We start from the raw sequence: 129,911 nt of genomic DNA, 5'->3' as shown, positions 1-129,911 counted from the left end.
GAGTGTCAGGGGTTTATTGCGGGTTGTTGGCAGAGGTCTTTGTCCTGTGGGGGCCCAGGTGGGCTCTTATCGCTGCCCTCCACCCTCCTTCGTGCCTCAGTGCACGGAGATGGGCTTGGAGTCACCTTATCAGCAGCCTCCCTGGGTGAGCCGGGGGGGAGGACCAGCCCCTTCTGCCCGGGCTCCCTGCCAGCTCCTGGGGTCCCTCTGCCCGGGTCCCTGCCAGGTCCTGGGGTCCCTCTGCCCGGGTCCATACCAGGTCCTGGGGTCCCTCTGCCCGGGTCCCTGCCAGGTCCCTGGGGTCCCTCTGCCCGGGTCCATACCAGGTCCTGGGGTCCCTCTGCCCGGGTCCCTGCCAGGTCCTGGGGTCCCTCTGCCTGGGCTCCCTGCCAGGTCCTGGGGTCCCTCTGCCCGGCTCCCTGCCAGGTCCTGAGGTCACTCAGCCATATCCTGGGGTCCCTTCTGCCCAGTGTCCCTATCAGGTCCTGGGGTCCCTTTGCCCAGGGTCTCTCAGCCCGGGGTCCTGCCTGGGGTCCCTTGCAGGCAGGGGGAGAGTTGTGCTCAGCCCTGGGCGAGCTGCAGCCCAGCCCTGCTCGGCGCTGGTGTCTCTAATGAAGAGCTCATTTGGCAGGGCCTGGTGTGCCAGGCCAAGGGGGGGGTGGTTTGAGCTCCTAAGAGGGAGATTCAGACTTGGGGAGAAGGCAGAGGTGTTTGCCCCTGAGGGTGGTGAGACCCTGGCACCATGTACCCAGAGAGGTTGGAGCTGGCCCCATCCCTGGCACCACTCCAGGCCAGGCTGTGTGTGTGGAGGGCTCTGAGCAACCTGCTGTGCTGGGGGTGTCCCTGCTGGCTGCAGGGGGGGAGAGGGGGTTGGACTGGATGAGCTTTAAAGGTCCCTTCCCACCTAAAGCATTCCATGACTCTGCTCCCCAGGGAGGGAGACCCTCCTGCCCCACCTCTCCTGCCCATCTCCAGCACCTCCAAATCAGTGCATGGGGGGGAGGGGAGAGGGGGAGGAAAGGGGAGGGGAGGGGAGGGAAGGGGAGAGGGGAGAGGGGAGGGAAGGGGAGAGGAAAGGATAGAGAGGAGAGGGAAGGGGAGGGGGGAGGGAAGAAAAGAGAGAGGGAAGGGAAAGGGAGAGGGGGAGGAGAGGGAAGAGGAGAGGGAAGAGGAGAGGGAAGAGGAGAGGGAAGAGGAGAGGGAAGAGGAGAGTAGAGGAAGAGGAGAGGAGAAGGAGAGGAGAGGAAGAAGAGAAGGAGAGGAGAGGGAGAGGAGAGGGAGAGGGAGAGGAGAGGGAGAGGGAGAGGAGAGGGGAGTGGGAGGGGAGGGGAGGGGAGGGGAGGGGAGGAGAGGAGAGGGGAGGGGAGGAGAGGGGAGGGGAGGGGAGGAGAGGAGAGGAGAGAGAGGAGGAGAGGGAGAGGAGAGGAGAGGAGAGGAGAGGAGAGGAGAGGAGAGGAGAGGAGAGGAGAGGAGAGGAGAGGAGGGGGGGGGGAGGAGAGGAGGGGGGGGAGGAGGGGGGGGGAGGAGAGGAGAGGGGGGGGAGGAGGGGGGGGGGAGGAGAGGAGAGGGGGGGGGAGGAGAGGAGAGGGGGGGGAGGAGAGGAGAGGGGGGGGGAGGAGAGGAGAGAGGGGGGGAGGAGAGGAGAGGGGGGGGGAGGAGAGGAGAGGGGGGGGGAGGAGAGGAGAGGGGGGGGGAGGAGAGGAGAGGGGGGGGGAGGAGAGGAGAGGGGGGGGGAGGAGAGGAGAGGGGGGGGGAGGAGAGGAGGGGGGGGGGGAGGAGAGGAGGGGGGGGGGGAGGAGAGGAGGGGGGGGGGGAGGAGAGGAGAGGGGGGGGGAGGAGAGGAGAGGGGGGGGGAGGAGAGGAGAGGGGGGGGGAGGGGAAAGGAAGGGCAGGGCAATAAACCCTTTTTCACCTGGGTGGGATGGGAGGGCTTTGACCCCACCCCCCTACCCCTCCCGGCCGTAGCTCAACGCCGCAGCTGGGAGCAAAGGTGCTGCCCCCACCCCCGCCCCCGCCCCATAGCCCTGCCCCATAAAGCAGCGGAGGAGCAGCGGAATCGTCCTGCCCGGACCCCGCTGAGCCCTCCCCGCTGCTCCCTGGCCGGTGTTGTCCTCCGCCCCCTCCTCTCCGCTCCGTGTCCCCCCTCACCCCGTGTCCCCCCACCCCGGCCATGCTGCGTCGCCGCAGAGTCTTCAGAGTGCAGCTGCAGCAGGGTGAGTTTGGGGCACCTGGGGCTATGGGGGGCACCCGCAGCATCATACAGCTGAGGGGGAGTCCTGGGGGTCCTGGTTTGAGGGTCTGCCAAGTTCTTGCTGGAAGGGGATCCTCAAGGAGCCCTGACTGGGGGGGAGGGGGCGGTCTGTGCTGGAGGGGGACCTGGAGCTCCCTGGCACCATCCCCCTCCCCCGGCACCATCCCCCTCCCCTCACCTTGCGGCTTCTGTGCTGAAGTGGCGGGGGGGATGTCGCTGGAAGTCCCTGGCACCCCCTAATTTCACAGGGGAGGATGCAGGGGGTCCTGACGCCCCCTAATTTCACAGGGGAGGATGCAGGGGGTCTTTGGCACCCCCCAGTCAGTGTTATTTGTGCTGGAGGGGCTCCTGGCACCCCTCAATGTGCGGTGTCCCTGTTGAAGGGGGTCCATGGACCCCCCTTTGTGTGGTTCCACGACCACCCCTCCCACCCCCCCATGCTGGGCGGAGCGCAGGCTGCTGCCTGTACTGGGAATTCAAACTGGGATTTGCCTCCCAGTGCCTGGGCTGGGGGCGGGGGGTCCCTGCCTGCCCCGGGTTGGAGCCTGCTGGGGTTCAGGAGCCCTCCCCCCATCTTTAGGTGCCCCCCACCCCCAGCTGAGGCTGTGCTGGGTATCCCCCTTCCAAGCAGCAAAGCTTAGGAGATATTGGGGGGCTCTGAGCAGGAGCTGTGGCTTTGGGGGGCGCCCTCAGACCCTCCCCAGCCTAGTGGCAGCTGCCAGGGAGGAGGTTTGAGCTCAGCTGGAGTTGGGGAACCCCTTGTGACCCCCCCAGAGGAGGGGTCTGAGCTCCGAGGAAGTCTTTCGGAGGCTGGGCAAGCGCCGTGCCCGGGAGCCCCGTGGCCCCCTTGGCACGTGGGGCCGTCCCACGCTGCCCGTGGAAACCGGGGAGCGTGGGCTGGGGGCTGCTGGCTGTGCTGGGAGGCCGGGCGGAGGGGGGCAGCCCCCCCCGGGCATTGCTGGGATTCATGTGGCTGCTGAACAGCAGGATTGTCCCGCGGGGGTGTGCCGGGGGCTGGCCGCAGCCTCCCGCTGCCAGCTCCCGTGCCAGGGCGGGCACCGGCCTCGGGCTCCATGGGGGGTGCAGGGTGAGTGCCTCCCGCAGCAGGGCAGCGATTTGGGATCCTTGGGGGGGTCCTGAGACAGGGCAGGGGGCTGGGCTCGCCGGGGGACCCCCGCAGGGGCAGGGCAGGGGGCTGGGCTCGCCGGGGGACCCCCGCAGGGGCAGGGCAGGGGGCTGGGATCTCCGGGGGACCCCCGCAGGGGCAGGGCAGGGGTCTGGGCTCCCCGGGCCACTCCTGAGACAGGGCAGGGGTCTGGGCTCGCCAGGAGACCCCCGCAGCGGCAGGGCAGGGGTAGAACAGGCGCCTGGAATCGCCGGGGGACCCCCGCAGCCGCAGAGCAGGGATCTGGGACCCCTGCAGCGGCAGGGCAAGGGTCTGGGCTCCCCGGGAGAGGAGACCCCCGCAGCGGCGGGGCAGGGGTCTGGGCTCCCCGGGAGACCCCCGCAGCGGCAGGGCAAGGGGTCTGGCCTCCCCGGGAGACCCCCGCAGCGGCAGGGCAAGGGGTCTGGGCTCCCCGGGAGACCCCCGCAGCGGCAGGGCAAGGGGTCTGGGCTCCCCGGGGGACCCCTGCCCAGTGAATCCAGAGCCCTGAGCCGCGGGGCTGGCTGCCGGCTTCCCGAGCAGCCTCTCTCGCCGTTCCCAGTGGGGGCTGGGAGGGGAGCCCTTCCCCACCGGTCCAGCCAGTAGCACCGAGTCGCAGCTCCTGCGAGGAACCAGTTGGGAACCAGTCCTGTGAGGAGGTGCTGCGGCTCCCCGGGCCCGGGGCTGCCTGGGGAGGCTATAAAAGGGAGCTGGGGACTGGCTCCCGGCCGGAGGCTGCCGAGATGTGGGGCGGCTCCTGCGGTGGCTGGAAGAGGAGGTTCAGCTGCTGTGAGTCTGGGGGTGCTGGGGGGTGAGGGCTGAGCCTTAAGCAAGGGTCTCTGGAGGGTCTGGCGAGGGCGGGAAGCTCTGAACCCCAAAGGGAGTAAAGGGAGGAGGCCAAAGCTTTGCTCCCGACCTCCCTGAGCCCTCTGCTGTGGGCTGGTTGGGGACAGGGGGTGAGACCCCCGCCCAGCACCACCCCATGAGCCCACCCCGAGCTCTGCATCGGCAGGTGGTGTCCCCCACGCTGTGGGCACAAGTGTGAGAAGCTGGTGGTCCCTGGAGCCATCCTGTGCTGGGGGATGGATCCTGCAGCCCTGCTGTGCCCTGGGGGGGGCTGGCACTGAGCTGGGGAGGGTGGTGGGAGGAGGGCACCCACTCGTGCAGGTCGGGGTGAGGGTGGTTGGTGCTTCTCAGAGTGGTTTGGGAGGATGGGGTGGGTGTGGGGATGTGTTTCTGGGAGCAGTGGCGACTGTGCCACCATGGTATGGGCACCCCCCAGCACGGGGCAGGGCCGGGGGCACTCTCCGGAGCAGGGTCACCGGGCAGGGGGACTGGCACTCGGCATGGCAGTGGGCACGGCCGGAGCTGGTGTAGGGTGGCTGTGGGGGATAGGAGGGGCGGTGGGCACCTCGCCCTGCCCGAGGACCCCAGCCGTGCCCCTTTCACCCCGCAGATGGTCCCTGGGAGACTGCGGAGAGCTGCGTGGTTGGCACCTCCGCCAGCATCTACCGCCGGCTGCGGGAGAGCCCGGAGCGGCCCCGGGGGGAGGCGGTGAGCGGCTGGGGACCCTCCCCAGGGCCAGTCCTCTCCTCCAGCAGCCCCCTGGAACGCCGGCAGCTCCCCAGGTGCGAGTCGGAGGACTCCGGGGTGGAGATGCCCAGCAACGAGCACTCGCCCCTCACCCCCCTGGGCTCCCGCAGCAGCTTCTCGCTCCCCCAGAGCCTCCCCCCCGGGGGGCAGCCTGGCACAGAACCTTCCCGGCCGCCCCACAGCCGCTCGGGCAGTAAGAAACTGCTGCAGGCGGCCCAGCGGAGCAGGAGGCAGCGGGCAGCGGGGCGATGCCCACGCCAGCCGGGCCGGCACGGCGCCAGCGCGGCCAAACTGTGGGCACAGCTGGCACGGGAATCCCGGCAGCGGGAGGAGCCCGAGGTGGAGCACCCTGACGGAGCGGTGAGAGATGGGGCAGAGGGAAGCTGTGGCTGGGGAGGAGGGGCAGTGGCTGGCTGGGAGCCATGCAGTGCCCCCTCACCCGCAGGCTGTGCCCGAGGCGACGGTGCCGGTGCCAGGGCAGGGGCTGCAGTACCTGGAACACGTCTGCCAGCTGCTGGAGCACCTGGCACGGCTGCAGCAGGACAACCTGCTCCTGAGGCAGCAGGTGGCACAGGCTGGGCACAGCCACCCTGACACCACGGTGAGGGCCGGGGGAGGCTGTGGGGGTGGTGCTGGGGGGCTCAGTTCACCCCCTGGGAGGATGGGGGGGGGGGTGGTGATGGAGGAAGATTGGGGGGTCCCAGATCAACCCCCCCGGGAGGATGAGTTGTCCATGGGTGCTGGGGGTGGTCCTGGCTCATGCCTGGGAGGATGTGGGGAACAAGATTTTGGGGGGGGGGCAGGGGGTGGCCCCAGCTCACCCCTTGGGAGGATGTTGGGGGGGCCATGGTGGAGGAGTACTGAGGGGGACCCCTGGGAGACTATGGGGAGGAAGATGGGGGGGGGAAGGGGGCAACCCTCCCCAGGGAGGGCGCAGGGTGGTCCTGGGGGGGTGTTCCCAGTTCACCCCCTGCCTCCCCTCAGCACCCCCAGCCCCCCCCGGACGCAGTGTGGAGGGGGGAGCGGTTCCGGCCACGCTCCTGCTCCGACAGCCAGGCTCCAGGTGAGCAGGGGGAGGAGAGGGGGCGGTGGGACCACCCCCACACCCCCTTTCTCTCCCCCTCCTCACCCCCTTTGTCCCCCTCCCCCGCGCAGCCCCTGGGCCGTGCAGCAGGACCTGGGGGCACTCTGCCAGCTCCCCCAACCTGCTGGATCCCTGCGAGAGGGGGGGGAGCCCCCCAGCAGCAGACAAGGTGAGGGGCTTGGGGGGGAGGGTGAGGTGGGCGGGTGGGGGTCTCCGTGTGCGTGTCCCCCCCTCACTGGTGCCGTTTCTGCCGGCAGGATGGGCGCTGGGGCAGGGTGAAGCTGCTGCTCACTCGCCTGGCTCGCCGCTCCCTCCGGGGGGGGCGCTGCAGGTAGGGGGCTTGGAGGGGCGGCCCAGACCCCTCCTCCTCCTCCCCCACGCCCCCCCCTTCCCCCCCTCGCATGGAGGAACAACGCTGCACCTTTGACGTCACACCCCGCCCTCTGACGTCACACCCACCCGGGGCCGGTCCCCGACCCGGTGCCACCCCCCTCCCCCCCACTCAAATCCTCATTTTTCCACCCAATAAAGACTTGGCACTGTCAGAGCTGGCCGGGGTCATTGTGAGGTCATGGGCAGCTGCGTGGTGACGTCACGCCTCGACCTCACCTCCCCCCGTGACGTCACTCAAAGCTACGTCACCACCTCATCACTTCCGACGGCTTTGCCCAGCCCCTCTTGTTCCCCCCCCCCCCCCCATCCGGATCTCCTCCACGGTCAGCCCCGAGTGGGGTCCCACAGCGTCTGGGGGGCTTCAAGCTCATCCCCCCCTCCCCCCCGAGCTGCTGCTGCAGGTGGGTGGGGAAGGGGCACCGGGAACCGGGGGGTGGGGGATGTGAGGGGGGACGGGTCCTCGCCGGGGGTGGGGAGGGTTGCTCCTGATCGCATCCTATGGTGTGGGCAGGACAAAGTGGTCCTCCGAGGTGCTCCCCCTTGGAGCGCCGCCCAGCCCCGGGGGGGTTTGGGGGCGGGGGGAGGGGAGATGCTCTTCCAGCTGAGGTTTGGAGGGCGGGGAGGGGGGGAGGAGCCCCTCCGGGGAGCCCCTCCCGCTGCGGTCGGGCCCGGCGGTGCAGGACCAGGGAGCACAGCCCAGGAGGATGCTGGTGAGAGCTGCCTGCAAGCCCCGGCTCGGCTCCGGGTACCCTCCCAGCCCCCTCCTCACCTCCTCCACACCCACCCCCCCTTCCCCCTCCCCCCCGTTTTCCCTGCCCGTTCCTGCCCTGTTGCCCCTTCCCAGCAGCACTTCCCGAGCATCCCAGCCCCGTTCCCACCATCCCAGGAGCCCTGGCTCCAGCCTCCTGCACCCCACTGCTGCCTCCCAGGGAAGGTGAGTGCCCATCCCTCGGGGGCAGGGGGGGAACGGCACGGGGTTGGTCTCTGGCTGGAGGTGTGGAGGTTTCCCGGGGCTGAAGCGCTCCTGGGGTCTTGTGGTCCTTGTTCCCCTCCTCCCTGGCAGTGAAACTCTTCCCATTGCCTCCCATCCGCTCCCTGAGCCACCTGGGGTGGTCTCAGCAAGGTGAGGAGCAAGGGGGCTGGAGGGACTCAGGCGAGGTGACAAGGACCAGAAAGGGTCCCCACCGTGGGGTGAGCTTTAGGCAGCCCCCTCTCCTCCTGTCCTGTGCCTCCTGGACCCTCACCCAGGCCAGCCCTGAAGCCCCAGGGCCCTCCCTGCCTGGGTGCTTTGGCCACACAGGGGCTGGGTTTGAGGGTGGTGTCTGTGGTCAGAGAGGACCTCTCTGGCCTAAGGCTCAGGGCACCCAGCCCTGGGCTCCCACCCAGCCCCCTGGCAGCTCTTCTGCCCCCTCACTGCTGCCAACCCAGCCTGGGGGCAGACCCCAAAGAGGATGCTGGGGCCCCTCTGGGGGATGCTGAGGCCACTCTGGATGATGCTATTACAGGGTCAAGGTGAGGAGGAGGAGGGAGGTTTGCTATCTGGTGTCCCCAGATCACCCTGAGCAAGGGAAGGCTCCTGGGCAGCCAGGGAAGCAAACCAAGGGGCAGGGGCAGAGGTGTGGTGGTGCTGGCAGCCCTGGGAAGGGTTCATTCAGCCAGCCTGAGGGGAAAGGCCTTGGGTTTTTTGGGGGGAGGGCTGCTGTTGGGGCTGCTTGATGGGAGGGGGGGCAGCTGGCATCTGCAGCACCTGCTTGTGCCCCCTGGGGGTCTTGTCCCAGGGCAGGATCACAGAGCTGTCAGGGCTGGAAGGGTCCTCAAGGCTCAGCCAGTTCCAACCCCCCTGCCATGGCCAGGGACACCTCACACCGCAGCAGGTTGCTCACAGCCACATCCAGCCTGGCCTTAGAAGAGGAGGGAGGGAGGAAGAGGAGGAAAGTTGGGGTGGTGGGATGTGACCAGGCTCATTCCCTGGCCCTGCTGGAGAGGACAGAGGATGAGGTTGTGCTGGGTGGCAGAGAATGCTCCCCATCGTGGGGTGGCTCCCCCCTGGTGCTGTCCCCACGCTTGTGGGGGAGGCATGAGGTGGTGAGTGGCACCTCCAGGCAGTGGCACCTCCTCCCCTCTGCCCTTTGGAGGTCTGGCTGCTGCTGTTCTTCAGCCAGCAGTGGTGAGTGGCACCTCCAGGCAGTGGCACCTCCTCCCCTCTGCCCCTTTGGAGGTCTGGCTGCTGCTGTTCTTCAGCCAGCAGTGCTTGCAGGGTTCCTTTTCCTTCTCCCTGTTGCTGCTGGGCTCTTGGGGGTGCTGGGGAGCCAGGTCGTTAGCCACTTCTAGGAGAGGAGGTGAAGCCTGGAGCTGCCCTGCTGGTGTGTGGCACCAACCCCTGGCACAGGAGCAGCTTTCTGTTTGCCCTGCTCTGGGGAAGTTTCCCCTGAGAGAAATCCTTCTGGAGTGCAGGGACAGCAGGAGGAGGAGGAGCTGGGGGCACGAAAGAGGAGCTGGGCTGGGCTGGGCAGGGGCTGCACGGTGGAGGGTGGGGATGGAGGGGAGGCAGAGGGCTGGGGTTCAGCTGGCAGCTCTGCAAAGGGCTGTGCCACAGTGCCGTGGGCAAACCCACTCCGGGTGTTGGAGAGCTCAGGTGGGGTTGAACCTGGCTTCAGAGGGCAGTGTGGCACTGCCCACCCTGCCAGGGACCTCTGCCCACTCTGGAGCCAGCACAGGGTGTGCCAGGGCTCTGCTCCCGACACATCCCCCACGGGACAGCCCTGGGGGGGATGCTCAGCTCCTTGGGGGCAGTGGAATCCAGCAGCCCTGCTCTGGGTACCCTTGGCAACCCCTCAGGGTTTGCTTCCACCTGGCCCAGCACGGGCTGGCAGGGAAGAGCTGAGGGCAGGGGAAGCTCTCCCTGCTGGGGGAGGAGGTTTGGGTTGGCCCCATGGGCACCTGGCCGAGGTCTGGGCGCAGGCTGGGCAGGGGCAGCCCTGGGTGCTCTGAGGTCGCACCCTGGGGGCTGGGCTCAGGGTTGGGCTCCTCACTCCCAGGACACTGAGGGCTGGAGCAGGGCCAGAGAAGGGCAGCAGAGCTGGGGAAGGGTCTGGAAAAGAGGGCTGGGGAGGAGCAGCTGAGGGAGCTGGGGAGGAGGCTGAGGAGAGCCCTCCTTGCTCTCTGCAGCTCCCGGAGAGGAGGCTGGAGCCAGGTGGGGGCTGGGCTCTGCTCCCAAGGAACAGGACAAGAGGCAATGGCCTCAAGCTGCCCCAGGGCAGGTTCAGCTTGGCCATGAGGAACAATTTCATCCCCTTGAGGGTTGTCCAGGCCTGGCCCAGGCTGCCCAGGGCCCCATCCCTGGAGGGCTCTCAAGGCCATGGAGCTGTGGTGCTGAGGGCCAGGGTTTGGTGGTGCCCTGGCAGGGCTGGGTTGATGCTTCAGCTCCAGGACCTGAAAGGTCTCTTCCAACCCAACTCCTGCTGGGACTGAGCTGGGCCATGGGTGCCACCTTTGCCAGCTGCCTCTCACCCTTCTCCTCTCTCCTAGGCTGCTTGATGAAGATCTGTGGATGCTGGAGGGGGAAGGAGGCCCTGGGAAGCCTCCCTGGAAGCCACCACCTGGCCAGGGATGGTGCAAGGTCCCCAGGGAGCTCCTTCTGTCCCAGCCCTCTCCCTGCAGGCCTGGTGGCAGCTGGGGGCTGTGTTCTGGTGCCTAAGGGGAGCCCCTGAGGGAGGAGATCTTGTGTGGGCTGGAGATGGGGCAGGAGGCCACCTCCATGCCCTGGGCTGGACCCACAGCTGGGCACTGGCTGAGGCTGGAGGCTCCCAGAGGGCACAGCAGCCTGGTGCCTGCTGTGCCCAGCAGCTTGGAGGGGGTCTCTTGGTGCCAGTGTGCCCAGGGCAGGCTTCTTGGCTGCAGCTGGCTCCACCCAGGGACAGGCTGGCTCCTGCAGCTCCTCCATGTGCCCAAGCCCCCTTCCCCCCCAGCTCAACCCCCCCTGAGCTGAGGCTCCAAGCCTGCTGTGGTTTGTGCTTTGCTGCAGCCTTCTTCTTGCCTTCTTTCTTCAGGGGGGGTTGTGTGGGGGCCAGGGGCTCTTCAACCTCCTCCCTCCCTCCCCTCTTTCCCACCCCTTAAAGCCTTTCTCCAGCTGCCAGCCCCACAGCCCTGGAGGCAGAGCAGAGGGCTGGGAGGCAAGGCCCCAGGCCCTGCTGCCTGCTCTGCAGGGTGGCACTGGCTGGCAGATGGCAGCAGAGGGCAGCAGCAGCCCAGCCTTGGCACCCTGCATCCCCAACCCCCCCCCCAGGACACAAACCCTGCCTCTGTGCTGCCAGAAACTTTTATTTGAGGAGTGGTGGAGCCCTCAACCTCTGCGTTTGCCCCTCCCTTACCCCCCCAGCCCAACACAAGCACCCGGGGGGGGCAGCTCTGGCTCTGCAGCCCCCACCCCAAATCTTCCCTGGGCTTGCAGTTCCCTTTTGCATCCTTTCTCCTCTCCTCATCTTCCCTTCTGGGCTCCCCAAGCCCCCTGGGTGGGCACTCACAGAGCCAGTGCTGTGCCTTTGGGCACCCCCTCTGCCCCCCCAGCTGTGGGGCTGGGGGCATCTTCTCCTCTTCCTGGTTCAATTGGGGTGGGTGCAGCAGCTGGCAGTGCTGGAGGCTTGGCAGGGGGTACCCAGCCCCTTCCTCCCCCTCCTCTCCTCCCTCCACCAAGGGCAGGTGAGAGGTTTTAACCTCCCTGGGGGAGGCTCCTGGGCTCCAAAGGCACAAAATGAATGGCCCAGGAGGGGCTTAGCCCTGGTAAGGAGCCTGGCCCAGCTCCAGGCTGTGGTTTGGTGCTGGCAGGGCTGGAGCAGTGTTGTCCCAGCAGCAAGCTGGCACCTAGGAAGGGGCAGCAGCACCCAGGGCTTGCTCCCTGTGCTCAGCTGAGTCCCTGCTCCAATGCAGGCAACAAGGGGCAGGAGGCAGGGGCAGAGGCAGGCCCAGATGTTCCCTTGGGCACAGAGCTGCATGCCAGCTTGGAAGTGGGGGGGGGAGCTCCCCAGGCTCATCTGCAGCCCACCCAACACCTGAGGGCAGTGCTGGAGGTGGGCAAAGGGCACTTGATCTCACCCCTGGGCAGGGCAGGACCAGGGCTGCTCCAGCTGGGCAGGGGCAGCAGCACCCAGGGCTTGCTCTGATGAAGGCCAAGAGGAATGGGCTGTGGGCAGGGGCCAGAACCACCCCAGCTCCTCCCTTTGGGACCAGAATACCAGATTGGAAGGGCACCCCCAAGGCTCATCTGCAGCCCACCCAACAGCTGAGGGCAGGGCCAGAGGTGGGCAAAGGGCACTTGAGCTCACCCCGGGGCAGGGCAGGACCAGCACCGCCAGGGGCAGCAGCACCCAGGGCTTGCTCTAACGAAGGCCAAGAGGAATGGGCTGCAAGCAGGGGTCACAGCCACCCCAGCTCCTCCCTGTGGGACCCAGCAGGGCACCCCCAAGGCTCACCCAGAGCCCAACACCCCCAGGGGCAAAGCCTTGGGGTGGGGGCTGAGCCCCGGAGCTCGCCGCGGGGAGCGAGGAGAAGCGGAGCAGCGGCTGGGCCAGGGGCTGAGGACTTGGGGGGGGGGGGATGCAAGGGGCTGGATCCCCACTGCCTAGCTCTCCCTTTCCCCCTCCCACCTCCCTCAGTCGTCAGCCACGATGGAGAGGGCCCTGAGCTCGGCCAGCTTGGCGTCGTTCTCCTGCTGGCGCTGCTCGTCGCTGCGGCCCGGCCGCTCCACCTGCGCCGCCAGCTCCCCGAAGATCTTCTGCATCTCGCTGTAGTACACAACCTGCAGGCAACCCAATAAAAGGCTGGCAGGGGAGAAGGGGGGGGGCTGGGAAAGAAGCTTCCCCACCCCCCTCCACCCTCCTCCTCCTCTCCCCGGCTCAGCCTCTGTGTCTAAAATAGCTTCTCCCATGCGGTGCTGCTACCCCCGGCCCCCCTCGGACGCTTCCAGCGCTGCCCTCCCCTGCGCCCTGCTCAGCTGGGGAACTGCCTGCTGGGGGTCCTGCCCGCTGGCACCCCTCCTTCATCATCCTCAGCACCCTCTCTTCATCATCCTCAGCACCCTCCCAGTGCCCAGCTTGCCCCCCTGGCATCACTGGAACCACACTTGGCACACCCTGGATGCTTCCAGCTCCTCAGGTTGTAGCAACGCTGCCCTCCCCTGCTCCCTGCCCATCTGGGGAGCTCCCTGCCCTTGTTGGGAGCTGCCTGCTGGGGGGGCTGCCCGCTGGCACCCCCCTTTCATCATCCTCAGCACCCAGCTTGCCCCCCTAGCACCACTGGAACCACACTTGGCACACCCTGGATGCTTCCAGCTCCTCAGGTTGTAACAATGCTGCCATCCCCTGCTCAGCTGGGGAGCTGCCTGCTGGGGGGCTGCCCACTGGCACCCCTCCCCTTCATCATCCTCAGCACCCAGCTTGCCCCCCTGGCATCACTGAAACCACACTTGGCACACCCTGGATGCTTCCAGCTCCTCAGGTTGTAACAACGCTGCCCTCCCCTGCTTCCTGCCCATCTGGGGAGCTGCCTGCCCGTGTGGGGAGCTGCCTGCTGGGGGGGCTGCCCGCTGGCACCCCTCCTTCATCATCCTCAGCACCCTCCCCACAACCAGCTTGCCCCCCTGGCACCACTGGAACCACACTTGGCACACCCTGGATGCTTCCAGCTCCTCAGGTTGTAACAACGCTGCCCTCTGCTGCTTCCTGCCCATCTGGGGAGCTGCCTGCTGGGGGGGGGGGGGCTGCCTGCTGGCACCCCTCCTTCATCATCCTCAGCACCCTACCAGCACCCAGCTTACCCCCCTGGCACCACTGGAACCACACTTGGCACACCCTGGATGCTTCCAGCTCCTCAGGTTGTAACAACGCTGCCATCCCCTGCTCAGCTGGGGAGCTGCCTGCTGGGGGGCTGCCCACTGGCACCCCTCCCCTTCATCATCCTCAGCACCCAGCTTGCCCCCCTGGCATCACTGAAACCACACTTGGCACACCCTGGATGCTTCCAGCTCCTCAGGTTGTAACAACGCTGCCCTCTATCGCTCCCTGCCCATCTGGGGAGCTCCCTGCCCTTGTTGGGAGCTGCCTGCTGGGGGGGCTGCCTGCTGGCACCCCTCCTTCATCATCCTCAGCACCCAGCTTGCCCCCCTGGCACCACTGGCACCACACTTGGCACACCCTGGATGCTTCCAGCTCCACATGTTGTAACAACGCTGCCCTCTGCCACTCCCTGCCCATCTGGGGAGCTGCCTGCTGGGGGGGGGGGGGGGGGGGGCTGCCCGCTGGCACCCCTCCTTCATCATCCTCAGCACCCTACCAGCACCCAGCTTACCCCCCTGGCACCACTGGAAGCAGGGCTGGCCCTCCCTGCCCTGCAGCAGTGCCTTGGCATTGCCCGGAGCCTGCGCGGAGCAGGGGGAGTGTGTGGGGAGGGGGCTGGGGGGGCTGGGGGGAGTGGTTAATAACGTGCTAATTAACACCACCAATTAACTGCAGCATCCAGCCAGCGTTTCCTGCAGTGGGAGCCAGGGGGTCAGGCGCAGGCAGATGGCACAGGGCTGCCTGAAGCAGGGTGGTGGTGCCCGCTGGGGGCTGGCAGCCAGCCTGGCGCTGGGGGCTGGGGGGGGGAGGGTGTGGGGGTGGCACAGTTGGGTTTTCCCACCCCCAGCAGCCCCCTCCCCACCTTCCCCAACTCCCTTCTCAGCCTGGGGGGTGGCTGTGGTGGAAGCAGGGCAGGGGGAGGGTGGTGGAGGTGCCAGGGCCGGGCGCAGGGCCAGGGCTGGGGTGGGCGGCGTGGGGCTGCCTGCTGCCAGCCTTGGCCCCGGGGCAGGGGCTCCAAGGAGCACCTGGGAGTGCTGGGGGCCAACTGCATGGCCAGGAGCCAGCAAAGTGGCCTTGGGGCCAAGGAGACCAACGGGGTCCTGGAGGGGTGGGCATGGAGGAGAGTGTGGGCAGCAGGGCAAGGGAGCTGCTGCTGCCCCTCTGCTCTGCCCTGCCCTGCTGAGGCCACAGCTGCAGCCCTGCCTCCAGCTGCAGGGGGACAGAGAAGGGCTGGGGAGGGCCCAGGGCAGGCTGGGGAGGTGCTGAGGGGCCTGGAGCAGCTCTGGCAGCAGCAAAGGCTGAGAGCCCTGGGGCTGAGAGCCTGCAGAAGAGCAGCCCCAGAGGGCAGCTGAGCAATGCTCAGCAAGAGCTAAAGGAGCTGTGGGGGGCAAGAGGCTGGGGCCAGGCTCTGCTGAGTGGTGGCCAGGGCCAGGGCAAGGGGCAAGGGGCACAGAGTGGCAGCCAGGAGGAGAAAGTTGTTTGGTGTGAGGGTGCTGGAGCCTGGAGCAGGCTGCCCAGAGAGGTTGTGGAGAGCTTCCAACCCCCCCCGGGCACTGTGCCCCTGGGCACTGTGCTGTGGGTGCCCTGCAGGGGCAGGGGGGGTTGGGCTGGCTGAGGTCCAGGGGTCCCTTCCAAGCCCCCCACGCTGGGAGGGTCTCAGAGGGGGACCCGGGGGGGGGGCTGGCCCCAGCCTCTCCCTGCAGCCACTCTCAGGGTGTCCATGGAGACAGAGTCCCCTCCCGAGCTGCCTCCCAGCTCCCAGCTTGGGCAGGGCCAAAGGGGAGCTGCTGGGGACCCCTCCCCACCCCCCTCTGCCAGCCTCCAGCCCTCTCCTGGGGGTTGGGCTGCCGCGGGGGCTGCTCTGGGGCTCCCCCCGGGCAGGGGGTGGGGGTGATTCAGCATCACTGCTCATTAACACAGTGACTAATGAACCTGTGGGCAGCAACTCGCCCCCCCCCACCCCCTCTCCCTTTCCTCAGCCCCACTGCAGCCCCCTCCACCCAAACCCCACAGCTGGTGGCACAGTTGGCACAGCTGAGCTGGTGGGCACCCCTGGGCACAGCAGAGCTGCTGGGCACCCCTGGCACAGCTGAGCTGGTGGGCACCCCTGGCACAGCTGAGCTGGTGGGCACCCCCTGGCAGAGTTGAGCTGGTGGGCACCCCTGTTACAGATGAGCTGGTGGGCACCCCCTGGTACAGCAGAGCTGGTGGGCACCCCTGGCACAGCAGAGCTGGTGGGCACCCCCTGGCAGAGTTGAGCTGGTGGGCACCCCTGTTACAGATGAGCTGGTGGGCACCCCCTGGTACAGCAGAGCTGGTGGGCACCCCGGCACAGCTGAGCTGGTGGGCACCCCCTGGTACAGCAGAGCTGGTGGGCACCCCTGGCACAGCAGAGCTGGTGGGCACCCCTGGCACAGCAGAGCTGGTGAGCACCCCTGGCACAGCTGAGCTGGTGGGCACCCCCTGGCAGAGTTGAGCTGGTGGGCACCCCTGGTACAGCAGAGCTGGTGGCACCCCTGGCAGAGCTGAGCTGGTGGGCACCCCTGGGCACAGCAGAGCTGCTGGGCAGCCCTGGCACAGCTGAGCTGCTGGGCACCCCTGGCACAGCTGAGCTGCTGGGCACCCCTGGCACAGCTGAGCTGGCATCCCCCAGCTGCAAGGTCATACAGCTGGGGGCCAGGGCTCTGCAGGTGCCCCCAACCCCCCCCTCCCCCTCCATGCCCCTTGGCCCCACAGCCTGGGTGGTGCTGGGGGAGGGGGGGGCTGGGGGGGGCTCAGCTGGGTTTGTTTCAGCCCAAGCCAGGCTGCCAACCCCAGCCCTGGCACAGGGAAACCAATCTGCCTGGCATGGCAGAGCTGGGGGCAGCTGGGGATGCTGTGACCCCAACCCCAACAGTGCTCCCAGACCCCCCCCAACCCCATCCCTGCTTCCAGACCCCCCCAGCCCTGCTCCCAGCCCCCCCCAGCCCCAGCACTGCTCCCAGACCCCCCCCAACCCCATCCCTGCTCCCAGCCCCCCCCCCCAGCCCCAGCCCTGTTCCCAGACCCCCCCCAGCCCCAGCACTGCTCCCAGCCCCCCCGCAGCCCCAGCACTGCTCCCAGACCCTCCTCCACACCAACACTGCTCCCAGGACCCCCCCCCCCCCAACCCCAATAGTGCTCCCAGACCCCCCCCCCAGCCTCAACCGTGCTCCCAGCCCCCCCCCAACCCCAGCCCTGCTCCCAGCCCCCTGTACAGCTCCTGCCCTGGCACAGCAGAGCAAAGGTTGAGGTCTCTGCTCCCCCTGCAGTTGTGCTGCCCCCATCCAGCCCCCCTCGAGGGAGCTGCCAGCACACACTGGGGGTCTCCCTAGGGGAGGGATCTGGGGGGAGGGGGTCAGGGGGGGCTGCTCCCCTCCCCCCTTACAGCCCCAGTGCCTAACCAGCAGGCAGCCAGCTCCAGCCAGGAGCTGCCCCCAGCCTTTGAGCTCCTGCTGAATGAACCAGGGGGGAAACAAATCATCTCTGGGGTGGGGGGAAGGTGGGGAGGGGACCCCTCCAGCAAGGAGGGGAGACAACCCCCCCCTCTCCCCCAACCCATGGCACCAGGTCCCCCTGCCAGCAGCCAGTACTTTTCCAGCTATGGATACCATATGCTCCATTCCTCTGCCCCCCCCCCTCCCCTTCCCCAGCCCCATCCCATCCAATCCCAGCTCCCTACTTGCCTTTGAGAGGGAGCCAAGGGCCCCAAGTCCACCTGTCCTGAACTAATTCTGGTGTGGGACACCCTGTTCCCCTCATTTTCTGGTGGGGGGGGGGGGGGGCTGGCAAGCCCTCCACAGAACAACAAACCCCTTTGAAGGGGGGGTAGGGGGGTGTGGGGGTCTCACCTCACTCCTTGCTGCCCTAAAGTCCTCTTTTCTCTCCCCCCATCCCCCCATGGCCTCCCAGCTGCAGTAAAAAGTCAGGGTGGAAGTGGGGAGGGGAAATCAGGAAGGTTGTGAGGGGGAAAGAAAAACTCAGGAGGGTTCTGAAGTGGGGGGAAAATAATGGAGAGGTTTTTTAAGGGGGGGGAAAGAAGGTCAGGAGGTTGGGGAGTGGGGGGAAAGCAGCTCAGGAGGCTGGGAAGTAGGGGGAAAGAAGCTCAGGAGGATGGGGAGTGGGGGGAAAAGAAGGTCAGGAGGTTGGGGAGTGGGGGGAAAAGAAAGTCAGGAGGTTGGGGAGTGGGGGAAAAGAAAGTCAGGAGGTTGGGGAGTGGGGGAAAGAAGGTCAGGAGGATGGGGAGTGGGGGAAAAGCAGCTCAGGAGGTTGGGGAATGGGGGGAAAAGAAAGTCAGGAGGTTGGGGAGTGGGGGGAAAGAAGCTCAGGAGGTTTGGGACTTGGGGGGAAAGAAGGTCAGGAGGTTGGGGAGTGGGGGGAAAGAAGGTCAGGAGGTTGGGGAGTGGGGGGAAAGAAGCTCAGGAGGTTGGGGAGTAGGGGGAAAGAAGCTCAGGAGGATGGGGAGTGGGGGGAAAAGAAGGTCAGGAGGTTGGGGAGTGGGGGGAAAAGAAAGTCAGGAGGTTGGGGAGTGGGGGAAAGAAGGTCAGGAGGTTGGGGAGTGGGGGAAAGAAGGTCAGGAGGTTGGGGAGTGGGAGATGAAAAGATCCAGCAGGGTTCTAAGTGGGAAAGAAAAACTCAGGAGGGTTCTAAATGGGGTGAAAAATAATAGAGAGGGTTTTTAAGTGAGGAAAAAGAAGCTCAGGAGGTTTGGGAGTGGGGAAAAGAAGCTTAGGAGGTTTGGGAGTGGGGGAAAATAAGCTCAGGAGGTTGGGGAGCAGGGAAAATAAGCTCAGGAGGTTGGGGAGTGGGAGATAAAAAGATCCAGGAGGGTTCTAAGTGGGGGCAAAATAATGAAGAGGTTTTTAAGTGGGGGCAAAATAAACTGAGGAGAGGTTGGGAAGTGGACAAGTAAAAGAGCAGGAGGGTTGGAAGTGGGGGGGGGGGGAAGAAATCAAATCAGGAGAGTTCTAAGGAGGGGGAAAAGAAAAAGGCAACTCAGAAGGTTTCTAAGGGGAAAAGAAACAACTAAAGAAGAGGTTGGAAGTGGGGAAAGGAAAAAAATCAGGAGGGTTCCAAGTGGGGAAATAAGGAAGGAAAGGAAGAGGTCCTTTTAAGTAGGGAAAAAGCAAGATCAGGAGGGTTGGAAGTGGGGGAAAATGAAGTCAGGAAGGTTCCAGGTGGAAAAAGAAAACACAGAAAGAGGGTTTTGAAGTGGGGGAAAAAGAAGGAAAGAGGTTTGTAAAGGGGGGGAAATGAAGGAAAGGTTTGTAAAGGGGAAAAAAAGAAGGAAAGAGGTTTGTAAAGGGGGGAAAAAGAAGGAAAGAGGTTTGTAAAGGAGGGAAAAAAAGAAGGAAAGAGGTTTGTAAAGGGGGGAAAAAGAAGGGAAGAGGTTTGTAAAGGGGGGAAAAAGAAGGAAAGAGGTTGGTAAAGGAGGGAAAAAGAAGGAAAGAGGTTTGTAAAGGAGGGAAAAAGAAGGAAAGAGGTTTGTAAAGGAGGGAAAAAGAAGGAAAGAGGTTTGTAAAGGAGGGAAAAAGAAGGAAAGAGGTTGGTAAAGGGGGGAAAAGAAGGAAAGGTTTGTAAAGGAGGGAAAAAGAAGGAAAGAGGTTTGTAAAGGTGGGAAAAGAAGGAAAGAGGTTGGTAAAGGAGGGAAAAAGAAGGAAAGAGGTTGGTAAAGGGGGGAAAAGAAGGAAAGGTTTGTAAAGGAGGGAAAAAGAAGGAAAGAGGTTTGTAAAGGGGGGAAAAAGAAGGAAAGAGGTTTGTAAAGGGGGGGGAAAAGAACTAAAGAGGTTTGTAAGGGGGGGAAAAAGAACTAAAGAGGTTTGTAAAGGGGAAAGAATAAACCCAGGAAGGTTCTAAGTGGGATAGAAAAAAGTTAGGAGGGTGAAAAAGAAGTAAGAAAGAGGATTTTAAGTGGCAAAAGGAAATCAGGAGGGTTCTGAGTGGGGCAGAAAAGGGCTCAGGAGGGCTCTGAGTGGGGCAGAAAAGGGCTCAGGAGGGTTCTGAGTAGGGCAGAAAAGGGCTCAGGAGGGTTCTGAGTGGGACAGAAAAGAGCTCAGGAGGCTTCTGAGTGGGACAGAAAAGGGCTCAGAAAGTTTGGAACTGGAGAAAAGATAAAAGGAGAAATCCTCTGGGTGGAAAAATGAAGTCTGGAGGGGCCTAGGTGGGCAAAAAACAATAGACCAGGAGGGCTTGGAGGGGACAATGAACTGAATTAGGAGGATTCAAAGGGGGGAAATAAAAGAGATCAGGAGGGTTCTGAGTGGGGAAAAGCAAAATCAGGAGGTTTCCAAGTGGCAAAAAGAGATCAGAAGGGTTCCAAGAGGAAGATCAAGGTGGCAGGCAGGCACTGGGGGGTCCGAATCTCCCCTTCCCCATCCCACCCCTTTCATCTTCATGTGGCCACTTCAAAGTCGTTCCCCCTTCCCTCCCCCCCTCCCCAGCCTCTGCTGGCATGGCCCTGGGGGCCGTGGGTGGGGAGAAGAATTTGGTGTTGGATGCTGCAGTGTGTTCCCCCCCCCCGGAGCTCAGGAGGTGGTCACAGCACCCAGAGCCACCCAGCTGGGCCATGGGAAGCCAAGCACCTGGTGGGAAGGGGCTGGGAGGCAGAGAGAGGTCTGGGTGGGTCCAGGGCATGGGAAGGGGCTGGAGGCAGAGAGAGGTCTTGGTGGGTCCAGGGCATGGGAAGGGGCTGGAGGCAGAAAGAGGTCTTGGTGGGTCCAGGGCATGGGAAGGGGCTGGAGGCAGAAAGAGGTCTTGGTGGGTCCAGGGCATGGGAAGGGTTTGGAGGCAGAGATCTTGGTGGGTCCAGGGCATGGGAAGGGTTTGGAGGCAGAGATCTTGGTGGGTCCAGGGCATGGGAAGGGGCTGGAGGCAGAAAGAGGTCTTGGTGGGTCCAGGGCATGGGAAGGGTTTGGAGGCAGAGATCTTGGTGGGTCCAGGGCATGGGAAGGGGCTGGAGGCAGAGGTCTGGGTGGGTGCAAGGCATGGGAAGGGGCTGGGAGGCAGAGGTCTGGGTGGATCCAGGGCATGGGAAGGGGCTGGAGGCAGAGGTCTGGGTGGGTCCAGGGCATGGGAGGGGGCTGGAGGCAGAGGTCTGGGTGGGTCCAGGGCATGGGAGGGGGCTGGAGGCAGAGGTCTGGGTGGATCCAGGGCAAGGGAAGGGGCTGGAGGCAGAGGTCTGGGTGGATCCAGGGCAAGGGAAGGGGCTGGAGGCAGAGGTCTGGGTGGATCCAGGGCATGGGAAGGGGCTGGAGGCAGAGGTCTGGGTGGATCCAGGGCAAGGGAAGGGGCTGGGAGGCAGAGGTCTGGGTGGATCCAGGGCAAGGGAAGGGGCTGGAGGCAGAGGTCTGGGTGGATCCAGGGCATGGGAAGGGGCTGGAGGCAGAGGTCTGGGTGGATCCAGGGCAAGGGAAGGGGCTGGGAGGCAGAGGTCTGGGTGGATCCAGGGCAAGGGAAGGGGCTGGAGGCAGAGGTCTGGGTGGATCCAGGGCAAGGGAAGGGGCTGGAGGCAGAGGTCTGGGTGGATCCAGGGCAAGGGAAGGGGCTGGTCTGGCTGGAGCTGGTTTGAAGTGGGGGGTTGGGGAACCTGGGGCTAAGCAAGCCCAGAGGCATGCCCCCCACCCCCCAGCCAGCTGTGCCCATGACTGAGGGCAGAGCCAACCCCAGCTGCCACAGCCCCATCTGCCCCTCTCCCTGAGGAGCCCCTGTGCTCCTGGAGACACCCAGAGAAGAGGGCACCCAGAGAAGAGGGCACCCACTGAAGGGGCCCACAGAAGGTACCCAGAGAGAAGAGGGCATCCACAGGAAGGTGCCCAGAGAAGGTACCCAGAGAAGTGGGTACCCACTGAGGGTACCCAAAGAAGGTGCCCACAGAAGAAGGTACCTAGAGGAGAGGGCACTCACTGAAGGTACCAACAGAAGGTACCCACAGAAGGTACCCAGGGAAGAGGGCACCCCCAGAGAAGAGGGCACCCCCAGGCAAGCTCCCACCTCCCAGCACCCCAATCCCATCTCTGCCCCCAGAGCTGTGCCAGCAGCCAGCTGGCAGCCAGCAGCCAGCCTGAGGGCCAGGGTGGCCAAGGACAGAGTGGGGGCAAAGCTTCCCTCCGGTGGCACCTGCCAGCAGCTCCAGGCAGGCCGGGGCCGGGGCGGGGGGAGGCAGCTCCCAAGGTCTCATCCCAAACAAGCCACCCACAACAGAGGAGTGGCTGGAGGGGGTGGGGGTTGGGAGGGCCAGGGAGTCTTTGTGGTGGCTCCAGGGTGTCTGTGAGGGCTGGGCCTGGGGGCCCCACGCTGTGATTGCTACGGGAACAGCAGCCCCCAGCCCCCAGCCGCAGCACCCAGCGCCATCTGCTAGGTGAATCAGCCTGCAGGCAGCTCGCTGGCAGCTCTGCAGGGGGGGGCACGTCCCCACACGCCCCCCAGCAGCCCCCCACCTCCTCACCCCAACACCCCAGGGGTGCCCTTTGCCACCTCCCCACCTGTGGCACCACAGCAGCTTCCCTGCCACCCCCACAGTGCCCCTGCTAGGAAGGTGCCCACGGCGGGTGCCAGGGTGTGGGGTGGGCACTGCACCACCCTGGCAGCCAGGGCAGAGATGCCAGCAGCTCAAAGCTGGGTTAGAGCCCTCAGCAGGCTCCCCTCCAGCCTCACAGGCAAGGAGCAGAGGGGAAGGGAGCCGGAGGAGGAGCAGCAGAAGGAAGCTGGAGGCTGGAAGCCGAAGCTGAAGCGGGCTGGAGTTTATTTAGGCCACCCCTGCCTGCAGCTCCTTGGTGTGGAGATCACCCAGCAGCCTCCTCCCCCATCTCTGGCAGCTCTCAAGAGCCAGCAGAGAGCTTGAGGAGGAGCTCTGAGCAGCTCAGCACCTCCAGTGAGACCCAGCCTTGAGCTCAGGACCACCACCGACATCCCGAGGGGGCTCCAGCCACCAAAGCCTAGCAGCTAACGGATGGGACAGGACACCCTGGCTGTCCCCAGGAGCGGCCCTGATGCCAGGCAGACCCACAGGAACCAGCAAAAGCCCAGCTCCAGCTGCCCCTCCTGGCCAGCAGGGCTTCACCACGAGCACCAGCAGATGCCAGCCTGCCCTGCTGCCACCCCACGCTGCCCGCTGTGTCCCTGCCACGGCTTCCCAGCTCCTCTCTGCCCTGCTGGAGGGCTGGGGCAGGGCTGTGTGGGGTGTGGAAGCCTCAGCTCGAGGAGCTGCCTTGCCTGAGGAGCAATTCCCAGCCAGGCAGCGCTTCAGCTGGCACCCAAAGGCCCCTGGCAGCTCACCTGTGCCCGCACCAGGGCCTCGAAGCTGGGCTGGAAGTAGTCGATGCGGCTGCTGTAGAACTTGGGCATCTCCTCCAGCAGCTGCTTGTTCTTGGCCTCAAAGTCCTCCTTCACTGGCCTCAGCTCCTCACGGGCCTGGGGAAGCAGAGTGTGGAGAGTGAAGACCCCTGGGGCAGTGCCCTGGCTTGGGCAGACCTGCACAGGGGCCAGCCCAGCTCTGCTTCGACGTGAGGACAGCCAGCAGCTGGCTGAGGGAGCCTGGGGGGGCACAAGAGACCATCCAGGGGAGACTGCTGGCACCAAGTGACCATTCAGTGGAGACTGGTGAGTCCTAAGTGACCTCAATGGAGCCTGGTGGGCCCCAAGTGACCTCAATGGAGCCTGGTGGGACCCAAGTGACTATCCAGTGGAGCCTGGTGGGTACCAAGTGACCATCCAGTGGAGCCTGGTGGGACCCAAGTGACCATCCAGTGGAGCCTGGTGGCACCAAGTGACCATCCAGTGGAGCCTGGTGGGTCCTAAGCGATCTCAATGGAGCCTGGTGGGACCCAAGTGACCATCCAGTGGAGACTGGTAGCACCAAGTGACCATCCAGTGGAGACTGGTGACACCAAGTGACCAATCAGTGGAGACCCAGAGCCTGGTGGGACCCAAGAGACCATTCAGTGGAGATTGGTGGGTCCCAAGTGACCTCAGTGGAGCCTGGTGGGACCAAGTGACCTCAGTGGAGCCTGGTGGGACCAAGTGATCAGCTAAGAGAGCCAGGTGGGACCCCTTGGCCCCCCCAGTGCAGCCTGGTGGAACCCAAGCTCTGACCCTGAAAGGACACCCAGAGAGGCTGCCACAAGAGATCTTCTTTCCTCCAGAAGCAGAGGGACAGAACCCACCCCCAAAGCTCACCTGGGCTGCAGGACATCCCCCAGCCAGTGTCTGTGTCCCCTCTCCCTGCCATTCCCAAGAGCATTCCCAGGGGCTGCTGCCTCCCCCAGCTCCGCTGGCCCTGACCTTCAGCTGGGAGCCTCCCGAGTGGCTGCGTTAAACCAGCAGCGTGGGGAGAAAGGGAAATGTCTCTGAGATGGTGTGGAAAAGGGCAGGAGGGGGTGGGCTGTGAAACATTAGAGCAGTTCAAGTCTGCCACTTAATCCCAGAGCCATTCCAGCGGGATGGGGGCAGGGAGCCAGCCCTGCCCTGCCCTGCCCCGGCGCCGGGGCCGGCCGCGGGGCTGCCAGGGACAAAGCTGCAGGCTGGCAGAGCCTGAAAAGTCCCAGCAGGCTGAGGTGGGTCCGAGGGGGGCACATCAATGAATGTGCCACCAAATGAGGAGTGCTGGAAAGGCTGAGGTGGAGGCAGCAGAGAGGAGAAGGCTTGGAGCAAAGAGCTGGGAAAGGGAAGAGCGCGGAATGGAACCCTGGGGCGGTTGGGGTGGGAAGGGAGCTGGAAGGGGAAGCACAGAACACACTGGGATGGAAGGGAGCTTGAAAGCTCAGCCAGTCCAACCCCCCTGCAGGCAGCAGGGACATCCCCAGCCAGAGCAGGCTGCTCAGAGTCCCATCAAGCCTGACCTTGAGTGTCCCCAGGGATGGAGCCTCCACCACCTCCCAAAGATGCCAATCTGCAAGCTCAGGAGGCTGCCAGGCAGGGACAGGACTGGGGGGGATGGAGCAAAACTAGAAGTGGGGAGATGCAGATTGGATGTGAGGAAGAAGTTGTTCCCCAGGAGGGTGGTGAGAGCCTGGCACAGGTTGCCCAGGGAGGTGGTGGAAGCCTCAGCCCTGGAGGATTTGCAGCCAGGCTGGATGTGGCTGTGAGCAACCTGCTGTGGTGTGAGGTGTCCCTGCCCATGGCAGGGGCTTGGAACTGGCTGAGCCTTGAGCTCCCTTCCAGCCCTGACAGTTCTGTGACTCTAAATATCTGGCTGGGGTGATTCCATTCCCTGGGGACCTTTGGGATGCTCAGGATGGCTTAAGGCTCCTGCAGATGTTTAAGCTCAGGCAGTGGTCAGCTGAGACCTTTTCAGAACCAGAGAATTGGTTGGAAAAGCTCTCTGAGATCATCCAACCCAACCAGCAGCCCAGCCCCACCATGGCCACCAAAGCCTGGCCCCAGCTGCCATGGCCACAGGGTTCCTCAACACCTCCAGGGCTGGGGACTCCACCACCTCCCTGGGCAGCCTGGGACAATCCCTGACCACTCCTCCAGCAAAGAAATTATTCCTCATCTCCAACCTAAACCTCCCCTGGTGCAGCCTGAGGCCATTTCCTCTTGTCCTGTCCCTTGTTCCTTGGCAGAAGAGCCCAACCCCCAGCTGGCTCCAGCCTCCTTGCAGGAGCTGTAGAAGGTCTCCCCTCAGCCTCCTTCTCCCCAGCTCCCTCAGCTGCTCCTCCCCAGCCCTCTCCTCCAGACTCTTCCCCAGCTTGGTTGCCCTTCTCTGGCCCTGCTCCAGCTCCTCAATGCCCTTCTGGCAGGCAGGAGCCCAACCCTGATCCCAGGACTCAAGCTGTGGCCTCCCCAGTGCCCAGCCCAGGGGCACCATCCCTGCCCTGCTCCTGCTGCCCACTCCAATGCTGCTCCAGGCCAGGCTGCTGGTGGCCTTCATGCCCACCTGGGCACCCCCTGGGCCAGCTCCCTCTCCACAGATTTCAGGGGCATTCTGGGGTCTGAGGGGAAGAATTGGTTGGGAAAAAGGTGTCTGAAGATCCTGGTGCTGACTGCACTCAGCAGTGCCCAGCCCAGGGGCACCATCCCTGCCCTGCTCCTGCTGCCCACACCCTTGCTGCTCCAGGCCAGGCTGCTGGTGGCCTTCATGCCCACCTGGGCACCCCCTGGGCAGCTCCCAACCACTCTGCCCCACAGCCTGAAGCTTTCCTGGGGTTGTTGGCAGGAGAGGGGGGTGGGTGGGTGGGTGGGGGGAGAAGAATGAGATCAGGCAGAAGTTCATTAAGAGGGAATGAAAACCCCACAACTATGGAATCACTAAAAGCTGCTTAATCACCAGGACAAAAGAATGGAGGAGCTCTCCAGCCCCAGCTTCAGGCAGTGAGGCTGAGCACAGTAATCTGCTTACTCTTAAATCTCTTTTGTCAGGGCTGAGAGGGCCCTTCCCCACCACACAAAAAAAAAACCCACCCCACAACCTTCTCCTGGGCAAATCCATCTCCTTGTGAGCCTCCCAGGAGTCAAGTGCTCCTTCCAGGATCAAAGAGCAGCAACAGATTCGGGGGTAGGGGGAGGCAGGGGGTTGGGGAAATGCTGCTGGAGATGGCAGGGAGGGAGGAGAGGAAAAAAAAAACTCCAGGCAGAAGGACGATTTAGCTGCAGTTTAGGGAGAGGGAGCAAAGGAGCTGGCAGCAGGGCTCCCTGTGCTTTTCCCAAGAGGAATTTTCCCCTAACAGGTGGCAAAAATCAGGCCTCAGAATGCTCTGATCTTTCCCAGTTCCCACCCAGCTGCTGCCTGGGATGTGGCAGCCCAAGGAAACTCTCCCCCCACACACACACTCCCACCCCCACCAGCGCTGGCTGCTGCTCCTCCTAGCACCCAGCTTCCACCACTTTGATCCCATGTTGTCCCAGAAAATTGGCTCTTCCCCCTTGGCTGAGGCCTCTGGTTCCCAGGGGCTGCTGGCAAGTGTCCTACCTGCCAGGTGTCGGTGGGACCACGCAGTGCTTGGGCTTGGCTGGGGAGGGACCTGCAGAGGTCACCCAGCCCAACCCCCCCTGCAATCAGCAGGGGCACCCCCAACTGGCACAGGCTGCCCACAGCCCCAACCAACCTGAGCTGCAATGGTGCCTGGGGGATTGGGCATCTCCCACCTCTCTGGGCAGCCTGGGACAAGGTCTCACCACCCTCGGGGGGGGAAATTCCTTCCTTACCTCCCCTTAAGTTTTCCACCCACAGAAGGCAGCCCTCCACGATCTTCTGTTGCCTGGGGGGGCTTGGCACGGCTCCCAAGCACCAGAAGGGATGCAGAGCCCTGGGCCACAGCCCTGGGGCTCTCCCAGGTTGGGATCTGGGGGCAGGAGCAGCTCAGTACCTGGTGCAGCTTGGCCAGGACGGGGCCGGTCCTCTCCTTCTCCTCATACTTCTCCACCTTGGCCTGCAGGCGCTTGTAGTCCTGCAGGGTCTGCTCCCTTCTCTTCACAGCCATGTTCAGGCTGGGGAACACGCTGCTGAACCTGGGGGAAGGTGGGGAGGGACCTCTGGGTGGCAGGTCTCAGCCTGAGCTTGGAAGCAGCGAGGTTGGGAAAGGCCTCCAAGACCAAGCAGCAGCCCAGCACCGCCAGGGCACCGCCAGGGCACCGCCAAAGCCTGGCCCCAGCTGCCATGGCCACAGGGTTCCTCAACACCCCCAGGGCTGGGGACTCCACCACCTCCCTGGGCAGCCTCTGCCACCCCCTGACCACTCCTCCAGCAAAGAAATTGTTCCTCATCTCCAACCCAAACCTCCCCTGGTGCAACCTGAGGCCATTTCCTCTTGTCCTGTCCCTTGTTCCTTGGCAGAAGAGCCCAACCCCCAGCTGGCTCCAGCCTCCTTGCAGGGAGCTGTAGGGAGCCAGAAGGTCTCCCCTCAGCCTCCTTCTCCCCAGCTCCCTCAGCTGCTCCTCCCCAGCCCTCTTCTCCAGACCCTTCCCCACCTTCCTTACCCTTCCCTGGCCCTGCTCCAGCTCCTCAGTATCCTTCTTGGAGTGAGGAGCTCCAAACTGATCCCAGGACTCAAGCTGTGGCCTCAGCAGTGCCCAGCCCAGGAGCACCATCCCTGCCCTGCTCCTGCTGCCCACACCATTGCTGCTCCAGGCCAGGCTGCTGGTGCCCTTTCTGCCCACCTGGGCACCCCCTGGGCAGTCTCCTCCCTCTCTGCAGATTTCAGGGGCATTCTGGGGTGTGAGGTGAGGAATTGGGTGGGAAAAAGGTGCCTGAAGATCCTGGTGCTGACTTTTGCTTCTGAGAGAGAAGCAAACAACTTTGTGAGCTCTTTCCATTGACAACCCCCACCTGGAAGCCAGGTTGGGGGCTGGGGGAAGGGACATCAGCAAAAAGAACCTCACCTGATGACTACCACTGAGTTCAGGTCATCAGACCCCAGCACGGTTTGGGTTGGAAGGGACCTGAAAGGTCATCCAGTTCCAACCCCTCCCCAGGCTGTGGGCAGGGACACCAGAGGTCAGCAGCCACAGGGCTTTGGGTTCAGGCACAACCCTGGGGGTGTTCACAGCCACTCCATCCCCTGATCAAAGCCCATTTTCCACTGCTGTGGTCTTGCTGGGCCAGCCTGGGTGCTGGGTGAGGAGGCAAAGGGCTTCTGTCCCTCAGCTTTGATAGCTGGAGAAGGGCTGATGCCAGCAGCCAGGCAGAGGGGGGGTAGGGGAAATGTTTGTGTTGAAGCATTTATGGCCAAGAATTTACACTCATGTCCAAGCACCCCTCAGGGAGCTGGTGCCCCAGGGATGTGTCCTTGCAATCCTGCAGGCCCAGGACACCCAGGGACAGCCCCGTGGCCAGCTCTCACGTGCTCAGCCCCTGCTGCTGCTGCTATTCTCTCCTCTGCCCCCAAACTTGATTGCAAGAGGCAACCTGCAAAAGTCATCAGGGAGCTTGCCCAGCGTCAGCCAGCCCCCAGCTGCCCATGCTTGGCTCAGATGCTGCTCTCCTGACATGGCTTTTTATGGAAACCTTTGCTCCCAGCTCCCCATTCTGCTGCAGTGCCACCGCAGCTCCTCTGGGCCTGCCCCTGCCGGGCTCTGAGCCTGGCCTCAACCATCCCCTAGGCTCCAGGCTGCTGCTCAAATACCTCCTCCCTTGACTGCAGGTCCAAAAATATGCCAGGAGAGGGCTGGGGAGGCAGCAAAGACTGCATGGAGGAAAGGAAAAGGTTTTCCACCCCCCCTCCCCCCTCCCAGCTGGGAGGTCTCCCCAGCTCAGGTGCCCCTTGCCAGTGCCAAAGGTGGGCAGGTTGTGGTCCCAGCTCCTGCAGGAGTTTTGCCCAGTTGTTAATGAGCTGGCAATGGGCAGGATGGAACCCACCAGGAGTGCAGCTCAGGGCTTCCCCTTTCAGGATCCCAGTGTGGTGGGGTTGGAAGAGACCCCTGGAGATCATCCACACCAAACCCCTGCTCCAGCAGGGCCTCCCCCTCAGCCTCCTTTTCTCCAAGCTGAACAAGCCCAGCTGCTTCAGCCACCTCTCAGAAGTTCTCCAGCCCCTTCTCCAGCTGCCTTGCCCTTCCCTGGATGTGCTGCAGCTCCTCAAGACCCAGGGGCTGGAGGCTCTGAGAGCCCCAGCCACTCCCAGCCCCCCCAGCAGGACCTTCTGGCTTTGGCTGTTCTTTCTCAGCACAGAACCAAGGGAAAACTGACCCAAAGCCTTGGTGGGCAGGGTGCTAAGAGCAGAGGGGAGCAGGTGAGGCAGCAGCAGTGGGCATTAGAGCCCTCACCACAAAAGCAGCTTGAGAATTAAGCTGCTGGCCCCTGTCACTTTTTCGGGAAGGCTCCGAGATTGGATTAGGGCACAGGCGGCTTAGGAGGAGCAGGGGAGGGGAGACAGCCAGGGCATAACCAGGAGAAACCACCAACTCCTGTCTGTCCCAGGGGCTTGGTGAGGAGGAGAAGAGATGTAGAGGACATCCTGGGGAAGTTCTCTGAGGAGGACAGGCTTAGCCCTGGGAATGAGACCCAGGCAGCTCTCTGAATTCCCAGCCAGGTCACCACCTCGTCTCCAGGCCAGCCGAGCCTGCAGCTTGCTGGGATTAAAGGATGGGCTTGGAGAGAGGCACAGCCACCAGGGATGGATGTGGCACCAGGAGTCCTGGATGCCTTCCTTAGGCAGCCTGGTTGACAGGGCTGCCTCTGCTGGACAGCTGAAAACTGCTTTCCTTGAAGGATCAACCTGCCCTAGGGTGAGGTGTCCCTGCCCATGGCAGGGGGGCTGGAACTGGCTGAGCCTTGAGGTCCCTTCCAAGCCTGACAGGTCTGTGATTCTGTGATCAGATAATCAGATCTAGGATGCATCTATGATCAGATCTAGAATGCATCTATGATCTCTGATCAGATCTAGAATGCATCAGGTTGGAAGGGACCTTCCAAGATCTTGTCCAATCTTGCCAGCAGGGACACCTCCAGCTAGAGCAGGCTGCTCAGAGCTCCAAACAACCTGACCTTGAATGGCTCCAGGGATGGGATCTCCATCACCCTCCTTGGGCAGCCTGTGCCAGTGTCTCACCAGCCTCACTGTGCAGAACTTCCTCCTGGTGTCCAACCTGAATCTCCCCTGCTCCAGTTTCAAACCCTTGCCTCTCATCCTGTCACTCCAAGCCCTTCCTCAACAGTCCCTTTCCTGGAGGTCCCCTCCTGATATTGAAATGCAGCAATGAGGTTTCCCTGGAGCCTCCTCCTCCCCAGGCTGACCCCCAACTCTCCCAGCCTCTCCCCACAGAGGAGGTTCTCCATCCCCTGATCATCTCCATGGCCTCCTCTGGTGGGCAGCTGTGGGGAGCTCAGTGTGGGGATGCTCCAGGAGTGGGAGCAGCAAGGCTCCTGAGCAGTCTGTCTTCTTCCTGCCCTCTCCATCTCTGATTCATTATCCTGTGGCTTCCCCCAGCTCCCCCTTTTTAGTGGCAGCAATGCAAAGGAGCTGAATCACAGCACCACTGTGGCTGGAAAAAGACCTTCAAGATCATCAAGCCCAACCATTCCCTAACTCATCAAAGTCCAACCAACTCCCTGACCTTTGGTGCAGGGCAAAAAATCCTCCCCACTGCCCATGGCTCTCTGAATTCCCAGCCAGGTCACCACCTCGTCTCCAGGCCAGCCGAGCCTGCAGCTTGCTGGGATTAAAGGATGGGCTTGGAGAGAGGCACAGCCACCAGGGATGGAAGTGGCACCAGGAGTCCTGGCTGCCTTCCTTAGGCAGCCTGGTTGACAGGGCTGCCTCTGCTGGACAGCTGAAAACTGCTTTCCTGGAAGGATCAGCCTGCCCTAGGGTGAGGTGTCCCTGCCCATGGCAGGGGGCTGGAACTGGCTGAGCCTTGAGCTCCCTTCCAAGCCTGACAATTCTATCTATGATTCTCCTCTGTCCTTTCACCACTCTTCTTCCCCACCTGGAAAGGTCTTGAGGACTCTTATTGGCAGCCCCAGGAGCTGGACTAGGCTGGCAGGTACCTGTGCTCCTCCCCATGGTTGGACTCAGTGATCTTTAGAGGTCTTTTCCCATGGCATTGCTGGTTTGATTCCATGACCTTAGAGGTCTGTGAGGACAGGCTGAGGATGCTGGGGTTGTTCAGCCTGGAGAAGGTTCCAGGGGGGGACTTCTGGTGGCCCTTCAGGACTTAAGAGAAAGCTGGAGATAGACTTTTGGACAGGGCCTGACGTGACAGAACAAGGGGGGATGGTTGGAACTAAAAGAAGGAGATTGAGACTGGGGAGAAGGAAGAAATGTTTGACACTGAGGGTGGGGAGAGCCTGGCCCAGGCTGCCCCAGAGAGGTAGCAGCTGCCCCATCCCTGGCACCATTGCAGGTCAGGATGTTTGGGGCTGTGAGCAACCTGCTCTGGTCGGGGATGTCCCTGCTGGCTGCAGGGGGGGGATGGCCTGGATGAGCTTTAGAGGTCCCTTCTCACCCAACCCAATCCATCCCTCTCTGATTCTGTGGGTCTCTTCCCATGGCATTTATGGGTGGACTTGATGACCCTCGAGGCCTTTCCCAACCAAACCCATTCTGTGATGCTTTTAGGGACAGCAGCTTGGATAGTAATGGAAAGGAGAGGAAGAGGAGAGGCTCTGCAGCTGGCACCGAGCAGAGGAGAAAGGACAAACAGAGCTGGGGAGCACCAGACACAAAAGCAAAGTGGTGGATGAAGGGATGAGGAAGGAAGCTTGGAGAGGAAGAAGGGTGGCTGAAGCAGCTGGGCTCTGCTGGGGGATGCCAGCCATGCCTCAGCCTGTGCCCACACATCCACCCACCAGGAAGGGGGAAACTCAAACCAGCCCTTCCGAGGAGAGCCGAAAGGGACAGAGAGGAAGGGAAAAGCAGCGAGCTGGCCGGGGGGGATTAGGCTGAGAGGCTGAGGGAGGGGGCCAGGCGGCCATGTGGCCATAGCTTTGTGCACCAAATCCTCATTAGGGTCTCGTTAAGGACATGAAAGCCTCTTGTCCTGCTTCCGCTCCCCGGCACCCCTGGGGCTGCTCCCGGCCGCCGGTTATCGGCTTCGGGCTGCCCGGCAGGAAACGCAGCTGGGAGGGCGCATGGGAACGGCAGGGGGAGGGGGAGAAAGGAGGAGAGGAGGAAAGAAGAATGAAGAAGAAAGGGGGAGGAAGATGAGGAAGGAAGGGGGAGGAAGATGAGGAAGGAAGGGGGAGGAAGATGAGGAAGGAAGGGGGAGGAAGATGAGGAAGGAAGGGGGAGGAAGATGAGGAAGGAAGGGGGAGGAAGATGAGGAAGGAAGGGGGAGGAAGATGAGGAAGGAAGGGGGAGGAAGATGAGGAAGGAAGGGGGAGGAAGATGAGGAAGGAAGGGGGAGGAAGATGAGGAAGGAAGGGGGAGGAAGATGAGGAAGGAAGGGGGAGGAAGATGAGGAAGGAAGGGGGAGGAAGATGAGGAAGGAAGGGGGAGGAAGATGAGGAAGGAAGGGGGAGGAAGATGAGGAAGGAAGGGGGAGGAAGATGAGGAAGGAAGGGGGAGGAAGATGAGGAAGGAAAGGGGAGGAAGATGAGGAAGGAAGGGGGAGGAAGATGAGGAAGGAAGGGGGAGGAAGATGAGGAAGGAAGGGGGAGGAAGATGAGGAAGAAAAGGGGAGGAAGATGAGGAAGAAAGGGGGAGGAAGATGAAGAAGAAAGAAGGAAGACAATGAAGAAGGAAGAAAGAAAGAAGAAAATGAAGCAGGTAGAAGGAGGAAGAAGAAAGGAAGAAAATGAAGAAGGAATAGGACTGAAGAAGAAAGAAGGAAGAAAATGAAGGAGAAAATAGACTGAAGAAGAAAGGAGGAAGAAAATGAAGACTGAATAAGAAGGAAGAAGATTAAAAAGGAGAAAGAGGATGAAAAAGAAGAAAATCAAAGAAGGAAGAAAAAGATGGAAAAGAAGACAATTAAAGGAGAAAGATGAAAAAGAAGAAGAAATGGAAAAGGTGAAAGAGATGGAGAAGAGGAATCTAAGCAGGCATCTCCCTAAGGGGAGAGCAGATCCCTGCTGCCTCTCCCCAGCCACCCCAGCTCCTTGCTGAATAGAATAGAATAGAATAGAATAGAATAGAATAGAATAGAATAGAATAGAATAGACCAGGTTGAAAGAGACCTTTGAGATTGTCACATCCAACCTATCCCCCAGCACCATCTAATCACCTAAACCATGGCACCAAGTGCCTCATCCAGGCTCTTCCTAAACACCTCCAGGGATGGGGACTCCACCACCTCCCTGGGCAGCACATCCCAATGGCCAATTCCTCTTTCTGGGAAGAACTTCTTCCTAACACCCAGCCTAAACCTCCCCTGGCACAGCTTGAGACTGTGTCCTCTTGTTCTGGTGCTGGGTGCCTGGGAGAAGAGCCCAACCCCCACCTGGCTCCAACCTCCCTTCAGGGAGTTGGAGAGAGCAAGAAGGTCTCCCCTGAGCCTCCTCTTGTGCAGGCTAAGCAACCCCAGCTCCCTCAGCCTCTCCTCACAGGGCTGTGCTCCAGACCCCTCCCCAGCTTTCTTGCCCTTCTCTGGACACCTTCCAGCAACTCAACATGCTGCAATATTGTCTCTGCTCCTCCTCCAGTGACCAATCTCCAGCCAAGGGCTTCTTGGGGAGGGACTCCAAAAGCCAAACTCTACACAAGCCTCTTGTACCCAGAAGCATTTAAACAACACAGAGCCACCCCCTCCCCCTCTTCCCCTCCATCTACCCCTGGCTTTCTGCTCCAAATCCTCCACTCTTTGGTTGAAACCAGGCCTGGACAACTCAGTGGAGATATATTCTCCCTCTCCACCCTCCCCATCTGCCTCTGATTCCAATTTATTCCCACTAATGATAATTGCCTGGGTGAGCCCTTATCTGCTGCTTGGGCTAACAAAGCAGCAGAAGACCACCAGGGAAGGGGTAATAAAGTGCAGATGTGGCAGCAGGAGGGGAGGGAAATCCACCCCAAAACCTTTTCTAGGTCAGCAGCAAGTTGGGGAAAGAGGCTGGAGATGGAAGCACCTCGCTGGCAAGCAGAGCAGCTTCCTCAAGGCAGCTTTGGGTTAAGCTGCAACTTCCAGCCCAGCAAAACCTTGCTTGGGATTTCTCCAGCAGCAGCAGCAGGGCAAGGGGAGGTGCAAGCTCTGCAGTTCTCTCCTGCATCTCATTATGCCTCCAAATGGACCCCTTGGGCTCCTTCAAAACATTAAGTCCTGGCCCTGGGTGGACCTAGGAGTCACAAAATTGGGGATGAAAGGGAGGGGAGAGGGGGTTTAGCTCAGAGGGGAGATGCAGCCTCCCTGAGCATGACACATAAGCTGTTTAAGAGCACTCAGCAGCTGGCTGCAGGTGCCAAAGGGCAGGAAGAGGAGGGGGGTGGGGGAGGGAACCTCACCAGCTTCCAGGCCAATGGAAATTTAGGGATGTTGGAGGGAATTGCCAGGACTGGAAAGCAGATGGGATGATGGAAGGAACACCCTGGTGTCTAACCAAGGGCTGGGCAGATCCACCTCTGGAGGGGGTCCAGGGAAGGGTAACAAAGTAGGGTCTGGAGAACAGGGCTAGGGAGGAGCAGCTGAGGGTGTGGAGGGTGCAGAACAGGAGGCTGAGGGAGCTGGGGGTGTGGAGGGTGCAGAACAGGAGGCTGAGGGAGCTGGGGGTGTGGAGGGTGCAGAACAGGAGGCTGAGGGAGCTGGGGGTGTGGAGGGTGCAGAACAGGAGGCTGAGGGAGCTGGGGGTGTGGAGGGTGCAGAACAGGAGGCTGAGGGAAGACCTTCTGGCTCTCTACAGTGCCCTGACAGGAAGCTGGAGCTCAGGTTGGTCTCCTTTCCCTAGGGTCAAGTAACAGAAGGAGAGGAAATGGCCTGAAACTGTGCCAAGGGAAGGTCAGGTTGGGGATTGGGAGAAATTTCTTTGCTGGAGGAGTGGTCAGGGATTGGCAGAGGCTGCCCAGGGAGGTGGTGGAGTCCCCAGCCCTGGAGGTGTTCAGGAACCCTGTGGCCATGGCAGCTGGGGCCAGGGTGTGATGGCCATGGTGGGGTTGGGCTGCTGGTTGGACTCAATGATCTCAGAGAGCTTTTCCAAGCCACACAATCCTCTGCTTCTATGAGTGGAGAGCTGAGTGTGACACCTTCTGAGGTGAAACTTCCCAGCCAAAGTTCTCCTGGGCACCATGGATGCACCAAGGAGGAAACACCAACTATGTGCTGCCTTAAATCCAAAGCCAGGGGAGAAAAGGACCTTTCCCACCCCGGACCACAGCAGTATCCTGAGCCAGAAGCTGCCCAAATGCAGAACCAGACCTTGGCAAAGTGGAAAGGGCCTGGGATCAACAGCCCCATGGAACCCCAGGGGTTCAGACACAGGGTGAGGCTTTGCCTCATATCTTTGTGCAGGGTTTGTGTTTTCCTTCATCCCCTCTAGCTAACACAAGCTGGGGGGAAGAAAACAACAGAACCTGGAAGATTTCAGAGCCACAAGCCCTCCTTCCAGTTGGAACAGACTGCTGGAAGGAGAAGTTAATGTATCTTTCATGAGGACAATTGAGATAACAAACAACACAACTCTGCAGCACAAGCCTCTGATGGATTTCTGTCTCTTTTCTCCCTTCCCTTCCCTTCCCTTCCCTTCCCTTCCCTTCCCTTCCCTTCCCTTCCCTTCCCTTCCCTTCCCTTCCCTTCCCTTCCCTTCCCTTCCCTTCCCTTCCCTTCCCTTCCCTTCCCTTCCCTTCCCTTCCCTTCCCTTCCCTTCCCTTCCCTTCCCTTCCCTTCCCTTCCCTTCCCTTCCCTTCCCTTCCCTTCCCTTCCCTTCCCTTCCCTTCCCTTCCCTTCCCTTCCCTTCCCTTCCCTTCCCTTCCCTTCCCTTCCCTTCCCTTCCCTTCCCTTCCCTTCCCTTTTTTCTCTTCTCTTTCCTTTCCCCTTTCCTCCTTTTCCCCTTTCCTCCTTTTCCCCTTTCCTCCTTTTCCCCTTTCCTCCTTTTCCCCTTTCCTCCTTTTCCCCTTTCCTCCTTTTCCCCTTTCCTCCTTTTCCCCTTTCCTCCTTTTCCCCTTTCCCCCCTTTTCCCCTTTCCCCCTTTCTCCCTTTCCCCCTTTCCCTTTCAGCTCCTGCACAAACAACCAAGGTACAACCAGAGCCACCACCCATCCCTGGACACAAATAGCATCAAGTTGCCCCAGGGGAGGTTCAGGTTGGCCTTGAGGAACAATTTCCTCCCCCTGAGGGTTGTCAAGGCCTGGCCCAGGCTGCCCAGGGCAGTGGTGGAGTCCCTATCCCTGGAGGGGTTTCAGAGCTGTGGAGCTGTGGTGCTGAGGGCCATGGCTTGGTGGTGCCCTGGGGCAGTGCTGGGTGAAGGCTTGGACTTGATGAGCTTAAAGGCCTCTTCCCTCCAAAATGATTCCATGATTCTACACCCCATCCTGCACCAGTTACCAGCCTGGCTGGAGAGCACTAAGCACACAGAGAAGGTCCCCAGCTGACAATCCTCCTTCAGCTGGAGCAAAGGGTTGGTAGGAACCAACACACAGGTGGAGGGAAGTTGGCTGCTTCAATGCCTTCAGAGTTCCTCTCCTCAGGTGCTCTTCAAAGCACAGATGAAGACATCTGGCAGGCTAAGAACCACAGAATCACCAAGTCCAGCATGGAAGGGACCCCTGGAGATCATCTAGTCCAAGCTTCAACACACAAGAGGCCTTCACCCTTGCCATGAACCATCTCGGGGTCAGAGTGGCTGGAGAGCAGCCAGGCAGAGAGGGACCTGGGGGTAGTGGTTGAGAGTAGTCTGAACATGAGCCAGCAGTGTGCCCAGGTGGCCAAGAAGGCCAATGGCATCCTGCCCTGGGTCAGGAACAGTGTGGCCAGCAGGAGCAGGGAGGTCATTGTGCCCTGTGCTCAGCATTGGTTAGGCCACACCTGGAGTCCTGTGTCCAGTTCTGGGCTCCTCCTCTTCTGCAGGCTAAGCAACCCCAGCTCCCTCAGCCTCTCCTCACAGGGCTGTGCTCCAGACCCCTCCCCAGTCTCATTGCCCTTCTCTGGACACCTTCAGGTCTCACAATGTCCTTCTTGGTACTTACTTTTTCAAAGGTTCTATGACTGTCTTCTGGATCTGATTCACCTGTTGACAGCAAAGGGGATGGTTTCAGGGCCAGCAGGGATGGTTTCAGGGCCACACTACACCATCTGCATCTTGCCTACCAGGGCAGGATGAGGGCTTCTGAGTGCCACCACAATGCCCTTTAACCAAAAGCCACCAAACCTCTGTCTGCTTGGGATGGGCTCCAACTCCCATGGCAACCACAGCCAGGAGGTCAAGATTACAGAGAAACTCATGTGGGAAACATCTTGGAGATGAGTGAGACCCTGGCACAGGTTGCCCAGGGAGGTTGTGGATGTTCCTTCTCCTCCCTACAGGTGTTCCAGGCCAGGCTGGATGAGGCCTTGAGCGACCTGGGCTGGTGGGAGGTGTCCCTGGGCAGCTTAGAGATCACAGAATGGTTTGGGTTGGAAGGGACCTTCAAGATGATCTCCTGCCATGGGCTGGGGGTTGTTCAGTGTGAGGGTGGTGGTGAAGCTCTGGAACAGGTTGCCCAAGGAGGTTGTGGCTGCCTCCTCTCTGGTTCCAGGCCAGGCTGGATGAGGCCTGGAGCAAGCTGTGGGAGGTGGGAGGTGTCCCTGCCCAAGGCAGGGGGTTGGAACTGGCTGAGCTTCAAGGTCCCTTCCAACCCAACCCATGCTACGAATCTCTGATGACCAGAAGGGCAGGTGGATCTGTCTGGAAGGGTGAGGGCATCAGCAGCATCTCAGCACCTTCTGATCTCCCCTTCTTCAGCCAAAGCCTTGCTGACCTTCTCCTGGTTGAAGGAGTCCATCCTCTTCATTGCCGTGTCGAAGGCTGTGACCATCTCCAGGAAGCTGGGCTCCTGCTCACACAGGGGGTTGGACAGCAGGTCTGAAGAGATCTTCACAGCAGACTTGGACATGGCTGTGGGCAGGAGGAAGAGTGCCAAAGAAAGCAGAGAGGGTCATGGCTCAGCCTGGGGGACAGCCACACAAACCCTTTCCTCTCAAGGCTCTCACCCTGCACTTGGGGACTTCAGTAACTGAGGGGGAGCTCAGCACAGCTTCCAGGAAGATATTCACTGGGGGTTGAGAGAAAGGGGAGGAAAAGCAACCCACTGAGCCCAAGAAGGACATTCAGCTGTGGGAGAAGGACCAGAGGAGGCCACAATAATGCTGGGAGGGCTGGAAGCCCTCTGCTGTGAGGCCAGGCTGGGAGAGTTGGGGCTGTTCAGCCTGGAGAAGAGAAGGCTCCAGACAGACCTTAGAGCAGCCTCCCAGTACCTGAAGGGGCTCCAGGAGAGCTGGGGAGGGACTTTGACAGGGGCTGGGAGGGACAGGCTGAGGGACAATGGCTTTGAGCTGGGAGAAGGGAGACTGAGAGTGGAGATGAGGAAGAAATTCTTTGCAGCAAGGGTGGGGAGACACTGGCACAGGTTGCCCAGGGAGGCTGTGGCTGCCTCCTGCCTGGAGGTGTTGAAGGCCAGGCTGGATGAGGCCTTGAGCAACCTGGGCTGGTGTGAGGTGTCCCTGCCCATGGCAGGGGGGCTGGAACTGGCTGAGCTTTGAGCTCCCTTCCAAGCCTGACAATTCTATCTGTGATTCTCCTCTGTCCTTTCACCACTCTTCTTCCCCACCTGGAAGGTTCTTGAGGACTCTTATTGGCAGCCCCAGGAGCTGGACTAGGCTGGCAGGTACTTGTGCTCCTCCCCATGGCTGGACTCAGTGATCTTTAGAGGTCTTTTCCCATGGCATTGCTGGTTTGATCCCATGATCCCAGCCTGGGACTCCACAAATTCCTTCAGGGAAGCACTCTCAGAGGTGTTTCTCACAGAAGCTGAGCCTGAAGCTCTCAGATGCAGGCCTGCTGCTGGTGCCACAAACCCCAAACTAACAACAGCAGCCTTTACTTCCAAAGCCCAACCCTGGAGCTGGGCTATTTCAGCAGCATCTCTTCTCTTGACAGACTAAGTGTCACTCTCAGTCTCACTACAGCTCTTCCACAGTAAGTACAGGGGGGGGGGGGGGGCGGGAAATAGAGATTCCCAGCCCATTAAAGTCTTTCAAATGGCTTCACAACAAGGTTTAGCTGAAATGGATTTAGGGCTGGTGGGGAGGGAAAAGAAAGAGACCAAAAAGTGACAGGACTGGAAGAGGAGTTTTGTCTTTTCCTCTCCAAAAGAGGCACTACAAGAGCCAGCAGTTGGGCTAAGCACTGCAGAGCCAGCAGTTGGGCTAAGCACTGCAGAGCCAGCAGTTGGGCTAAGCACTGCAGAGCCAGCAGTTGGGCTAAGCACTGCAGAGCCAGCAGTTGGCCAAGCACTGCAGAGCCAGCAGTTGGGCTAAGCACTGCAGAGCCACCAGTTGGCCTAAGCCCCTCCTCTCAATGAGCCACAATTTTCTGCTCAGACAGACCAAGCCCTGGAGAAAAAGCCAAAGGTTGAAGCAGCTTCAGCCCCTGAGACTGCTTGTAGTGACAGGATGAGGAGCAATGGCTTTGAGCTGGAACAGGAGACCTGGAGATGGGGAAGGAATTCTTGCCAGTGAGGGTGGGGAGACACTGGAACAGGTTGTCCAGGGAGGTTATGGATGCCCCCTCCCTGGAGGTGCTCAAGGCCAGGCTGGATGAGGCCCTGAGCAACGTGAGCTGGTGGGAGGTGTCTCTGCCCGTGGCAGGGGTTGGAACTGGGTGATCTTTAAGGCCCCTTCCAACCCATTCTGTGATTCTTTGAACCCAAATCAATCACTCTGTGATTCTGCTCCCCAAAAGGTCCCTTTCAACCCAACCCAACCCAGTGAGAAATCCCTGAGCCCAAATCAATCACTCTGTGATTCTGCTCCCCAAAAGCTCCCTTCCAACCCACTGAGAAATCCCTGAGCCCAAATCAATCATTCTGTGATTCTCTGCTCCCCAAAAGGTCTCCTCCAACCCAAACCAATGAGAAATCCCTGAGCCCAAATCATTCTCTGTCCCTTCCAACCCCTACAACTCTGCAAGGTACAGAAGGGAATAAAAGCAGAAGAAAAAGGGACAGCACCCAGATAAATGGGAAGAAAGAAGAGAGGAGGACAAAACCCCAGTCCTGGGCACTAAGAAATCCTTGTTCTTTATCTCAGCACTGCTGCTGGAAGCTCTTCCAGTTGAAGATCAGAAAGCCAAGATGCAGGGTGGGGGGAGGGGGGCTGGAACTGGGTGATCTCTAAGGTCCCTTCCAATCCCTCGGCTCTCTGAATCTCCGCCGGAGCCGCGCCACGGAGGAGCTCTTGGAAAGCCTCCCACTGAACTCAAGTCAGCTGTTAGAAGCTGGAAGTTCATCTGAATAATGGGGCTTAAGATGATAAATGAAGGGGTTAAGCATTCTGATGTAAAGGTTAGGCACAATTATACCCAGGGCTCAGAAGCTCAAGGGCTGGGAAGCCGCACGCAGAGCGAGGCGGGCAGGGCGGAACGACAGAGCTGCTGCAGCCCCTTCCCATTAGCCAGACATGAAGGGCTTGGTGCTTGAAACCTTGAAACAGATGGGATCTAATCCATATGTGTGACCACATCTGAGGGAGGAGGATTTGTGCCAGGATGGGATGGAGTTAAGAATGGCAGAACTCCTGCCTTCGGCTGCAGGAGGGGGGAGGAAAGGAAGAGGAAGAGTTTCCCCTTCACAGGGAGAGGAGTGGAGGTGAAGCTGGGAGGGGGGGAGAGGGCAAGTCCTGAAGCTGGGAGGTGGCAGGTTCTGAAGATGGGAGGGGGCAAGTCCTGCAGCTGGGAAGGGCAAGTCCTGCAGCTGGGAGGGAACAAGTTGTGAAGCTGGGAGGGGGCAAGTCTTGCAGCTGGGGAAGAACAGCTCCATGGATCAGGACAAATTGGAGTCTGATCTGTTGGAGAGCAGCTCTAGGGAAACCACCTGCTGATGACCATGAGGCAGCAATGTGCCCCTGTGGCCAACAAGACCAACGGCATCCTGGGGTGTAACAAGAAGAGTGTGGCCAGCAGGGTGAGGGAGGTTTTCCTCCTCCTCTGCTCTGCCCTGGTGAGGCTAAAGCTAGAGTAGTGGGTCCAGGGCAGGGCTCCCTAGTTGAAGAAGGGGTGTAGGGAGATGGGACATTAGGAGGGCATCCCCTGGTCCCATTGCCATGTGTCTGGTGCTGAGTCCTCTCCTCAAACTCAGCAGGGGCATCAGTGCTGTGGGAGAGGAGAGGAGAGGAAAGAGGAAGAGAAATAAGGAGAAAGAGAAGAAGGGAAAGGAGGAGGAGAAGGAGGAGGAGGAGAAGAAGGAGAAGGAGAAGGAGAAGGAGAAGGAGAAGGAGAAGGAGAAGGAGAAGGAGAAGGAGAAGGAGAAGGAGAAGGAGAAGGAGAAGGAGAAGGAGAAGGAGAAGAGAAGGAGAAGGAGAAGGAGAAGGAGAAGGAGAAGGAGAAGGAGAAGGAGAAGGAGAAGGAGAAGGAGAAGGAGAAGGAGAAGGAGAAGGAGAAGGAGAAGGAGAAGGAGAAGGAGAAGGAGAAGGAGAAGGAGAAGGAGAAGGAGGAGAAGGAGAAGGAGAAGGAGGAGAAGGAGAAATGAGAAAGAAGAAGAAGAAAGAAAAAGAAAGAAAGAGAAGGAGGAGGAAAGGAGGAGAGAAGAAGAGCTACCCCTCAGGGTGGGCTTTGGGCATTGCCCCTGAAGCATGTGGGACATGGCTCCAGTTGAGTGATTTTAGAGAGCTGCTGCTCATTTGAACCATGGTCAAAGCAGTGGAGAAGAGGCAGGCATGCTCCAGAGCAAGAGCCACAGCAGGTTACCTGCACCTCATTCCAAAAGCAGCACCCTCCTCCTGCTCCTTCAGCCTGCATTTTGGTTGGGAAGAGGGTGGGGAAGATGGGGGGTTGGGGGTGAGGGAGTGGGTCAGGGATCTTTAATCACAGGGCACTGTTCCCAGGCAGCCTGCTGTAGCTGGCAGGGCAGTGGCTGAGCCTCAGGAAGGTTATCCTGCAGACAGGAGTTGGTGGTGCTCTGGCCTGAGTCTTTTCTTGGCAAGGAGGTGGAGGCTCGAGCCACCAGGTCCAGTTTGCTAGGGAGTGTTTGCAGGCAGTGAAAAAGCAACCCCCTGAGCACAGTGGGAGAAATAAGACACTCAGGAGGACACAGCAAGGCTGACACTCTGCTGCCCTGCTTGGCAGTGGGGGCTGTGTGTTGGCTGGGCCAGCACGGAGCCCTTCCCCTGGGCACGGGCACTGCCAAGCGAGGGGAGCGGCGCCCGCTGGGATCTACCTCCTTTGCCTTCTCCCCATCCCCTCAGCAGACCACACTCCAAACCTTCCCCTTCATGATTTCATGCCTTTAAATGAGACATCAGATCCTCACTGGAGCTGGCCAAGGCTCATTTTGTGCCTCTGCCATGTAGCAGAACGGAAAAAGAAAAGTCCTCCCACAGCTCCTCCGGGACTTGAAATGCTCCATATAAACAACGCCCACTGCAAGGGAGGGGAATCCTTCCCAAGGAAAAACTTACCCAGGAGCCCTGACCACCACCAGGGTCCCCCAAAAGGAGCAGCTTCCACCCTAGAAGGAGTCCTGGCAGAGCTGCTTCCCGGTGCTCTTCCCACCGCTGGGCTCCCAGCCCTGTGCTGGGAAGGGTGGGAGAGCGCAGGGCCAAGAGCAGGGATCCACCTTGGTGTCTTGCACACACTCACACACACACACAGAGGTGAGAGCCTCTGCCATGGGAAGCCCCAAATTTGCCAGCCCCACCACTGGCAAAGCACCTGGGGGGGCTCCTTCCCTCTCCCCTGAGCAACCTGGGCTAGTGGGAGAGGCCCCTGCCCACGGCAGGAGAGTTGGAACAGGATGATGTTTAAGGTCCCTTCCAACCCAACCCATTCCATGAACCTCTGAAGACATCTCCCACAGGATGAGTGTTGGACCAGCCTAGCCCACCCTGGCTGCATCTTGCCTTGGCTCCAGGAGCTGTGGGAGCCCACCACAAATGGGGACCAATCCCAAGTGCAGGCTGAGGAAAGCCACCTGTGCTCAGACCAGCCCTCTGCTGCACGCTTCTGCAGCCTGCCCTGCTTGACCCAGCAAATCCACTTCTCCCAGCGACCCCCAACTCCAGCTCCTCTCTCTGGAGAAGAGGAGGCTCTGGGGAGACCTAACAGCAGCCTTCCAGTACCTGAAGGGGGCCACAAGAAGGACAGAGACTGTTTGCAAGGGCCAGGATGAGGGACAATGGTTTCAAACTAGAGCAGAGCAGATTTAGATTGGATGTGAAGAACAAGATCTGCATCATGAGGCTGCTGGAACACTGCAACAGGTTGCCCAAGGAGGTGGTTGGGGCCTCATCCCTGGAGATAACTCAAAGTGGGGCTCTGATCTAGTTGAGGATGTCCCTGCTGACTGCAGAGGGATTGGACTGGATGACCTTTGGAGGTCCCTTCCAACCCAGACCATTCTCTGGACACCATTTAGAGTCTGTGCCACACCCGTTTCCTACTGGAGAAGTGACGACTGAAGCAAGCAGGAGGAGGAAAGGACTTGAGGACATGTTTTAATGGCCATGGTGGTGTTGGGTTGTTGGTTGGACTCAATGACCTTGGAGGTCTTTTCCAACCAGAACAATTCCATGATTCTATGACCTGTAGGATCCTGGAATTAGCATGGTTGGAGAAGACCTCTAGAACCTTCCAGGCCAATCAGCAACCCAACACCACCATGGGCCATCTGTGGAGGCATCAGGAAGAAGCTCATCCCCATGAGGGTGGTGAGAGACTGGCACAGGTTGCCCAGGGAGGTGGTGGAAGCCTCAGCCCTGGAGGTGTTTGCAGCCAGGCTGGATGTGGCTGTGAGCAATCTGCTGTGGTGTGAGGTGTCCCTGGCCATGGCAGGGGGGTTGGAACTGGCTGAGCCTTGGGGTGCCTTCCAACCCTGACAGTTTTATGATTCTATGATCTTAAAGGCCTTTTCCAACCTATGATTCTGTGACAAGTGGAACAATTGTTCCTACTGGGTTGGGGTATTTTTGGGTTGCAGAAATTGAGACAAATTGAAAGCAAAGCAACCTGGCCAAGGCCACACACAGCAAGAAGCAGCTCAGGAGGTAGAAGGACTAAGCCCAGAACATCCTTTTCTGTTCCCTGGGTTGGAGCTACTCCCTCAGCAGCCCTCATGCAGATGGCCTTGTAACTAAGCAAAGCTGAGTGGGCCCTGAGCTCTGGATTTGTTTTTCCAGACTTTGTCACAGCTCCCTCATGTGATCTTGAGAAAGTCACTTGCAGCTCTCTGGGGCTCAAGTTCACAGCCAAGGGAGCCTCCACTCTTAGCTACCCACATCTGAAAGCCTCCACTCTTAGCTCCCCAACTCTGAAAGCCTCCACTCTGACCTACCCAAGTCTGAAAGCCTCCACTCTGAGCTCCCCAAGTCTGAAAGCCTGCACTCTGACCCACCCAAGTCTGAAAGCCTCCACTCTGAGCTCCCCAAGTCTGAAATCCTCCACTCTTAGCTCCACAAGTCTGAAAGCCTCCACTCTGACCTACCCAAGTCTGAAAGCCTCCACTCTGAGCTCCCCAACTCTGAAAGCCTCCACTCTGACCCAACCAAGTCTGAAAGCCTCCACTCTGAGCTCCCCAAGTCTGAAAGCCTCCACTCTGACCCACCCAAGCCTGATAGCCTCCACTCTCAGCTCCCCAAGTCTGAAAGCCTGCACTCTGAGCTACCCAAGTCTGAAATCCTCCACTCTGAGCTACCCAAGTCTGAAAGCCTCCACTCTGAGCTCCCCAAGTCTGAAAGCCTCCACTCTGACCCAACCAAGTCTGAAAGCCTCCACTCTGAGCTACCCAAGCCTGAAAGCCTCCACCCTGAGCTCCCCAAGTCTGAAAGCCTCCACTCTGACCCACCCAAGTCTGAAAGCCTCCACTCTGAGCTACCCAAGCCTGAAAGCCTCCACTCTGAGCTCCCCAAGTCTGAAAGCCTCCACTCTGACCCAACCAAGTCTGAAAGCCTCCACTCTGACCCAACCAAGTCTGAAAGCCTCCACTCTGAGCTACCCAAGCCTGAAAGCCTCCACTCTTACTTACCCAAGTCTGCATCTGTGCTTTTCTTCATATCCTTCTGAAGCTTCTTGGTCTGATCTTCCAATCTGAAAGATGGGAGGAAGAAAGAAAGTAAGAAATAGAAGAGAGAGGCAAAGCTTGAAAGCTTGCCAGGAAACAAAGCTCAGCACCTCCTGCATGCAACAAAGCAAGGCAGGGGCTGAGCCTCCTGCTGCTGCTGCTGCTGGATGGAAGCAGCCAGGAGAGGCTTTGCCACCAACCTCAACACTGCTCAGCCTCCTTGGGCTGCTCTCAGATGGTCTCAAGCCTCTTTGGGCTCTTTTTAGATCATTCCCAACCTTTTTTGGCTTCTTTTTAGGTGCTCTGCAGCCCTGTTGGGCTCTTTTTAGACGATGCCCAACCCTTTTGGGTTGTTTTTTAGAGGGTTTTCAGCCTCCTTGGCTTGTTTTTTAGGTGGTTTGCAACCTCCTTAGGTTACTTTCAGATGATTTCCAACCTTCTTGGGTTGGTTTTGGGCGGTTTTCACCCTCCCTGGGTTGCTGTCAGATGGTTTTCCATCTTTTGGGGTTGTTTTTAGGCGCTTTGCAACCTGTTGGGTTTCATTTCAGAGGGTGTTCAGCATTTGTGGGTGGCTTTTAAGTGGTTTTCAAGCTCCTTGGGTTGTTTTTCAGCTGGTTTTCAACCTCTTTGAAACCTTTCTGGGTTGTTTTGAGAGGGTTTTCAACCTTTTGGATTGGCTTTAGAAGGTTTTCAACCTTTTTTGGTTGTTTATAGGTGGTTTTCAAGCTCCTTGGGTTGTTTTTTAGCTGGTTTTCAACCTCTTTGAAACCTTTCTGGGTTGTTTTGAGAGGGTTTTCAACCTTTTGGGGTTGTTTTTTGCTGGTTTTCAACCTCTTTAAAACCTTTCTGGGTTGTTTTGAGAGGGTTTTCAACCTTTTGGATTGGCTTTAGAAGGTTTTCAACCTCCTTGGGTTGCTTTTTAGCTGGTTTTCAACCTCTTTGAAACCTTTCTGGGTTGTTTTCAGAGGGTTTTCAACCTTCTTGGGTTGTTTTTTAGGTGGTTTTCAACCTCCTTGGGTTGTTTTTTAGCTGGTTTTCAACCTCTTTGAAACCTTTCTGGGTTGTTTTGAGAGGGTTTTCAACCTTTTGGATTGGCTTTAGAGGGTTTTCAACCTCCTTGGGTTGTTTTTTAGATGGTTTTCAACCTCATTGAAACCTTTCTGGGTTGTTTTCAGAGGGTTTTCAACCTTTGTGGGTTGCTTTTAGATGGTTTTCAACCTCATTGAAACCTTTCTGGGTTGTTTTTAGAGGGTTTTCAACCTCTTGGGGTTGTTTCTTAGCTGGTTTTTCAACCTCCTAGGGCTGCTTTCAGGTGATTTCCAACCTATTTTGTTTGTTCTCAGGTGTTTTTCAACCCTTAGGGGTTGGTTCTAGGTGCTCTGCAGCCTTTTTAGGAGCTTTTCAGGTGCTCTGCAACCTTCTGGGGGTTCTTTCTAGATGTTTCCCAACCTTTTTTGGGTTGTTTTCAGGTGGTTTTCAACCTACTGTGGTTGCTTTCAGATGGTTTTTCCATCTTTTGGGGCCCTTTTCAGATGGTTTTCAGCCTTTTCCAGCAGCTGGCCTCCTATTCAGGGTCCTGAATTTCCTGAAGTCCTCACACCTGCCACAAATGGTGAAGCCAAAGGCTTGTAGATGCTGAGTGTGAGCTGCTGTGACACACTCAGCATGGTAAAACCCATCTTTGCCCTCAGGGCTGTTGCCTTCTGACAGCTTTTTACACTTCTATTTTTTTTTCACTTCAGAGCTGCCACAATCTGTTAAAAGCTCAACCCCACTGCAAATACTTCTCAGGCCACCTTTGAACACCCAACCACCAGGGAAAACCCTGAGGAATTAGAAATGAGAGGGCAGGGAGTGGTTTGCTGGGAAGAGCAGAGCTGGCTGAAGTGTCCTGGGAAGATGCAAGAGGGCCCAAGACAAATATGTGACTGGTCCTGTTCTACCAGCCTGGCTGATACTCACTGCTGGAGCTTTCCATATTCCCTTTCAAAGTCTCTCTCCACCTGTGGAAAGAAGAGATGGCAATTAGCTCAAAGGTGCTGCAGCAAAGCCTGGAGTGGGAACTGCCCATGCAAGGGAAACCTGGCCTGAGGAGATGCCCAGGGAAGCAGAGGAGCTGCAGCTCTCATGGGAGCAACACCCCAAAAGTAAATCAAGTCTTGGGTTGGGTTTTGCTTTCTTTCCTCCCTCCAGATGCCACCACCAACTGTGTCAGCATGTTCTGAGGATCAGCTCCAGCACATGAATTGGGAGCTGAGGGAGGAAATGGGAATGTCTTAAACCCAGGGAGATCACAGCTTAGCAGGTAGGGGATGAGCTTTCTCTTCCAGAGCCTCCACAGTCCCAGAAGCTGAGTGGAGCTGCTCCTCCTCTGGCAGCACGCTGCAAGTTGGGGTTGCTCAGCCTGGAGAAGAGAAGGCTGCAGGGAGACCTTCTGGTGGCCTTTCAGGACTTGAAGGGGCTGATCAGAAAGCTGGGGACAGGACAAGGGGGGATGGTTTGAACCCAAAGAAGCAGATGCAGACTGTAGAGAAGGGAGAAATGTTTGACACCGAAGGTGGTGAAAGCCTGGCCCAGGCTGCTCAGAGAGGTGGGGAACCATTGCAGGTCAGGTTGTTTGGGACTCTGAGCAGCCTGCTCCAGTTGGGGATGTCCCTGCTGACTGCAGTGGGTTTGGCCAAGCTGAGCTTTAAAGGTCCCTTCCCACCCAAACCACACAGGGGATTCTGCAGCGGCTCTGCCAGCCACCCACCCAGCTGCTCTCTCCTTCCCCAGGGTGGGGATTTCTCTACCCAAAACCCCTCAAGCCCCCACTAAACCCTCCAATCTCTGCATTCTTTGCCCCCTGGCTACACTCCTTACTCCTGCAGGAGGCAAAAACCATTCAGAGCAGGGTGTCTGTCGGGCGGGGGGGGTAGTCCGAGCAGACTGCAGGAGAAAACCTGCTCTGGTGAAGAGCTGAGAGCTGAGGAGCAGCTTCTCCTGATGCTACACCGATGACTGCTTCCTCCTACTTGCTAGCTGGCAGCAGATCTCCAGCAATCCAGGATATTTTAAGGACCTTTTCCCTTGCATGCTGACTGTTTTTAACACAGCTCTTCAAACACTCATTCCACACCTCGCCGACCAAAACAAGCCGACGGATTCCAATCGCCCGGCCAAGAGCTTTTGTTGTCATGGGATCCAAACTGGGGTCACTTCTGTTGTCAAGCTCTCATGCTGTGCAAAAAAAAACACAATCCCCCTCCCCCCCCAAAACCTCAACAAAACAACACCCCCCCCCCCCCAATAAAGGCAAAAGCTAAAATGCTGCAAGCAGTCGAGATTCAGAAGGGATCCAAAAGGTTTGTTCCAAATCTTCAACGCCGGCTCGGGGCTTTCGAAGCCAGGTTTGACGTCGCGGCGTCATGTGGAAAGCAGAAGGTTTCAGAGGGGTGTTGGCTCCTCCATCACAACTGCTATTAAAAGCCCAGGGTTTGCAGAACAGAGCCCAGAAACTGGGCAGGCCAATTCGGAGCCCAGATTCCAGGCTTGCTGGAGAAGGGATGGAGAGCGGCGCTGGGTGAGGAGAAGCTCGGCGTGAGCCGGCACCCAGCGCTGCCAGCCCAGCCCCAGCCCCAGCCGTGCCCTGGGCTGATCCCCCAGCAGTGTGGGCAGCAGGGGCAGGGAGGGGATTCTGCCCCTCTGCTGTGCTCTGCTGAGACCCTCCCTGCAGGGATGGGGCAGCTCTGGAGTCCTCAGCACAGCACAGACAGGGACCTCTTGGAGAGGAGCCAGGAGGCCACAAAAATGAGGGTGGAAGTCCTCTGCTGTGAGAGCTGGGGCTGCTTAGCCTGGAGAAGAGAAGGCTCCAGGGAGACCTGCTGATGGCCTTGCAGGATTTAATGGGGGCTACAGAAGAGCTGGGAAGGGACTTTGTACAAAGGCCTGGAGTGACAGGATGAGGGCTGATGGTTTCAGACTGGAAGAAGCTGCACTGAGACTGGACACTAGGAAGAAATTCCTCCCCAGGAGGGTGGGGAGGCACTGGGACAGGTTGCCCAGAGAAGCTGTGGAGGCTCCAAGCCTGGCAAGTGTTCAAAGCCAGGTTGGATGGGGTCTTGAGTAACCTGGGCTGGTGTGCCTGCCCATGGCAGGGGGGTTGGAACTGGATGATCTTTCAGGTGCCTTCCAACCCAACCCACTCTGTGATTCTGTGATGATGAATCCAATTCACCTCGAAACCTCCCTGCCTAACCATCTCATTGCTCTGCCCTTTCAGACCCGGTGGAACCCTGCAGAGCTGTGACCAGCCCCATCCAAAGGCAGCCAATGCCATGGGCCAGCTGTCCACACCATCAGCTCCCACCATCTGAGGGATGCAGGGTGGAAAAAAGAGCCACCCTTCAGCCAGCTCCAAACTCCTCTCTCTTTGGTGCTTGCTAAAATTGGTTGGGTGGAGAAGAGGCAGGGAGGGAGCAGTGTGGGGGCAGCTCGCACCACTTCTGCCTGCTACGCAGATCAGCAGCAATCCACAGCTGCTGGGGGCTGCAGGTCAGGTAACCAGCATGGAGGAAAATCCATCCCATCCTTGCCAGGCCTGTTCCGGCTGCTGAAACCCTCAGGGAGGGCTGCACTCTATTTATGGGCCTGAGGTGTGAATTGTTTGGGTTGCAGAACCAGAGAGGGTCAGGCAGGAACCCTCTGGTGCCCTTCTCTGGAGCTGGGGAAGGGTCTGGGGAACAGGGTTGGGGAGGAGCAGCTGAGGGAGCTGGGGGCATTGAGCCTGGAGAAAAGGAGGCTGCGGGGAGACCTCATTGCTCTCTGCAGCTCCCTGAAAGAGGTTGGAGTGAGTTGAGGGTTAGGTCTCTTCTCCCTTGTGACAAGGGACAGGATAAGAGGAAATGGCCTCAAGATGCCCCAGGGCAGGCTTAGGTTGGCTATGAGGAACAATTTCATCCCCTTGAGGGCTGTCAAGGCCTGGGCCAGGCTGCCCAGGGCAGTGGTGGAGTCCTCCCTATTCCTGGAGGGTCTTCAAAGCCCTGGAGATGTGGTGCTGAGGGCTATGGTTTGGTGGTGCCCTGGCAGTGCTGGCTTAAGGCTTGGACTCCATGATCTTGGAGGTCTTTTACAACCTTTATGACTCTATGCTCAGACTGAGCTATCCCACCCAGGAGGAAGGCAAAACCTCCTCACCCTGCACCCCTCACAGCCTGATGAGAACCCCCAGATCATAGAGTCATAGAATTGTCGGGGTTGGAAGGGACCTCAAGGCTCAGCCAGTTGCAAGCCCCTGCCATGGCCAGGGACACCTCACACCACAGCAGGTTGCTCACAGCCACATCCAGCCTGGCTGCAAACACCTCCAGGCAGGAGGCTTCCACCACCTCCCTGGGCAACCTGTGCCAGGCTCTCACCACCCTCCTGGGGAACAAATTCTTCCTCACAGCCAATCTGAATCTCCTCACTTCTAGTTTTGCTCCCTTCCCCCCAGTCCTATCCCTCCCTGACACCCTCAAAAGTCCCTCCCCAGCTTTCTTGCAGCCCCCTCAGATGCTGGAAGGCCACAATTAGGTCTCCTCATCAAGTGCAACCTTGTACCCAGTATAGATTCAGAGATTGCATCAGGTCTGGAGGGACTCTCAAAGCTCAGGTTGACCACCCCCCTGCAGGCAGCAGGGAACACCTCCAGCCAGAGCAGGCTGCACAGGGCCACAGCAAGGCTGATCTGATCTTGAATGCCTCCAGGGAAGGGGCCTCAATCTCCATGACCACTAAACCACATCCCCAGGTGCCACATCTACTCACCTCTTGAACACCTCCAGGGCTGGGGACTCCACCACCTCCCTGGGCAGCCTTTTCCCATCCCTGACCACCACGGCCCCTCAGCACCACAGCTCTGCGGCTTTGAAAGCCCTCCAGGGATGGGGATTCATTCAATCACCTCCCTGGGCAGCCTGGGCCAGGCTTTGAGAAGGCTTTGACTCTCCCCAGGCTTCCCCCAGCAGGCCCAAGCCCGTCTGCCCGCGCTGGCTCTCTGCTCAGCACGGAGGTGAATCTCCAAGGCAGCACTCCAGCCGCCCGGCCTGACTCACACCTCCAGCCCCATCCATGCAGAGACAGCTGCCCAAGGATTGCTCTTATTTTGCACGCCCACAGTAGCAACTGGCTCCCAGTCCCTGCAATCTGCAGGCTGGTGGAGCCCTCCCAGCCCTTCCTGCTCTTGTTTGCTTCACACAGTGCCTTGGCTTGGCCTGGCAAGGTCCTCAAAGATCATTGAGGTCCAATTTCCATGCCATAGCCACCTCCCACCAAGCTTCCTTTGGTACCTGAAGGGGGCTACAGGAGAGCTGGGGAGGGATTTATTACCAGGGCCTGTGGTGCTAGGAAGAAGGGCAATGGTGTGGAAGTAGAGCAGGGAGGTTTGAGCTTGGGCAGCAGGAAGAAGTTCTTCATGGTGAGGGTGGGGAGACACTGGAACAGGTTGCCCAAGGAGGCTGTGGACACATTATCATAGTATCATAGCATCAGTCAGGGTTGGAAGGGACCACAAGGATCATCCAGTTCCAACCCCCCTGCCATGGGCAGGGACACCCCACACTGGATCAGGCTGGCCAGAGCCTCATCCAGCCTGGCCTTAAACACCTCCAGGGACAGGGCCCCAACCACCTCCCTGGACAACCCATTCCAGGGCTTCACCACTCTCATGGGGAAGAACTTCCTCCTCACCTCCAGCCTGAATCTCCCCACCTCCAGCTTCATTCCATTCCCCCTAGTCCTATCACTACCTGAGATCCTGAGCAGTCCCTCCCCAGCCCTCCTGTAGCCCCCTTCAGATACTGGAAGGCCACAATGAGGTCACCTTGGAGCCTTCTCTTCTGCAGACTGAACAGCCCCAACCCCTTCAGTCTGTCCTCGTAGGAGAGGTGCTCCTTGGAAGTGTTTAAGGCCAGGTTGGATGAGGCCTTCAGCAACCTGGGCTAGTGGGAGGTGTCCCAGCTCAGGGCAGGGGGGTTGGAACTGGATGAGCTTTAAGGTCCCTTCCAACCCAAACCATTCTAGGATAGATCAGGTTGCTGAAGGTTCCTTGCACCCTGACACTGAATGTTGCCAAGGATGGCATTGCTGGAGCCCAGCTGCCCAACACAAGCACTGAGGAAGGGGGAGAGTGGGGAGGGGAGGGAGGGAAAGGAGAGGGAGGGAAAGGAGAGGGAGGGGAAGGAGAAGGAGGGGAAGGAGAAGGAGGGAAAGGAGAAGGAGGGAAAGGAGAAGGAGGGAAAGGAGAATGAGGGAGAGGAGAGAGAGGGAGAGGAGAGGGAGGGAAAGGAGAGGGAGGGAAAGGAGAGGGAGGGAAAAGAGAGGGAGGGAAAGGAAGGGAGAGAAAGGAAGGGAGGGAAAGGAAGGGAAAGGAGAGGGAGGGAAAGGAGAGGGAGGGAAAGGAGAGGGAAGGAAAGGAGAGGGAGGGAGAGGAGAGGCAGGGAGAGGAGAGGCAGGGAGAGGAGAGGGAGGGAAAGGAGAGGGAGGGAAAGGAGAGGGAGGGAAAGGAGAGAGAAAGGAGGGGGAGGGAAAGGAGAGGGAGGGAAAGGAGAGGGAGAGAAAGGAGAAGGAGGGAAAGGAGAGGGAGGGAAAGGAGAAGGAGGGAAAGGAAGGGAAAGGAGAGGGAGGGAAAGAAAAGGGAGGGAAAGGAGAGGGAGGGAGAGGAGAGGGAGGGAAAGCAGAGGGAGGGAAAGCAGAGGGAGAAGGAGCTGCGCTCTCACATGCTGAGTGTGCAGCAGGCCAGGCTGAGAGCAGGGCCAGGGCTCTGCGGAGCACACAGCCGCGGCGGCTGCCTGTCGCCAGCGCTGCCTGCAGCAGGCTGTGCAGCGGGCTGAGCACGTTCAGAGTGCTAAGAACAAGAAGCACACACACAGAGGAAAAAAAAAAAAACAAGGCAGGAAAATTACAATATCCTGGAGGGAAGTTTTTGGTCCTATTAAAATAATTCTTCCTTTGCTCTGCAGCTTCCTTCGGCAGGACTCCGGCAGCCGAACGGAGCTTCGGCGGCGAAGGCTTTCTTGTTGTGTGTCTCCCTCCGGGAGGCATCTGCAGGATTTACTCCTCTCTGGGTTTTTATCTGTATCTACAAGGAGCTCTTCAAAATGCTGCTGCTTTGCCTCCCCCAGTTTGCAAACAATGGGGGGAGGTGGGGGGGGGGGGAAAGGAGGGCGGGGGTCCCCACCTGGCACCTGCTCGCGGGGCGATAGCGGAACGGCCACGGTGGTTACGGAGGAGACGAAGCAAAGACCAAAGCCAAGACTACAAAGGGATGGAAATAAGAGGCTGTGATGAACCTCCTCGTTCCCCTGAGGTTCATTCCTGTTCCTGGAGGAGGACTGGCTGATTTTTTTTTTAACATCTTTCCAGTGGTCCCAGCCTCTTCGTGGGGCTCGGGGAAAAAGCGGAACGGGGAAAGTTTTCTCCTCCCTCCTCTCCTCTCCAGTTGGGGGGGGAAGCAATTGGTATAATCAGGGCAGAAGTTCTGCTCCAACCTGGAGCTTCTGCTGAGCTTTCTGTTGTCACACCAAGCCAAGAGGAGACTCAAGGCAAGTACCAGGGGTGAAGGTTCACTCTGCATCTGACAGCTGAGCTCTGAGCCAAAGCAATGTGGCAGTGCAGGGCTGCATCTGGGACTTGGGTGGCTTGGCCACCCAGCAAGGCCTTCACAGCCCCACCTAGCAAGAAAGCTTTCAGGAAAGGCTTCTAAAAGAGAAGATGCACCCCCAAAGCCCAGAGATCTGTGGCATCCCACTGCCCAGTGACGTCCCACTGCCCAGCTACATCCCACTGAACTGCAGGAGCAGGTCCAGAGGCCACAGAGACGATCAGAGGGATGGAGAACCTCCCCTATGGGGACAGGCTGGGAGAGTTGGGATTGTTCAGCCTAGAGAAGGCTCCAGGGAGACCTTAAAGCAGCTTTCCAGTACCTGAAGGGGTTACAGGACAGCTGGGGAGGGACTTTTGGCAAGGGCTGGGAGTGACAGGATGAGAGGCAATGGGTGGAAGCTTGAGTAAGGCAGACTGAGACTGGAGATGAGGAAGAAATTGTTGAGAGTGAGGGTGGGAAGACACTGGCACAGGTTGCCCAGGGAGGTTGTGGATGTCCCCTCCCTGGAGGTGTTGCAGGCCAGGCTGGATGAGGCCTTGAGTGACCTGTGCTGGTGGGAGGTGTCCCTGCCCATGGCAGGATGGTTGGAACTGGATGATCTTTAAGGTCCCTTCCAACCTAAACCATTCTCTGACTCTCTGAAGGAAAAGAGTGAGAAGGAGTAAAATGATTCCACTGCTGTCCCTTGGTTTCACCCCAGCACTTTTGTGCCCTGCCCTCTGCTCAGCTGGGATCTCCAGCTGGCTGGTGGAGCCCAGTGGAAAGGTGCTTGACCTCCAGCAGCTGCAGTGGAATCCTCCTGCTCATGGAGCTCCTCCATCCAACCTCCCTGGGGAAGGCAGAGCTGCTGGGATGAGTCAAGGAAGGGAGGCTTGGCAGCAGTGTGGGCCCACAGCTCAGGTCTGTGCTGCCTGCCAAGCTGACTCACCCAAGGTTAGGCAGCAAGGAGGAGGAGGAAGGTGAACCATCTGAGTCAGCCCAGGCCACGGCGCAGAGGGGTGAAACCCGGGTGACATGAAGGGGGTGCACGCTGGGTCACCCCCATCCCAGGAGCTGCCTGACTTCCCCCAGCTCCCAAGCTGGCTCCCTGCCCCGTGGGGATGCAGGGCCAGCTCTGCTTCCCAGCCTCCTGCCAGCTTGGATCACCCAAGCTGCAGTGAAGGGCTGGGTCCAGCCTCGGGGGGACGCAGGTGAACTTCACCGAGCTGCAGCTGCGAGAGAGCTCAGGAGACAACCAGAGCTCTGGTTCCAGCATAACCTCTGCTCTCACCCAAGTTGTCCTGAGGGAGGGAGGAACATCTCTGCTGTAAGAAGCTCCATGGCTGCATAGGATTGGAGCACTCAAGGGTCTGCAGAGGGCTATAATTCTAACAGGTTTACCTCCTATCACTGGGCATTAGTTTAATGGGGCTGTGTTCCTGTGGCCCGCTGACAGCAGCTCCTCTCGGAGCATTAGATCCTCCCACCCAGCTCCTGGCCTCTCAGCAAGCCTGGTGACAGCTGCTCTTTTCAGGGGAGAGATTATGCTGTCTGGAATTGGATTTGCCCAGGTTAAGGTGGAAACAAAGCAGAGGGAGGGGGGAGTGGGAGGGGTGGGAGGATCACTCCGCTTCGGCGGCCGAGGGTTGCTACAGGGGTTTCCTTCTACCTGAAGAGCTCCACTGTGGTTGACACCATGCCCTTCTTCAAAGGATCAGAGGAGAGTGGGCACAGGGAGCCATGACTAATCCCCTCAGCAGCCCTGGCAAATTGCTCTTCAGTAACCACAGCCAGCCTGGATGTGACACCCAGCCCCAGCACGGTTCCATCAAGGCAAGCAAAAAGGCTGCTTTGGAGGGCAGCCTCTGCCCTCTCCTGCACTCCAGCCACACGCCTCATGGAGAGCCAAACCCAGTGAGATCCTACCAAATGCTTTTTGATATCCTCCTTTCCTTCCCCCCCCTCCTCTTTTTGTGGTCCACTTCTCTGTGAGTGGGAGATCCTCTCCCCACAACCACTTCCCTTCCTGAGCAGCTTGGGATGCAGCCCTGGAGCTGCCACACCTTCCCACTTCCTGCAAGCAAGGCTCTGGAGCTCAACATCTGGAATATCACAGAGCTCAGAGCTGCTCCTGCTCTTTCCCAAAAGCCCACACAGATGGAGCAGCTCAGCCTGCAGCTGGGTGGGAACCTTGGGGGCCTCCAGCTCACCCCATGGCTTCCAGAGCACGGTGCTGAACGCCTGGCTCCTGGCAGGGGGGGCGATTGGTGGTTTCCTGCAGTTTGTTCTTCTTTGAAGAGCTGCACTTTGCATTTACTGTGAGGCTGGAAGGCTTTGGGCTTCCTGGCTTCTGCTTTCCATGGATCTGCTGCTTAGAGAGCAGCAGGAGCAGTGCATGGGCAAGTGGAAGACACTTGAGAATTGGCTTCTGACTCTGAGCAGCACAGAAAGATGTTCTTGGGGGAGATGAGGAAGGGGAGGGAGGAAGGAGGGAGGGAGGGAGGAGGGAGAGAGGGAGGGAGAAGGGAGAGAGGGATGAATGGGAGGAGGGAGAGGGAGGGAGGAGGGAGAGGGAGGGAAGAGGGAGAGGGAGGGAAGAGGGAGAGGGAGGGAAGAGGGAGAGGGAGGGAAGAGGGAGAGGGAGGGGGGAAGGAGGGCTCCCAGCCTTTGCTCCTCGCAGAGCTGCGCCAGACTCCTCAGCATCTTCCCAGCCTCCACCACCTCTCTCAAACTGGGGAGCCCAGAACTGGACAGAGTACCCCAGATGTGGTCTCACCACAACAGAACAGAGGGGGAGGAGAACCTCCCTTGCCCTGCTGGCCACACTCTTCTCAGGAGAGCAGATGCCAAACCCATGGAGGGATTCAAGCTGCCTGCCTGCCTTAAATCCTGCTCTGACAGTTTGGAGCTGTCACAGAAAAAAAATTGCTGCTCCCTGGCAGCAGGCATCTCCCAAACCTTTTCCATCCCAGAGCAGCAGAATGAACCCTCTGCCCTCAGGGGAAAGATGTCAGGTCCCAAGGGGAAAGATGTCAGGTCCCAAGGGGAAAAAATGTCAGGTCCCAAGGGGAAAAAAATGTCAGGTGCCAAGGGGAAACTGCCCTGCCAACAGGAGTGCCCACGCAGCCTGAGGAATTAGCAGCCCTGAGAGTCCCTGGGAGGAAGGATCAAGAGATGTCAGTCTGCTGAAGGGATTAGGTCAGCAACACTGCGAGGAAACCAAGGTCCTCCCCTCTCCCAGGGGCTCTTATTTTAGAGCAGGTGATGCAGGTTGGTTTGCAGGGCCAAGCTCTCCTGTCAGGTTTCCCCCCCCCCCACTTCCCCAGTTTCGGTGCTTTCACTGCATCACTTTTTATACCCCTGGGGGGTGGGGTAGGGTAGGGGGGGGGTGTGCAAAAAGCAAAAGGCCATCTGCTTCAGGCTGGGGGGTGGGTGGGGGGAAATACCAGAGCCAGCTGCAAAGCACCAGCACTTGGGATGGGAGCCTCAAGGGGAAGAAGAGGAAAAAAAAACCAACCCAAAAAACCAACCCAAAAAAAAAAAAAAAACCAACCCCCCCCTACATCCAGGGGGGGGAAGACAAAAAAGTATAAAAAAATTGCCTTTTTAATTTGCTGTTAAAGCAAATGCTGTGCAGCACAAATTAATGCAGGCCCGAGCACGAAAGCATCGCAGCTTCTAAGCCTTTCTTTGGAAACAGTTATATTCAGCGAGCTCAACCACTCCTCCTCCTCCATCTGCTCAGCAAGGAGGAACAAACAAGCCATTGCTGCAAGAAGGAAGGAAGGAAGGAAGCCCGTTCCACCAGCTCCCAGGGAAGGGAAGAGCGAAAAAAAGAAGCCCACCCCATCACCACCTTGCCAGCACCCCCCACCCCCCCCCCAAAAAAGAGCTCTTCCCAGCACCCAACCCCTCCCAACCCCACCCCCCCCCCCTTCCACCCCAACCAAAATGAATATATCAATCCAACCCCCAAAGCCTAGCAACTCAAGCAGATCCCAACCCAAAATACTTCTCCTCCCCTCAGCTCGGGGCTCCCCCCTGGCTCCTCACAGGAGGAGCCCAGCGCTGGGCACGGGCGGCAACAGGTTCGGCGCTCGCTCCCCCCCCCCCCACCCCCACCCTCACCCCCACCCCCACCCCACACACCAACCTCCCACGCCCCTGCCAGGAGCGCGCTGGCAAAATGGGACGAGTCAAAAAGTGCTGCCTTTGACTCATCAGCCACATGATCAGAGGCTGGAGCTAAAAAGGGGGGAGCTGCTTTACTCACTGTCTTGGGTACAAGCTGTTTCTTGGGCTGCCCGAGCTTGAACGGTATCCTGGAAGGCGAAGGGGGAGAAAAAAAAACACACGAGAGAGAAAGCAAATTAAAAGAGGAGAGAGAAGGGAAGGGGTGTGTGTAAAGGGGGGGGGGGGGGGGGGGGGGGGGGGAAGAGAGATCCCAGCAGCACACAGCACTCCCACCCCCAAAAGGGTCTTCTCCAAGGGGTTGAGAAGAGCTGCTCGTAGGGTAGCAACGGCGCTTTGTGCCCGGAGGTGAGGGAGACCCTGGCACAGGTTGCCCAGGGAGGTTGTGGATGTTCCTTCCCCTCCCTAGAGGTGTTCCAGGCCAGGCTGGATGAGGCCTCGAGCGACCTGGGCTGGTGGGAGGTGTCCCTGGGCAGCTTAGAGATCACAGAATGGTTTGGGTTGGAAGGGACCTTCAAGATGATCTCCTGCCATGGGCTGGGAGCTGTTCAGTGTGAGGGTGGTGGTGAAGCTCTGGAACAGGTTGCCCAAGGAGGTTGTGGCTGCCTCCTCTCTGGTTCAAAGGCCAGGCTGGATGAGGCCTTGAGCAACCTGGGCTGGTGGAAAGTGACCTTGTCCATGGCAGGGGGTTGGAACTGGAGGAGCCTCAAGGATCCTTCCAACCCAACCCCATTCAGTGATTCTGTGAAAGAGAAATAGATTGGATTTAAATGAAGCCCAAGAAGCCTTCAGGCTTGGGGCAGAGCGGTTGGAAACTGCCCAGTAGAGAAAGACCTGGGAGTGATGGGCAAGAGAAGCTGGAGATGAGCCAGGGGGTGCCCAGGTGGGCAAGAAGACCACCACCAGCCTGGCTTGGAGCAGCAATGGTTTGGGCAGCAGGAGGAGGGCAGGGATTGTGCCCCTGGGCTGGGCACTGCTGAGGCCACAGCTTGAGTGCTGGGGTCAGGGTTGGGCTCCTCACTGCAAGAAGAACATTGAGGAGCTGGAGCAGAGCCAGAGAAAGGCAATGAAGCCGGGGAAGGATCTGGAGAAGAGGGCTGGGGAGGAGCAGCTGAAGAAGCTGGGGAGAAGGAGGCTGAGGGGAGACCTTCTGGCTCTCTACAGCTCCTTGAAAGGAGGCTGGAGCCAGGCGGGGGTTGGATTCTTCTTCCAAGGAACAAGGGACAGGACAAGAGGAAATGGCCTCAAATTGTCCCAGGGCAGGTTTAGGTTGGACATGGGAAGGATCACTGAAGGCTTCTCAAAGCTTGGCCCAGGCTGCTCAGGGAGGTGATTGAATCCCCAGCCCTGGAGGGGTTTGAAAGCTGCAGAGCTGTGGTGCTGAGGGCCATGGCTTAGCCCCAGCCTTGGCAGAGCTAGGGAGCAGTAGGGTTGGATGAGCTTAAAGGGCTGTTCCAGCTGAAAGGATTCCCTGGGTTTTGGTATCTCCCCCAAGCTCAGAACCTCTGTCCCCACCTCTAGCCACAGCCCAAGCCTGTCTCCAGCCTCCTGCTTTCCCAGGAAGGCAAAGGCAGGCAGCGGCTGCTGCAGGCACCCAGCACAGGCTGCGTTTAAAACCAAATCTGAGAGGGAGGCAAAAAAAACCCCAACCAAAACACCCCCCTCCCCAAGGAAAAAAAAAGGCAACAAATAATCCAAAGACCCAAAAACCCAAATCCTGTAAATATTAGCAAGAGGATATTTAAGAAAGCAACAAGCAGAGGAGAGTGTCTGGAGCTGCTTCAAAGGGCTGCTCTGCTCCAGCAGCTGTAGCAGCAGCTCACCTGCCAGCAGCCTTCATTCTTAAAACCCTGAGTGTGTGTGGGGAGGAGAAGCTGAGTTAAGCTGAGGGATCCTCCCCAGGTGAGTGAGCTCACAGGGGAAGAGAACTCCAAACAAATCCAAGAATCCCAGCGTGGATGGGGTTGGAAGGGGCCTCTGGGGATCACCCATTCCACCCCCAGCAGCTCGCCCAGGGATGCAATAGCCAGGGGAAGTTGGAAGCTCTCCACAGAAAGAGACTCCACCACCTCTCTGGGAAGCCTGCTCCAGGCCTCCAGCACCCTCACACCAAATAGAATAGAATAGAATAGAATAGAATAGAATAGAATAGAATAGAATAGAATAGAATAGAATAGAATAGAATAGAATAGAATAGAATAGACCAGGTGGACTAGAATAGGAATAGAATAGAAATGGAATGGAATGGAAGAGAATTGGAATGGAATGGAATGGAATGGAATGGAATGGAATGGAATGGAATGGAATGGAATGGAATGGAATGGAATGGAATAGAATAGACCAGGTAGAACAGAATAGAATTGAATTAACCAGGTTGGAAAGTCCAACCTATCACCCAACACCATCTAATCAAAACCCACCCATGGCACCAAGGGCCTCATCCAGGCTCTTCCTAAACACCTCCAGGGATGGGGACTCCACCACCTCCCTGGGCAGCACATCCCAATGTCCAATCTCTCTTCCTGGGAAGAATTTCTTCCTAACATCCAGCCTGAACCTCCCCTGGCACAGCTTGAGACTGTGTCCTCTTGCTCTGGTGCTGGATGCCTGGGAGAAGAGACCAACCCCCATCTGGCTCCAACCTCCCTTCAGGTATGTAACTTTCTCCTCCTGTGCAGATGGAACTTCCTGGGTTGTAGTTTGTGCCCTCTGCCTCTTGGCCTGTCCCTGGGCACCACTGAGAAGAGCCCAGCCCCACAATGGCAGAAATGGCCTGGCACCCAGCAAGGTTGGGGCTGGTCTCTTCTCCCAAGGAAGAAGGGACAGGACAAGAGGAAATAACCTCGAGCTGCCCCAGGGGAGGTTTAGGTTGGCCATGAAGAACAATTTCTTCCCCTTGAGGAACAATTTCGTCCCCTTGAGGGTTGTCAAGGCCTGGACTGGTGGAGTCCCCATGCCTGGAGGGGTCTCCAAGCCCTGAAGATATGGTGCTGAGAGTGGTTAGGTTAGGTGGGTTAGGAGTTGGGCTCCACGACCTCGGAGGTCGTTTCCAGCCCTCCTGATTCCACGATCACACCGAGATGACTCAACCACCTTCAAGGTGCCTTCCAACCTAAGCAAATCCACGCTTCCCCAACCCCTCCATTCCACCCAGACAAAGCAAACCCAAGATGATCCAACACCAAGCTCCCCCCTGGCCTCACTCCTGCCTGCCTCTGCCAACCTTCTCCGCCCCAAGAGCGTAATTAAGCCCCTGGCAATCACCGGGGGCTGCACCTCCCTGTGTCCCTCCTTAGCAGCTTTGGCCAACCTGAGTCACTGGGTTTAAATTTACATTTACTTATTGTTTTGGGGTTGTTTTCTTTTTTTTTCTTCTGGAGAACTTCCTGTTTATGGTTCTCTGGTTGATGTAATTGGAGGTTGTTAACCCTTTGCAGCTCCCGCGGCAGCCGTGAATCACGCTTCTAAAACAAACCTTTGCCTGGCTGTGTAATTACCCTGGGCAGCAGCAGGCTGTGTGGTGCCTTACAGGAAGAAAAGGACAAGAAAGAAAGGATTTTTTGGAGTTGGTTTGGGTTGTTTTTCCCCTCCCCTTCCCCCTCCCTCCCCACTTTGTGTTTTCCTCCATGGGTCAAATATAACCTCAAATGAGACACCTCCCTGACCCTCGCAGGCTCAGCTCACCCACAGCCAGGTGCCGTCATCTGCACCTTTTGGGAAGTGATGGCATCGAGTTTGAGCTGGAAAAGGGCAGATTTGAGACTGGAGATTAGGGAGAAATTCTTGACAGTGGAAGCAGGGAGACACTGGAACAGTTTGCCCGGGGAGGCTGTGGATGGCCCCTCACTGGAGGGGTTCAAAGTCAGCACTGTTTGGGCTCTAAGCAACCTGATCTAGTTGGGGGTGGTCCTGCTGATTGCAGGGGGGTTGGACTGGGTGAGCTTGAAGGGTCCTTTCCAATCTGAACCACTCTAAATTCTATGATTCTCCAGAAGCTCCAAGCCTGGAGGTGTTCAAAGCCAGGCTGGATGAGGCCTCGGGCAGCCTGGGCTGGTGGGAGGTGTCCCTGCCCATGGCAGGGGGGTTGGAAGTGGATGAGCTTTAAGGTCCCTTCCAACCCAAACCATTCCATGATTCTATGAATCTCCTGGGTGGAAGGAGGAGAAAAAGATGTGAACTCGACCCTGGGAGGGTGGTGAGATAGCCCAAGGCAAATCAGCTCACACCATGAGCTGTGGTGGCTGCTGGGCCCCCTCTGGGATCAGGCTGGAGCTGGGCTGGCTCCTAGCAGGGAAAACACAATGAAATGGGTGATGAAAGCATTACCTGTGCACAACCTTCCCCTCTCCCTCATCAAGCCAACCCTGCCAAGATGTCCTTTAGAGAATCAAACCCAACCACTGCTGTCTGTTGGCTTAAATCAAGGTGATTCTGGTAACTAACAGGTTGCCCAGGGGAAGTGGTTGAGGCCCCATCCCTGAAGACATTCAAGGTTCACCTTGATGTGGCCCTGGGCAGCCTGCTCTAGTTGGAGGTGTCCCTGCTGCCTGCAGGGGGGTTGGACAAGATGGTTGGACAAGAATAGTGTGGCCAGCAGGAGCAGGGAAGTCATTGTGCCCCTGTACTCTGCATTGGTGAGGCCACACCTTGACTCCTGTGTCCAGTTCTGGGCTCCTCAGTTTAAGAAGGACATTGAGACACTGAACGTGTCCAGAGAAGGGCAACAAGGCTGGGGAGAGGCCTTGAGCACAGCCCTGTGAGGAGAGGCTGAGGGAGCTGGGATTGTTTAGCCTGGAGAAGAGGAGGCTCAGGGGTGACCTCATTGCCCTCTACAACTACCTGAAGGGAGGTTGTAGCCAGGTGGGGGTTGCTTTCTTCTCCCAGGCAACCAGCACCAGAACAAGTGGACACAGTCTCAAGCTGCACCAGGGGAGGTTTAGAATCGAGGTGAGGAGAAAATTCTTTACCTAGCAAGTCGTTCATCATTGGAATGTGCTGCCCAGGGAGGTGGTGGAGTCCCCATCCCTGGAGGTGTTCAAGAGGAGATTGGATGCGGCACTTGGTGCCACGGTCTAGTCATGAGGTCTGTGGTGACAGGTTGGACTCAATGATCCTTGAGCTCTCTTCCAACCTTAGTTATACTGTGATACCCTTGAGGGTCCCTTCCAAGCTGATGGAATCTGGGAATACAAAGGGGGAGGGCAGGGAAGGGGCAAAGCCACGAGCCGGCAGCAGGAGCACGGAGGGTCCCACCCCGTCCCTTACCCCGAAGAGGGAAGGAAAAACCACTCCCAGCTACTTTTTCTCCCAGAACAAAAGCAAGTCACTGGAGCACTTCAGGAGGCTGCAAACAAGCTCTGAAGCAGTAAATATCTCTATTAGCATTATGATGCCAGTTGGCTAATTATGTCTGTCTGGGTAAAGCCTCTACCAAGTAACCCCATGCGAGTCAGGTCTGCTCGCCAATTACTCCTTCTCGTTGCTATTTTCCAATTGGAAGCAATCTTGCTGCTTTCTGGAGCTTTGCTTTTTAAAGATGGTTCTGTGAAAGGGTGAAAAAAAAAAAAAAACACAACCAAGGAAAAAAAAAAAGAAAAAAAAGAGGCAGGAGGAGGAATAAAAGCAGCAAGGAAAAAAGCTGAGAGGCAGGGATCTGATCCCAGCTTTGGAAGCGAACGGCTACACCCCGCGCTTCAAGCTGCTTCTGTCCCACTGGGAGCTGCTGGCCCCCAGGCTGCAAATTAAGGGGGAGGGGGAGAGGACAACTCCTGCCTGACACAGCCACAACCTCTTCTTTCAGAATAAAGAGGCACTGGGTGCTTAGAAACTGTGATGGGGACAACCAAAGGAGCTGGAGAGAGATGGGTCACCACCTGGCACAGGTTGCCCAGGGAGGTGATGGAAGCCTCATCCCTGGAGGTTTTGAAGGCCAGGCTGGATGTGGCTGTGAGCAACCTGCTGTGGTGTGAGGTGTCCCTGCCCATGGCAGGGGGGTTGGAACTGGTTGAGCCTTAAGGTCCCTTCCAACCCTGACAATTCTATGATCTAGTGGTACAGCACTGTTCTCCCCACAGCATGGGGTGGTTGCAAGGGACCTCTGGAGGTCATTGAGTCCCAACCCTCCCTGCCAAGGTAGGGAGTGAAGGACACACAGGAGCACATCCAGGTGGGTTTGGAATGTTTCCAGAGATGGAGACTCCACCAGCTCTCTGGGCAGCCTGCTCCAGGGCTCAGTCAACCCTCAATTAAAGAAGTTCCTCCTCATGTTCAGATGGAACTTCTGATGGTCAAGTTTGTGCCCCCTTGTCCTATCCCTGGGCACCACTGAAGAAAGCCTGGCCCCATCCTCCTGACACCCACACTTGAAGCACTGATCAGCATTGATGAGATCCCCTCTAGGTCTCCTCTTTTCCAGGCTAAACAGCCTCAATTCTCTCAACCTTTCCCCATCAGAGCTGTTCCAGTTCCATTAGCATCTTTGCAGCCCTTCGCTGTCCCCACTCCAACAAATTCCTGCCCTTCTTGAACTGGGGAACCCAGAACTGCACACAGTCCTCCAGCTGTGGCCTCACCAGGGCAGACCAGAGCGGGGAGAAGAACCTCCCTTGCCCTGCTGGCCACACTCTTCTTGCTGCACCCCAGGGAGAACCTCCTGGGGCCATTGCTCTGAGGGCAGAGCAGAATCGGCGCAGGGTTTGGGGTTTGGCTTTTTTGCCGTTGTCCTGATCTCTGGTTTCTGCTGAGCGAGAGAAAAGCTGGGGTTGTGTTTGGGGTGTGAAATCCCTTGAAATCCCTGTTCCTGAAGAGTGTGGAGCTTGCTGAGTCACAGCCAGAACCTTCCCACCCCTGTCCCCTGCTGTGCCGCGGGGCCGGGGGAGCTTTCCCCCCCGCCGGCAGCGGGGAGGTCATGGGGAGTTTGGGAAAGTGGTGGGGTTTGGCTGGGAGGGAGGAGGGTGAAGCACTGCAGGGAGGGGGTGGGAAGAGCTTAAAAGTAAAGGGAAGGAGAGGGGGGGGGAGGAAAAAAAACATAAAAAAAGTGTGGGTGGAGAGAATCCTGCAAGCTTCTACGCCGGGATGCTGAGGAACCCCAGGGAGGGGAAGGTGGGAGAAGCTGTGGCTCATTTTCTCTGAAGTTTCCCCAGCAATGTCATATATTTACTTGGATTTTCCATCTGCAAACCCAGGGCCACACAGCAAAAGCAGCTAATTTCTCCTCTGGATGCACAGGAGACTTGCAAACAAACCTCAGAGGCAGGGGTGGGAATACAGCTCCTTCCACGAGGTCTGCGGGGAGCTGGAGTTTCAAACGCGGAGCTCCCTGCTCCCACTTGCCACCAGTCCCCTGCAACCAAGGCAGGCAGGCAGGCAGGCTCCAGCACTGCTGATTTAGGGAGGTGATGGCCCCTTTTGATGCCTTGGGCATCAAAACTAGGCCCCATCCCAAGGCTTGAGAGGAGGTAGGGAAGCTGAGGAAGCTGGAAGGCCAGAATGTGCACAGGGGAGGAAGAAATCAGGATCAAGAGCCAGGATTAAGATTCAGGATCAAGAAATGTGACCCTTTCCCTGTAGCACCTCCCCTGTCATCTCAGCATCACTTTGCAACCCTTAACTGAGCCCCCAACCCCCCCCCCCCCCCCCCCCCCCCCCCAGACAAGTAAAGGAGTAGCACAAAGCTGCCTCTGGGATCACAGAATGGTTTAGGTTGGAAGGGACCTTAAAGCTCATTCAGTTCCAACCCTCATGCCGTGGGCAGGGACACCTCCCACCAGCCCAGGCTGCTCAAGGCCTCATCCAGCCTGGCTTTGAACACCTCCAGGGAGGGGACATCCACAGCCTCCCCTGGGCAACCTGCGCCAGTGTCTCCCCACCCTCACGCTCAAGAATTTCTTCCTCATCTTCAGTCTCAGTCTGCCCTCCCCAAGCTTCCATCCATTGCCTCTCATTCTGCCACTTCAAGCCCTTGGCAAAAGTCCCTCCCCAGCTTGCTTTCAGGCCCCTCTAGGTACTGGAGTGTGGGCAGGGAAGGATGGGCAGACAAAAGGACAAACAGCACAGGAGGGAAGGGACTGGGAGAACTGGGCTGGGGCACTGTGCTTGTTCCTACCACAGTTTGGAGGCTGCTGTGGCTGCCTCCTCCTTGGCAGTGTTCAAGGCCTGGCTGGATGAGGCCTTAAGGAACCTGGGCTGGGGGGAGGTGTCCCTGCCCATGGCAGGGGGTTGGACCTGGATGATCTTGAAGGTTTTCCTTCCAACCCAACCCATTCTGGGGTGCTGTGCATTTCCCAGAGGTTTAGGAAAGTGCTGCCAAGCCTCTGGCAACCAACCAAGCTCCCTGCTGCAGGAGGTGATGGGGACAGCACCTGCAGGGAGCTGCTGGTCTCAGGGTGGTACAGCCTGGTGGTGACAAGCAGTTTACATTGGTGACACCACCATCATCAGACCATCAGCTAAATTGGTGCTCTGTGCCCTCTTCCTGTGGAAAGTTTCAGGGTTGGGGTTGGGGTTTTTTTGGTGCCAGCAAGCTCGGTGCAGCCTGGATTCCTGCCAGACATCCAGGAGGATTTTTCACTCCTTCAATTTCACCCCCCCCCCCAACAAAAAAAAATCCCAGTCTCAATTCTTTCCCCAGAAATAAACTTCTAAACCTCTCCCTGCCCCCAGCCAGGCCAACACCCAGCCTCCTGCACTCCTAGGGCTGACTCCAACCCACCCAGGATGCTCTTCCCAATGATTTCGGCACGTGGCATGCCAAGGGCTCTCTAATTGAACCTCCATGAACCCAAAACCTGGCCCTCAGCTACCTCCAGAACTCACGCAGGGGATGTTCCCCCCAGGGGATGTTGCCCAAGCCCTGCTAGGCTCCATGTTCTTCCCTTCACCCAGGCTTTGCTCCTGGCACTGGGAGAGGTCTGGGCTGGAGGTGTCACCGCAGCCAGCCCTGCCCCTTCCCAGCACTCGCTGCTGTCTGGGAGAGATCAAAGTGTTCCTGCAAACATCCACAGGAAGGTTGGGAGCATCCAAGGAAGGATGCCAAGGTGGAAGCAATCAGCTTTCCCTTTCTCCTTGCTATTATCAGTAGATTTGAGGGAGCATCTCCGAGGCCAGAGGCTGCTTCTCCTCCCTGTGCCTTCGGCTCTCACAGAAGCATCGCTGCAAGCTGTCGTGGTTGGGAGAGAAGCTTTCCACGGTGTGTGACACTAGGAGGACATGGACCTGCTGGAGTGGGTCCAGAGGAGGCCACCAAGATGATCAGAGGGCCTGTCCTAAGAGGACAGGGTGAGAGAATGTTGGCCTGTTCAGCCTGGAGAAGAGAAGGCTCCAGGGAGACCTTAGAGCTGCATTTCAGTATCGGAAAAGGACCTCCAGGAAGGCTGGGGAGGGACTGTCCAGAAGGGCTTGGAGTAACAGGATGAGAGGCAATGGTTTGAAACTGGAGCAGGGGAGATTTAGGTTGGACACCAGGAGGAAGTTCTGCACCATGAGGGTGGTGAGACACTGGAACAGGTTGTCCAGGGAGGTGGTTGAGGTACCACCCCTGGAGAGAATCAAGATCAGCCTTGCTGTGGCCCTAGGCAGCCTGCTCTACCTGGAGGTGTCCCTGCTGCCTGCAGGGGGTTGGACAAGAGGAGCTCTGAGGCTCCCTCCCAGCCCAACACGATCTGTGAACCTGTGACACAGGAAAACCAGGGCACCATGGAAGTTCAAGGACAGCAGGGAGCACCAGAAGCAGCTGTTGAAGCAGGACTAATTATCTCATTAGTGCCTCTCAGCCCTAACAAGTGCTGAAGGCAGCGTAGCCAGGGCCGGAGGGGAGGCGAGGCGGCGAAGGCTGCGCACGTGGACCCTGAGCCTCAGGACTCTGAACTTCCTGCAAAGCTCCCAAAAGCAGCCAGGTGGGCAAGCCTGGATGCCAAAAAAAAGTGGAGAGACCCCTAGCCCTGGCCAGGTGAGAAAGGCAGGAAGGCAAGACCTGGGTGAGCCATGAATCCCCAGCATGGCTTTGGATGCTTCGCTGTACTACGGCGTGGCCATGGAAACCGCATGCACCGTCCCACCCTGCTCCCCCCCCACCCCCTGCCTTGCAGGAACTCATAGCAACAGCTCCAAACACAGCACCAAGGCAAGAGGAGGAGAAAAAAGAGAAAAAAAAAAAGGGGGTGAAAAAAAAGGAGGAAAAAATTATTCAAATGGATCACAAACAGCTTCTGTCGAGAGAGACTCCGAGCCAAAGCCTGCTTTGGGTTTTCTCTTCGGCAAGGCAAGAGGGGAGGTCACAGGGTGGGGAGAGGAGCAATGCAGGGATGTGATCCCTCAGGAATCAAATCACAGGATGTTAGGGGTTGGAAGGGATCTCTGGAGATCTTCAAGTCCAACCCCCCTGCCAGAGCAGGACCATAGAATCCAGCACAGGCTGCACAGGAATGCGTTCAGACAGGGCTTGAAAGTCTCCAGAGAAGTCTCCACCACCTCTCTGGGCAGCCTGTGATACTCACAGTGAGGAAGTTCCTCCTCATGCTGAGGTGGAACCTCCTGTGCTGTAGTTCATATCTATTGCCCCTTGTCCTAAGCCAGGGAGTAAGTGAGCAGAGCCTGGCCCCTCCCTCCTGACCCCCATCCCTCAGATATTGACAGATATTGATCAGATGCCTCTCAGTCTTCTCCTCTCCACACTACCCCCAGGCCTCTCAGCCTTTCTTCACAGCAGAGATGTTTCAGTTCCTTCAGCATCATCAGAGCCTCCTCTGGACTCTCTCCAGCAGCTCTCTGCTTCTCTTGAACTGGGGAGCCCCAAACTGAACACAGCATTGCCTCTCCTCACCAGGCCTCTTCCAGCATCCTTATCGCTCTCCATTGGACTCTCTCCAGCAGCTCCCTCTCCCTCCTGAACTGGAGACCCCAGCACTGGACTCATCCCTGCACATTCCCAGGCAGAAAGGGATGTCAGGCCAAGGTCTAAAATCCATTCTGGTTTGTCCCTATAGATTTGGGTCAGGCTTGGAGGGGGGGAAAAACAAAGAGGAACCACCCTTAAGCAGCTCAGCTCAGCATCTTGCAGAGGAGCTGGAGCCTGGTGTCAGTGCCAAACAACCCCCCCAAAAAAAAAGCTATCTAATGTCAGAATCTCTACTCTCCCACCCATTCCATGATGAGCATGGCTTGGGGAACTGGGGAGCTCCAGACACAGCATTGCCTCTCCCTACCAGACCTCCTCCAGCATCCTCACCGCTCTCCATCAGAGTCTCTCCAGCAGCTCCCTCTCCTTCCTGAACTGGGGAGCCCAGCACTGGACTCATCCCTACACATTCCCAGGCAGAAAGGGATGTCAGGCCAAGGTCTAAAACCCATTTTGGTTTGTCCCTATAGATTTGGGTCAGGCTTGGAGGGGGGGGAAAACAAAGAGGAACCTTCCTAAGCAAGTCAGCTCAGCATCTTGCAGAGGAGCTGGAGCCTGGTGTCAGTGTCAAACAACCCCCCCAAAAAAAAGCTATCTAATGTCAGAATCTCTACTCTCCCACCCATTCCAGGATGAGCATGGCTTGGGGAACTGGGGAGCCCCAAACTGAACACAGTATTGCCTCTCCTCACCAGGCCTCTTCCAGCATCCTCACCGCTCTCCATCGGACTCTCTCCAGCAGCTCCCTCTCCTTCCTGAACTGGGGAGCCCAGCACTGGACTCATCCCTACACATTCCCAGGCAGAAAGGGATGTCAGGCCAAGGTCTAAAACCCATTTTGGTTTTCTCCCTGTTGACTTGGGCCAGGCTTTGAGGGAGCAGAGAAAACAAAGAGGAACCTTCCTTAAGCAGCTCAGCTCAGCATCTTGCAGAGGAGCTGGAGCCTGGTGTCAATGTCACCCAAACCCACCCCCCCCAACATCTCTCATGTCAGAATCTCTACTCTCCCACCCATTCCATGATGAGCATGGCATGAAGGAAAAAAAAAAAAAGAACAGAGAAAAAGAATCCAATAAAAAAATAAAAAAGAAATCAACCTGATATTTTACTCACCCATCAAAAGAAAATTACTCACGCCAGGCGCGTGGGCGAGCAGAAATTTTTGTGCAAGGGCTGTTTTAGGCCCTGACTATGCTACAAAAATATCCACTTTTGAGCATGGTTGTGAAACATGGCTGCGGCTCAACTCGGCTGCCGGCTTTGGTGGGGCTGGGGGCTTGCTTTGGCCAGGTGGGGTCGGTGGTTTGGGGGGGTCGGTGCGGTTTGGAGGGTATCGGTGGGGAGAGAGGCTCAGAGAGCAAGAGCCTCAGAGAGCGAGAGAGAGCGCCTCAGAGAGTGAGAGGCTCAGAGAGCGAGAGCGAGCGCCTCAGAGAGCGAGTGAGCGAGGCTCAGAGAGCAAGCGCGAGGCTCAGAGCGCGAGAGAGAGCGGCTCAGAGAGGGAGAGGCTCAGAGAGCGAGAGCGAGCGCCTCAGAGAGCGAGTGAGCGAGGCTCAGAGAGCGAGCGCGAGGCTCAGAGCGCGAGAGGCTCAGAGAGCGAGAGCGAGCGCCTCAGAGAGCGAGTGAGCGAGGCTCAGAGAGCGAGCGAGAGAGGCTCAGAGAGCGAGCGCAAGGCTCAGAGCGTGAGAGAGAGCGGCTCAGAGAGGGAGAGGCTCAGAGAGCGAGAGGCTCAGAGAGCGCGCGCGAGCGCTTCAGAGAGCGAGAGCGCGCCTCAGAGAGCAAGCGCACACCTCAGAGAGCGAGCAGGAGAGGCTCAGAGAGCAAGCGCGAGAGGCTCAGAGAGTGAGCGCGCACCTCAGAGCGAGCGCGCACCTCAGAGAGCGAGCGAGAGAGGCTCAGAGAGCAAGCGCGAGAGGCTCAGAGAGTGAGCGCGCACCTCAGAGAGCGAGCGAGAGAGGCTCAGAGAGCAAGCGCGAGAGGCTCAGAGAGTGAGCACGCGCCTCAGAGAGCGAGCGAGAGAGGCTCAGAGAGCGAGCGCGTGCCTCAGAGAGCGAGCGAGAGAGGCTCAGAGAGCGAGCGCGTGCCTCAGAGAGCGAGCGAGAGAGGCTCAGAGAGCGAGCGCGTGCCTCAGAGAGCGAGCGAGAGAGGCTCAGAGAGCGAGCGCGTGCCTCAGAGAGCGAGCGAGAGAGGCTCAGAGAGCGAGCGCGTGCCTCAGAGAGCGAGCGAGAGAGGCTCAGAGAGCAAGCACGTGCCTCAGAGAGCGAGTGAGAGAGGCTCAGAGAGCGAGAGCGCGCGGCTCAGAGAGCGCGAGCACGCCTCAGAGAGCGCGAGCGCGCCTCAGAGAGCGCGAGCGCGCCTCAGAGAGCGAGAGGCTCAGAGCGAGCGCGAGAGGCTCAGAGAGCGAGCGCACGGCTCAGAGAGCGAGTGGCTCAGAGAGCACGCGGCTCAGAGAGCGAGCGCGAGAGGCTCAGAGCGAGCGCGAGAGGCTCAGAGAGCGAGAGAGCGAGTGCGCGCCAGGGAGAGAGCACGTGTGCCCCAGGGAGCGCCCAAACTGGACACAGCACCTCCCCAGCCCTGCTGGCCACACTTGCCCTGCTGCGCTCCAGGCTGCCATTGGCCTCTTGGCCACCAGGGCACCTTGCTGGCCCATGCAGAGCTTGCTGCCCAGCAGCACTCCAAGGTCTTTCTCCAGGGAGCTGCTTCCCAGCAGGACTCCCTTAGCCTGGGGCTGTTCCTGCCCAGATGAAGAACTCTACACTTGTCCTTACTGAACTTCTTGATGTTCCTCTTGGCCCTTCTCTCCAGCCTGTCCAAATCTCACTGGATGGCAGCACAGCCTGATGGTCTGTCAGGAAGGTGGAGTGAGGCTCTCTGGCTGTGCCACCTTGGGAGATGCTGTGGTGGGTGGGAGTGGAGGTGCTGCTGCCCAGCTCAGCAAGGTGCTGTCCAGCTCCCCAAGGTGCTCCCTGGGTTGCTGAAGTGCCAAGCAGTTCACCAAGGAGCTGCTGCCTGGCCTGCTGAGGTGCTGCCCAGCTCACCAAGGAGCTGCTGCCTGGCCTGCTGAGGTGCTGCCCAGCTTCCCAAGGTGCTGCTGCCTGGCCTGCTGAGGTGCTGCCCAGCTCCCCAAGGAGCTGCTGCCTGGCCTGCTGAGGTGCTGCCCAGCTTCCCAAGGTGCTGCTGCCTGGCCTGCTGAGGTGCTGCCCAGCTCCCCAAGGAGCTGCTGCCTGGCCTGCTGAGGTGCTGCCCAGCTCCCCAAGGAGCTGCTGCCTGGCCTGCTGAGGTGCTGCCCAGCTCCCCAAGGAGCTGCTGCCTGGCCTGCTGAGGTGCTGCCCAGCTCCCCAAGGAGCTGCTCTCTGGCCTGCTGAGGTGCTGCCCAGCTCCCCAAGGAGCTGCTCTCTGGCCTGCTGAGGTGCTGCCCAGCTTCCCAAGGTGCTGCTGCCTGGCCTGCTGAGGTGCTGCCCAGCTCCCCAAGGAGCTGCTGCCTGGCCTGCTGAGGTGCTGCCCAGCTCCCCAAGGAGCTGCTCTCTGGCCTGCTGAGGTGCTGCCCAGCTCCCCAAGGAGCTGCTCTCTGGCCTGCTGAGGTGCTGCCCAGCTTCCCAAGGTGCTGCTGCCTGGCCTGCTGAGGTGCTGCCCAGCTCCCCAAGGAGCTGCTGCCTGGCCTGCTGAGGTGCTGCCCAGCTCCCCAAGGAGCTGCTCTCTGGCCTGCTGAGGTGCTGCCCAGCTCACCAAGGGCACACCAGGCAGGAGGTTTTGCTGTGGTCACACCTCTGAGATGCCCAAACCACCTTCCACAGGTGCCTCATGTAGCAGTGCCAGGCAGGGAGGTGGTTTGGGAGCCACAGTCCCCTTGCTCACCATGTTGGTATCCAGTTGCTTCATCCAATCTAATTTTATCCCCTGCTCATCTCCAAATCCTGGCATCACTGAAACCCAAAGAAGAAGGGGGAGGGGGGGAACATTGCCACTGCCCACCCCAGGGGCTGGGACAAACATCAATATTGATTCAGTGGAGAGAAAACAGCTCCTTGGGTAGTGTTTGTATCACGCCTGGCCCCAGCTCAGCTCCAAAACGTGGAAAACAAGATGAACACCCAACAAAGCTGCCCTGAGGTTGGTTGTAGCAAAGCCAGCTCTGCCTGCCACCTCCCCATGCTCTTGTTAGGTGGCATCAACCCTTCTCCCCAAGACAGGGAGCCCCAGCTTCATCTTCTTCCTCTTCACCTCCATCCTCAAACACTTAGAAGCATGGAATGGTTTGGGTTGGAAGACCCTGGGTGGGGGAGACTCTGGCACAGGTTGCCCAGGGAGGTTGTGGATGCCTAGGGAGGTGTTGAAGGCCAGGCTGGATGAGGCCTTGAGCAAGCTGGGCTGGTGGGAGATGTCCCTGCCCATGGCAGGGGGTTGGAACTGGCTGAGCTTTGAGGTCCCTTCCAAGCCAAGCCCGCTCTGTGAATCTGTGGCATGCTCAAGAGACCCCAATCCATGAGGTAAAACCTAAAGGAAGCCACCAAGCTCTGCCAAGCTTTGGAAAACATCTCCTCAGCCCAGGCAAGGCTGCTTCCCAAAACAAGCCTACTCCTGCTCTAAATAAAGCTTAGCCTAGAAAGACAGCACTGCCTAGTTGCCTAGGTGCAGGAGCTGGGAATTTGGGAGTTTCACAGAATGGCTCAGGGATCATCTGCTCCAACCTCCCTGCCATGGGCAGGGACACCTCCTCAATTACACTTGCTTGCTCAAGACCTCATCCAGCCTGGCCCTTCAACACCTCCAGGGAGGGGGCATCCACAGCCTCTCTGGGCAACCTGTTCCTGAGCCTCCCCACCCTCACAGCAGCCTCTGTGCCCAGCAGGTTGCTCTTTGCTCTCCAGAGCAGAGTTTTCCAGGTCCAGATGCAGCACATCAAATGCTCATGAGGGGAAGCAAAGGATTAACCACGCTCAGTTCAACAAGCTGTCTGCAGCCTGCCTGCAAGCAGCCTCCTCCCTGCCCTGGCACCTCCAGGGACCCCTCTCAGGCACTCTCAAGAAATTAATTAAGGTATTAAGATACAGAAGCAAAATTGCAGGCAGGGTTTTACTGCTGCTTCCCCAGCCTGCCCTGTGGGACAGAGCCAAGGATCATCCACAACAGCTGATCCCTGCTACAATCATGGAATCCCACACTGGGTTGGGTGGGAAGGGACCCCCAAAGCTCATCCCCAAGTCCATCCCCCCTGCAGCCAGCAGGGACAGCCCCAACCAGAGCAGGCTGCTCACTGCACCCAACAGCCTGACCTGGAATGGTTCCAGGGATGAAGCAGCCCTCACCTCTCTGGGCAGCCTGGGCCAGGCTCTCACTATCTTCAGTGTCAAACATTTCTCCCTTCTCTCTAGCCTGAATCTCCCTTTTTAGGTTTCAAACCGTCCCCCCTTGGCCTGTCCCCACAGGCCCTGCTCAGAAGTCTGTCCCCAGCTTTCTGCTAAGTCCTTCAAGGCCACCAGAAGGTCTCCCTGGAGCCTTCTCCTCTGCAGGCTGAACACCCCCACCTCTCTCAGCCTGGCCTCATAGCAGAGGACTTCCAGCCCTCAGATCACTGCTGTGGCCTCCTCTGGACCCACTGCTGGAGGTCCCTGTCTGTGCTGTGCTCAGGAAACCTCACACACACACACACCCCCCCTGCTCTTTTCAGTCCAAATCATCCCCCCCTCGTCCTGCCCACAGCAGGCCCTGCTCAAAAGCCAGTCCCCAGCTTTCTGATAAGCCCCTTCAAGCACTGGAAGGCCACCAGAAGGTCTCCCTTATCCAAAGGGATTCAATCAGCTCTGCCCCAGGCCCCAGGGTGCCTGCTGCCAGCAGCAGAGCCACGTGCAAGCTAGGCAAACCCTCTGCTCGCACAAAGCCACCTCCCAGCCCAGTAGGGCTGGGGCAAAGCTCACTCCTTCCACTGAGGTGGCACTTGGGGACAAGGGAGCAGCAGCAGCGGGGCCGGATGCGCTGGGCTGTGACATTTGAGGAGCAGGACACGACCCTGGCACCAGCAGCCGGCCCTGCCAGGGGGCAGCACCCCACGGCGTGGCGGACGTCACGCCGGGCCCGACCCTGAACCCGGCTCCCCCACCGTCAATGGCACGATTCTTCTGGGGCAGGGTGGCTGCGTGAGGGAGCGGCAGGGAGGGCTGGCAGGGCTGGGCAGGGGGACAGAGAGGCTGAACTGAGGGCCATTGTGTCTGTGCCACGGCAGGCAGAGCCCGCGGGGGTGCCAGCCCCCGGGGCAGCGGCGTAAGCGGAGCCGCCGCCCGGCCAGGGATTGACGCTGCTGGGGAAGAAAGAGTCACAGAAGGGATGGGAAGAGACCTCTGAGATCATCCAGTCCAACCAGTCTCTGACTCTGCCAAGGCTGGGGGCTAAAACTTGGCCCTCAGCACCACATCTCCCTGGCCTTGAAACCCCTCCAGGGATGAGGATTCAGCCACCTCCCTGGGCAGCCTTGGAGAAGCCTTTCAGTGACGAAGCTTCTTCTGCTGTCCAACTCTGGGGCAACTTGAGGCCATCTCCTATTGTCCCATCCCTTGTTCCTTGGGAGAAGAGACCAAACCCCCACCTCACTCCATCCTCCTGTCAGGCAGCTGTAGCGAGTGAGAGTCACAGAATCATCAAGGCTGGAAGAGACCTTTCAGATCAGGGAGTCTAACCACGAGCCCAACACTGCCAGGTGACCGCTAAACCATGGCCCTCAGCACCACATCTCCAAGGCTTTGAAACCCCTCCAGGGATGGACATTCAGCCACCTCCCTGGGCAGCCTGGGCCAGGCTTGGAGAACCCTTTCAGTGAATTAGTTTCTTCTGATGTCCAACCTAAACCTCCCCTGGGGCAACCTGAGGCCATCTCCTCCTGCCCATTCCTTTTCCCACTGGGAAGCTTCTCCTGCTGCTTGAAGCAGCATAGAAAACTGGGGAGGGCCACAGCTGCTGCTCCACTGAGCTTCACACTGCTTCCACTGGAGGTGTAGTCACCTCTCAAGCTCTGCAGCTGGATCTTTCCCATGTTAAGCCAATGTGAACAATCTCTCTGCCCTTTCCCCTCTGTGTTCCTTGCCCCTCAGAGTTGGGCTGGGAGGCTCCACTTTCATTCCCCTTTCTGTGGCCATGTGCAACCTTGCAGAGTCTCTGCTAACAGGACATGCTGTAGGCCAAGGGAAATCCCCCCTCCTCTGGAAGTCTCAGGAGACTGAGATTTCAGCTGAGTTCCCTCCTTGAAAGAAAAGACAAAGCCACCTGAGCTCACAGCAACAGCCACCAGCTGCCACAAGCTAAGGTCCCTGGGGAGAAGCATGGCCAGATGGACACTGGGAAAGAGCAGGCAGTGGAAGCTCTGCTGCTCTGCCCCTGAATGACTCCACACCCATCAGGGGATGAAGATTTCTCTCTGACATTTTCAGCTCTTCAGCCCTTGCCAGGCCAGGAGAGTAGAGAAAGGCTCTTCCAGGAGCCAGAGAGTTCCACAAAGCAGGGCAAGGAAAAGGCAGCTCCGGGAGCCTCACAAACCTGTGCTGCCTAGAACCACGGCTGCTGAGGGAGGAGAGCAAAGCAGGACAAAAAGGAAGCCAGGGGATAAATGTGTCCCCACTTCAGTAGGTGCCTGCTTGTGCCCATCATCATCATCATCTCACTTCCACAACTTCTCCCATTCCCAACCTCCCTCCCCAAAAAAACAGAAGGGATCTTCACCTTTCACCATGGGCCCAGCTTGGCAAACTCCACCTGAGCTCAGGAGGCTGGGAAAAGGCCTTTTTCCTCCTTCACAAACCCCATCTTTCACCCTTCAAACCTGACTACCCAGAAGCCACACGTGGCAGGCACAGTTAAGCCCCAACATAATTAGTTTAGATGAAGACAGGAGGAAGCAGCCCAGCCAAGGCTCTCTGTGGTAGCTGAATTGGGCCCCTCACAAGTCTGACTCAAACACAAGTGAAACTCTTGCTGGTTTTAAGCCAAAAGCTTTACTTTAATGATTGGTTTCACAGCACTTTGGGTTCAGGGAGCTGCTGAGGACCCTCCCAGGGACTAGGGCAGTCAGCCTGGTTGTGGGGAGGGATTCAAGAGGCACAGCCTCTGCTCCCACTCACCCGGCTGAAAGCTGAGCCCACTGTGGTCTGGGGAGGGCCAAGCAGCATTGTTGGGGGCACAGGCATGCCCCCCCCAAGTGCACCCCACTCAGACACCCCCAGACCATGTGTGTGGCTACAGACACGGTGCTGGGGCAGCTACAGCACGGCCAGGGACAGCCAGAAGCTGAGCAAAGCTCCAGGAGCATCAGGGCCCCACTCCTGACCTGCACCGAGGCCAAACCTGCCCAGCACCAGGACCACCACGAAGCCAGCACCGGGGCCTGCCTGGGGCTGACAGCGGAGCCAAGCCCAGCCAGAAATGGAGCAGGACCAAGCCCGGCCAGTACCGGAGCTTCTGCCAGATCAGTACCGAGTCCCGCTGAGGATCAGCACCAGGGCCTTAATCGGGGCCAGCACCGGGGTCAAACACGGCCAGTACCAGAGTCTCTGCTGGACCAGCACCAAGGCCTAGCCTGGCCAGTCTCGAAGCCACCCTAGGCAGCCAGAACCGGGGACCCCATTGAGCCAAGACCGGAGCCAAGCCCGAAGCCAAGCCCGGCAGGTACCGGAGCCTCTGACGCACCAGAGCCAAGCCCGGCCAGCAGCAGGGCCACCCTAGGCGGCCAGCACCGGAGTCTCTACTGGGCCAGCACCAAGGCCCACTCAGTGCCAGCACCAGGGCCTGCTCGGGGCCAGCACCGGCGCCAAGCGCGGAGCAAAGCCCGGTCAGCCCCGGCACCCCCATAGCCGCCAGCCCCGGCAGCCCCCGAGGCCTGGGCGGGCTGAGCCGCGGGGCTGCTGCGGAACCGCGGGGCTGCTGCGGAGCCTCAGGCCGGCCCCAGGCGCCGGGGCTGGGGCAGAAGGTCTCTTAGCAGCGGGACAGGGCGGAGCAGAGCCCGGCGCGGCCGGCCCGGGGGTCCCGCACTCACCAGCTCATGGCTCTCCCCCGCCGCCCCGCGCCGCTCCCGGAAGTGCCTCCGCCTTCGCCCCGCCCCTTCCGGCAGCGCCGCGCCGCGCGGGGGGCGCCTTAACCCTCCGCGTGCCGCGCCGCCGGTGACGTCAGCCGGCCGGGCCGTGACGTCACGCCCCCCGCAGCAGCGTCCGGAGGGGAAAGCAGCATAGAATCATTCAGGGTTGGAAGGGACCGCAAGGATCATCTAGTTCCAACCCCCCTGCCATGGGCAGGGACACCCCACACTAGATCAGGCTGGCCACAGCCTCATCCAGCCTGGGCTTAAAGCGGGGAGAAGAGACTCCAAACCCTCACATTTCGGGGCAAAACCCCGGGAACGGGGCGAGGGCCCCCCCAGCCAGGAATGCCCTAAGGTGGGCATGGGGTGCCCAGGGGCACCCTAAGGTGGGCAAGGGTCTGGAGTGCCCACGAGCATCCTAGGTGGGCATGGGGTGCCCAGGAACACCCCAGAGGTGGGCATGGGGTGGCTGGGAGCACCCTAAGGTGGGCGAGGGTATGGAGTGTCTATGAATATCCTAGATGGGCATCAGGTGCCCAGGAACACCCCAGAGGTGTGTATGGGGTGGCTGGGAGCACCCTAGGGTGGGTGAAGGGTGCTGGAGAGCACCTTAAATTGGGCAAGGGCATGGGGTGCCCAGGAGCACCCTGCAGTGGCCGAGGACACAGGGAGGGGGTGCTTGGGAGCATCCTGGAAGTGGCCAAGGGTAAGGGGTGCCCAGAAGCACCCTAGCATGCATACCTGGAAGCATCCCAGGGTGGGCAAGGGGTCCCAGAAGCACTCTAAGGTGGGCAGGATGTGCTGAGGAGCACCCCAGGGTGGGCAAAGGCATGGGTGTGGGGTGGCCAGGAGCACCCATTGGGTGAACAAGGAGACAGGGAGGGCACGCCTAGGAGCACCCAGGGGTGGGTGAGCTGGTGTGGGCTATGCCAACAGCCGAGATCCAAGGGAAGGGCAGCGTGTTTGGTAGGGCAGGAGCACCCAGTCTGGGAGGGGAACACCCCCCAGATCCAGCCCCCAAGAGGCTGAGCGGGGCCAAGTGGTGACCGAAAAAACCTCTTTGTCCCCAGCAGCCAGCACCAGCCATGACCTTGGGGGCGGACAGGAGGCAGCAAAGCACTCCCCGAGCTCTGGGTGCCCTCAGACCCCCATCAGCAGGGCCTGGGGTGGCATCCCCGTGGTGGCACAGCTGGTGACAGCACGTGCCACTGCACGGGGCCGAGGGGAGGAGGCTCGGGCCCGGTGCCAAGGGGTGGCTTTATCAATTAGCAGGTGGAGGTAAACAGGGCGGTAATTACAGCCAGGGAGGATGATGCTAAACTGGGAAGGTGTCACCAACACCAGTAAGGACACCAGTAAGGACAGGGGATTAGCTGAGAAGCAGTGAGGAGGGGGCAAAGCTGGGTGCCCAGGTTGGCACAGACCCCCTCCTTTACCCTACCCACCCCCAGGCACTGGTTTTAGAGTCACAGAGCTGTCAGGGCTGGAAGGGACCTCAAGGCTCAGCGACTTCCAACCCCCCTGCCATGCCCAGGGACACCTCACACCACAGCAGGTTGCTCACAGCCAACTTGGCTTTCAACCTGGCCTTCAAACCCTCCAGGGATGAGGCTTCCACCACCTCCCTGGGCAACCTGTGCCAGGCTCTCACCACCCTCATGGGGAACAACTTCTTCCTCACATCCAATCTCAATCTCCCCACTTCTAGTTTTGCTCCATCCCCCCCCAGTCCTATCACTCCCTGACCCCGTCAAAAGTCCCTCCCCAGCTTTCTTGGAGCCCCCTTCAGATCCTGGAAGGCCACCAGCAGGTCTCCTCCTCGTGCCAGGATGGGGAGAAGGAGCTGGAATTGGGAATTCTGGGGTCCTGGAATAGGGAATTCTGGGCTGATGGAGAGGGGAAGGTTGTGTGTAGCACAGGATCACTGCTAGGGTGCTGCTGGGGTGTCAGAGCAAACCCCATGGGGACACAGCCAGAGGGCCCTGTTGTGCCCCAGGCAGGGGGAGGAGGAGGAAGAGGAAGGATGGAGTGAGGCTGGTGCCAGGATGGGCTTGGTGGTGGTTTGCCTGCTGGGACACCTCTGCTGTGCCCCACACCAGCACCTTGGGGCACTGGGGATGTGGCTGGAGGTAGAGCAGGTGTGTGAATGGTGTTGGGCAAGAGGGTCCTGGCATCTGCTTGTCTCGATGGGCACAGGGCTCAGGGAACATTCTCCATGGAGGCTGTGCCCTGTGTGTCACCTGGGCACGTCCTGGCTGGACAGGTCTGGGCCTGTGCCCTGAAATGAGAGCAGAGGTTGGAGCTGCCAGATGGGACAGATCCACGTGGTGCCAACACAGAGTGGGAGATGAGGGCTGGGGGGATTCAGGAACCCTCCAGATCTTCTGCAGAAGATGTCTCCTGCTGGGGCAGTGGGAGAGAGGTTGAGCTGGAGGCTGAGAAGATCGAGGAGGGAACTCAGCACCATCTGTGGGCATCAACATCTACCAGCTGCCAACCAGGAGCTCCTGGCTGCTAGGTCCTCCTCCCTCGCTCCCAACCCTAGGGGCAGGCTCTCAGCTCTTGGTGCTCCTCCTCAGAGGCAGATCCCACCCTGCAGAGAGCTCCCCTCGGCTTTCAAAGCCCCCAGCAGACCCTCGGCAGAGAGCAGCAAAGTGTTGGTGGCTTCCTTGGGGAAGCCAGAGGCACGGTGGAGAAGGGAGAGGCAGCAAGTTGTGCTGGAGCTGGTGCCTGGCTGGCAAAGCCTTCCCTCCTCCCCAGAAGATCACCCAGCACGGGCTGGGAAGTGCCACGTTGCCATGGCAACCAACGTTTTCCTGCAGGGTGCCGCACGCACTCCACGCCTTTGGCCACCCCAGGGTGCTCCTCACCTTCCTTCTCCACACAGGGTGGGTCCTGCCCAGCAGGATGCCTGTGCCCAGTTGGGAGAGTGGGTCCCCGGCTGGGCCCTGGTGCCTCGTTGGCGCTTGGTGGGCTCCTTCCCTCCTCCTCCTCCTCCTCCTCCTCCTCGCCCTCAGCAAAGGAGCCCAAAGCGCTGGGAGTGACGTTGGGTGGCTCCTGGCAGCCTTTGCTGTGCCACCACCTGCTTGTGCCCAGCATCTCCCAACGTCTGCCAGCACAAGCTCCCGGTGCAGACAGGCACAAGCACCAGCACCACCATCACAGCACCCTCAGAAGGTGCTGGGGGCTCTCCCTGCCCCCCCATCAGCTGTGTCCATGGTGACTCCACTCCGTGGCTTGTCCACAGCACGCAAGGGAAGGCTGCAGGGACCAGCAGCTGCAAACCCAGCACACCACCACTGACCTCTGGGGGACCTCTGAGATACTTGGAGCACCAAGGGAAGGGCATCTCTGGCTCACACTGATCCTGCACTGTGGGTACTCAGCCTCAGCTTAATTATCACCAAAGGTTCAGCCACACAGGAATCCCCCTGGGAATGCAGGAGCCCACCTGGCACCGTGCCCATAGGCTCAGAAGCTGATTCCTCCAACACCATGAGATGACATCTCCAGCTGGGCCAGGTGTGCCCTGAGCCACCAGGCACTGCCTGCCCCTGGGTTCTCCCCCAGATTAAAGCCTCTCCAAGCCAAGGAGCTGAGCAAGACCCCAGGGATGGGCAGAGCTGCCCCAGCCTGGGCTCCTCCAAGGCCCAAATCCAAAAGTAGGACATTTCCTGGTGGTGCTGGCACCTCCCCAATCCAGGAATGCCAAGAGGGACAGTGGTGCCAACACCAAGTTTGGGGGAAAGAGGAACCTTGAGAGATGCTCACCCACTCCAGCCTAGCAAACCAGGGACCAAGAGACCCCCAGCATCCTCCAGCCTTCACCTCCAGCACCATCTCAGCTCCAGAAGAGCTTCCTTGCTGGGGAAGGATTGAACCACCACAGAGCCACCACCAAATGCCTCATCACCAGGGAGGGACTGAACCACCACAGACCCACTGCCAAGAGCCTCAACAGTGGAGAAGAACTGAACCACCACCACGAGCTTTAGCACTGGAGAAGAACTGAACCACCACAGACCCACCAGCACCAGCTTCATCCCCAGGGAAGGATTGAACCACCACAGACCTTTCACCAAAAGATTCTTTGCTGGAGAAGGGTTGAACCACCACAGTCACATCACCAACAGCCTCATCACCAGGGAAGGATTGAACCACCACAGACCTGCCACCAAGAGCCAAATCACTGGAGAAGGACTGAACCACCACAAACCCAACACCAAAAGCCTCATCAGTGGAGAAGGACTGAACCACCACCAGGAGCCTCATCACCAGAGAAGGATTGAATCACCACAAGCAGATTCATCACCAGGGAAGGATTGAACCACCACCACCAGCCTGATCACCAGGGAAGGACTGAACCACCACCACCAGCTTCATCACCAGAGAAGGATTGAACCACCACCACCAGCTTCATCACCAGGGAAGGATTGAACCACCACCACCAGCTTCATCACCAGAGAAGGATTGAACCACCACCACCAGCTTCATCACCAGGGAAGGACTGAACCACCACCACCAGCTTCATCACCAGGGAAGGACTGAACCACCACCAGCAGCTTCATCACCAAGGAAGGACTGAACCACCACCACCAGCTTCATCACCAAGGAAGGACTGAACCACCACCAGCAGCTTCATCACTATGGAAGGATTGAACCACCACCAGCAGCTTCATCACCAAGGAAGGACTGAACCACCAGCAGCAGCTTCATCACCAGAGAAGGACTGAACCACCACCACCAGCTTCATCACTAGGGAAGGATTGAACCACCACCACCAGCTTCATCACCAGAGAAGGACTGAACCACCACCACCAGCTTCATCACTAGGGAAGGATTGAACCACCACCACCAGCTTCATCACCAAGGAAGGACTGAACCACCACCAGCAGCTTCATCACCATAGGAAGATTGAACCCCCACAACCACACCACACATGCTCCCGCTCCTCCTATCCGAGCACCTCCTCCTTCCTCCTCCACCCACCCATTCCTCATCTGTCCAGTTCTGAATCCCAGGAGGTTATTTTTAGGTGGAGTGATGAGATCCAGGCTGGGAGCAATCCTCTGGGGGCCACGGGGCAGGGGCATTACCGGCTGAAGCTGAGCGATCCTCTTTCCACCGCCATCATCCGACCGACGCAACCCGGCCAAAGCCACCGGCCGAACGCTGGCAGGGTCAGGGCGGGGGGAGGAAAGAAGAGCTGAGGTCAAGGTCAAACCAAGGACCTGCTGTTTTCTTTTTGGTGGGGAAGTGAACAAAAAAATTTAATAAAAACAATAGAAAAGAAGCATAGGCTGGGTTGGGTTGGAAGGGACCTGCAAGATCTACTCCACTCTGGTGAGATCCCACCTGGAACACTGTGTCCAGTTCTGGAGCCTCTGTGCCAGGAAGGATCTGGAGGTGCTGGAAGGTGTCCAGAGAAGGGCCACAAGGAGGAGCAGAGGACTGGAGCTGCTCTGCTATGAGGAGAGACTGAGGGAGTTGGGGTTGTGCAGGCTGGAGAAGAGAGAGCTCCAAGAAGACCTTCTTGTGGCCTTCCAGGATCTGAAGGGGGCTACAAGAAAGCTGAGGAGGGACTTTTGAGGGTGTCAGGGAATGATAGGACTGGGGGGGGGGGGGATGGAAAACAACTAGAGATGGGTAGATTGGATGTTAGGAAGAAGTTCTTGCCCATGAGGTTGGTGAGAGACTGGCACAGGTTGCCCAGGGAGGTGGTGGAAGCCTCATCCTTGGAGGTTTTGAAAGCCAGGTTGGATGTGGCTGTGAGCAACCTGCTGTAGTGTAAGGTGTCCCTGCCCATGGCAGGGGGTGTGGAACTGGCTGAGCCTTGAGGTCCCTTCCAACCCTGACAATGCTGTGATTCTATGACCTTGGGACACCTTGCACTAGATGAGGTTGTCCAATAAAGGGAGAGGGGAATGCAGAGATGGAGTTGGTGTCACCTCCAAGGTCACTGAGTTGGTCTCACCATGCTTGTGGTCCTGTGGAGAGAACTGAAGGAGAGGGGTAAGGATGGGTTGGGGGGGGGGGGGGGGAGGTGGAGAAAAGATTGGGTTAATTTGAAGGAAATCTCAGGAAGAACTAAAACTTAACTGAGGAGGAGAAGACAACACTGGGGACATCCAGAAGGGACAAGCCGGTTGCAAAGTGACCTTGGAGTGGCACAGCATCCACTGCCCTGCCTGTCTCTGGCCACTTTAACAACACCCCTTCCCCCCTCCAGCCACCAAAACCTCAGCTTTTTGGTTTACCACACCCACACTAGGAACCTTTAAATAGGAAATCATTTAAAAATAAAACCACAAAAAGGAGGAATAAATACAAAACACAGGAGAAAAGACAACGCTGAGGACATCCCAAAGGGGCAAACGTGTTGCAAAGTGGCCCAGCACCACCAGCCTGCCCATTTGGAGCCATTTCAACGCCAAAACTTCATCTTTTTTGGTTTACCACACTCACAATGAACTCCCCCCCCACACAATTAAATAGGAAATCGTTGGAAAATGATGAAGAAATATAAAATAGGGAGGAAAATACAACACTGAGGACATCCAAAAGGTACAAACAGGTTGCAAAGTGGCCCGGCACCGCCAGCCTGCCCGTCCTGAGGTGTTTCAACACCACTACCACCCTCCCCAGCCACCAAAATTTCATCTGTTTGGTTTTCCACACCCATATTGCCCTTTCTTTCTCCCTTTTAAACGGGAATTCATTAAAAGAAAACAAAAAAGGATGAATAAATAGAAAACATAGAAGAAAAGACAACAGTGAGGACATCACGAAGGTACAAACAGGCTGAACAGGTGGCACAGCGCCCAGCACCCTCTCCCAGAGCCACCCCAAACTTCATCTTTTCGGTGTTCCAAAGCCATATTGAGCTTTTTCCCCCTCCCTTTAGAGTAGAAAATAATTCAAATGGTCAAGAATAAGCTAAAAATAAGAAAGAAAAGACAACACTGAGGGCATCCAAAAGGTACAAACAGGTTGCAAAGTGGCCTAGTACTGAGCACCATTCCCCAGTTTGAGTCCTTTTAACACCTCCCCCAGCCACCAAAGCTTCTTCTTTTTGGCATTCCAAAGCCATATTGAGCTTTTTCCCCCCTCCTTTTTGAGTAGAAAATCATTCAGAGAGTCAGGAATAACACTGAGGGCATCCAAAAGGTACAAGCAGGTTGCAAAGTGGCCTAGCACTGACCACCATTCCCCAGTTTGAGTCCTTTTAACACACCCCCAGCCACCAAAGCTTCATCTTTTTGGTGTTCCAAACTCACACTGAACTTCTCCCATCCCTTCTAAATGGGAAATCATTTAAAAGTGATCAGCAAATATGTGGAGTGTGGAAGGAAAGACAACACTGAGGGCATCCAAGAGGTACAAACAGGTTGCAAAGTGGCCTAGCGCTGATCACTGTCCCCAGTTTGAGTCCTTTTAACACCCCCCAGCCACCAAAGCTTCATCTTTTAGGTGTTCCAAAGCCATATTGAGCTTTTCCCCCCCTCCTTTTTGAGTAGAAAATCATTCAGAGAGTCAGGAATAACACTGAGGGCATCCAAAAGGTACAAACAGGTTGCAAAGTGGCCTAGCACTGACCACCGTCCCCAGTTTGAGTACTTTTAACACCTCCCCCAGCCATCAAAGCTTCTTCTTTTTGGCATTCCAAAGCCATACTAAGCTTTTTCCCCCTCCTTTTGGAGTCCAAAATCATTCAAAGAATCAGGAATAAGCTAAAAATAGGAAAGAAAAGACAACACTGAGGGCATCCAAAAGGCACAAACAGGTTGCAAAGTGGCCTAGCCCTAATCACCATCCCCACTTTGAGTCATTTTAACATCCTCCCAGCCACCAAAACTTCACATTTGTGATTTTCCATATCCATATTGAACTTCTCCCCCCCACACACGCACACTTTTCAAGTAGGAAACCATTAAAAAATATAAAACATGGGAGGAAAGGCAACACTGAAGCCATCCAAAGGGTACAAACAGGTTGCAAAGTGGCTCAGCACCCCCAGCCTGCCCACTTGGAGTCATTTTAAGACCCTCCCAGGCACCAAAATGCCAAACCAAATCAATGCCAGACCCAAATCGAGCTCCCTCTCCCCCCCTCCTCCCCCTTTTCAAGTAGGAAATCATCAAAAAAAATCAGGAATAAGTTAAAAATATGGGAGGGAAGACAACCCCCATCACAAAGGTGCAAACAGGATGCAAAGTGACCTGTAAGTGTGCACAGCACCCAGCCCCTTCTCCTGTAGCCACCCAAGCTTCATCTTTTTGGCTTTCCACAAGCATATTGAACTATTTCCCTCCCTCTCTCTCCCCACTTCCAAACAGGAAATCAATTAAAAAAAATCAGGAATGAAGTCAAAAAAATGGAGGAAAAGACAACACTGAGGACATCAGATAGGTACAAACAGGTTGCAAAGTGACCTGTAAGTGTGCAAGGCACCCAGCGCCTTCTACTGCAGCCACCCAAACTTCACCTTTTTGGCTTTCCATAACCATATTGCACACACCCCCCCCCCCCCCCCAAGCCTTTTAAATAGGAAATAATTCAAACATTAGGAGGAAATACAAAACCAGGAAGGAAAGACAACACCAGGGAGATCCAAAAGGCACAAAACAGGTTGCAAAGCAGCCCAGGCCCCACCAACCCTCCCCGTTTTGAGCCATTTCAACAGCTCCCCAGCCACCAAAACTTCATCTTTTTAGGTTTTCCACACCCAAATCAAGCTTTTCCCCACCCCTCCCCCCCCGCCCTTTCAAGTAGAAAATAATGAAAGTGTCAAGAATAAGTTAAAAACATGGAAGAAAAGACAACACTGAAGACATCATAACAGTACAAACATTGCCAAGTGGCCCAGCACCGACCATCCTCCCCAATTTGAGCCATTTCAACACCTCCCCAGCCACCCAAGATGCATCTTTTTGCTTTTCCCCACCCATATTAAACCTCCTCCCCTCCCCCTTTTAAACAGGAAATCATTAAAAAATTATCAATAACTATAAAACAATGAAGAAAAGGCAACACTGAGGACACCCAAAAGGTACAAACAGGATACAAAGCAACCCAGCGCTTCCCCCCCTCCCCGTTTTGAGCCATTTCAACAGCTCCCCAGCCACCAAAACTTCATCTTTTTGGTTTTCCTGCACCCAAATCAAGCTTCCCTCCCCCCCCATTCAAGTAAGAAATAATTTAACAGTGATGAATAAATATAAAACAAGGAAGGAAAGACAACACTGAAGACATCCAAGAGGTACAAACAGGTTGCAAAGTGGCCTAGCACCTATCCCCATCCCCATTTGGAGTCTTTTTAACACCCTCCCAGCTACCAAAACTTCATCTTTTGGGGTTTCCAGACCCATACTGAACTTTTTCCCCCCCATTTTTAAATAGGACGTCACTAGAAATATACAAAACATGGAGAAAAAGACAACACTGAGGACATCCAAAGGGTACAAACAGGATACAAAGCGACCCAGCACTTCCCCATCCCTTCCCCATGTTGACCCCCTCCCAGCCACCAGAACTTCCTCTTTTGGGGTTTCCACAGCCATATTGAACTTTTTCCTCCCCTTTTGAATAGGAAATCAGTATAAAATACAGGGGGGGGAAGACAACACTGAGGACATCAAGGTATGAGCAAGATACAAAGTGGCCCAGCGCTCACCACCCCTCCCCGTTCTGAGCCATTTCAACCCCCTCCCAGCCCACCAGAACTTCATCCTTTTGGTTTTCCCCAGCTATATTGAACTTTCCCCCCCCCACCACCCCCTTTAAAGCAGGATATCATTAAAGAGTGATTAATAACTATAAAGCAAGGAAGAAAAGACAACACTGAGGACATCCAAAAGGTACAAACAGGATACAAAGCGAGCCAGCGCTCCCCGCCCCTCCCCGTTTTGAGCCAGTTCGGTACCCTCCCAGCCACCAGAACTTCATCTTTTTGCTTTTCCAGACCCAAATCAAACTTTCTCCTCCCTTTTCAAGAAGAAATCACTTTAAAAAGTACAAAATATGGAGGAAAAGACAACACTGAGGACATCCACAAGGTACAAACGGGATACAAAGCGACCCAGCGCTCACCAACCCTTCCTTGTCCTGAGCCATTTCAGTACCCTCCCGGCCACCAGAACTTCATCTTCTGGGGTTTCCAGACCCATACTGAACTTCCCCCCCCCCCCCCCTCCCCCCCCCACTTTTAAATAGGAAATCACTAAAAATAGTACAAAAACATGGAGGGAAAGACAACACTGAGGACATCCAAAAGGTACAAACGGGATACAAAGCGACCCAGCGCTCCCCGCCCCTCCCCGCTTTGAGCCATTTCGATCCCCTCCCAGCCACCGGAACTTCCCCGTTTTGACCTTTTCACCCCCAAATCAACTTTGGCTTCTTCCTTTTTCCTTCTTTCTTTCTTTTGCCTTCTTTCTCTTTGCTCTTTTCTGTTCTTCCTTCTCCCTCAAATAAAAGCTCTGTAGCACAGGGTTTGATTGTCAGCAAACACAATATATTTACTGCATTAGCATTTGCTCCACAGTGCAAATGGTACAAACAAAGACATCGGGTCAATATTCGGCTTTTTTTTTGTCTTTTTTTTTTTTGTTGTTTGTTTCTGTTGTTGCTGCTGCTGCTGTTGTTGTTGTTGTTTTTCTCCCCTCCCCTCCCCTTTCCCCCACCTTAAAAACGCTGGTTTGTAACCACCGGGCTTGGCGTTAAACGACGTTGACGAACGAGCACATGAAATGTGTGTGAAAATTGTCACCTTTTCACGATATCAAGCATTTAAAATTCTTCTCTTTTTTTTGTCTCGGTTTTGAGTTTTTTTCTTCTGTGATTCGCCCCTTTTTTCCCTTTCTCTTCTTGCCTCTCTTTTTTCCTCTCCTCTTCCCTCACTTTTTCCCTCTCTTTTATCCCTCCTCTTTTTTCCCTCCTTTTTTTCCCTCCTTTTTTTTCCCTTCCTTTTTTTCCCTTCCTTTTTCCCCTCTTCTTTTCCCCCCCTCTCTTTTTCCCTCTATTTTTCCCCCTCTTTTTCTTATTTTTTATTTTAATTTTTACTTTTTATTTTATTTATTTTTATTTCCTTTTTATTTTCCTTTTTATTTGCTTTTTCTTTTCTTTTTTTTTTAAGCTTTTCTATTTTTTCTTTCATTTTTTTTTTTAAAAATCCCTTTTTCATTTTTAAATTATTTTCTTTCTTTGTTTTCTTTCTTTTTTATTTTTTTTTACCTTTTTTTAGCCTTTTTTTTTTTTTTTTTTAACCTTAGTATAAGGTACTATAAATCCAAGAAATAAAAACATCCACAAAATATATTACATCTGGTCTTGAGGTTTGGGGTAATTTTTTTTGTTGTGTTTTTTTTCTTCTTTTTTTTTAATCTCTTTTTTGTCTTTTTTTTTTGCAGTTTTTTTGTGTCTGTGGTTTTTGTTTTGTTTTTTTTTCCTCTAAGTACTCAGCTTTATACAAAAGTCTCTCAAAAAATATCATTCCCTTAGGTCCGTGTGGTTAAAACCTGATTGTGGTTTGGTTCTTTTAGTATTTTTCTTGTCTTTTAGTTTCTTTTATTCTCTTTTATCTTCTTTTCCTCCTTTTTTTTTTTTTTATCTTCTTTTATTCTCTTTTATTCTCTTGTATCTTCTTTTAGTCTCTTTTATCTCCTTTCCCTCCCTTTATTTATTTCCTTTGATTTTATTTCCCTTTATTTTATTGGAGTTCTCTTTAATTTCTCTCCTTTTATTTAGTTCCCCTTTAATTGATTTCCCTTTATTTTATTCCTATTTATTTCATTCCTATTTATTTTATTCCCATTTATTTTATTCCCCATTTATTTTGCTTCCCCTTTATTTTATCCCCTTTGTTTCCCCCTTTATTTTATCCCCTTTGATTTTCCCCCCTCTATTTTATCCCCTTTGATTGTTCCCCCTTTCTTTTATCCCCTTTGATTGTTTCCCCCTTTATCCCCTTTGATTTTCCCCCCTTTATTTTATCCCCTTTGATTGTCCCCCTTTATTTTATCCCCTTTGATTGTTTCCCCCCTTTATTTTATCCCCTCTGATTCCCCCCCTTTTATTTTATCCCCTCTGATTCTTTTCCCCCTTTATTTCATCCCCTCTGATTTTTCCCCCCTTTATTTCTTCCCCCTGCATTTTTTTCCCCCTTTTATTTTACTTTCTTCCCCTCTATTTTGGTCACCTCTGATTTTTCCCCCTTTATTTTATCCCCTCTGATTCCCCCCCTTTTATTTTATCCCCTCTGATTTTTTTTCCCCCTTTATTTCATCCCCTCTGATTTTTCCCCCCTTTATTTCTTCCCCCTGCATTTTTTCCCCCTTTTATTTTACTTTCTTCCCCTCTATTTTGGTCACCTCTGATTTTTTCCCCCCTTTTTTTATCCCCTCTGGTTTCCCCCCCCCTTTTTTTTATCCCCTCTGATTCCCCCCCCTTTTTTATCCCCTCTGATTTTTTTCCCCCTTTATTTTATCCCCCCTGATTCCCCCCCCCCCCCCCCCTTATTCCCTCCCCCTGCATTTTCCCCCCCCTTTTATTTTACTTTCTTCCCCTCGATTTTGGTCACCTTTGATTTGATTCCATTTCCCTTTCGCTCCAATGAGTTTCATTCCAATCTATCCCAGTTCAGATTGCTTTCATTATTGATTAATTAATGACATAATGAATTAATTAATTGACTAATTAATGAAAACATTAAATTTTTTTTGGGGGGGGGGGGGGGGGTTGGTGGTGGGGCGCCTCCTTTCCCAGAAATTCGACCACATTCCCTCTTTAGTTTTGTGTTCCTTTTGTACACATTTTTAAATGTCTTCTTTATTATTATTATTATTTATTATCATCATCATCATTAATTATTATTATTATTATTCACATGCAGACATCAAACCTGGATAGCACGACCTTTTGGCAACAAAGATTATGTTTTTTTGTCTTTTTTTTTTTTTTTTAATTATTCTTCTTCTTCTTCTTTTAAAAACTCGTTGTGATTTTTTTTTTTTTGCTTTGTGTATTTTCTCCTTTTTTTTTTTTTTTCCTTTTTTTTTTTCCCCTTTATTTATTTATATTTTTAATATAGTTCGGTTTGTTTTTTTTTTTAGCTTAAATCTGAGCACAGTTTTATTAAAACAAAAGAAGGAAAAAAAAAAATAAAATCAAATCAGAGCAGTCATGCAATGACATGCACATACCAGAAGGAGAAAGGAAAAAAAAAAAATATATAATATACCCAATTATTATTATTAATTATTATTATTATTAATAATAAATTTATCTTTCAAAATAAACTTTCCAAACAAAACAATAAAATGAATTAAAAAACAAAAAAAAAATCGAGGATTTCATTGAGGTGGAAAAGGGGAGGAGGAGGAGGAGGAGGGGGAGGGGGTCGGGGAAGTGTGGGGAAAAGAGAGAGAGGGAGAGAGAGAGGTTGTGGTTTGTTGGTTGTGGGTTTGGTGGTAGTTGCTTATTGGGGTTATTTTTTTGTTGCCCTCTCCTCCATAGTTGGTTTGGTTTTGGTTCGGTTTGGTTGGCTGGTTTGTTTTCTTTTTTGTTGGAGTAGTTTAAAGTGACCAAAGGAAAATCAAAAGGAAAAATATCTCACATTATATATATATATTAAAAAAAAAAAGTAATTCAGCAAAAAACAAAACTAACCTCCCCCCCCCAAAAAAAAAAAATAAAATAAAATAGTGGGGGTGGGAGGAAAGGAGGAAAAAAGGAGGGGAGGGGGAGGGAGGGGAGTTGCATTTCTGGAAAGAAAAATGAAAAGGGTAAAAAAAAAACCAAATTATATATATATATATATAACCATAAAAAATAAATCAAAGAAACCCAAACAAACCCAAAAGCTGCTGCCGGGGATGTTGCTCCTCGCTGCCCTCCACACCGCCCCCTCCCCCCCGTCCCTTCCCCTCAATGGAGTTTTTAGGGGGGAGGGGGGGGGTCCTGCACAGCTTGCACCCCTACCATAGCCCTGCTCTGCCAGACTGGTTTGGGGGCGTCCGAACCCGCTTACCTCCACCGCGGGGAACTGGCGCTGGGGAGGGGAAAACTGGGACGGGGGTCGCCAGGGGGTGGGATTGGGAGCCAGCGGGGCAGGGGCGGCTCCATCCCTCCAACCCCGCCCGGGCCAGCCCTTAAGGGCAGCCGGGATGGATCCCCCACCCCGATCCTGAGCAGCCCCAGTCCCAGGCAGGTGGGATCTGGGCTCCCGGGGTGATCCAGGTGAGCTGGGATCCCAAGGGATATGCAAGCCGGGACAGCTCGCTTCCCGGGACGGGCTGAAGCCGGGAGATGCGGAAAGGAGGGATCCGGGAAGCTGGGATCCAGGCAGAGGGGTGCGGGCAGGTGGGATCCGGGCAGGTGGGATCCGGGAGAGCCGGGTTTGAGTAATCCGGGTCTGGGCAAACTGGGTCTGGGTAATCCAGGTGTGGGCAAACCGGGATCCAGGCAGTGCAGGTAGATACAGCTGGGATCCGGGAAGAAGGGATCCAGGTGAGCGCAAGGAAGGTGCGGGAATCCCGGACCCCCGCGGGCAAGTGCAGATCCAGGAAGGTTCCAGTAGGCAGCAGGGATCCGGGAAATCGGGATGCAGGAAGCCCAGATGCTGGCAGTGCAATCCAGGTGCGGGTATCCCGGGTCCAGGCAATCCGGGTGTGCAGGTATCCCGGGTGCAGGTACCCCGGGGTCCGGGCAATCCGGGAAGGGGCAAGCCCAGCCAGATGCGGGCAGTGCAGGTCCAGTCGATCCAAGTGCAGGCAGGATCCGGGTGCGGGGTCAATCCGGGTGCGGACAGCCTGGATCCAGGCAGCGACGATCCTGTCGAGCCAAGGCGCCGGCAGGATCCGGGTGCGGGCAGCCTGGACCCGGTCAGTCCAGGCACGCAGCGCAGAGCTGCTCCCCCCTGGGGGCATCCTAAACCCAGCCGGGGGGGGGGGCAAAGCCACCACCCCCGGGGACACCCCCCCCCCCCCCATCCTCCCTCTCTGAGAGCAGCGGGGTGGTGCAGAGGACCAAGAGGAGGAGACGGAAGCGCCAACCGTGCCACAAACGTGCCACCTTCCACCCGGTCCCTTCAAGCGCACGTGGTGACGGCGGGGGCGAGGGCGACGGGGGGGCGAGGTGGCAGCGGCAGCGGCGTTGGCAGGGGCGGGGGCGGCGGGGGGCTGCCCGGCCGAGCCCTTCTCGGCCTTCTTCTCCTCTCTGCTTGAGGTGGATCTTGGCGTGCCGCTTGCGCTCGTCGGAGCGGGCGAACTTGCGGCCACAGAACTCGCAGGCGAAGGGCTTCTCGCCGGTGTGGGTGCGAATGTGGGTGGTGAGGTGGTCGCTGCGGCTGAAGCTCCGCATGCAGATGCGGCACTGGAAGGGTTTGTGGCCGGTGTGGATGCGGAAGGTGGCGGGTGAGCTCGTCGGAGCGGGAGAAGCGGCCGGTCGCAGCCCTCGGCCGGGGCAGGCGTGGGGTCGCTCGTGGAGTGGGGTCTTGCTGGGCCGGTTGGGGTACTTGCGGGGTCTGATGGGTTTGAGGGTGAGGGGCGGTTGCCGGCAGGCCCCCGAAGCCCGGGTGGATCTGTTTGTCCTTGAAGGCCTTGATGGTCTCCAGCGGGGGTGATGGGGGGCGGGTTGGACGCGGATGGGGGTCCAAGCTCTGGAAGGGTTTGTGCTCCGTGATGGTGCCCATAGTCGTTGGGGTGGTGATAGAGGTTATAGTCTGGGATCATGGGAAGAGGTTGCTGTCCAAGGCAGGTTTGGCGGCCTGGTAATCCTGGGGCGAGTAGGTGAGGCCAGGGTTTGCTCTTGGGGGTCGTGGAAGGAGACGGGCTCCGGGGTAGAGGTCACTGCAGGAGGAGTAGGGTGGCAGCGCTGGGTACATCTGGTCCACCTCGCCCTGCGGTGGGCCCATGCTGCCCGCCGAGCTCTGGGTGCTGGTGAGAGCGCCCGAAGACGGTGGGACCCCCAGGATGCCCGCGCTCATCAGGCTGATGATGTTGTCCTGGCACCAGTTGGAGGGCGAGTCGAAAGCGAATTTCCCCAGGTAGGTGACAGTCTTGTTGCCCGGAGCCGGCTGAAAAGTCCCCGAGTAAGAGGACAGCTCCTGCCCGGCCTTTTCGTTGGCTAACCCAATGTCCATAACATTATCTGCGGGAGAGAGAAGCGGGGCAGGGTTGAGCCGGGAGGGCCACACCGCCCCGGGGGGGTTGCCCCGGGGATACACCAGGGATGCACCAGCACCCCACCCCCGCTCCGCTCCCTCCTTCCCCCTCTTCTCTCGCTGCTTTTCCCCCCCGCCCTGCTCCTCCCCTCCGCGTACTGCGGCGCTGGCTGCCGAGGGGTCCCGTTGATGCCGAGGGGCCGGGATGTTTTCACCCCCAGCCCCGTCCCTCCAGGGCTACCCCCGGGGCAGGAGAAGGGCCAGGATGGGATGGGGGGACACCCCACCGCACCCCCCCCAAAGAAGTGGGGCCGGGGGAAGGAGGTACCTGCGGTTACAGGTAGGCTTCTCCTCCCCGTCCAGCCCCCGGCAGCGCTGGGCACTCCGCGGAGCCGGCTCCGCCGTTACCGACTCGCCGCCTTCCCTGCGCCGAGCCCCGGCGAGGAGAAACACGGGGGTGGGGGGGGGGGGTTGGGGTGGGGGGAGGAGTGGGTTTAGCCCAGCGAGGCTCCGAGTGGAAGTGGGAACAAGCGGGGAGCTCCCCACCCCCGTACAATCCCCGGGGCTCACCTGTGCCCCCCCTCCCCGATATCCCTTTCCCAAACCCACTCCCTCTAACCCCAACCCCACGCTCCGGGAAAGTCGCCGCCGTGTCCCGGGGAACCCACGCTGCGGGGTTGGGGATGAAGCGGGAGGTGGAGGGGGGGGGGGGGAGGGGAGGCGACCTCCACGGCCACGCGTGTCCGCGGTGCCTCCGCACCCGCGGGTGGGTGGACCCCCTCCGTGACACAGGGAGGGGGGGACCCAGCTTGTCCCCCTGCCCCCACACACACCCCCACAGTATCTTCCTCCTCTTCCCCACGGAGCGGAGCGCGGCCCGCCGTGCCCGTACCTGCGGCGGCGGCTCGGCAGCAGCGCTCGGCGGAGCCCCTGCAGCGATCGTGCGGAGCCACAGCGAGGCGAGAAGCGGTGGGTGGGTGGGTGCGGGGACACACACACACACATACACACACACCACACACACACACACACACACAACGACGCTCCCCAGCCCCAGCTCTTCCCTCCGAGGCTCCATGACACCCTCCCACCGCCTTCCTCCTGCGAGCCCCTCCGCTTCCAACCCCCCCATCCCTAGTATCCCAACCTTTCCCTCCTCCTCTCCCATTTTCCTTCCTTTCCTTTTCTCCCCCCATCATCCCCAACTCTTTCCCCCCCCCCAATCGCATCCCCCCCCCCTTTTTTTCCTTTTTACCTGCAGCCATCTGGTTGTAGTGAGCCACCGAGTCGCTGCTGCTGGAGAAGATATTCAAAGAGTTGGGGATCTCCTCTGGGTACAGATTGTCAGGCAATTGGTTCATCAAAGTGTTCATGGTCCCCGGCAGCTTCTCCACCAGTAGTTTGCCTGTCATAGCACTGGAGGAAAAGGCTGGCTCAACGTGGCTTCCAGTTCAGCTCCCGAGCAAACAACATCCGAGTGGCAGAGCCGAGCGGCGAGGGAAATCATGCAAGAGGAAAAAAGTTGGGGCGGGGGCGACGAGGTGGGAGGATGAGGTTTGGGGGTTGGAAGGGGGATTGGGGGGGGGGGAAGTGGGGAGGAGGAAGGGGAGAAAAAAAAAAAAAGGGGGGGGGTTTGGGGGGGTGGGGGGGGGCCGGGGGTGGCCGCGGAGGAGGGGGCGAGGGGGGGGTGCGGTCCTCCGTGGGTCCCTCTTGGTGGTGTTTCCTCGAGGGGGAGGGGGCGATCTGGCTGGCAGATGTGGTTGTAGAAGCGGGTGGGAGGATTTAACCCCCTCCTCTCTCTCTCTCTTTTCTCTCTCCTCTCTCTCTCTCTTGCCTCCTTGTTCGTTCCCCCCCGTTTTCCCCCGTTCCACCCAGCCCCGTTTCGCCGGTTGCCTCCGCTGCCGCCCGACTGCTCCGCCGGGGACTCCGCAGCCCATTTATGCGGGCGGCGGGAGCGCTCCGTGACGTAGCTGCCCATATATGGACAGACAAAGCCAGCCGAGCCTCGACGTCACAATGGAAGCTCCGCACAATGGAACATTAGAAAGCAGGAAGCGGGGCCGCGGAGAGCGGGGAGACAGCGGCACCGGGCAACCGGGGGGCCTGCAATGGGCATCCCCTACCGGGCACCGGGTACCCTACACCGGGCATCCCGTACCGGGCACCGGGCATCGTGTACCGGACATCACGTACGGGGCACCGGCCGTCCTGCACCGGGAAACGGGGGATAGGGCACCGGGCATCCTGTAGTGGGTATCCTGTACCGGGCACCAGACACAGGGCATCCGATACCAGGCTTCTTGTTTGGGGCATCCTGTATCTGGCATGCCGCACCGGGCATCATGCATGGGGCACTGAGCAACCGCTGCCTGGCACAGGGCAGCGGGCATCCTGCACCGGGCATCCCGGACAGGGTACCGGGCATCCCGCACCGGGAAATAGGGGACAGGGCACCGGGCATCCTGCACTGGGCATCCTACACAAGGCACCGGGAAACAGGCACCGGGCATCCTGCACGGAGTATCCTTTACTGGGCAAAGGGCTTCGGGAACCTTGCACAGGGCACCACTGCACCGGGCACGGGACATCCTGCACTGAGTACCCCGCACTCAGGGCACTGGGCATCGGGCACCGGGTACCCTACGCTGGACACAGGGCACCGGGCATCCTGCACTGGGAGGGGTTTTCCCCCTCCAGACCGGTCCCGGCAGCTCCAGCCCTTCCTGCCCCAATCCCTCCCCCTCGGGAACGGGCAACCCGATCCTATGTGCGTCCTCCTGGGCTGGGTTGAGGATGCTCCGAAACAGGCTCTAACCTGGAAAGGTGGCAACCAGCCCCAAACCCCCTCCCCAGGGCCCCCCTCCCCATAGCCTGGACTTCAATGGGTGAGAAACGAGCAGCAGGAAAGGCTTTGGACCCCCCCAAAATGCCCTTTGGATGATGACGACGGAGGAGACGGCTTCTCACTGAGACACCCCCCCCAAAATTCCATGATGATGATGATGATGATGATGATGACAGAGGAGATGGCTTCCCACCGAGCTTCACAACCCCCCCCCCCAAAAAAAAAAGATGTGGATGGTGGTGACAGAGGAGTTGGCTTCTCACCGAGACCCCACACCCCATCCTCATCACTCCCTGCATCCCATCCTCATCCTCATCACCTCCCTCCTTATCCTAACCACCCCTCATCCCATCCCCATCCCCATCCAACCCTCATCACCACCCCCCCCCCCCCCCATTCCCATCGCCAGGTCCCAGCCAGGAGCTCGCTGCTGTGAACGCTTCCAAACAGGTAACACTTGTTGGGCTCCTGTGATTTTGGTTTGTTTTTAACCTCACCTACCACCACCCCCCCACCCCCCCCTACCCTCCCCAACACTTACCGCCCCCCCCCATCCCCCCCCCTTGTGAAAAGTTTGGCACTTCCAAGGCGTCAGTAATTAGGTGGTTTCGTGCTAAGGGTGCCAACTGATGCTATCTCCCAACCCCTCCGAGTTCCAGCGCCGAGGGATGGAAAATGCTGTGTTGCAAGAGCTCCAGTTACCCAATTCCTGCAGGGCCGGCTCTGCAATGGGGCTGAAATCCCTGCTACTGGGGGGGGGGGGGGGGGGGGAGAAGGCTGAGGGGGGGGGCATTTGGCAGCTACAGGGCAACGGGCACCAGCTCCCGAGTTGGGGAGGGGGAAGCAAAACACACCACGCGAGGAGGAAGAGGAGAAGGAGGAAGGGGTTGATGCTACGGGAGTTGGAGGGGTTTGGACCTGGTGGTGTTAGGGGTTGGGGCGAGGGGGGGGTGTCGGTGTGAGGGGTGGTTGGGGCATGAGGGTTATGTGGCAGGAATGAGGGGGGGAAACAAAGAGCTCTATCCACTTGAGAGCTCCCCCCACCCAATTTAGAGCCCCCCTATCTACTTCAGAGCCCCCCCTATCTACTTCAGAGCCCCCCCCCATCCACTTCAGACCCCCCCATCCACTTCAGACCCCCCTATCCACTTCAGAGCCCCCTATCCACTTCAGACTCGCCCCCCCCCCCCCCCCCCATCCTCCACTCTATATCTCGGCAGGGCTCATCCACCGCAGGACCCCACTTTCATTAGAAGCACCCCCACTGTTGAACAGACCCCCCCGCCCCGGCCAGAACCCCCCATTCCTTACCGTGCATAGAGCCCCCCCGTCCTATACAGAACCCTTTTCCTGCGCACAGAACCCCCCCTAAACTCTGCACAGCCCCCCCTATCCTGCACAGACCCCCTCCAAATCCTTCCCAGCCCCCCCATCCTTTGCACTCCCCCTTTACACCCTTACACCTCCCCTCCATTTTTTACCACCCCCCCCCTTCTATTTACACCCCCTCCCCTCTAATTGCACCCCTCCCCCCCTCAACAACCGCCCCCCAGTCCCTCCCCCCACCCCGCCCCGCCCGTGGCCCCGGCGCTGCCCCCGGGGAGCGGCGCAGGAGCAGCGGCGGCGGCGGCGGCTGCGGGGGGGTTTGTTTTGCGGGGGGGGTGGGGTGGTGGTGGTGGTTGGTTTGCGGAGGGTGGTTGAGGCGGGGGGGGGGGGGGGGGGGGGGGTAGGGTGGTGGATGCGGGCGGGAGGCCGAGGGGAAGCACCAAACAAGGTCTGGATCCGGCCCCGCCCCCGCTGCCTTCTTTGGGCTCCGGTTCCGGTGCTCCCGGCGCTGGGGAGGCGCGGGGCGGAGCGGGGCGCGGAGCGGAGCGGGGGGGGGACACCCACCGCTGCCCGAACGTTACCCCCCGCTTTGGGACGGCACAGCCTCCGCACGGAGAGAGTGGGGGGTCCCGCTGAACACCGACCCCCGGCCTCTCCCTCCCCTTCCCCCCCCCCCCCCCCCCCAATATTTTCCTCATCAGTGCGTTGCCACGGAGATGGGATGCTGCCCCCCCCTCCCCCTCCCCCCAATATAATTAATAATCAAGACACCCCCATTTCGACCATCACCAGCTCCTCTCTTCCTACAGACTTTATGGAGGGGGGAGGGAGGGTTTGCTGGGCCTTACTGGATCAAGAGCAGGACCCCCCCCCCCCAGTTTGACCTCCCCCCTATTTTGACCATCCCCACTTCCTCCAGACTTTGTAGTGGATGGGGTGGAGGGGGAGGGTGTGTGTGAGAGTTGCTGGACCTTAAAGGATCAGAGCAGGAACAATCCCACCCCCACCCAAAAAGAAAGAAGCCCTAGAGCTGCCCCACTTTGACCCAGCAGCACCACCACCATCACTTCTCCAGTTCTTCTCCAGCTCCACCAGGCTTTGTTACTGGGAGGGGGTATGAGGCTTTGCTGGGCCTGGCTGGATCAGAGCAGGAGTTGTGTGTGTGTGTGTCCCCAAATAAAATCGGGACCTCCCCATTCTGACCATCACCCCCAAACCTGAGCTGCCCCACTTTGATCAGCACCACCACCGCTGTCACCAGCTCCTCTCCAGTTCCTCCAGACTCTATTGTTGGGGGGGGGTGAGGGTTTGCTGAGCCTTACTGGATCAGAACAGGAGCACCACCCCCCACCCCCCCAAAAAATAAAATCAAGACACCCCCGTTTTGGCTGGCTGGACCTCACTGGATCAGAGCAGCCCCCTTCTCCCTCCAAAGCACTCCCATCCTGACCACTTAGCACTGCCACTCCCACCAGTTCCCCTAAGGCTTTATCCCGGGGGTGGGGGGGCCAGGGGGGAGGGTTTACTGGGCCTTACTGGTGAAGCTTGCCCTGGGAATGACTTCACTGGAGGGAGCAAGCACTGGCCCAGCTCCTTGCCCCACCATGGAGCATCCCTATGGATGCCCAGCCCTACAGTTGCCCAGACCTAAGGATGTCCAGCCCCATGGATGCCCAGTCTTAAGTATGCCCAGCCCTATGGTTGCCCAGCCCCACAGATGGCCAGTCCTAAGGATGCCCAGCCCCATGGATGCCCAGTCCTATGGATGCCCAGTCCTATGGATGCCCAGCCCCATGGATGCCCAGTCCTATGGATGCCCAGTCCTATGGTTGCCCAGCCCCACGGATGCCCAGTCCTAAGGATGCCCAGCCCCATGGATGCCCAGTCCTATGGATGCCCAGTCCTATGGATGCCCAGCCCCATGGATGCCCAGTCCTATGGATGCCCAGTCCTATGGTTGCCCAGCCCCATGGATGCCCAGTCCTATGGATGCCCAGCCCCTTGGATGCCCAGCCCCATGGATGCCCAGTCCTAAGGATAGCCAGCCCCATGGATGCCCAGTCCTATGGATGCCCAACCCCATGGATGCCCAGCCCCATGGATGCCCAGTCCTAAGGATAGCCAGCCCCATGGATGCCCAGCCCCATGGTTGCCCGTCCCTATAGATGCCTGTCCCAGTGGTTGCCCATTCCCATGGATGCCCAGCCCCATGGTTGCCCATCCCTATGGATGCCCAGCCCCACATCCACCTTACACCCACCCTGGGGGGAGGCTGTCTGCCCCCTGTGCCATGGTCAGGGGTGTGGCACTGCCACGGGATGTGTGACCAGGGTGGGGTTTAAACCCAGCTGGAAGCTCCTGAGCCATGTGGCCCCACAAGGAACTGGGCTTGGAGGGGGGAGCCACATCCCTAAGCCCAGCCTGATCCCACATGGACACTTCTTCCCACAGGTGGCTTGATCCCGAGGGATGTGGAACAGTAGAGCCATCGAGCGCACTGGGGGAGGGAAGGGACCCTCAAGGTCATCTTGTCCAACCCCCCCTGCGGTCAGCAAGGACTTCCCCAACTAGAGCAGGCTGCTCAGAGCCACATCAAGCCTGACCTTCAGTGTCTCCAGGGATGGAGCCTCCACCACCTCCCTGGGCAACCTGTGCCAGTGTTCCACCAGCCTCAGAATAAAGAACTTCCTCCTGATGTCCAACCTAAACCTACTCTGCTCTAGTTTCAAACCACTGTCCCTTGTCCCATTGCCTCAAGCCCTTGGAATCAGCCCCTTGTATCCCTCCCCCCACCCTTCTGGATCAGCACCACACCTCTACAGCCCTGAAACCCCTCCAGGGATGGGGTCTCCACCACCTCCCTGGAGAGCCCTTTCCAATGCCTGACCACTCTTGCAGCCAAGAACTTGTTCCTCCTGTCCACCCTGAACCTCCTCTGCTGCATCTTGAGGCCATTTCCTCTTATCCTATCACTTGTTCCCTGGGAGAGGGGGAGGCCAACCCCCACCTCATCATCCCCTGACCCTGGTCCTGATCAGGGGGTTCAGTGCTGTCAAGAATCATCTCCCTGCATCGGTGGTTTGGCAGCACGGATCCATCTGCCTGATCCATAGCTCCTTTGGTGCTTTTGTGGCTGGACCCTGATGATCTTCAAGGCCTTTGCCAGCCTGTGTGATTGGTGGATGTCCCAGAGCAGCAGGTCCCACACCACCACGGCCGCTGAGGTTCCAAAGTTCCTCACCTTAAGGAAGCCAAGCAGGCAGAGCTGGCTGAGCCTCGTTAACCACCTGCCTCATTAGCCCAAGAGATAAGGGGGGGGGGGGGTAATTTCATGGTCCCCAGGGCAGTTTGGGCCAGCCCCAATCTCCTCTGCCCCTGCCACCCATCTCCAGCACCTTGGGCTCTCCCCACCTGCCTGCACAGAGCTTGGGACAAGTCCTTGATGTCACTCAGCTGCCCCAGCTTGCTTCAGTCCCCTTCATCCCCACACCGAGATGAGCACCATCCCCATGTTGAAACCCTGATGGCATCTTAAGGGGCTGGGTCCTTCTGGGTGCTGTCACCTGATGGGTGCTGTCTCCCTTCTCCTCTCAGTCTTGTGATCAGGCTCTGGCCACCTGCCTGGGTGATTCATGGCCGTGAGCCCTGCAGGTGCCCCAGGCTGTGCCACTGCTGGGTGCCAGCCCACGCTGCTCACCAGCTCTCCAGGGACCCCCTCAGGCTTTTAAAGGGGGAACTCTTCAGGGGGGTTTCACTTAATGAGTGACAGCACAGGGAGGAGAGCATCAGCCTGGCTTTCTTGCCTGGTGGTGAGGCAAAGGGGATGCTCATTCCCTGCAACAGTCAGAGAACCATAGAGTTGGGTTGGAAGGGACCTCAAGGCTCAGCCAGTTCCAAGCCCCCTGCCATGGCCAGGGACACCTCACACCACAGCAGGTTGCTCACAGCCACATCCAGCCTGGCCTTCAAAACCTGGAATGGTTTTGGTGGGAGAGGACCTTCAAAGCTCAGCTACTCCAGCCCCCTTGCAGGGACTACCCCAACCAGAGCAGGCTGCTCACAGCCCCACACAGCCTGGCCTGCAATGATTCCAGGGATGGGGCAGCTCTCACCTCCCTGGGCAACCTGGGCCAGGCTCTGAGCACCCTCAGTGCAGAGCTTTTCTTCCTTCTCTCCAGTCTGAATCTCTCTCAGTTCAGACCATCTCCCCTTGGCCTGTCACAACAAACCCTGCTCAAAAGTCTGTCCCAGACTTTCTTCAAGGTTTCCCTGGAACCTTCTCCAGGCTGCACAGCCCCAACTCTCTCAGCCTGGCCCCACAGCAGAGGGCTTCCAGCCTTGCCAGCACTGCTGTGGCCTCCTCTGGCCCCTCTCCAGCAGGTCCCTGTCTGTGCTGGAGGCTCCAGAGCTGCCCCAGCACTGCAGGGGGGGTCTGAGCAGAGCAGAGCAGAGGGGCAGCATCCCCTCCCTGCCCCTGCTGCCCACAATTTCTCCTGTCTAAACTGTGCTGGTGGTCCTGAGCCAAGGACTGAGCTCAGAGGAGGTGCTCATCACCATCACATCACTCAGTTCAGAGTCTCAGGAGCTCCAGGAGGCTCTGCACAGCACCTGGCTGTGGCTTTCGGGGTCCGTTGTGGTGATGCCTCCAGCCCTGCCTTACAGAGGATGCTTGGACACAAAGCTCCAGGCACTTCCATTACCAGAGAGATGGAGGTTTCCCTCCCCAGCCCTTTGGATTTGCTGGAGATGTCAATCTGGGGCTGGTAAGGTCACCAAGCTGTAAACAGAGTGTGGCTGATGGGGACCTGAAAGGTCACCAGCCTCCTACCCCTCCCCCGGGCACGGCTGTACCAGGGCCGTGTGTGTAGGTGGCTGCTTGGATGGTCGACCACACAAAGTCTTCTCAGGCAGCTTGGAGAAGGGGAAACCACCAAACCCTGAAGTCTTGCAGCCACCTGAACCACCAGGTGGGCGTCAGGGAGGTGTCTGATGAAGCCACACTGTGGAGTTTTGCTTGCAAGCAGCGAGGCTGCGGGGTTCCGGGGGTGTCAGCACCCCCTGGCAGCACCCCGGCTGCCCAGCTGTGCCAGATGTTGCCTCAGCAGCAATTTATACCCCCCGGGTGCCACCCCCTCCCCCCCCCGTGGCCTGGATGTGAGAGATGCTCAGAGCCCAGCAGGGAATGGGATTCTGTTGGATTTCTGGAGGAGGAGGAGCAGGAAACTTTCCCTGGCTGCCGTTGGGTGTGGGAAAATCCTCGTTTCGAGCCGAGCTCCGGCCGGAAGGATTCCAGCCGGGAGAAGCTTCTGGGCAACCTTCCTGATCCCGGCCCAACAGCCCTGCCGGCGCAGCCTGCGTCCTGCCACAACCAGGCTGGCTCCTGCCTCACCTGGGCTTTCCTGATTTGCCTGTGAAAAGCCCACACCCTCCTCCTCCTCCTCCGGAAATGTGCTGGAATATGCATGGCAAAGGCGGTGGACATCTCCCTCCTCCCCTGGGGGGTGAAGGCTTTAGTCTGGAGAAGAGGAGACTTAAGAGGGCATTAGGTTAATGTTTACAAATATCTGAAGGGTTGGGGGGGTTGGGGGAGGGGGGGCAAGAGGCTGGGGCCAGGCTCTGCACAGTGGTGCCCAGGGACGGGACAAGGGGCAATGGGCACCAAACTGGCACCCAGGAGGCTCCATAAGAGGAAGAGAAACTTCTTTGGTGTGAGGCTGCCCAGGGAGGTTGTGGAGTCTCCTGTGGAGAGCTTCCAGCTCCCCCCTGGCCGTTGTGCTCCTGGGCAAGCTGCTGTGGGTGCCCTGCTGGAGCAGGGGGGTCGGGCTGGGTGATCCCCAGAGGTCTCTTCCAACCTTCACCATTCTGGGGTACCTGTGGGTAGAATCTGTTAGCTTGCCCAGGTTGATCCCAAAGAGCAGATCTATCCCACGGTGTGGCTGGTGGGGGTGTGGGATGGAGGGAAACCAGGCACTGGGAACACTGGGGGTGCCTATGAGATGCCCTTTCCTGCCTCAGTTTCCCCTGTGGCAAGAGAGAGCTCAGCTCTGCCTCACCCTGTGCAGGAAAAACTTGGGGGGATGGGAGGGAGAAAGTCCTTTTGGAGCAGAGAGGAGCTGCAAAACCCCCCTCTGAGGCAGCCCTGGGCACCCTGTGCAGGGTGCAGCAGGAGAAGCTTGGGATTGCAGGGGCCAAAAACCCCTTTGGAGCAGAGAGGAGCTGCAACCCCTGCTCTGAGGTAGCTCTGGGCACCCTGTGCAGGGTGCAGCAGGAGAAGCTTGGGATTGCAGGGGCCAAAAACCCCTTTGGAGCAGAGAGGAGCTGCAACCCCTGCTCTGAGACAGCTCTGGGTACCCTGTGCAGGGTGCAGCAGGAGAAGCTTGGGATTGCAGGGTCCAAAAACCCCTTTGGAGCAGAGAGGAGCTGCAACCCCTGCTCTGAGACAGCCCTGGGCACCCTGCAGAGGCAAACAGATGCTGGGTGGTTGGGATTGGTCCTTGATGGCAGCTCTGGGGCTCAGCTGGAGGCCAGGGACCCCCCCTGGGTGTGCTAGGTGATACTGGGGGAAGCTCTGCCGGCATCCCACCCCCCACCCCCCACCCCCAGGTGCCACCCCTCGCCCCACATCACCCTGGTGCTGTGCCATCAGGGCCTGGGCTTGGAGGGTGACGGCGGCGAGGGGCAGGTCGCTGTGTTGCACCAGGGAGCCAGGAGGCTCCAGGTCAGCTCAGTCCAAGCCAGGTTTGGTTTGCAAGCCCGGAGGTCTTTCCTGTTATTATCCAGCCCACAGCAGGGGAACAATAGAGGTGGTGGCAGGCGCAGTGTGACCCAGAGATAAGGGGACGGTGTGATTAGCAGGAAAGCTCAGTGGCAGGTCCAGAGTGCAAAGCGATCCCGAGGGAGCGCAGCGCCGCTGGGAAGGATGATGATGGAGTTCGCGGCCAGCAGGTGACCCAGCGGGCGGCAGGCAGAGATGGAGCTGCTGCTAAAACCAGGCTTGGTGGAAGGGGATGAGAGCGAAGCTCAGCCTGCTGACCCCGGGGCAGTGCTGTGAGGGGTTTGCTGAGATACCACAAAGGCTTTTTTTAACCTGAAACCAAGAAAGAGAAGAGGAAATGGATGCTTGCGTTTGAGCTCTGAGAGCTGTGCCATGACACAGCTCCGGGGCCCTCAGCAGCTCCCTGCTGGCAGAGCAGCTCACGGCACAGCCACCCCCAGAGCCCCACAGCAGACTCCCTCAGTCCTCCACAGCCATTGGCAGTGCCAGAGAAGAGGCTCAGCTTTAGGATCATAGAATCATTCAGCTTGCAAAAGCCCTCAAGACCTCCTGGAGTCCAACCCTCAACCCAACCCCACCATGGCCACCAAACCCTGGCCCCAAGTGCCATGGCCACAGGTTTCCTGAGCACCTCCAGGGCTGGGGACTGCACCACCATCCTGGACAGCCTCTTCCAATCCCTGAGCACTCTTGCAGCAGAGAAATGTGTCCTGATCTCCAACCTCAACACCCCCCCGGGGCAACTTGAGGCCATTTCCTCTCATTCTCTTCTCCACTAGGAGAGGAGACCGACCCCCACCTCACTCCAACCTCCCTGCAGCAGTGAAGGTGGAGAGCCAGGGGGCAGGGGGTGAACCCGGTGCTTGGCATGGTTGGGTCCCCACCTGAGTATGCCATGCAAGGGGAGGAATGTCCTCAAAGCCAAACCCTTGTGCAGGCTGGGAAAGTGCTGCTCCAGAGGGCTTCAAGGGCTTTGCTTTAACCACCGACCAGAAACTGGTGAGAGGCCAAAGCTGAGGGCTCTGCACAACCATTGAAACCAGCCCGGGGGGAATTAGCCATTTCCTAGCAATGAGGAAATCCGAGGTTAGCTGAGGACCTGCAAAGGCTTCAAGGAGGGGATGGGAAGCCAGAAGCTGCTGCTGACAAGTGAGGACAAGCCAGGGGCTGTGGGGTGAAACTGTCCTCTGCCCGTGGAGCGGGCAGGGGAGGCTGGCAGAGCCACGCAGCCGACCAGCACCTTCCACCACACCTCTGGAGGCAAACCTCGAGAGGCATCTGCCTCACCCCAGGGACAGCCTGGCGTAAACAGGGCAGCACTGGGCACCAGCCAAGGGTGATGGCAGCTTCTGGGCAGGAGTGAAGCTTGGGGGGCCGAGGATGAAGTGTGGTGAGGCAGGAGCACAGCTTGGTGGGGCAGGAGAAAAGCCTGGTGGGGTAAGAGTAATGGTTGGTGGAGCAGGAGAAAAGCTTCATGAGGCTGGACAGGGGTTGGTGGGGCAGGAGCAGAGGTTGGGGCAGGAGCACAGCTTGGTGGGGCAGGAGAAAAGCCTGGTAGGGTAGGAGAAAAGTCTGGTAAGGTAGGAGAAAAGTCTGATGGGGTAAGAGTAATAGTTGGTGGAGCAGGAGAAAAGCCTGGTGGGGCAGGAGCAAAGGTTGGGGCAGGAGCAAAGGTTGGTGCAGGAGCAAAGGTTGGGGCAGGAGCAAAGCTTGGTGGGGAAGGAGCAAAGGCTGGTGGGGCAGTAACGAAGTCTGGTGGGATAGGAGCAAAGCTTGGTGGGACAGGAGCAAAGGTTGGGGCAGGAGCAAAGGTTGGGGCAGGAGCAAAGCTTGGTGGGGAAGGAGCAAAGGCTGGTGGGGCAGTAACGAAGTCTGGTGGGATAGGAGCAAAGCTTGGTGGGACAGGAGCAAAGGTTGGGGCAGGAGCAAAGGTTGGGGCAGGAGCAAAGGTTGGGGCAGGAGCAAAGCTTGGTGGGGAAGGAGCAAAGGCTGGTGGGGCAGTAACGAAGTCTGGTGGGATAGGAGCAAAGCTTGGTGGGACAGGAGCAAAGGTTGGGGCAGGAGCAAAGGTTGGGGCAGGAGCAAAGGTTGGGGAAGGAGCAAAGGCTGGTGGGGCAGTAACAAAGTCTGGTGGGATGGGAGAAAAGCTTGGTGGGACAGGAGAAAAGTCTGTTGAGGAAGGAGCAAAGGTTGGTGGGGAAGGAACAAAGTCTGGTGGGGCAGGAGGAAAGTCTGATGGGGTAAGAGTAATGGTTGGTGGGAGAGGAGCAAAGGTTGGTGGGGCAGCAGCAAAGCTTGGTGGGGCAGGACCACCATCTCCCCAAGCCTTTTTTGTTCTCCCAAGGAGCATTTGGGGCAAACCACATCTGAAGGAGCTGCGCTGCCGGCGGAGCGGGTGAGGCTGGGAGCTTCCCACTGCTGCAGCTCCACGTAGACAAACCCAGCCCCAAAATCCAACTGGGAGAGCCAGCTGCAAGAGGAAACAAAACCTCAGCTCAGTTCCTCTCTGCTGAGCATCCCTCGATGCCCAGCCCAAGAACCTGGCCCGAGGGCTGTCGGCTGCAGTGAGCACCGTGGGCAGCTGGGACCCCCCCAGACCAAAGGAGCTCTGCTTGGGGCTCCTCCAAGCAGCCCCACAAGGCTCCTCTGGGGACAGGCAGCATTTTAGAGGCTCAATAAGGATTAATTAGTACTGCTAATTAGTGAAACCATCACTCCAGGACTGGCCTGTGTGGCCCTTGCTACCTACTGGCCCTTTCTGGCTGCTGGCATGGCACTCAGAGATGGGGACCTGGCACCCAGAGGTGGTCACCTGGCAACCCAGAGGTGGGGACCTGATACTCAGAAGTGGGGACCTGGCACCCAGAGGTGGGGACCTGATACTCAGAAGTGGGGACCTGGCACCCAGAGGTGGTCACCTGGCACCCAGAGGTGGGGACCTGGCACCCAGAGGTGGTCACCTGGCACTCAGGGGTGGGGACCTGGCACCCAGAGGTGGGGACCTGGCACTCAGAGATGGGGACCTGGTACTCAGGGGTGGGGACCTGGCACCCAGAGGTGGTCATCTGGCACCCAGAGGTGAGGACCTGGTTCTCAGAAGTGAGGACCTGGCACTCACATCTGGCGACCTGGCATCCAGAGGTGGTGACCTGACACCCAGAGGTAGGGACCAGACACCCAGAGGTGGGGACCTGGCACCCAGAGGTGGGGACCTGGCCCCATCCTCTCCTCACCTGCCTTCCCCATGACTTCAGGAGCCCTAAATTCCTGCCACAGCCCAGGCTGCCTCTCCCAGGGCCCGCCCAGCTGCAGCTCACTGCTCACAGAGGCATCCACCACCTCCTGGCCACCAGGGATGCCAAGCAGGCAGCTCCCAGCCCATGGGCCCACCACCTAAACCAGCCCTGTGACACTTGGAGGACCCCATGTACCAAAGTCTGGGGGCTTAGTGTGCCCACAGCCCTGCTGGGAGTGCTTGGATGCTTGATGCTGGCCACTGGAGCATCCCACCAGCGGTGCCCTTCACCCCTGGAGGGCCCTTCGTGGTGCCATGAGGATGCCAATGCTCAAAGCCAAGTTGGGAGGTGGTGGAAGCCTCAGCCCTGGAGGCCAGGCTGGATGTGGCTGTGAGCAACCTGCTGTGGTGTGAGGTGTCCCTGGCCATAGCAGGGGGACTGGAACTGGCTGAGCCTTGAGGTCCCTCCCAACCCTGACAATTCTGTGATGCTATGGATGAGGCCTTGAGCAGCCTGGGCTGGGGGGAGGTGTCCCTGCCCATGGCTGGGGAGGCTGGAGCTGGATGAGATTTAAGGTCCCTTCCAAGCCAAGCCATGCTCAGCTCTCCTGGGGGTTGTCCCTGCCTGGCACCCAGGGCGGGCAGCGCTGTTGATCCCTGCTGGCACCTGGGCACGAGCAGCCTCCCTGACCTAGTTCCCCGGGGGGGGGTGCAGCAGGGTTTGATTCACTGACTGCCTGAGGAGCACAGGAGCTCTGCAGACAGAGCCAGAGTGAAGGGTGAGATATCATTAACGAGTCCAGAGGTTGATAGTGCTATGTGCTGAGGTCAGCAGCAGCTGATCCTCCTAATCCCTTCTTGTGCAAGTGCCTGTGCCAAGGGGAGCTGCTGCCTGGCAGCCCTTTGCTCCCACCACCTGTGCCACCAAGGGGGTTATTTTCTTGGGGGGTGGGGGGGAGGGAGGGGGATGCAAGTTGCAACCCTCAGTGCCCTGCTCCTCAACATCCCTTCTGCCTAAATCTGGATCCTTCCTGGGTTGCCAAGGTGCTTGCCACAGGCCAGCAGTGCCATAGCTACCTCCAGTGGGTACCAGCTACAGCCCATCAAGCCAAGATGGTTGGCACAGGCCAGCAGTGCCATAGACACCAACTACTTCCCATCAAGCAAAGGTGGCTGGCACAAGCCAGTGGTGCCATGGGCACCAGCTATACCCCACTGAACCTAAATGGTTGGCACAGGCCAATGGGTACCAGCTACAGCCCATCAAGGAAAGGTGGTTGGCACAGGGCAGGGGTGCCATGGGCACCAGCTACACCCCACTGAACCTAAATGGTTGGCACAGGCCAATGGGTACCAGCTACAGCTCATCAAGCCAAGATGGTTGGCACAGGCCAATGGGTACCAGCTACAGCTCATCAAGCCAAGATGGTTGGCACAGGCCAATGGGTACCAGCTACAGCTCATCAAGCCAAGATGATTGGCACAGGCCAATGGGTTCCAGCTACAGCCCATCAAGCCAAGATGATTGGCACAGGCCAGCAGTACCATAGACACCAGCTACTTCCCATCAAACAAAGGTGGTTGGCACAGGTCAGTGGTGTCATGGGCACCAGCTACACCCCATCAAGCCAAGATGCTTGGCACAGGACCAGTCACCCTGTGGGGACCCCACTGAGCCTAAATGGTTGGCACAGGCCAATGATGCCAATGGGTACCAGCTGCCCCCCATCAAGCCAAGATGCTTGGCACAGGCCATGTGGTGCTGTGGGTGCCAGCTGCACCCCATCCCCTCTGAGCTCCCCCCACTCTTCTTTTCCCCTGCTCCCTTCCTGGCCCATCAAATGAAGACAAACCACCAGAGAGGGAGCTGCCTCCTGCTCTGCATCAGGGGGATGTGACCCAGGGTTGCCTCCCCAGGAGCCAGGGGCTGAGGCCTTTTCTCATTAGGGTAATTAGTTCAATAATCACTACCAAAAATTAGGTGATTATTCCCCTGGTGACTTGGAGACTGTGCTTAGCACCAGGCTGCTGCTGGCCTCCAGCCCAGCCTGGGAGAGAAACACTCTCTGTGTGCTGCTGGGAGCTCTGGGTGCTCCCCAGGAGCAGCCCTTTGCCACTGGTGACCTTTTAAACCCCAAGCCCCCCTCTGCCATCCCAGCCAGGGGGTGGCCTTGCTTTGGGAAGGGGCTGGAAGCATCCCCAGCTGCCTGCTCCTAGGGAGAGCAGAGAGGAGCCAGCTCCATCCCACTGCCCCCCTCCCCTGAATCCCTGAGGATGGGAGGTGGGTCCCTCTGGGCTTGGGATATTCCTCTTCCTTTGGGATCTTCACAGCTGGGATGCTCAGAGATGCAGGTGGAGAGGTCAGTGGTGCCATGGGGACCAGCTGCACCCCACTGAGCCAAGGTGCCTGGCACAGGCCAATGGGTACCAGCTGCACCACTTCAAACCAAGGTGCCTGGCACAGGCCAATGGGTACCAGCTGCACCACTTCAAGCCAAGGTGCCTGGCACAGGCCAATGGGTACCAGCTGCACCACTTCAAACCAAGGTGCCTGGCACAGGCCAATGGGTACCAGCTGCACCACTTCAAACCAAGGTGCCTGGCACAGGCCAATGGGTACCAGCTGCCCCCCATCAATAGAATAGAATAGAATAGAATAGAATAGAATAGAATAGAATAGACCAGGTTGGAAGAAACCTTCAAGATCATTGTGTCCAACCTATCATCAAGCCAAGACGCTTGGCACAGGCCAGTGGTGTCATGGGTACCAGCTGCCCCCCATCAAGCCAAGATGCTTGGCACAGGAGCAGTGACCCTGTTGGGACCCCACTGATTGGCACAGGCCAATGATGCCACTGGGTTCCAGCTACACCCCATCAAGCCAAGATGCTTGGCACAGGCCAGTGGTGTCATGGGTATCAGCTCCTCCCCATCAAGGAAAGGTGGCTGGCACAGGCCACTGGTATCATGGGTACCAGCTCCTCCTTATCAAGCCAAGATGCTTGGCACAGGGCCAGTGACCCTGTTGGGACCCCACTGAGCCTAAATGGTTGGCACAGACCAATGATGCCAATGAGTTCCAGCTCTCCCCCCATCAAGCCAAGATTGTTGGCACAGGCCAGTGGTGTCATGGGTACCAGCTGCCCCCCATCAAGCCAAGATTCTTGGCACAGGCCAATAGTGCCATGGGTACCAGCTGCCCCTCATCAAGCCAAGATGCTTGGCACAGGCCAGTGGTGTCATGGGTACCAGCTCCTCCCCATCAAGCCAAGATGCTTGGCACAGGACCAGTCACCCTGTTGGGACCCCACTGAGCCTAAATGGCTGGCACAGGCCAACGATGCCAATGGGTTCCAGCTCCCCCCCATCACTCCTGATCTCCCCCTTCCCCCCACTCTCTTTTTCCTCCTGCTGCCTTCCTGGCCCCTATCAAATGAAGCCAAACCACCCCCAAAATACCCTTCCCCCCCTCCCCCCTTAAACTAAAAACCCACCCCCAAAAAAAAAAGAAGCCAGGCCAGTGGAAAGTCAAACCCAACAACTGCAAATCAAACTTCCTCTGGAGGCTAAAAATGCCACAGGTAGACAGAGCCAAACACACAAACACAAAAAGGCCAAGAGAGGGAGAGAGGGGGGGGGGGGGGGAAAAACCCCAAGAGGAGAGGAAAAGGGAAAAAAATAAAAGCAAGCAACACCACCAAGAAAAAAAAAACCCAAACCCCAAAGAACCGCCCCCCCCCCCCCAAAAAAAAAACAACAAAGCCAACACAACCCAAAAAGCCACCAAGAGCTGGGTGACAATAACAGGGCAGGAGCTATTTCAGGGCTGGGCCCGTTCCATTGCAGCGCTCAGGGGGCCGGGGGTTGTGGCTGCTTGCAAACCAGCCACTTCCCCAGGGACGTGACGTGCTTCCTTTCCATCACAAACTGCTTTTAGAAGCAAGCAACAACACCAAAAAAAACAACCACCAAAAAACAACCACCAAAAACCCAACCCAACCAAGCCAGCCACCACCAAGCGACCAGCGCAGAGCTTGCTCCGTTTAGGCAGCCAGAGGCTCAGCTTCTCTTTTCTTCCCTTCGGTCTCATCCCCCCCCCCCGCCCCGAGTGACGGTGAGCAAATGGAAGGAGAGATAAAAAGGGGTGGCACCAGCCCCAGAGTGGCTCTAAGTGGCTTCCTCCTTTTATGTTGCCTTTTTTTCTCTCCCTCCCCTGCTCCCCCCCCCCCCCCCCTCTTTTGGGTCTGTCTTCATTCTTTCTAAGTTGGCCAAAAGTGAACCAACGAAGCCACACTTCATATTTTCCACGCTGGGAAGGGCTTGAGCTGATCCGAGGAGAGAGGTGGTGGCCCCGGGCTGGTCACTGCCCCTGCCATGCCCTGAGCGCTGTGTGTGTGCCTGGGCAGCTCCTGCACAGCCAGTGGGGCCTCAGCCTGCAGCCCAGCAGGGCAGCGTCCCACCACGGTGCCCCCTGCAGCCACACAGGCTGATTCCTGCCCTGGAGTGTCCCTATCCCTATCCCTATCCCTATCCCTATCCCTATCCCTATCCCTATCCCTATCCCTATCCCTATCCCTATCCCTATCCCTATCCCTATCCTTACCCCTACCCCTATCCCTATCCCTATCCTCACATCCATCCTCACTCTTATCTCCATCACCTCCATCTCCATCTCCACCTTCATCCCCATCTCATCCCCACTCTCATCCTCATCTCTATTCCTATCTCAATCTCCACCTCTATCCCCAGTCCCATCCTCTTCTCCATCCACAGCTCCATCTCCTCCATCTCATCCCCAATTCCATCCACAACTCCATCTCTATCTCCACCCTCATCTCCATCCTTCTCCTCATCTCCACCTCCATTCCCATCTCATCCCCAACTCCATGCTCATCTCCATCTCCACCTCCAATCTCCACCTCCAAACTCCATCTCCATCTCCATCTCTATGCCCATCCTCATCTCCATCCTTATCATCTCCACCTCCATTCCCACCTTATCCCCAACCCCTTCCTCATCTCTATCCCCATCCTTATTCCCATCTCTACTCCCATCCCCATCCCTATTCCCATCTCCATCCCCATCCCTATCCTTCTTCTCATCTCTACCCCCATCTCCAACCCCCTCCTCATTTCTACCCCCATCCCTATTCCCATGTCTACTTCCATCCCCATCCCTATTCCCATCTCTCTCCCCATCCCCATCCCTATTGTCATCTCCAACCCCATCCCCATCCCTATTTCCACGTCTAACCCCATCCCCATCCCTATTCCCATCTCCAACCCCATCCCCACCCTTATTCCCATCTCTACTCCCTTCCCCACCCCTATTCCCACCTTTAACCCCATCCCCACCCCTATTCCCATCTCCAACCCCATCCCTACCCCTATTCCCATCTCTACTCCCTTCCCCACCCCTATTCCCACCTCTCTCCCCATCCCCACCCCCATTCCCACCTCTAACCCCATCCCCACCCCTATTCCCACCTCTCTCCCCATCCCCATCCCCCAGACCAAGCCTCCTGGGGGAGGCTGGGGGCTGGGTGGCCGGGGAGGGCCAGGCTGGCTGCGCTGCTGGTGCTTGCTGGTGGTGAACTCCTCTCACCTCCAGCCCCAGAGGCAGCCTGGGCTGCTGCTGCTAATTTCCTCGAAGGATAAACATCCCAGAGCCCTTTCTCCGCCGTCCCACCGAAAATAAACACACAGCAGCCACAGGGAATTAAGGGCAGGGAGGAAAGGATGACTCGAGGTTGGCTGCAGGATGTCAACACAGCCTGACCTTTCCTTTACACCCTCTGCACCAAGCCAAGAGGCCAATTACACCCTTGGTGCAGGGTAAGTATAGGAAAGGAGAAGGTCTCCAACTTTAGCAGACTTCCATGACATCTACCAGAGTCATTTCCTCTGCTGCTAATCTTAGAGCCCATGGCAAGCCTGCCAGCGTGGTTTGAGTTGGTTTTTTCCCCCCCCTGCTCTGTGGTGTGTTACCCAGCTTCCTTTTCTTGCTGCTCTCCTTCCCACCAGGCCCATGACCAGCTGGGAGCCTTTGCCCTTCTTTGTGCCTCGCAGCTGGATGCCCTGGGATGCTGGATTGGGGATGAGAGGGGGATGGAGGTGAGGATGGGGATGGAGGTGAGGATGGGGACGGAGTTGAGGATGGGGATGGAGCTGAGGATGGGGATGGAGATAAGGATAAGGATGGAGATGAGGATAAGGGTGGAGATGAGGATAAGAATGGAGATAAGGATAAGGATAAGGATAAGGATAAGGATAAGGATAAGGATAAGGATAAGGATAAGGATAAGGATAAGGGTAAGGATAAGGATAGAGATGAGGATGGGGATAGAGATGGAGGTGTGGATGGGGTTGGGGATGAGATGGAAATGGAGGTGAGGATATGAATAGTGATGAGGATAAGGATGGAGATGAGGATGGAGTTGGGGATGAGATGGGGATGGAGGTGAGGATGGGGATGGAGATAAGGATAAGGGTGGAGATGAGGATGGGGACAGAGATGGAGGTGAGGATGGGGCTGGGGATGAGATGGAAATGGAGGTGAGGATATGAATGGAGATAAGGATAAGGATAGGGATAAGGATAAGGATGGAGATAAGGATGGGGACAGAGAGAGGTGAGGATGGGGACAGAGAGAGGTGAGGATGGGGCTGGGGATGAGATGGAAATGGAGGTGAGGATAAGAATGGAGATAAAGATGGAGATGAGGATAAGGATGGAGATAAGGATAAGGATGGGGATAAGGATGGAGATAAGGATAAGGATGGGGATAAGGATGGGGACAGAGATAGAGATGAAGATGGGGTTGGGGATGAGATGGAAATGGAGGTGAGGATATGAATGGAGATGAGGATAAGGATGGGACTGAGGATAAGATGGGGATGGAGGTGAGGATAAGGATGGAGATGAGGATGGCTTTGGGGATGATATGGGAATGGAGGTGAGGATGAGGATGGAGATAAGGATGAGGATGGAGATAAGGATGAGGATGGAGATAATAAGGTTGGAGATAAAGGTGGGGATGGAGGTGAGGATGGGGATGGGGTTGGGGATGAGATGAGGATGGAAGTGAAGATAAGGATAAGGATAAGGATAAGGATAAGGATAAGGATAAGGATAAGGATAAGGATAAGGATAAGGATAAGGATAAGGATGGGGATAGAGATGGAGATGGAGATGAGGATGGGGTTGGGGATGAGCTGGGGATGGAGGTGAGGATAAGGATGGAGATGAACACAAAGGATGGAGATGAGGATAAGTATGGAGGTGAGGATGGGGACAGAGATGGAGATGAAGATGGTTGGGTTGGGGTTGAGATGGGGCTGGAGAATGAGGTGGACATGACAATCAGGATGAAGATGAAAATTGCTAGGAGGCCAGCAGAGCTCTGGAGGACATGATTCAGCCCCTGTGAGGTAAACAGCCATTTCCTGCTGCAGGGAAAGTCCCAGCCATGGTTAACAGCCTCTCCCCCCCAGCAAGGAGTGAAAGCTGCTCTCACTGCTGGGGAGCCCCAGGTTGGTGGGGGGGGACACTCACACACACATCCAGCAAGAAGAGGATGGCACAGACCTGCCCCTTCCCTGCCTCCCCCCACCCAGGGACCGCTGCAGGGGGGAGATGCAGCAGCAGCAGCATCCCCACCCCCCTGAGCCATGCCAGCCCTTCCTGCATGGCCACCAGCAGGCTGTTCCCTCCTGCCTCAGTTTCCCCTGCTTGGCAAGTGTCCCTGCCCCGGGGGTCTGGGTCCCATCTTCAAAGTGCTCCTGGCTGCAGCCCAGGCCATCACAGGACAAAATCAGCTTTGTCACAGCTGAGCCACCAAGGAGAGGCTGCGAGGAGGGAGCTGCAGGCGGCTGAATCCCAGCCTTGGAGAAAACCCCAGCCTTAGATGAAAGCCTAATTAAGGAGCTAATTAAAGGGGAGGTCCAGCTAAGTGGCCAGCAGGCAAAGCTCCTCTGATTTATGGCTTTAATTTCGGTTTTGCTTTCCAAGAGAAATGGGCTGAGGGCAAAGGCAGGGCAGGGCTGGAGTCAGGCCGGGGCAGTGCCCAGTTCCCACGCTGCCACCCTGCAGGCTGCTGCCCAGGGACCCTCTCCAAGCCAGGAACCCTGGTCCTGCTCCCACACCAGAGCCTCTGGGTGGCACTGGGGCATGCCTGGCATTGCCTGCTTGAGGGTCTTGCTGGCACCAACCCCTCTCCCCACCCCCTCCTCAGGACAGGAGGTCTGCTCCACGCCATGCAGCTGGCATGGAGCCCAAAGCAACCAGGTTCACCCAGAGCTGGCTCAGTTTCGCCCTGTGCTCACTGCTGGCAAGGAGCCCCTGCAGCCCTTGTGCTCCATCCAAGGTTTATTCTGACAGCTGAAGGGGTTAAAGCTCAAGGTCCCCAGGGTGCAGGTGGGACAGGCTGGGGGTCAGGCCAGAAATGGGCTGAGGGGAGGAGAAGAAGGTGCTGCCATCCTTGCTGGGACAGCCAGGGGGACACTGCTCAGAAGGGAAAGAGAAACTCCCTGCCCTCCCCCCAGGTTTTGGGAGTGGAGGAGCTGGGGTTTGTCCTGGGAATCTGGGCTGGTTGGTTCACCCTTGGTGGGTCCCAGGGTCTCCTCCTGGCTGGGATGAAGGTGGTTCTGTGGTGCAGGGAGGAGGGGGAAGCCAGGTAGGGGCAGGGCACGGTGCTCTAATCCTCATAGTGTTTGGTGAGGAACTGAGTTGAAGCCACTGGGGAACCCAGCTGGAACCTCTCCACGAAGCTCTCCATGGGCCAGGCACCTGGGGAGAGAGGAAGGAGGGATGAGCAGGGCTGTGAGGTGGCCACAGCACAGGGGGAGATGCATCCAGGCTGTGCCATGCTCTGCCTGAGCTTCTGCAGACCACATCCTGCAGCCCCCAGGCTCTGCCCCACAGAGCCATGGGGAGTTCAGCCCTGAGCATCCCTGGGCTGAGGGCTGAAAGGTGCTGGCTCCTCTCCTGCCCCTGCTGACCCTTGGGGCAGATCTTCTCAGGGCTTCCTACAAGCCCACCCTGGGGTGCTTGGAAGTCCCCCAGGGGAGGTGGCAGGAGATCCCTTGTGCCCCTCACTCACATGCACTGAGCTGCTGCTCCATGAATGGTTGGAGACCAAGGTTCCTGATCCCCCTCCTCTGCTGCAGGCACTGGCCTGAGGATGCTGGAGGTTGGAGGAGAAGCTCAGGGATGGAGCTGGTGTTTGTGCTACACTGGAGGCAGCAGGGAACCACTCTTGGGGGGTGGGAGGGGGTGGATGGGAAGGATGCCCCTCTGCCCAGCCCTGTGGGTCAGAAATCCCCCTGCCAGGGCTCAGTGCCAGCTGCTGGCTGGGGGAACATCCTCCTGCCTGACCTGGAGGGCTTTCCCCCGGGGGATGAGGAGAGCCACGAGGGGGACCCTGCCTGGCGGGACGGGGCTGTGGTGTCCCGGGGGGGGGAAGGTTGTTTATCTGCAGCCACCTTCCCCTCCTCTCCCCTTCCTGGAGCTGCTCTTTAATGTCACGCTGCAGACTGGCAGCCCTTATCTGCCTCCACATCTCAGCCCCAGCTGGAGCAAGCCCAGCCCCTGTGCTCTTGCAAGAGTGCTGAGCAACAGCCGAGCTGCTGCATCACCTGCGTGGGGTGGCAGTGGCTGGGGGATGCCCCCGGAGCCCATTCCCCCCCCTCCTGCCCCCAACCTCAGGCACTGAGTCACCCCACAGCCAAAAAGCCCTTGATGGGCTCTGCAGATGCCAGCACTACACCCTGTGACCTTCTGCAGCTGCAGGAGGACATGGCTGGAAAGATGCTTTGGTGCCTGGGAAGCAGAGCCCAGGATGCTCAGGTTGGACTCTGCACCCCAGCTGGGAGGAGATGTTGGAGTGCAGCAGGCTGAGTGTGCCTGGGGGTGGTCCTGGATGTCCCCCACATCAACACCACCACCTGCTGAGCACCCAAACCAAGCCAAGGGCAAGACCAGCCCTGCTGTGCCACACTGAGGTCCTCAGCAGCCACATTTCCAATGGATCTGGCTCATCCCCACAGCCCAAAGACAAGGAGGGAGCTGCCCTCACCCAGGAACCCAAAGTGGGCCTTGGGGTTTGGCATCACCACTGCCAAGGCAGACCATGGCCATGAGCCCTGGGCCATGCCACAAACATCTCCATCCTCAAACATCTCCATCCTCAAACAACTTCATCCCAAAGGATCTTCAGCCTCAAATATCTCCACCCCCAACCACCTCCACCTCCAGCCACCTCCATCCCCAACCACCTCCATCCCCAACCAACTCCACCCCCAACCACCTCCACCCCCAACCACCTCCACCTCCAGCCACCTCCACCCCCAACCACCTCCACCTCCAGCCACCTCCATCCCCAGCCATCTTCACCCCCAACCACCTCCATCCCCAACCACCTCTACTCCCAACCACCTCCACCCCCAACCACCTCTACCCTCAACCACTTTCACCCCCAACCACCTCCACTCCCAACCACCTCCACTCCCAACCACCTCCACTCCCAACCACCTCCATCCCCAACCACCTCCACCCCCCAACCACTTTCACCCCAACCACTTTCACCCCCAACCACCTCCACCCCCAACCACCTCCACCCCCAACCACCTCCACCCCCAACCATCCCCAACCACCTTCATCCCCAACCACCTCCACCCCCAAACACCTCCACCCCCAACCACCCCCAACCACTTCCATCCCCAACCACCTCCACCCCCAACCACCTCTACCCTCAACCACTTTCACCCCCAACCACCTCCACTCCCAACCACCTCCACTCCCAACCACCTCCATCCCCAACCACCTCCACCCCCCAACCACTTTCACCCCCAACCACCTCCACCCCCAACCATCCCCAACCACCTTCATCCCCAACCACCTCCACCCCCAACCACCCCCAACCACTTCCATCCCCAACCACCTCCATCCCCAACCATCTCCACCCCCCAGCCACCTCCATCCCCAACCACCACCCCTGGCAAGCATCCACTGCCTGCAGGGTCTCAATCCATCCCCACCCCCAGCTCTGGGGGTCCTGGTGAGCAGAGTGCCAGGGGAGGGGGCCCCGGGGGGCCCCCAGGCTGCCTCTGCCGGGCTCCTTTCATCGCTGGCTTTCAAAGCGCTGGCAGGGGCCCCGGGGGAGCGGCGCCGGTGCCCCCCGGGAGCAGGGTGAGAGCCAGAGGCGGCAGCCCCCCGACTCCCCTGGGTGCCAGGAGCTGCTATTGATGTTGGGGAAGGCTCTGGGGAGGGGGATGAAAGGGCTGGGGTGGGGAGAGGGGGTGGGGAGGAAGAGCTTCTGCAGGGCTGCAGCTGGCTGCCCAGGCTCTGGCTGGGGCCAGGGTTTTTCCTGACCTACTTACCTGCCAGAGCTGTGCCCGTGGCGCTGGGGGGTGGGGGGTGGGACTGGCCACAGGGAAAAACCCCCGGGGCAGCTGCTGGTGTGGCTCAGGGGGTGAGGGGCTGGGTGGTTACTGGGTCTGGGGGGGCTGCATCCCAAGTGCTGCTGGGTCTCTGCCACGTCCCAGCCTCTTGGGTGCATCACTAAACTGTGCCCCCCCACTAGCCTGCACCCTCAGTCCTGGGCTCAGTTCTGGCTCCTCACTGCAAGGAGGACTTTGAGGGGCTGGAGTGGGGCTAGAGGAGGGCAATGGTCTGGTGGAGGGTCTGGAGAACAGGGCTGGGGAGGAGCAGCTGAGGGAGCCGGGGGTGTTCAGCCTGGAGAAGAGGAGGCTGAGGGGGAAACCTCATTGCTCTCTACAGCTCCCTGAGAGGAAGCTGGAGCCAGCTGGGGGTTGGTCTCTTCTCCCAAGGATCAGGTGAAAGGAGAGGGAATGGCCTCAAATTGCCCCAGGGGAGGTTTAGGTTGGAGATGAGGAACAATCTCTTTGCTGCAAGAGTGCTCAGGGATTGGCAGAGGCTGCCCAGGGAGGTGGTGGAGTCCCCAGCCCTGGAGATGCTGAAGAAACCTGCGGCCATGGCACAGGGTTTGGTGGCCCTGGTGGGGTTGGGTTGATGCTTGGACTGGATGCTCTTGGAGGCCTTTACCAACCCATCCAATTCTCTGATGCTGTCCCAGTATGGCCACCTGCACCTCCTGGCACAGGGTGGCATCTTCTCTTCAAACCATCCCAGGCCATGCAGCTGGGACCCTCCATCCCCCTGGGACTTCTGCTAGTGGCAGTGCCAGTGCGGTGGGCACGGAGCTTGGTGAGCTACACCTGGGCAGACATTCTGCTGGGCTCTGTCTCCTGGGCTCCAAAGCCCTTTTCATGTGTTAGACAAGTTTGAAAAGGAGGGAAGGGGTAGACAGCCCCTTGAGAAGTCCCCCAGGGAGACCTCAGAGCAGCCTTCCAGGATTTGAAGTGGGGAGAGCTGGGGAGGGACTCAGTGCAAAGGCATGGAGTGAGGGGACGAGGGCTGATGGCTTCAAGCTGGAAGAAGCTGGATTGAGGTTGGGCATGAGGAGGAAACTCTTCCCCAGCAGGGTGGTGAGGCACTGGCACAGGCTGCCCAGTGAAGCTGTGGTGGAGGCTCTAAGCCTGGCAGTGTTCAAAGCCAGGCTGGATGTGGCCTTGAGCAACCTGGGCTGGTGGGAGGTGTCCCTGCCCATGGCAGGGGGGCAGAATTGGATGGGGTTTAAGGTCCCTTCCAGCCCAGCCCAGTCCGTGGGTCCATGCCCCTTCACCCCCATCGGCAGTGGCTGCAGGGAGCTATTTCCCAGCACCTTCCTCCCCGCTGATGATCTCCCCCCAGCACCCCCCCCTAGCTGGGGGCTTGCTGCTGGCTGTAATTGATCAGCCTCATCAGCAGGGTCTTTGTCCCTGATAGGAGCCCTGATGCTTTTCTGCCGAGATTAATGATGTCCCGGAGGAGGTAGGCGGGAGGCCACCAGCTCCTTTGGTCACCCACCAAGTGACACCCAGGGGGACTTGGGGTTGGGACCGTGAGCTCCCTGCAGCCCTTTGCTGCTTCCCATCCCAGCCTCAGCCTTTCCCTCGCCGCTGGGGCCCAGTCCAACTCGATTTTCCAGCTAGGTGGATGGGAGGCTCTCGAGGTCGGGCTCATGAGTCAATGCCGTGGCCCCAATGTGAAGCTGGAGCTGGAGAAGGAGGCAGTCACTGGGAGGGAGGTTGGCCAGGCTCATCCTCACCCTTCCCCCACCCCCCCAGGACTTGCTGCTTCCTGGAGGCAACGTTCCTGGCGGGCAAGAAGTCCATTCCCACTTGTAAAAGCCTTTTCCAGGCCAGGAGGAGGCTTTTGGGGGATGCTGGGGGAACATCTCCCCCTGCTCACCGCCAGAGCTGGTGGCCAGCCCCAGCAGCGGAGCAGGGTGGAAGCAGAGGGAGATAGGGCACCGCCCAGCAGCTGCAATTAAGCCCTCAAGATTCTTGTGCTAATTAGAGTTCCTCCACAAAGGGAAGGAAGGGGGTGGAAAACAAACGGTCTCCATCCTCCTGTGGGCTGAAGAGGGGCAAAAAAAAAGAGGTCCCCAGCACGGCAGGGCTGGGGGGGTGGTGGTGGTGGTTTGCCAGACACCTAAATTCCCCTGGCCTCAAGGGGCTTTCCCCTGGCCACCAGCTCAAGGGCTGGCAGAGGATGCCACTGCCTCGGGATGCCAGGGGTGCCTGTGACATTTTGAAGACCACAAACCCTTATCTGACATCTCCCCCAAGGCACAGAGGCAGCTTGGAACCCTCCTGGGCTGGGAAGGGGAAGCAAGGGGAGCTCCTGGTGGTGTTCATACAGCCCTGGGGACACCCCAAGGTCCTCAGCTCTGGTCCCAGCTGGGGGCAGGGCTGGTGCCTGGTGATGGATTTGGTGGCAAAGTTGTGGCACAGGTGGAAAAAGGAAGTAAAAGTGAAGTGAAGGGAGCTCTGGTGGAGAAACTGAGGCTGCAAGAGGGCTGCTTGCCCGAGGTCAGCAGCAGGATCAGTCAGGAACACTCCTGGAGAGGGATCAGGCTTTGGATTTTCCCTGATGAAACAACAGATTTTGCTCAAGAGCCACCCTGGAGAAACTCCTCTGCCACCACCACCTGATTTCACCACTGCCAGCAGCCCCTGGCACACTGCAGAGGCAGGAGGGGGACCCGGAGCTGAGAGCTGCAGCTCTGCCACTGCTGGACCCCCGATCCCTCGATCCCACCCCAGCCAGGACCCCCCCCGCGGCGGGGCGGGCACCAGAGCCCCCCACAGAGCCATCCTCACCCCCGCGGAGCTGCCAGGATGGGGAAGCCCAGCACGGGGGAGGAGCCTCCCGGGCTGCTTCTCCATGCTCCCTCTTTCCCCTCGCTTGGGAATGTCCCAGGGATCCGCACAAGGAGCGGCTGGTTCCCGGGAGCAGGGACACGGTGGCACGGGCAGGACCTGCTTTAGTGCCCTCTTCTGGAGGCTCCTCCACCGAGCTCCTGCCATCCCGGCTGGCACACACCAACCTCCCCCCCAGCTTGGCCCAGTTTGGCCCAGGCTGCTTCCCAGCTCAGCCTGCAAATCGCAGCTTGGGCAAGGATGGAGCTGAGCAGCGAGAGAAAGGCTCTCCCGGGGCTCCCTGGTGGAGCTGCCAGAGGGATGGATGCGTGGCACAGAGCTGGGCACGCTGGGCACAGGGCTGCAGTGCTGGCTGCTGGCAGGGTCTGGAGGCTGGGATGGACCAGCACCCTCCCCTGGGAGCTCTGCTCAGGAGGTGATGCCCTCCGCAGGGTCAGCAGCCGGTGACAAGCAGCGCCGCCGGCTTTGGGGAGTCGAAGGTGCTGCTGCCACCAGATGTAGGACACAACAAAAGCCACCAGAAGAGGCCAGGCAAGGTGGAAAACCCCAAGCTGTGCCCACAGCACCTCGGGAGAACCCACATCCTGGTCCTGCAAGAGGAGAGGACCAAGGCAGAGCCACGGAGGAGCTTGAGCTTCTCCCCCGTGGTCTGTCTGGGTTGGGGTCAACCTCTCCTTGGTTCCCTGTGTTGCCTTCACAGCACAGGGCTGGACCCCAGCACTCAGGGCTGGATGTGCCCAGTGGGTCACTTGGTGCTGGTCCCACTGCCATCCCTGGGGGTGGATTTATTCAGCTCCTTCCCCCCCTAGAGGCACCCAAAATCTGATCCTTTGGGGCTGCTTTTGGGGCTCCTTCCTCACCCAGCAGCTGGGAGTTGAGGATTTAGGCTCTTGGCTGGGGGGAGATGCTGGTTTGGTTCAATCCAGCAGCAGCCACAGGGCAGCCCAAACCTGTCAGGCAGCAGTGAAAGGGTTAAAAACATCCCTCAAGAGAGCTGCAGCTGACAAATGCTGAGGCTCAGGATGTTGTGGAGGGGGGGGAAGAAAATCTGCTACTCTTTTAACTGGAGCTTTCCCAGGGAGCCTGGGAAGGGCTGAGGAACTTGAGGATGGGATGGAGATGGGGGGGGGGAGGGAACCCCCCTGTGCCTCAGGGGCTGGGGGGAAATCATCCATAGGAGCCCTGGACCCTCTGGGTGTGAAATCTGGGGGCTGCAGCCCCTAATAAAATGCTTTGTGCAGGAACAGCTCTTTGCTGAGTGTCCCAAACTCCCTTTCCCACCCTGGGATGGGGATGCAGGTGCAGGACTCCAGGTGCCAGCAGTGGAGCCTCCTTCTCCCCCCATGCTGGGGACAAAGAAGGGCCAGGGAAGTGCCCCACAGCACTGGCAGGGGTGGGGGTGGGGGGTGGCTTCAGAGCAGGTCATTAAGAGGCAGAGTTAATGAGGCAGAAAGCAAAGCCGAGGGTAGGAACAACCCACAGAGAGTCTGGCAGCAGCAGCAGCCCTCTGCAGCCATAGGACAGCAGCAGAGCCCTGTGCTGGGGGGGTTGGGGTGTTTTGGGGTCTCTCCCGGCATGGGGGGGTCCATAGTGCCACCCTGCTGCTGCTTGCTGTCCCCTGGGGCATGCAGGGTTGGTTAACAGGGTGAAAGGGTGAGTCAGGCTGGCACAGAGCAGCTGCACCGACCTGCCCTGCCCATGGAGCTGTGCTCCTGTGGTCCTGGCTGGGAAAGTTCTGAGATTTCCCTGGTTGAGGCCACAGGAGCCACAGAGCCTGGGCTGGGGGCACAGGAAACCCACAGTGGGCATCAGGGTGTCAGGTAGGGACAGGAGTGGGGGGAAGGTTGGAGCAAAACTAGAAGTGGGGAGATGCAGATTGGATGTGAGGAAGAAGTTGCTCCCCAGGAGGGTGGTGAGAGCCTGGCACAGGCTGCCCAGGGAGGTGGTGGAAGCCTCCTGCCTGGAGGTGTTTGCAGCCAGGCTGGATGTGGCTGTGAGCAACCTGCTGTGGTGTGAGGTGTCCCTGCCCATGGCAGGGGGGCTGGAACTGGCTGAGCCTTGAGGTCCCTCCCAACCCTGACAATTCCATGCTTCCATCTTGCAGGATGGATCCTTGCCCACGCTGAGGGATCCCCGCTGGTGACCCCAAACCCCACTTGGGATGAAGCAGTGGGAGAAACCCTGCTCCGAGCAGGGAGCTTGGGCTAGATGTTCTCCACAGCTTCCTTCCAACCCCACCATGCTGTGAGCCTGTGGGAATGTGTGTCCTGGAGGGGAGGGGGGAGGATGGGGTCTCAGCTCCTCCTCTCCATCCCCACTGTGCAGCGTTTTGGGAGGTGGCAGCCCTGTCCCAGCACCAAGCGGGGCGGAGGTGAGCTGGGAGGTGGTTGGGTTGTGTCAGAGCAGTTTGAGCAATCCCTTGCTAAACCATCTCCCTGCCTGATCCCTATCTGCATGCTCTAAGGTGCTGGTGATGCAATTCCCGTGGCTTGGCTCTGTTTGGAAGAGGGAGGGGGGGACAGGGGGAGGGGGAGGAAGGTGCCAGCGAGGATTTGACACCCAGCAAGATCCTCTCCCTGCTTCCGATCCCGCTAGCCAGGCTGCCAGCAGCCATCCTCAGGGAGCTGCTGCAGGGCTGGGAGGATGATGAGGGGGCTGGAACACCCCACTGATGAAGTAGAGGATGAAGGACTTGGGGCTGTTGAGCCTGGAGAAGAGAAGCCCTGGAGGGGATCTCATCAGTGCTCCAAGGGTGGGTGCCTGGAGGCTGGGGCCAGCCTCTGCTCAGTGGTGCCCAGGGACAGGGCAAGGGACAGAGGGCACAAACTGGCACCCAGGAGGTTCCATGTGAAGAGGAGGAGAAAGTTGTTTGTTGTGAGGGTGCTGGAGGCCTGGAGCAGGCTGCCCAGAGAGGTTGTGGAGTCTCCTGGTGTGGAGAGCTTCCAAACCCCCTGCGCATTGTGCTGCTGGGAGAGCTGCTGGGGGTGCCCTGCTGGGACAGGGTGGGTGGACTGATCTCCAGAGGTCCCTTCCAACCCCTGCCATGCTGGGATGTGGCTCTGTGACACCCCTGGACCACCCATCCCTGCTGTGCCAGCGGGCTCCAGCCTCAGAGGGGGGACAGGGCAGCCGTGGCAGCGCTGTGCCTTTTGTTCCCCCTCTCTGGAAGCCTTTTGCCTACCCTCCCGAGCTGGGGTTGTGGCACAGCCAAAGCCATGGCATTATCCATAGCCCTGGAAAAACCCCTCTGGGGGCTGGCTGGGGGCCAGGAGCTGAGGGCAGGACTGATCCTTACCCCTTGAGCCCTGCTCCTGGGGGCTGAGGGCGATGGCCTCCTGCGCCGGCTGCTGGTACAGGAGCAGCTGGTAGCGATGGTAGCCGGTGCGGGGCGGGGGCGAGGGCCTGCTGTAAGCTGGGCAAGCAAAAGGGAACAGCTGAGCAGCACCCACTGCCCACCCTGCCCACCCTAACCCGGCACCTGGCAGCCCCCACCCTGCTCCCGCCTGGGACCAACCCTCCCACCCGGCCCCACGCCCCCAGACCCCTCACCGCCCGTGGGGCTTAGAGCCCTCAGCAGCTGGGGGGGCTCCTGGGGATGTCCTGGGCAAGAGCAGCTGCTCTCCCCCTCCCCCCCCTCCCCCAGCCTGCCCCCTCCCCTCTCGCCACCCAGCTCATCCCCATCTACCCAGGGGCCAGCTCCTGCTTTCCCTCTCCTGAATTCATCTGCCCCCAACCTCCTCTGCACCAGCCGCCGCCCTCACCTCCTCCTCCTCCTCCTCCTCTTTCAACCTCAGAGCCTCAGGGTGCTCCTCACCCCTGTGCTGAGCATCTCAACCTCTCCTCCATCAGCTTTCCCACCCCTGCACCAGCCCTGTCAGGTCCCCTTCCTGTCCTGCCCCACGCTGGGTGTAGCATCCCCTGACTAAGGCCATGTGGGGACATGCTGAGGCTCCCAGCACCCCTTCAGTGCCTGGCCAGCAGCCCTCACCCTCCCAGTTGCCCGCTGGTGTCCTGGAGTGCCTGGCACACCACCTTTGGCCTCCAGCTGCCAGGCTTCTGAAGCCCTCCCACGGCCAGCCCTGGGGTGGGAGGATGCTGTGGGTGCTCAGCTGCTGGAGGTCCAAGGCTGGTTCCTCTCCTTGCTGCAGCTGGTCACCACCCAGGCTGGCACATCCCTGGGGTGCACACCATGCCCTCAACCCAGCACAGCTGCCCAGATGTGGGCCTTGCAGCTGGCTCAGGGATTGTAGGTGCTGGCTGGTGAGGACAGAGAGTGGTGACTGCCCCCAGGAGAGGGAACTCCACGGGGAGAGACCTCCCCAGGGCACCATGCTGGCGATGCCAGCAGACACCTCTTGTGCTCTGGTGGGAATGGGAGGTCGTGGTTCCATCCCATGGGGGACAGAAGGACATGGCTCCATCCCATGGGGGACAGAAGGTCTTGGTTCCATCCCATGGGGGACAGAAGGACGTGGTTCCATCCCATGGGGGACAGAAGGACATGATTCCATCCCATGGGGGACAGAAGGACACGATTCCATCCCATGGGGGACAGAAGGACGTGGTTCCATCCCATGGGGGACAGAAGGACATGATTCCATCCCATGAGGGACAGAAGGACATGGTTCCATCCCATGGGGGACAGAAGGACATGGTTCCATTCCATGGGGGACAGAAGGACATGGTTCCATCCCATGGGGGACAGAAGGACTTGGTTCCATCCCATGGGGGACAGAAGGACTTGGTTCTATCCCATGGGGGACAGAAGGACATGATTCCATCCCATGGGGGACAGAAGGACGTGGCTCCATCCCATGGGGGACAGAAGGACTTGGTTCCATCCCATGGGGGACAGAAGGACATGATTCCATCCCATGGGGGACAGAAGGACGTGGCTCCATCCCATGGGGGACAGAAGGACGTGGTTCCATCCCATGGGGGACAGAAGGACACGATTCCATCCCATGGGGGACAGAAGGACGTGGTTCCATCCCATGGGGGACAGAAGGACACGATTCCATCCCATGGGGGACAGAAGGACATGGCTCCATCCCATGGGGGACAGAAGGACGTGGTTCCATCCCATGGGGGACAGAAGGATGTGGCTCCATCCCATGGGGGACAGAAGGACATGGCTCCATCCCATGGGGGACAGAAGGACGTGGCTCCATCCCATGGGGGACAGAAGGACACGATTCCATCCCATGGGGGACAGAAGGACGTGGTTCCATCCCATGGGGGACAGAAGGACATGATTCCATCCCATGGGGGACAGAAGGACATGGTGCCATCCCATGGGGGACAGAAGGACATGATTCCATCCCATGGGGGACAGAAGGACAGGATCCAAGGGACAAGAGCCTGAAGCTCCTCCAGGCCTGGCAGAGCCACAGCTGGGTGAGCTCCTGGCCCCTCTCCCCCATCTCCCTCAGCCCTGCCTCTCCTGTTTGGAGCTGAAAGCCTTTGTTGGGGCAACACCACAGCAGCTCTTGGGCTTCACCTGCTTTTATCTCCTGGGTTTGCTTTCTGACTCTCTTATTTTTCTGCCCCCACTCACCCCCTCCTTCCTTTCCCCCCTCTCCCTGCTCTGGAGCTCTTCCAGCTGCTGGGGAAGGTTTTTTTTAAGCCACTTTTGCCTCTAGAGAAAAAACAAGAGGGGAAAAAAAAGTGGCTCCCATTTCAAGCAGGACTGCACACCCCCCCCCCCCACCGGGCATCCTTCATGGTCCCTCCCTCCCTCCTGTCCCTGTGTGCTCGTCCCCAGCAGCTCCCAGCTTGGGGGACCCCCAACTCTCAGCTGGGGTCGGTGCTCACCTGTCAGCACTTGCCCTTTGATGTCCCCACTCCTCAGGTCTGCACCCTGAAAAGACAAGAAGAAAGGGGGGGGAGGGGGTGTGAGCTGCCACCACGACCCCCAGGAGGACGCCATGGAGAGGGCAGACCCTTCCTGGCCCCCTCCTGGCTCTGCCTCCTTCTCCCCAGGGATTCCTTTCCCAGCACTTTGAGTGTTCTCCTTGCAGGGAGCAGGGCTGGAGGGGAAGGAGCACGGCAGGGGTTTGCTCTGGCTGCTTGGGATTTAGAGGCTCAGTGCTGGGTGCCCTGGCGCCCCCCCCCCCCAGGGCTGAGGGTTAGGGTCAGCAGTGCCCCCAGTGACCCGGAGCAGATCCTGGGCTGTGTCCCCCCAGGAAAGCCACAACAGCCCCCTTAAAAGCTTTGGGGTTTGGGAGGGGTGACCCCTTCCTGGTGGGAAGGGGTTGGCAGTGGGAGGTGGCAGTGGGAGGGGGCAGTGGGAGGTGGCACCGGTGTCTCCCCATGGCAAAGCTTCGCTCTGCCACGCTGGGTTTCTCTCAGCCCAATTCCCTGCCAGGCTTGCCCCTCCAGCCCTGCTCTGGGAGCTTCCCTGGAGGAGGGACCTCACCAAGCATCACTCCCCCGGGATGGGATTGCTGGAGGCAAGAAGCAGAGCTTCACCCTGGGCTCTGCACAAGCCACCCTCACCCCTGACCTGCTGCTATTCCAGGCTGGCTCCCACCTCCCACCGATGTTCATAAATCCTCTCCTACAGCACCCGTTATTCCAGTCCTGCCCACACAGGCACCACTGCCAGGGCTCCTCTGTCCTAACCTGCCCTGGGAGTTATTAACCTCCCTTCCCCCCCAAAAAAAAACCACACCACCAACCCCCAAAACCCAGTAAAAAAAGCAGCCCAAGAGAGCTGCAGCAGATAACCGCCAGCAAAAGTGCACACGGGGAGCATGGATGCTTCCCCTGCTCCCCAGGAGCAAAACCTTCCCTTTCTCCCCCAAGAGACCTCCTTGGCACCACCTCCCAGCTGGCAGCAGCCTCCTGCCAGCTGCTTGTGGCCCAGCCAAAGGTCACCAGGAAGCCAAGTGCCCGCTCGGGTTCCTGGCTACCAGCGCTCCCTGCCACCCTGGCAGCCTGGAGCTGAAACTCCTCTGCTGGCAGCCAGGAGATGACTAAGGATTTGGGCAAGGTTTGGCTGCTTTGGTTCACAGGAGGAGGAGGGGAAGGTGACAGGCAGGCTGCTGGGGGTGCAGCACCCCAGGGTGTGCCGGGGCTGGGGCACAGGGGGACACGGGAGGCTGTGGGGTGTGCTCGCCGCTCTCTTCCTGCCTAAGTCTGCCCAGCTCTGCCAGCACAATCTGCCCAGCTGTGCAGGCCTGCTCCCAGCCAGCTGTGCAAGCCAGCCCCCAGCCAGCTGTGCAGGCCTGCCCCCGGCCAGCTGTGCACCAGCTGCCCTCCCACACGTGTGTGCCCGCTCTGCTCCCCGGCGATGTGCATCTCGCCTCCTCCAGCCAGATGTGCACAGCTGCTCTCTCCAGCTGGGCATCCCCCCAGCCCCTCCAGCTGTGCCTGATTTCCCCAGATGTGCCAGCCACAGGCTGGCAGAGGAAGCTGGCAGCAATCAAGGAGCTCCCCAGGTAGCAAAGACCAAATTCACCAGGCAGCAAAGCTCAAGTTTGCCAGGCAGCAGAGCCCAAGTTTGCCAGGCAGCAAAGCTCAAGTTTGCCAGGCAGCAGAGCCTGGTTTTGCCTGGCAGCAGAGCCCAAGTTTGCCAGGCAGCAAAGCTCAAGTTTGCCAGGCAGCAGAGCCTGGTTTTGCCAGGCAGCAGAGCCCAAGTTTGCCAGGCAGCAGAGCCTGGTTTTGCCAGGCAGCAGAGCCCA

At 58.5% G+C, this 129,911-nt stretch overlaps 4 protein-coding genes across 6 annotated transcripts; 1 reads left to right on the top strand and 3 right to left on the bottom strand.

Moving 5' to 3' along the window:
* The first annotated feature begins 2,010 nt into the window (after positions 1–2,010).
* On the top strand, positions 2,011–6,770 carry CUNH8orf58 (chromosome unknown C8orf58 homolog). 2 transcript variants are annotated; one of them, XM_068170638.1, is made up of 6 exons: positions 2,011–2,213; positions 4,852–5,348; positions 5,434–5,589; positions 5,973–6,051; positions 6,144–6,241; positions 6,330–6,770. In XM_068170638.1, exons 1-6 carry the CDS (start codon positions 2,171–2,173, stop codon positions 6,405–6,407), a joined length of 951 nt encoding a protein of 316 aa, XP_068026739.1. In that variant the 5' UTR covers positions 2,011–2,170; the 3' UTR covers positions 6,408–6,770. The 2 variants fall into 2 exon arrangements, with proteins under 2 accessions (XP_068026739.1, XP_068026738.1); XM_068170637.1 differs by lacking the exon at positions 2,011–2,213 and adding an exon at positions 3,537–4,184.
* A 3,984-nt stretch (positions 6,771–10,754) lies between these two features.
* BIN3 (bridging integrator 3) lies at positions 10,755–77,618 on the bottom strand. 2 transcript variants are annotated; one of them, XM_068170635.1, is made up of 9 exons: positions 77,561–77,618; positions 57,736–57,784; positions 46,823–46,863; positions 44,825–44,886; positions 37,571–37,707; positions 36,800–36,840; positions 26,618–26,759; positions 22,587–22,721; positions 10,755–12,259 (listed from the first exon to the last, which is right to left on the bottom strand). In XM_068170635.1, the coding sequence occupies exons 1-9, from the start codon at positions 77,566–77,568 to the stop codon at positions 12,113–12,115; spliced, it is 762 nt and encodes a 253-aa protein (XP_068026736.1). In that variant the 5' UTR covers positions 77,569–77,618; the 3' UTR covers positions 10,755–12,112. The 2 variants fall into 2 exon arrangements, with proteins under 2 accessions (XP_068026736.1, XP_068026737.1); XM_068170636.1 differs by lacking the exon at positions 57,736–57,784 and having other exon boundaries at positions 77,561–77,586.
* Positions 77,619–92,602: 14,984 nt separating this feature from the next.
* On the bottom strand, positions 92,603–95,669 carry EGR3 (early growth response 3). The gene is given in 12 exon segments (XM_068170633.1): positions 92,603–92,729; positions 92,731–92,811; positions 92,813–93,001; positions 93,003–93,038; positions 93,040–93,060; positions 93,062–93,151; positions 93,153–93,290; positions 93,292–93,329; positions 93,332–93,404; positions 93,407–93,436; positions 93,438–93,748; positions 95,017–95,669. Coding segments are annotated over 12 exon segments (1,206 nt in total). The 5' UTR covers positions 95,174–95,669; the 3' UTR covers positions 92,603–92,687.
* Positions 95,670–116,290: 20,621 nt separating this feature from the next.
* On the bottom strand, positions 116,291–128,170 carry PEBP4 (phosphatidylethanolamine binding protein 4). Its single transcript, XM_068170634.1, has 3 exons — positions 128,041–128,170; positions 125,522–125,638; positions 116,291–116,728 (listed from the first exon to the last, which is right to left on the bottom strand). Exons 1-3 carry the CDS (start codon positions 128,153–128,155, stop codon positions 116,637–116,639), a joined length of 324 nt encoding a protein of 107 aa, XP_068026735.1. The 5' UTR covers positions 128,156–128,170; the 3' UTR covers positions 116,291–116,636.
* Between the last annotated feature and the right edge of the window lie 1,741 nt (positions 128,171–129,911).

The sequence above is a fragment of the Melanerpes formicivorus genome, unplaced genomic scaffold, assembly GCF_026170545.1.
Source record: "Melanerpes formicivorus ecotype bairdi unplaced genomic scaffold, bMelFor1.0.p_v2 SCAF_482, whole genome shotgun sequence".
NCBI classification, from domain to species: Eukaryota; Metazoa; Chordata; class Aves; order Piciformes; family Picidae; genus Melanerpes; species Melanerpes formicivorus.
This window is presented reverse-complemented; position numbering and strand designations above follow the sequence as displayed.

Excerpts from the sequence above, each read along its gene's own strand:
- PEBP4 (XM_068170634.1), bottom strand. The coding sequence starts at position 128,155 with ATGGCGTCCTCCTGGGGGTCGTGGTGGCAGCTCACACCCCCTCCCCCC. Across the intron at positions 125,639-128,040 it reads CAAAGGGCAAGTGCTGACAG|CTTACAGCAGGCCCTCGCCC; the intron begins GTGAGCACCGAC and ends TTGCTTGCCCAG. Across the intron at positions 116,729-125,521 it reads CCAGGAGCAGGGCTCAAGGG|GTGCCTGGCCCATGGAGAGC; the intron begins GTAAGGATCAGT and ends CTCTCTCCCCAG.
- CUNH8orf58 (XM_068170637.1), top strand. The coding sequence starts at position 4,139 with ATGTGGGGCGGCTCCTGCGGTGGCTGGAAGAGGAGGTTCAGCTGCT. Across the intron at positions 6,052-6,143 it reads CTCCGACAGCCAGGCTCCAG|CCCCTGGGCCGTGCAGCAGG; the intron begins GTGAGCAGGGGG and ends TCCCCCGCGCAG. Across the intron at positions 6,242-6,329 it reads GCCCCCCAGCAGCAGACAAG|GATGGGCGCTGGGGCAGGGT; the intron begins GTGAGGGGCTTG and ends TTCTGCCGGCAG.
- BIN3 (XM_068170635.1), bottom strand. Across the intron at positions 37,708-44,824 it reads AAGCACAGATGCAGACTTGG|CCATGTCCAAGTCTGCTGTG; the intron begins GTAAGTAAGAGT and ends TCCTGCCCACAG. Across the intron at positions 26,760-36,799 it reads GTCATAGAACCTTTGAAAAA|GTTCAGCAGCGTGTTCCCCA; the intron begins GTAAGTACCAAG and ends ACCTTCCCCCAG.